The following is a 128441-nucleotide window of genomic DNA, read 5'->3' on the forward strand; positions in this document are numbered from 1 at the left end:
TTTCTACATGATTCATAAGCAGCTCAATAAGAAGGTGAGAACATATTTTCAATTGAACAGCAGCCGAATCTCATCGCCACATTCGGAACCAAAACGAGAGCAAACTGTGCAGTTACTTGAGGATCAATAATGTGATATGCTCGTAAACTGGACCTTGATACAAAGCATAAAGTGGAAGAAACTATTTTTGCTTCACAGTGTTTTGAAGATAAATTGTTATTTTAGTCCTAAATAACTGTTTACAGGGCAGCACGGTGGCTGACTGGTTAGCACGTCCGCCTCCCAGTGCAGAGGACGTGAGATCGAGTCCGGGCTTCGGCCTTCCTGGGTGGAGTTTGCATGTTCTCCCCGTGCTTGCGTGGGTTTTCACCGGGTACTCCGGTTTCCTCCCACATTCCAAAAACATGCATGGCAGGTTAATTGAACACTCCAAATTGTCCCTAGGTGTGAATGTGAGTGTGGTTGTTCGTCTCTGTGTGCCCTGCGATTGGCTGGCAACCAGTTCAGGGTGTACCCCGCCTACTGCCCGAAGCCAGCTGGGATAGGCTCCAGCACCCCCGCGACCCTAGTGAGGAAAAGCGGCCAAGAAAATGGATGGATGGATGGATAACTGTTTACATAATTTATATATTTGCAGCTCTACAGTATATTAATTAATGTAAAATGTCGTGAATAATGTGTACTCTCCCCCCCCCCCCAAAAAAAAAAAAAATCACAAATCGATGGGGCGCATTGCATTATGCACGGGAGTTAATATGAACATTTTCAATTAGGCAGGGTTGTAAAAAAACAAAAAACAGCAAGTACTGTTCTCACTTACTTCCTGTAGTTGACTTGAGGTGCATTCACAGACCACTCACACAGTAGTAAATCTCAACATCCATATAGACACTCTTTAAATGCACCTAATAGCACATGGGCTATGTGGAAACATTTTATAATTTCTTTGACACACCAAATAATAATAATGCACACCAGCAAAACGGAGAACCATATTAATAGGTAAGTAACGGTAACGGCAATAGTTTGATGTTGCGATATTAAAATTGCACACAATATCGTTGTCATTTCACGATATTAAAAGCAGCACATCTGTTAAAAAGGTAAGAATGTATTCCATTTGTCCAATTCTAGCACCCTCTGGTGGTGAGTTTATTAGCGCAGTTTAATTTTAACTATGAAGGTTGTGGTCACTGCGGCAGTTATTACTCCTAAAAATCAGTCAAACTAGCAAAAACATTTCAACATCTCCGTAAAACATCCCCATTACTTTTAGCCTGCTTCAGCTGAACACAACATTGTGAACTACATAGACCATGATACTTTGCATTGCTGAGCCAATAGGAGTACACGGCAATGACATGGCAATGCCTATTTCTGCAAAAGTGCTGTTTTTATGTATAATAACAATCATTTTAACAATATCGTGAGTTTTTATGCAGTATTGTGAGCTTTTATATTTCACCAACCTTCCACAATATTGTGATATTTATCGTATTGGGATATTTGGATGTCGTTAAATCTCTACATATTGCACACGGCGGGTACAGAGAAAAAAAAATACTTTTAATGGTTGGTTTTTGGACGACCATCCTTTTGACCATCCATTTTTAGCATATGCCATAAGCTGCTGATCAATGAATGGTGGGTTGCAAATGGCCCCCGGGTTGTAGTTTGAACACCCCTGCATTAAACAGTGTACTGTTTAACATTTCCGCAGATATTTAATTATATCTTTTCGTGGGATAACACTGAAGAAATGACACTTTGACACAATGCAAAGTGGTCAATGTACACAATGTCACATAAAAAATACTGGTAACTTGAAATACAGCCGTTAATAGCTAAATCCTTGTAAACAAAAGTGAGTACACCCCTAACTGAAAATGCGCAAACATGTCAGATCTGCTCCCTATTCACACCAGAGACTTTCTTATGAGTCACCTGATACTGGGTGAGAAAATGGCTACCGGTAACTCTGTTCAATTTGGACATTTTCACTTTTGTTGCCAAGAGTTAAACTGTTAATGGCTGTATTTTAAGTTATTTTGAGAGAACAATATATTTACATTGTTATATAAGCTGTATACTAGGGGTGGGAATCTTTGAATGTCTCACGATTCGATTCTATTCCGAATTTTGGGCCTGTGATTCGATTCACTATAGATTTTCGATTAAGAACGATATATGATTCCAAATGATTTGATCGACAATGATTTTTGCTTCAATTTATAGATGTGCAAGCAATCGTAAGGATCTACTCCGGTCTGACTCGCTAACGCTAATTAGCGCGCTACTCGCGGCACTTTTATCACTCAAAAGAACGGCGCCACACTGCAAAAAGAAACAACTTTTATTGGAATAACTTGATCGTGACTTTTTCCTTCTACTCCCTAATGTGGCTACAACTTAACAGTGTATCAGACCGTGTGGAACCACACTGCCCCTAAGTGGCCAAATCGGGTACAACCTGAACAGCGCTCCAAATAAAGGCACACACAGACAAAGGCAAGGCAGTATCAAATAATTTAAAAAACACACAATTTTGGGACATTTAAAATCGAATCTGAATCATACTAAATAAGAATCGCGATTCTTATGAGAATCGATTTTTTGGCACACCCTTACTGTATACTGACTACTTTTCTTTGTGTCAAAGTGTCATTTCTTCAGTGTTGGTACGCACTTTTTTGAGATAGTGTATACAGAGTCTATATATGCTGACCTTGCGGTCCTTTGTGTGCAGGTAACAGTGAGCCATGCAGACCCGAGTCATTACTTGGGCAGAGAGCTGAAGCTTGCCAAATCCTTGGCTCTTGTTCTTTTACTCTTCGCTGTGAGCTGGCTTCCCCTTCACATCCACAACTGCATCACACTCTTTTGTCCCAAATGCGACAAACCACCGAGCCTCATTTTAATTGCCATCCTCCTAACGCACGGCAACTCTGCTGTCAATCCCATCGTGTACGCTTTCCGCATTAAGAAATTCCGCTCAGCTTTCTGGAAAATTTGGAATCAGTACGTCCTTTGTCGAGATCCAGTTGATCAGCTCTCTCAAAGAGGGAGTCAGAGAATACAGAACATTTCGAGGAGGCTGAGGCACAACGATGATGATGACGACGACGATGATGATGTGTGAACTTTTTGCACTGTAGTAACCATGATTTGGGATTTATTTTTGTTTTTTTAAGCTCACAAGGATTACAATAAGGACCTTATTTAAAGGATGCCCGACGGATGAAATCTACTGAGGATCTATTCCATCCAGGACGCTCCATATGAGGAAAAACTGACAAATCAGACTGACTCAGATGGGAATGTTTTTGTTTATGTCTCGACCGGCACCACAATAAGGTGATGATGTCATATGGGATAAGGGGCTTACTATCAATGTGAATGACTCGGTAAAGATGTTTTGACAAACATAATTTTACATATTTCTTAGTTATTGAGATATGTTGATGTTTTTTCCCACCAAGTGTGGTTAAACGACAAGAATGTGACACTGGCTTCATATGTAAACTGACAAAAATTCTGACGGCAAACCTTTGAGAAGGACGATGATGAAGGAAAGATGTCAAAATGAATATTGCACTTATAGTTTGTCAAGCTTTGTTAAGGTTACAATGACCCGGTTGCTCATCAGTCACACATCACATGCTTTTATCGGTGCGTAGGTGGTGCATGAGCACATGGGAAATAGATTTGTTTATCCAAGCCTGAAACTTCAATTCTTCTCTTAAGATGTATGTCTATTGCTGTGAGAAATATGTCACTGTCTCCACCCATTTTTGTTTAGGAGACTACTATGAATCTGCACTTATCTTTTGTCACCGAGCAGATTGGACTCATCTTGACAAGTGTGAGGTTGTGAGAGAATGTGTGACGGAACACGCGCAGCTGAGCCCAAAATGATTCAAATCCTGGCTTCATTTGGAGGAAAAGTAAATTTGTGGTTTTTGAATGTGTGTCTTATGACCGGAAATGACAGAAAGAAATCGACAGAAGTTTCTAAGTGATTCATATGGCTGACAATTAGTGGGAAAAGGAAATCTTTTGGACCATTGTTAAATATCCTGCTAACTACATAATCTACAACAATTGAGAACATTGGATTCCTTTATTGAGAATGAATTTTCCCCTAATTCTAACCCATGTGCCACTTGCATCATTTCCAGCTAAAATATACCCATTCACTGAATACACAGTAAATTCACTTTAAATCAAAACTTGGCCAGAGTGCGAATCCATTTTGGTGTAACTGTTTATTATTGTATTTGAATGTTATTTATTTGTGGAAACAGTGGTACATATAATGACATCACTATAGCGAATAATAATGGCTTTGTACAAATACCCATTCCCTCGCACCCCTCACAACACTTAAGCTCTATAATACAGTAGTTGCAGTTGAGTAAATAAAAGCCTTGGACACTGAATGAGCAAACATATTTTTTTCTAATGGTTAGCAAAAACCTCAGAAAACAGTTTGTCTGTTAAAGTGTATAATGTACAGTAGTGTAAAGTTACATTCATAGATAGTGACAAAACAATTACCAGGTACAATATTCAACACGTTTGAAGCATACAAACAATATTACACATGTAAATACGTAGCCAAGGGATAGTGGGTTGGATTTGAAAGGATTCCTTCAGATTTTCATTAACAGTCCTTTGTAACAAATTTAATCCCAAAAGCGGATGGACCATATTATGGTGGGCGAGCTACAATCTTCTGGTTTTGGAATCACTAGGGAGCGGTGAGCTGTTAACACATACAGATGTTCTTTAATAGTTAAGAGTGTGTGAATTTGAAGTTGTGCTTTTTCTTGGTGACAAAGCTATTTTTGCCATGTACCTTGTAAAGTTTTTTTTTATTTTTTTTTTATGGACCCAGCTGGTTTCTTGCCTAATGTGCCAGACATCCCTGATGTCCCAGACAAGAGCAGTAAGTGTGCTTACAGTAACACAATAATAAATTACATTGCGTTTTTTGTTAACAGCCAAACAATCCTATTTATCAGATTTCATGTATAAAAAAAATGTTTTAAAGGATATTTTACATTTCTATGTGTTTAAGGTTTCACAGCAGAATATAGAATAAAACAAAAACTAACAAAAGTCATTCACTTTCCGGGAAGAAAAAGTTGCCACATATAATTGAGTAATTCTTCTTCACATCAGCAAAGTTACTTCTGCTTTCACAATCAGACGTTTGTACGGTATAGCTCAATAAAATAAAATTGTGGGCACGTGTTGATTGAAGAACAATTGTACTACCACGTGCTGCCATCTGCTGGCTATAATGTAAGTCGGTGCTTCTCAAACTTTTTAACCCAATCACCATCAATAAATTATATGAGAGTCAATGTGCTAAGGTAAAATAGCCATTGTCAAACTATTTGACACTTTTTGACAGAGAAAAACAGTACTAGTAAAGAAACTAAAACATGAACTGTCTATTAAGTTAACATGAAGTGCTGACAAGTATTATTAGCACAATAGCTTTTCATATACTGTACACCACACGGACATCATCAACCATTTGAATAATTTGCCCTTTGACAGGAGCAAAGTACACATTGTTTTGTATCCTAGTGCTCATAATTATGTCGCGTTTCATCCTTTTATTGCGTTTATTTTCCCTCAGTTTAGTTGCTCCTTACACGGAATATAATTGTGTTTCATAAAATGGTAGGCACTGGGAAAACTTCCATGTGGTTTGAACCCACATGCATGGATTGAATGATGAGTAGGAGTAAAGCTGGAGGCAATACTAAAGAATGTTGAACATGTGTTAATGGCAATTCAGCAATGAGATTTTAAGTGCTAAACCATTTCCTTTAGCACGATGGGAAAATTGAGCCCACAAAGAGATTACAAACAAAAAGCTACAGCCTATAAATACCTCATAAGGACACTTTGGTTGTAAAATAAATCCTTTTGCGACAATACTGAAAGGTTTACCTCAGGGGAGAGACTTTAAATGTAAAATAAATAAATAAAAAATTCTAGAGAAGGTAACATATAGTAGGACCTACAATACATAATCACAGCACACAACACACTATGAACGGTAGATGATGTATATTTATTTGACAGTAAACGTACAAGGCAGTGACCAAAACTATCGAATGAAATGAAGATATTTATTCGGATCACAAATGGGCCTAACTGTGTGCATACATAAATAAATACATCGCCGTGATTAAATGCATATACTGGCGATTATCAAAGTGTCAAGTGCACCTTCCTTGGTGAGTGCCGCCAGATCACTTCAGGAACGGGCAGAGGTTAAAAATAAAAAAATGTTTTAAAGCTCACACCAGCAAATGTTAAAAGCAGAATTAATGATCTTTGTGCGCAGTGTTAATTTAATAATGTCAACTTGAAATTTCACCATTGTCGTCCAATCGTTTTTAAATGGTTCCAAAATGTAGATTTTAGGACTAATCTAAATGTTTTTGTGTGAATGTTGTAATATTGTGTTGTGTGAAGATATACATTACATACGTATATGGTGCGTGATGTTATTTGAACAATGTGTGAATAACTCCAAATTACAGTAATGTAACACATTTTCTCTATTATGTATTTTGTTAATTAACAGTAAACTATCATTTTCTACCATATGAATAATAGGTAATACAAATTGCATTTCATGTCCAGTACATATTACAGAGCATATTGAAAACATTGTTTTTGCTCTACAAAAGATCAATGTACAAATTTCAAGTATTTCCTTTCACAGTTCATATGAACTTAATCACTTGACCTGATTTAACAGTAATCGACAAGGGGGTATGAGGCTTTGTGGCAAAGTGCATTATAAAAGAAAAAAAATGGATAAGGAAATACTTTGTAATTTTAGAGGAATATTAAAGCAAAAACAGTCAATTATTTAAAAAAAATTTTTTTTTATAAGGAACCAATGGACTTAACTGTAAACAGAGGGTATGTAAGGCGGCAGGTTCTCAAATTTCACATCATTTGTGTCTAAAAGGTTGATTTCTTAATCCTTGTCAATCACAATCTAATAAGTGTTGTTCAAAATTCTTATTTTGCTGATGGCTCCAGAAGTGCTGTTGGTGCGGCATTGTTGTTCAAGTAGGTTTCCTCCTCCATGAAACACGATTCAAATGCCTTCAATATCCTCTCTCACTTTTTCCTGCAAGAAATGAAGCAAGAAACACACTCAAACACGAATCCCCCAGAAAGCACATGTAATATCAAAGACACCCCCCCGTAAGAGCAGTTTAAATGTCAGGCAACATTTCTTCTTTCACAGATCTAAGTGATATTGATAACTTGAAATTGGAAAAAGTTGCTACTACCACTCCTCCATTGTTGTTTGTTCGAGTTACTGTTGCAAATGATTCAATGCATTTTTTTCAGTCTTGTAAGGACTACTTTGAAGCAAAAAAATGACTGCTCTAAACTGAGGTAAGTGGAGGGGGAAAAACTGAACTGTGGTGGAAAAGTGACAAGTGGATTTGCATTACACATTAATAGTCACAAATTTAAATGCAAAGAAATGACTGAATAGACGCAGGAATTGGGATAACTTGATAAATTGCTGACATCAAAACTGTAACCCTACGAGTGAGTTGCAGTCACTTGACTTTCTTCAGCATCAAAAAGAGAGAGAAAAAAAATCTACTCACCCAGCCACCTTGCTGAGTAACCCATGTGACAACACGGCTGTTGTACAGCAATGTGGACACAGCACTCTGGGCTTTGATTTTCAGCTCGGGGCACGATTTCTTCACGAAAAGCCCGAAGGCAAAACAAACTTTGATGAGTTGCATTTCTGGAGCCACATCAACAGCTTGCTGGGAGATTTGAGTCTGCACCAAAGCGTTCACGCTACGGCTAAAGGCTCCCTTGGCCTGCAGAGAATTAAAGTATTTCTCAGAAAGCAGAAATGAAAGCATATCTTGCCAGGTTTTTTTTTTCTTAAGGCAAAACATCCACACAGAATAATGCGCTGTTAATGAAGATCATTTTGACTTTAATAAAAATTAAGGAGCTAAATTACAGTACAAGAATAAAATGTGAGGTGCGTCTATTAACTGTGAGTTTTTCCCTTTAAAAGACTACACAATTCCCATTATTTGAGTAAAAATGCTCAAAATTATTTTTAGGCTTTAGTTAGTGGCAATGACGGTTTATTTGTGTGTGCCTACCTCTTGTCCTAATGCAAGCTTAAGGTCGTCCAGGGCAGCCTTAAATTTTGCATCTTGATTCAGAGACTCTGCCACTTCTTTCAGTTTATCAGCTATTGGAACTGGATCAAACTTTTCTTCTGGAGAACAAATAGAGTTAATTAGATACAATTACAAAACGTCATCAAATGAGTGACAAATGAAATAATTAAGGTCTATTCTGTGTTTTAAATTAGACAAACAATAGACCAGAGAAGATCGTATTTTATCCAAGATTAAATTGTCAACTTTTCTGGTAGTAATTAATGGGGAATCAGTATTGCAACACTGACAAAAATGCTATCTCTGTGTCTGTTAAGAACATTTTAATATCACAAAATAGACAGGGGCCCTTATTTTACAAAGAGGTTTTGCGCAATGTTAGCATAGTTTAACACAGTAAAGTCATTTGTATAAAAAGTATGACAGTAACTGATTGTAACTTTTAGTAATATGGTTCTTCAACTTTTGACACCAGGCCACTTAAAAAAATACTTAGTTCTCCAAGACTGCCATTAAAATACAGTAGCGTAGTATACAAAAGTATATTCAGTATTGTTGTGAGTCACTGTAAAATGCAAATTCTAAAGTCTGAACATTAGAACTCCGAACTCTTCACCGTTAGTAAACTAGAAACGTCGTACATCCGACCATCGTAAACATCGGACTCCTGTAGGTCATGTCTAATAACCTACTAATAACTTCAGTTTTTGTGTTAAATTAAAACTTGCTTAGTAGTTTCTTTTCGTGGCCCTCCCGTGAAGCAACACGTCATTAAAATGAAGCAGTAACTATAACTAAAAACGTAATAAATCATCCCCTTACAGTTGCGCAGGTGTACCTAATCAAGTGGCCTTTTTTGAGCAATAAAGGTAAGTTTTTGAATTTATTTGATCGCGTTTATATTATTATTTTTTTCTATCAGTTGTTTGTCGATGGTGCATTGTTTCCTGGAAGGACACGCCCTGTTGTTTTATTTCACCTTTCGTTTTCGAGTACTGTAGGTGGTGGAAAAGGTTTAAATACTGTACTTATTAGTTCACCCTTATTCACATTTTGGTTTGTTGTGTCGACTCGACTGACACGTACAAATAAGTATTTGGAGCAACTCTTAATTCAAACATTAGACGCACAGCAGCACAGGTAGACGCTGTGGAAAGTAAACGGACTCGAGCATCTGCATAACATCTAAGTATTATTATTTATTATTTTTTAAACTCGAATGAACCCGAATGCTTGGTATATACATATTAGAAAAGTCGTTTCCAATTAAAACATAATGAATCTCTTCATGGTTAATTTACCTTCGTCCATTGGGCTGTCTGTCTCCAAATCTCCATTGAATCGACGAGAGTTAACTTCGTCGTCGTCCGCAAACAGACATTCGATGATCTGAGTCGTTTGACGGTTGATTTGAGACGACTTTGCTATTCCAGCCATTGTTGATCTTTGTCACAGACTATCACGTACAGCAGCGGTGCCAACCTCGCGGTAGAAAAGACGAACTACTTCTTCGTTGCTTCCGTCCGCACACCTAGTTCTGCTGGCCTCTACCGATTGGCATCAGTACTTCTGTCTATACATTTTCTGTACTTCTTGTCCTCATCAAGTGCATTTTTATTTATGGAGCGCTCGGATAAGCGTATATGGCCCGTTAAGCGCCCCGCAAATTTTAGGGATCTTTATAATAATAATTATAGTAATAATAATAATAATAACTACATTATTATTATTATTATTATTATTGTTGTTATAATTATTATTATTATTATCATCATCATCATTATTACTATTAATAATAATAATCATCATCATCATCATCATCATATTAACCCAAATATGGGGTAGCTTCTAGCCTGGTCATTGATGGTTCTATTTTATACTGAATCCTGAAATGAAGACGAGAGGGTGGGAGTGATGCCGAGACAGTGGCACAAAATGATCATTTCTAGTTAAAAAGGCAATCCAGCCAATAATTGCATTCATGTACTGCACTTATCTCATGTGCCGATAAAGGAAAAAAAGAGAAAAAAATACTGTAAAACTGTAGACTGATGTGAGATACCTTTCAATACACATTACCTCCAGATACTCACATTGGTGTATGGAAAGTGCGAATGTTTGGTGGTGGTCGGAGGTAGGCACACATTGGCAGATTAGATAGAAAAGCACTATAAATCTGATGCATTAATATTAAATAAATGCTATACACAGTTTTTGCTGTGTGATAAATTATAATTATAACATTTTGAGATGAGCCATCTCTTTCTAATTCTGTCAACACCTATTTTGCCCAGAAGATGGCGCCATCTACCTGATATGATTTTATTTTGGCTACCTTCCCACTGTATTGAACACACCCTGTGCATGCATGCATGGAAGCAAATGGTGCAGATTGATGCACACTCTCATCACAGGTATGAGGTATCACTTTCTGACAGGCACCACAGCACTATATTATCACTTTTATTATTTTTTATTTTTTTTACCTGCGTAACGGAGGACACATTGTCCAAATATGCACTCATGGCGGCACAAGTAGGTAGACAAGCCAGCCACATTTGACAAAAAATTATATTTAATTAATATTTCAACTTCAATCAATATTTGCTAAATACTGGTGCAGTTTAACCCCTGGGTGTTATTTGACCAAATTTTGGCTTTTTGTTGGTTCTGACCAAGCCATTTCAAAATAAAATCACGCCCAGGGGTTAAGTACCTCATAAATCAATATCGAACCCAAAAGTACTTTAGGCATACTTGTATTTTATGCTTATTTTAGACACATTTTATTAAAACCAAACAAACTTTTGAAAAATCACGCTTTTGATATCACACAAGTTGCAATACAGAATAATTTAATGAAATTAGACAATTTTCAAAGTGGCCCATTGAAATTAATATTAGTGGTATAAATAGCGTCACTGTAATGTTAATAAATGGCACAAGAACCATCTTTCAAAAGTAAAAACTATGTATGTATGCCTGCTGTCCTGCAGTAGTGATAACTTGGATAAAATGGCGACAGACTGTGGAATTTGTAATGGTCTCTTTTTTTTCCTTTTTTTTTTTTTTTTACACCAAAACGGTATGTTAATGTTAGTAGTGAGAAGAAAGCAGAAGGCAGCGAGGCTAATATATATATATATATATATATATATATATATATATATATATATATAATTTCTTTTTCTTGCTTGATGCAATAGAAGTATAGTTTCAAAAGTCAGACAGACAGATTTTTTTTCTCCCCTGCTGCTACATTAAGACTGTATTCGTGCTCCCCCGCCCCCCCCAGTATAGTTTCAAAAGCCAGACAGACAGATTTTTTTCTCCCCTGCTGCTACATTAAGACTGTATTCGTGTGCCCCCCCCCCCCCCCCCCCCCCGGTGTTAAAGACATTAGATTGCATTCATGGTATTGCATCTGATATATGGATTGATATATACTTGATTATGTCTGGATTAAGATGGGTTGGATGGCATTAATAATTAAAGCTGAGTTATTCATTTGGATGCGAATCCACTGATGAAGATGCAGTTCATAAATCATTAAAGCTGAACTAATTGACAGCGAGATTACATCACTGAGCAACCTACTTTGGATTCCAAAGTTTGTGGATTATATTATAAATGCGAACTTCGTTGATCCATTGGGAGAACAGGCGGAATTCCAAGTTCATTCATGAATTATTACGTAGGCGACTTTTCACCTATAACATTGTTGGTCTTTCCACTTATATGACCACACAATGTAATTATAATTGGATGCAAATTATGGAGATGGGCTTCTTTTGACCTTTGCTTCGCACTTTTAGACCAATTTTACAGAAGGACCTGACTTGGTGCTGGGGTTGTGTCAGAGGGACATATTCAACCCTAACCTATACCACAACATAGTTAATGTTAGCTAACCAGATAACAACAACCAAACCAAGCAGGCCTGCAACATTAGCTCAATATAATAAATGTTATTTTTAGTTATTTTTTAAATTTTGGCATTCCTCCTTAAGGTTTTTTTTGTCTATCGTGAACACTGAAGAAGAAGAAAAAGGACATAACTTTACACCCTATTTCTACACCATAAAGAGGAATAGCAGGCAATGACAGAGCCGAATGGTGGTGTCCGGAGAGCTGCAAGTTAAGAGTGTCACAGAGCAAGAGCCAAAGAACTTCGCAGTTTTCAGAGACAGGATACAGAGCAGGAAAGCAAGACGGATGAACATCCTGAGTGTGAGATAAAAGCAGATTGTGAGAGACAGACACAAGCTCACACCTTTGCCCCTCTGCCCTCTCTCTCTAAAAAAAAAGTGCCTTTTGGAAAGTTCGTTTTTTTTTTTTTAAAATAAACACTTTACTGAGGACAGGTCATTGTTGACACAATCTTTTAGAAAAGCTGCACAACCCCCCCGCCTCTCTCTCTCTCTCTCTCTCTCTCTCTCTCTCTCTCTCTCTCTCTCTCTCTCTCTCTCTCTCTCTCTCTCTCTCTCTCTCTCTCTCTCTCTCTCTCTCTCTCTCTCTCTCTCTCTCTCTCTCTCTCTCTCTCTCTCTCTCTCTCTCTTCCTTTGTCACGTGAGCGCTAATTACCCACGGTCGCGGTGTGGGACAGACACACACACACCTGCATCTCCTTCCCCTGCTGCTCCACCCCAGCCAGGTAACTTTGTTGTGAATCTAGTTAAATTGGATTGTTTGTTTGCCCTCTATTCCCTAACTAAAATCATTTTGTTGTGAAGTAGCATGTCTCATACAGCACAAACAACTGAGCATAAATTAGCCAATATTAGCCACCTAGTTTAAAATGCTATATGCAGATTCAATAATAGATTAAGAAGAAGACTAATGACGGTGAAAGGAAGCTCTCTGTGATCCATGCATCGAAAAGCGTTGGATTTTGGATTATTGTAATTTGATTTGTGGGGATTGTTTTGACTTCAAAATGTGATGATCTGAGTTGTGTCTGGTTTGTGTTATGCTAGTAGTCACAGAAACAAAAAAAACAATCCGTCATTGGTGATCGAAGCATTTGCATTGAGTTGCATTGTGGAAATATCAGAAATGCCTGGATGTTTGGAATTGTTAATTGCCTGTGAAAAATACCCTTTTGCCTTCTTCTAATGACAACAGTCAGTCTTATTCATTCTCATGCCATTGGTCTGTTTGGTTAAAATTGGTCTATTTATTTAGTAACTGTAGCATAATGCCTAGAAAGGAGAGGCTGGAAAGGGGAAAGAAAAGGAATCTGGGGAAGTATCGCTCTGCTCAGATGGCTTGGCTTGGATGAAATCAAAAGACACATGAAGATGAAAGGTTAAGGCCAGAGAGAGTCATGATAACTAGAGTTTAGCACATTTTAAAGATCCCATTTTAATATTAATTTGCTCCTTAAGGTTAATTGTATTGAAAAATCATTTTTTAAAGTAGTTTGTACTAAATCAGCAGGCATGAAGCTATTATTAGCTATAATTTAGTACAAACAAATTAATTATTATTATGTGTGTAATGTTTATTTTAAAACTTCTATTGACATTTCTGAACATTCGGGCATTTCTGATATGTTTCCAATGCAACACAATGCAAATGCTTCCTTTATACGGTGAAAACAAACAGCGGATTGTAATGCTTTTTCCTGTGACTATCATACAAACGACATGTCATCACATTTTGATATCAAAATAATCCTCACAAATCAAATTACAACAATCCAAAGTCCAACGCTTTTCAAAGAGCAGATAGATTTCGTTCACCAAATTGACGGCCATCTTGACTTGTGACATCATCTCGGAATTGTCAGTAAGGTATATTCCTTGTGCACAAAAAGCCCCCCCCCCCCTTCCCGGAGCACTTGCCCCCCAAAACCTCTGTGCACGCCACTGCTTCAGGGTACTGGCCTCTGTTGGTGTGTGTTGTTATATGAATAACGTTCTCATTATCACACAGCTGTTGCCTGTGCAGTATTTTGGCAGAGGAGATGGAGCTTCACTTGACGATGCTGCCCTCATTCCTTGCTGCCAGTCCAATGGTCCTGCTGGTATGAATATTTTACGATTATTGGTGATTGGAATAGCTGAAACTGGCGATGCTATATTCTCATCTACAACAGCAACAGACGGTGAGTCAAAAGTCACGATTTTTACGTGAAAATGAATAAGCAGGGACAATCAAAAAAATTACTTATGAGCTTTTATATTACCAGCTAGAGAAAGTCAGATGGAAGAGTAGTGGTCAAGCAAGGCCAATTATTTTTTCTGTTTTAGTGAAGAGAGCAAATTGCAAATGGTGATGGAATGCGAGTCAATATATCCATCAAACAAACACACGGTGTCCTCAAATACCACCCATTGTCTCCTGTCCTTCACCATCAAAAGTTGTTGATCCAATGACAGATTATACGGATGATCAAATGGAAGAATTCCAAAAGAAACAAGCTTAATAAATAATCAAATGTATTATGATTCTATAAGGGTGAACGAATGACACGCCGAGGTGTGGAAGGACGAGGGGGACATCAACAACATGGTGTCCAACACACTTGAAGATGAAGTTGGCATGTCCATTATAGACAATATCACCATATTTATTTCACCCTTATACAAAGGCAGCACGGATCTCGTATGAATAGACATAGAGCCAGATATTTCCCATGAGCAGAAAGCGGGCAGTGATCAAGCAACAACAAACACACAAACAAACAAAACGGGGGGAGGGGAGGTGGCGGGTATGATATTGGACCGAGATGGCTGTCATTTCTGCAGAATTTCAAGATAAGTAGTAAAATGACCTCACTTGATTTATTATTTTCCCAGGTAATAAATGGATAAGACAGGTTGGCCTGGAAATTAGAATTTTTGTTGGGGACTTACATCGCTACTTCATTCTAATCTCTCAGTTGGGATTTTACACACTTTCTGATTGTGTGTGTGTGTGTGTGTTTATCATTGATCCAATGCAAAATCAGAAAATCAAAATCATGGACTTCCACTGATGCCGCAAGTATCACAAACTCATCGACAAAGTCAAGGTCGGTAACAACATCAGTCAGATTGCTCCTGTCGCTGGTCAGCCAAAAAAATCAGACCAATAAAAAGGTTTATTTGGCCACCCTGAAATCACAGATGCCATATAATGACACTACAAGTGTTGATTTTTCTTTTTTTTTTTAAATTGAACTTTAATTTAAGGCAATCCATTACAAAGCATTTCACAACCAACCATTTGACAATAATCATGTACAACAAAGTTGAAAGCAAGAGTGTCATGCAAAAAAAAACAAGAGAAATAAATGCTTTATAAACAACAAAGATAGATTGTGGCATTAAAAAAATAAACTGTAACATGCTAATTACATGCTACAATTGAGTTTATTTTTATTTTTATTTTACCACTGGTGAGAGAAGAATTGTTAGGAGAAGCAGTTACAACAGAGGAGAAACTGACATGCTTGTTGTCTTGTTGGGCTGGTTTCTATTTCCTAAAATGGCAGTGACAGTATAAAAACACGTAAGGACGCATGCAGTCCATCCATATCAAACATCCAACCAGAAAGGGAAATTATGTGTAATTGATGGCAGGAGTAATGGCCTTTCATAAATACAAAAAAATATTCAAAGCAGTATTTCTCGAAAAATATCAAACTTATTCAATAAGCACTCTTTAATATAAAAGTGCTGCTAGGATCAATATGCAAATCAGCATTTATGTATGCTTTACATTCTCATGCATATTGATATCCATTTACATTTTCATTGTAAATGGTTTCCTTCCACACAAAATATTTACCTGTTGCGTCCAATAGTGAAAAAATGCCAATGAACTGTCACATATGTACGTCTCTTTTTATGCTACATTTGGAAACTAAATGAACGAGTCAGTGATTTCTTTTAAAGGAAAGGACACCTCAAAAGCAATCATCACGGAATATTAGGGTGGAAAGCAAAACCCCACATAAAAAAAAGAGATGATGGTGACAATGAGAGGAATGCTGACAAAATTAGCAAAAGTTGTATTCAGTTATAAAATAACATATTGTTCTATTTATAACAATGACATATCAGTACGTTATTCTTTCATTTTATTTAATCATCATGTTTCTGTTTTTATGTTTCTACACTGATCCCAACGTTATAATGTCTTATTGTCAAGCTTAATAGTATGACATGGTTCGTTTTCATATAAAGGGTTACTCTTTTCTCTATTGACTTTTTAATTTAAACACAAAGGGCTCTATTTCTGTGACTTGCAAAAATCTGTACAGAGGCAAGTTAGACCGAGTTTTGGTAATTTTGAAGATGAACGCAAGCCGGCGTAATCAGCAGAGGGATGTCGCTGATGCACAGCTGCGGCAGTGACGTGACTCCTCTCATTCCCTTTAATTGTAGCACAATGACAGCCTTGCATCGAAACATCTCTGTGCGGATGAGGACGATGCAAAATTGCAGCGAATTGATTACGATTTCATAATAACAGATCCAAAGAATTGATTTATACAGTGATTAAGAGGGTTTGATGCCTGCTGTTTACATATCTCTGACATTTACCACACAAGTCCGCAGTGTGCCTCCATCAAAATTCACCCAAATCTTGTTACACCAGCAGTCTACCAAAAGACTTAGATGTGATCTCAGCAGGCGTACGTTTCGACCGACTTCCTGCCACCGCCAAATTGTCACTGCGTGTGTCACATGTCAAAGTTCTGCCGAACTGACCATCTTGTCGCAGACTGGTCTGCCAAATTGGCCAACACATACAGCGAGCTTTGCGCTTGCATGAAAATCAGGATTCGTCATTTTTTGTGCACCGCCTACACGAATAGAGCCCAAAGCTTGAAATAGAAGAGCTCATATACAAGAAGTAATGAACCCAAAAATAAACAATGGATCTGCAACAGAAAACGCAGAGCTGTTTCTGGCAATGGTGCCATGTGCTAGAACTCCTCTCTGGACTTGTATTGATCTTTGTATTCAAAAGGCAACACATCATAAGACTGTCCCACTTTTCTCTTTGTTGTTGTTGGAGAATGGGTCACAAGTTTGATGCCATATAGAGGATATGTGATGTTGGTGCCAGCTGTTTTATGCTTCAGTGTCTACTTTATGCTCACTAAACCAATAGCGAAGAATGCAGGTGGCTACAGCACAGTACTCAATTGTAGAGACATTGTACATTGCGCGCATGATCATAATATAACAAATGACTTTTGACAATTTATGACCTGCCGCTCCACCACATTTGCAACAAATGGAAGGACAACTACGTGAAATGAAAATTCACAGTGAAGAACACTGGCGGCAAGAACTCTGAGATGTGATGCAATGTCTGTGCGAATGAAGGGTACCTGACAGTTGATGCCTCACAGCTTTTGGGGGGGGGCAATGGATTTGTACTAATAGGGTCTCACCACTTTATGTTTAGAACTGTGACAGGTTCAGATTTACTGACCGTTAAGCCTCATGGCAAAAACAAGATGTGCTTTCCCAATAATCTCCATCCGCCATCCATTCCTCTTCGAGTATGTATGGTATGTCAGGTAGCTTTCTTGGATATGTGTAGGCGCAATTTTAACTCAAAATTATAAGCATCTAAACAAGCTCAAAGCCAGTTTGCCACACTTTGTAGTCTAACTTTTTACCCCAGCAGCAACTCTGTGAGTGGGTGACTATTAGATCATTTAATTAGGGTTGCAAAAGGTGGAACATTTTAATACTGTATGTAAGATCTGACTGGAATTTAAAGAAATTGTTTTGCAAAATGCTTGCTAGTCTATGAGACCTTAATAGTTCCTCCTACATATTCATAAACCAATTGTTAAAGCCAGAACGTATTTCCTTTTCAGTTGATAGCCTCAGCTAATTGCACATAGCACAAACTCTTTCATTCATTAAAATAACTTGATTAAATTGCGACTGACCTAAATAAATCCAATTTAATTAAATTAACAGTTAATGTAAAAGCACAGTTTATTCTATTTAAAAAATTATTATTATTTTTTTAAAGCCTTGAAATGTTCCAACTTTTAAATTACCCCAGCCAAACTTCACATGGACTTTCCAGAATACAGCATAGTGAAACCTCAAAATTGTAATGGCCCTAAAGTCAATAGAGGAAAATAATCACCTTCATGTGGTACTTCAGCAAATCACATGACTTCAGCTTATATTTTTAGACTTGCATCTAAAAGTTCTACAAAAAATGTGTTTTGCTTTTTCTTTGTTTTTTTTAAATGAGACCATCACAGATTGGTGCCAATGTCAATGAGGAACTGGAAATGGAATGTACAATACAATATAGAAGAACAATATAGGAGTAGCCTAGCAATGATTGCGCTACATACGTCTCTGTCCTGGCTCTTTGTTCAATATGGCTCAAGTTTCAAAAGGCCGACAATAAGAAAACAGCAACAAACAGAATTACACCGGACGACAACCTGCTTAACAGCCAGTGGTGTTATTTTGACCCTGTGACCGTTTCATTCAATTTTCATAATTGTTTCAAAGATATGAACAAACCAGTGGAATGGGCTGTGGCTGACTTAAGAGGTTCCAAAGTGTACCAGAACATTTCCGACCCTTGCAACTTTACTTCCCGCAGATACAGACATCAACAACAAAAATAGGTTGTACAACCACATACTATCAACGAAGAATATTTGAAACCAAATCATAATAACAAATAGTTACCTTTATTGATTGTGGCATGCTAACAAATGCTAGCAAGCTAATATGTTAGCAAGACAACAAAAAATGGTGCGGATAGAGAAAGTTCATCATGCTTGCAAAAATATCAATAAATATGCTTTATATTTCTTTGAATAAATTATTTTTAATCAAATATATTCATGTGTAACGATTAACCTGTAATCATTCATAGATTAAATTTTCTATTTATATGGAAAGCAAATAAAAATAGGTTTATCTTTTCTTCAGTTTGATCAACTATCCATGCCACTTTGAATAATATTTGACAGTAAAATGTAAATAACGGGACTCTTGTACAACATGCCCTTATAAACTTTCAAGGTCTGAGGGTATGAAATACCTGATTGATGTTTGAATAAATTAAATTGTAAACGACACTACAGGTACTTTTCCTTAAACATTCTTGATGTATCATTACGTAAATGGGGAGATAATCTCCAAATATAAAAACTAATTCCAGACAAGAAAAGGTGCCTGAAAATATTACTTGATTAGGCCACACCAAAAAACTGACAAGTAGTGCTTCACATGTCCTGAAACACTGTCAGAAACAAGCACAGACAGGCACAAGTTTTAACCACAACATGATCTTTTTGTTCAACCGACCTGCTGTCCATTTAGACGTCAAACAGTCTACGCCGCAGTTCTGATTTAAAAAAGGCTTTTAGCTGACGAGTCCTTTAAAGTTTGCATCTTCACTTCAAGAAAAAGCAACCTGATGAAGATGGCTGCTTCACGCTGTCAGTCATCAATCAGACGTTCAGATGTGTGTGTGGTGGTGTGTGAGTCCGGTGGGCGTGTACGGCGGCGGGGCCGGGTTGGGTTTAATCCCTCGACTCTTCATGTAGGAAATGAACTGGTCGGGGATCTCCGCTAGCACGTCTTTAGCCAGCCGGGCCATGCTTAACACATGGTTACCGGTCCGGTCCATATAATCTCGGAAGGGAACAAACTGAGGAGGAACAACACAAGATGTCATATTAAAAAAAAAAACATTTAACATTTAATGATATCTTTTCATGGGACAACACTGAAAAAATTACAGACACAACGAAAAGTAGTCAGTGTACAGTTTATATAACTGTAGATGTAAAATAAATCAAAATCAAAATACAGCTCTTAAAAGCTAAACCCTCTGTAACAAAAGTGAGTACAAATGAATAGTTGGTTGTGTTTTCATATTCAAAGACAACATAAAAATGCTTCAGGGCGGGTGTCACCAACATGGTGACAGTAGCCTGTTCTAAAAATAGTTCACCAGTAATGACATTAGGTGGGCTTCCATCCAACTATTTTTATTAGAATTTTCAAAAAATACGAATGGAAATGCTAGAAATTTGAAAAAGACCTACAATTTGCAAAACGTTTTTACACTTGAGTGAATTTTTCAGTGCATTGATAAAAGGAAAATGCAAATTTTGACTCTGGAAATAGGTTTTGCGGAAAAACAATGACAGGACCGGATACCAAATGTTACGTCACACGTACATTGTAGTCACAAAAAATGGCGGCGGATGATAAAGTAAGGTATATTTGTGAAGACAAAGAAATTGAAATAATCTTTTGTTGACAGTCAGTCGAGTGTCTTGTGGTAAAAGAGACACTCTCATTTGACATCATCTTATGGCGCGGTCTCCTCAGTTCTCAATATAAAAAAAAAATAGTAACAAATTGAAGCATAATTCGCATATTCTTTTTGCACATTTTCACTAAGTTTGCTCAAAAAAATTGAAACATTTGGATGAAAACCCCATTATTGTCTTTTTTTATGAACATTGTAGATGTGATCATTTGAAAATGTAGACACGTAGCAATAAACTGTTGAATATTGATATTTATCTGTTTCCTATCTTCTTAAACCATTAACATGGTCAGTGTTTTCACATCAATGGATATCATTAATTTGAATTACTACTGATAATTAAATAAAGCAGCCAACCCCGCAACTTAGTGGGAAAAGGCATTTCAGATACACTGGTAGGCTCGTAGCCTTCACATTGTAAGAAGTAGCTCTCAGGTTAAATACAAGCAGCACTTTTGTCGTGAGGATTAAATTGGAATACTATTCGAAGCATTATTACTTTTTTTAATTTCTAAACTTCCCCAAGGTAGTACAATTTCCCAAGAAACTTTCTTCTAAAGCAAACAAGCTGGAATTGCTGTAAAACATGACATGACATTACGTGAGCTTAGTTTATCAAGCATAGAGATGAACTTTGAAGGGGTGTTATGCTTTTTCTTTGGTTTTATGTGGCTTTTTGGTCTAGGGGTGTTAAAATAAGAAGCACATTAAGCACAGTAATGTGCTGGAAATTACACATTACTGTCAGTCACTGGTGGCAAAAAGGCAAACACACATGGGACTTTAAAATGAATTCATTTTGATAGTTTTTTATTCAACACCATTCAACACATTGCATACGTATTTTTATTCGAACGAATGGTGCGGTGTGGAACTCCCCCCCCCCCCCCCCCCCCGCTTTCCCTTTTCTAACCTAGATAGTGTTTCTAAAACGACAGCGAATACCTAAAAGATTTATGCTATGATAAAGGCTGTTACCTGGACAATGTCTCTCTCTGCAAGTTTCCCCCGGGAAGAGACACGAATGTCATCACCATCCAACTCCACCATCGCTGCAAGAACATAAAGGCGCGAGTGGAAAGCAAAGAAAATAAATGATTAAAATTGGCGCGAATAGCTTTAAGTGTTCTGTAGCTGCATATATATCTAATCAACTGAGAAGTTCTGTATTAGGACCTCTGACATTCACAATCATCTTTCCTTCTTAATACTGCAAAGCCAGTAATTACCATCAGCCATTATATTTCATAATTAAGCACTTACCTCGGACTCAAATAATTCTGGATAGCAATTTCCTCACAATACCAAATACATGTTCACAGGTTTGTTGAAAAACGAGGACAATTCTACAGTATAAGCCCTGCAATATCTGCATAATACCGTGGCTGTGTTTTTCCCGCCTACATTAAAGGGGCGATTAATATTTATCATTGCAGCAGGCTTAAGCATGAAAGTCGCCATACCGTCAAATTCCGCCTGACCCACTCCGACGATGATGATGGACATTGGAAGCTTTGCACCCTACAGAATAATCAAAGCAGAGCAATTAAAAATTGTCCATATCCACCTTTTATTTCATTTCAGGGAGGAGGAAAGCTTGTATAATGTAACCGACATTGTGACATCAGAGCAGTTACATGCTCAGCTATGCATGGTACAGCCACAGTAATGTTCTATAATCGCTCTATAACTAGCGGAATGACCTTTAAGTCCCACAAGGCTTGTATGGAATGACAAAATCAGTGCATTACGTCGTGTAAGCAAGGTGAGAAAGTAAAGTACTGCAGTGGAACATTCTCATCCCCCGAATGAACATTTCTTTTTAGCCGAACGCGCCCTGCTATCAGCTTTTGCTCACAAAATGTTTATCTGCATGCAGGAGGAGTTGAGATCAAGTGACAATATGAACTGCTACACTGATAAACAGCTGCTTACATATTGCTGTGGCAGCGCAAGTTCAACAGTCCACAAGGGAAGTTTTGGCAAGCCCCGCGATGAGCGATAAAATATGTTGCGTGAGGTTTTGAATGGATGGAAGCTGTTTTGAGCTGGGAGAGGAGGGAAAGGGAGGAGATGCCATCTTCAGTTTGTACAGCATCCGTCCTCGGTCACTCGCCCATCCACTCCCAAGCCACTCGTCCACATCGATAAAATTCGACATCAAATATTATGCATCATAAAGTATGACAATTTCATTGTAACATATTAAGTACCAGAATCAGAACAAAACATTTACAAATACAATAATCTCAAAAGGCTTATTTTGCATTGAGGCTTTGTACTTTTATCACTAAAACAAACAAATACTGTCTCTTGTCAGTCACAGATAAAAACAAAACAAAAATGTCAATATATAGCATATTGTGTTATGAAAGTAATGATTGATATATATGTGATAGTGATTGCATGAACAGCAACTAAAAAGTGAATCATTTCAAAATTCTGGTTAGCAGCTTTTTCAGGGTCTCAAAAAGTGAATGTGTCTTCTAAAGCAGTGCTAATGGGAGACAAAGTGTGTTGTATAGGTCAAGTCACTCCATAATTGAGTTTTGCTTGCCGTCATTGCAGCAAATCACACAAATGGATGCAAGCTATGCAAGCTTCATTGCCCCATGTTCAGGACCTCCCGGCACCAGTGGCTTGTAGTCAAGAGCCTGCAAGGCCATTCTGATACAAACATGACCAGAGGCATTGACCTAGATTTTAAAACTGAAATAAAATGGTGTTAGTTTATGCATTCCCAGCTTCAAGTAGTGTGCATTTTAGATCAGATTTCAGCTTCTATGTGTTATCTCATGTCAATGTCATGTGCTGGCCCACAACATATATTGTACACACTATTAGCCATGGATGTGTTTTCCAACCAATCAGATTTCAGAATCACAAAAAAAGAGGCATATTAGGTAGAGGAAGAATGTCAGCGAGTATTCTTTTTTATATATCATTTATAAAATCTTTTCAAGAAAAAACTGGACATTGTGAAAATAGGTCAGCCAACTCTGTTGCTGGCTGGCTTGTTTCAACCCAGACATGATTTATTTATTATTATTATTATTATTATTTAGAGTAGACGGCTATCTTCCAGGCAGAAGCAAAGAAAGGAGGATAGATTTTATGATCTATAAATAATCACCCTCTCTGGTTTTATAAAAAATATTGATTGTGGATTGCGCCAAGTGATATTGTCATTGTAGTGTAGAGGTTTGGAGGAGTTGTTTAGAGTTGCTTTAGTAAAAATGGTATTCATTCCAAATCAGTGAAATTGCTCACTCTCTGTCTTTAATGCCACACGTTGTATTTGTACATTATTTTGTAAAATTGTGACCTGATAGTGTTTTATTAAGTGGTGGATTAGGACACTTTAAGGGCCTCTCTATTGCTGTGGCACTTACTTCATTGTTATGGACTTGAAAATGATGCAGGCCCAAAATACAGAGTAATAATTTTAGGCTTTTTTTTTTTTTGCAGTTTGGCCTGCTCACATTTAGGCGAAAAAATGCAATGTCCGCCCACAGAAGACATGCTCATTCTAGCATGTCCTTGGTGGATATGCCTACTACATGAGGTTAGTCAGCTTCTTGTTTTATTTATTGAATCACTAATGGTTTTAAGAAATTTGAAAAAAAGTTTGGGAAGATGCTATAGCACAAATGTTTGAAATAATGTAAAGTGCATATTTCACAAACCACTACTTGCGGTGTGGATGAAAATGGGAGAACAAATCAAAATGGTAGACGCATCTTATCCCTCTTGAATCTGATGACTAATGGGTGAATGGTAAATGGCTGAATACATGCTTTATTGGCGAGCAATATTATCCAAAGGCAGGCCAGCCTGACTTTTAGTGTAACAACTGCAGCTATTTACTTTAATGACATTTATCTGAACAATTAGAGATCCTCTTTTACCATTGCTTCCCCAACCGCACATCAACGTAATAATCAGTATTCAACACTTCTGTCAGTGCCTGTCCTCCCACACACACTCGCACAGCCTATGACATTAAAACCCAAAATAACCTGGCAGTATACCATGCCTTATTTTTTCCCATGCTGCTGACAGCCTGGAGTCAGTATAATGAAACAACAAAGAAACCATTTCCTCAGCAACTCACTGCGGATGTGCTGCTTAAATGCAAATGTCATGCACACATTTTCTTTATTGGGTGTTTATCAAGACATAGGTGCAAGCCGGCGCACACTTTTTCAGCATAAGATGTCTATTCAGGTGACCCGACGTCCTCTATTTAGAACTTAGAAAACCCACGCTGCTGCCATGATGTTCTATTTAGCATTCAGACTCCAAATAAGATAAGCAGTATAGAATATGGATGGATCATGATAGGACTTGCATTTCCCTTAGGTTTCACTTTGTTGATGGCCCCAAACCCCCAAAAGCACCCCCACCCCCCGTGCTTTGCCTTTTTTCTGAGCAGCCCTTGAAGTTTCATTCAAGAAAATCCTGGTCCAATCTAAAGTGTAGCGGAGAGCTTTTGGCATATGTGGGGAGATGAAGGATAAAGACAGACAGTTAATAAGAAGATGAGAGGGCGAAAGAAATCAAAGGCTGTGAAGGATTTGGTTCTATAGGGAAAGGGGTGACACGTCTGGTGGAAGCGGGATTTCATCCTCGAGAGGGGATGAGAACGAAAGAGACAGCACAAGTCCTTTTTTTTTTGTAAGTGTGGGCGAAACAGTCTCACTTTTCCAAGGGAGGCGGCAAAGGGGCCAGAGGGAAGGTGACACTTTTTTTTGTAGACTAACAAAAACTGCTACAGTTTGTAAACTCACTCTCACAGACAGAGGTTAGTGACAAATCCCAACAACGTCGTGCAACTTTTTCCCATGCCATTGTTATTATTTTTTGGGGGGAGAAAACACCTTGCCAATATGTATAAAAACAAGTCATAAAGATGTGAAAGCGGAAGAAGTGGAAGCGGCAAGCATCAGTCAGCAGTCATAGAAGAAACTGTGAGATAGAGCAGCAGGCAAGATCTTAAAAGGAAGGTGTGGCTGTTCTAATGTGTTGACTAACAGTCGCAAATTCCCTTTAAATCCAGTCTGCTGTGTGTTCTGAGCCTGCGGCTGGCTGCGGAGGAGGTGATAGGTGCTTAGAAGAAGAGAACAAGGGGGGAAAAAAAGCTTCTATTCAGAGATAGAAAAATAAAATACATTTGGGAGGGAGAAAGCAGAATGATGTCTGTGGAGAGAGCAAATATCCTGTTTTTTAGGTATTTAATACACTTGTTGAATACATTCACCGTGTGGCAAATTAATTTTAGTCAATGACCATTACAAGCACACACATTTCGGAACGATAATAATAATCCTTCGCTTGTTCATTTAATTGGACACCTGGGGGAAATTGTGTCAAAATGTTAATGAATGACCCCCATCCCCCGTCTTCACGAGCAACATTGAAATGAAAGTGTGTCTTCAACAAATGAGTGGTGGCCTTCCCCGCACTTACATTAACAATGGCCTCTTTGGTCTGAGCCATGTCAGATATGACTCCGTCTGTAATGATGAGGAGCACAAAGTACTGGGAGCCGTCTTGCACTGACGCCGCGTACCTGCGTGTGCACACACCTTCAATTAGACATCGCAGGGTTTTCAAATAGCAAACAACGAGCTTTGTCATACAAAATGCTCATCAGATAACACTCATCACAGAGAATGTGACTGCTCCGGAGGACAGAACAAGCTGTTCCGTTCACAGATTGTCATTTTGTCATCTTCATACGCAAAATTTAAACAGGTCAATTGTTAAGAGCGCCTGAGAAAGAATGTGAAAGGATGATGTTTTCAGTCTGTATTTGCATATCGCATCAGGCGAAGGAGATCAATATTAGCTTTGAAGTGTATTTTGAGCATGTCAAATTTTATACATCCTCCCCCCCCCAAGTTGTTTATGATAGCGTATGTCAGTGCATGTTAATGTTCATACATCATTTTTCATTTGTCCTGTAGACTAAATCAAACCTCTGCTGACAGCTGTCATGTGATCTAAATTCATGTTCAAGTATGTCAAGTCCTATTTACTTAGTCTGTGCTGTTTTTGGTCTGGATAAAAAAAGATGGATAAAAAAAAAACTGAGTTGGGAGAGCACTTGTGGACACTATTTTTGGCACACTTGATTTATACATAATCCTACTACATTTTGGTTAAAATTAAGTTTATGTTCAAGTATGAGGAGGACACAAATCTTTTCGTTGTTGTGAGACTATTAAGGATGAACATTTTAAAATATTTTAGCTATTTCCCCCCCACATATTGCCATGATATTCCTGTATAGTTTGTTCACCTTGCAACATGGTTCACCACTGGTGCAAAATTGGTCGGCCCATATAGTTGTACTGTCTTCAGACTCTGGTGGTAGGCTTCTAAAATGCCCTCTATGCCGTTGCAGTAAGGATTCTCCATGTTTCCATTCTAAGGAGGGAACAGCAAATGCCACTTGAGTATCATAAAGCATTTAATGCAAAAAGGTCTCTGAATGGAAAGCGACTTTACCAGTGGAAACTCATGGGACACTCGTCCATCGGGAGGAAGTTTGGCTCCAAAGCCAAGAGCGGGAAACATCTTATCACTGTCATAATCCTGAATGATCTCCCCGACAGCCTTCAGTGCCATGGCATAGGCGTTCAGCTGGTACGGGTTCATGTAGTGTAGTGAGGTGGACTGAGAGGGGTTACCTGTTGATCACACAACCAACACACAGCTTCAAACTAACTGCTGTGCACAGCTTGTACAGCAGATACAGCACAGTCATTAATTACTTTTCTCATAGCTAGGGATTTTCGATACCACTTTTTTCAGATCGATACCAAGATGAGTACTCAAGTCTTGAGTAGTAGTACATCAATATGTTTTTTTTCAGGGCCAAAACAGATTATTAGTAGTCAAGGAGGCCGATAACCGATATTTTAAGTCGATAATTATTTGCAGTAAAAGAGAAAATATTGTGTCAAATCTTTTTTAAATTACTTTTTCTTTTAATTAAAAGGTCAGCTGCAGGTTCGTATAAAGTTTCAAAAGATCTTCCCAGACAGTGGAAAAATTGTCTGAACATGTTAAAAATGTCTTTGTGATGAGCTAAAACTGTCTTTAAACATCTTACAAATCCTGATGAAAACCCAAACTTTGCAGTGAGATACCAGCTTTATCAGCCTTCAGATTCGTAAAAAGGCCGATGCCAATATTTGTCAAAATGCAAAATATCGGCACCAATAATCGGTCTATCCCTAGTCACTGATACCGATACCAATACCATTAAAAAGTAAAAATAATAAAATAATATAAAATAAAATAAAAAAAACAATGACAAATAATTTTAAAGAAAGGCTTTTTCATCAAGGTTGCATCAAATTAATGGCTGTTTTCTATTCTTCTAATTTGCGCACAGTGGCCGATACTAGTATTTGCCGACGTCTCAAGAATCGGCTCCTAGTACCGGTACTCATCTACCACTAATGAATATTATATGAACTACGTAAAGTCAATTGTACCCATAATCAAAGTAAAACAAATATATTAAAAATAAATTGAACAAATGGAATGAACAACTCATTAATATTGTTGAGGAATACTGTACTACTATGACATCTAAAGTTCAAACTTCATTCATTCATTACTATGCTGTGGCTTGTTGGACAGCTTGTCAATAACTGTGACCTTTCTAAATAAGCCCACCGCAATGACATACTATTTGGTCATTCACAATTAACCCTTATTGGGAAATCAGTATATTGAAAACACAAATACAAATAAGAAAGATGCTATTTTCATTACGAGACAATGTACTCTATCATCCAAATGATATGAAATACTATGACTTTTTATGTCTATATGGGCAGAAAGAAGAAAATGTGGCAGCGTAGACACATTGTTGAGAGTAGCAACATCTTTTCATAAAGCCTTCAGTGATTTTGTCCTCTATGTTGTCAGCCATTACCTTTATTTACCGTATATTGATAGAGCAAAGGTCATCACCTGCAGGTGACAATGTTTGTACAGTTTCCGACCGAGCCACCCGCTTGCGCATCTGTTTGTGATTGATTCCGAAATTGGACATGCCACCGTCAAAGAGCACTTGTATCTGTTCTCGCTTTACACAGCCCCGCACATATACACTTTGTATCACTCACCGTTAGATGCTGTGAAATCGATGGCCACGGTGAAATTGATCTGCGTCCTAGAAGGGGGGTGCAAAGGAAAACATGAGGAGACAAATGTAGAGCTCGAACATGCAGCAATATCAACCGTTCCTCATCACGTTTCATAAATGATTTCCTATGGTGCCAAAGGTTCGAAAGCCATCAGTACTTCAATTTGTCAGTGCCATTTGTCATATGTAGTCAAGCATAAAGCGGTCCCTCAGTTCGCTAAGAAAGATTGAAGTGATTACACTCGTGTACTTATCCTACTTTCACCTCCACTAGGAGCAGTGGAAGGCGGAAGCAAGGAGTAATTAAAGTGATGGAGCACTTAAGAACAAATCATAATCTAATTCTCCCTCGCTGATGAAGTTCTGCCTTCTTCTTGTTAATTTACGGCACAGTGACGAAATCTCGGGGGGCCCAAATAACAGCCCCTCATTACATGTGAACGCCAGCCCGGAGGAAGGCAAGAGAATGATAACCAAATGAATGACTTAAAGATTCACATTAACCTTTCAGTTTTAGGCGGAGACTGTGAATATGCCAACGCCCGACCCTGCCAACCTTAGCGTTAATTACACGGGATTGTATTATTCATGAGGCCTCTTTTGCTGCCGTGTCTGCGTAGCATGCTAGCTTAGCAAACTGTGCTGCGGGAAATGCTGTGACAGTGATGCCATTCTTTAAACTCTCTTTAGAAACGACTATTCAGTGTGTAAACCTGCCTGTTTGTGCAATGTGTGTGTGTGTGTGGAGTGTTGAGTTAAAGGTCAGTGTTAGAAAAGAAGCTGTGACATCTTTTGGAGACTCTTGTCACTTTGCTGAATGCCTGTTGAATGACTGCTTTTGACACGTGTTCCCGCTGCAGTCCCAAGAACACAAACAAAGCTGCACTCCTCTCTTCAGGTAATATATTTTTCCTACATCTATATTCACCAAAAAGTTCCCCTTTTACCACAAACAGCGTCATCTTAATTCAGTTTATTGTCTTAAACCTTTTTCAGCACAGAGCAATTGTTGGCTTTATTATATTTAGGGAGTTCATCATTCTCCATCCTGTATTCCCTACTGGAAAAAAAATAATCAACAGACAGACGATATTTGATTTTCTCATGGCTTGCTTCTTGTTATTAATATACACAATCTGAGTAGTTTGTATATTCATGAATACAACGGTTGCCAAATCTGGCAGTAAATTGAGCCACTTCATCACAATTAGAGCGCTAACAAGTGCTTGAGCTGTTTTGGGAATATTTGGCACGTAATCCTCCACTAGTTACAAGCCGGTGAACATACTGCAGCAAACTACGTACACAGTATTGATATAAAGCAGTGGTTCTCAAACTTTTACGCCAAGTACATCCTTGGAAAGTATTGTCATTTGCTCTCAAGTACCACCATAATGACCAACATTAAAGTAGGATTCCATACTGGCAGGGCTGGATTGATACAAAAAAGTTCACCATTGATCAGTTCAGATTGCTCACTCTGAATTGTGGGCCGGTCTCTTGGGGTAAAATTGAGGAAAATAAACAATAATTAAATACCAGTGTAACAGCCACAAAAGACGCCGGGTATCTACAGTACGCTGTATGCCAAATAGCCAATCCAGCACTGCGTAATGGGTAAGTGCTCCTTAAAAACGTGAAGTTTTTACTTCCTAAAAAGTATATTAAAAGCCACTGTAACGCTGTGCACAGTTTGAACAGTTCAACTACACTTGAATAAAATGCTTAAATAATTAAATAAATAATGCATTGTATATAAGTTTTTTTTTAAATTGTACTTCAATAAAGATTTAAACACAAAGAATAAATACAAATGTATTGTAATTACATGGTAAAGGGACTCTATATAATTTAGTGCTATCTAGTGGTGAACTAATAGAATGCAAGGATTTTGAAGCACGCGCACTACAGTGCCTTAGAGATACCACACTTCAAGCGATTGAGCAAATAAGCGATCAGCCTGGCGAGCAGGAGCTAGCGGGAGCGGTGAGCTCGAGTGGCTAGCAAGAACTCTCTGGAGCGGGTAGCAAGAATGGCTAGCAAGAACTAGCTGGAGCGGCTAACAAGAGCGGATAGCGGGAAAAGCTAGCAAAAGGTAGCGAGAGCAAAGCAGAGGGAGACAGACGGCGGGAGTTTGAATCACGGGCCTCAGTGATGACCACCGACAGGCCCCAGCTGTGGAAGGTAAGCGGCGGTCGACCCATTGCGTCCGACACGAGCTGCAACTACCACCAGAGGCTAACTATGTTTGCAAAGTTCTTCTCCTTCGGGTATCCATAGCAGAAAGATGGCGGAGAAACATGTCAGCCTCCTGAAAGTCGTGGTACAACCTATGTAATATATTGCGATTAATAGACCTACAATCAAATTTTAAAAAAATTACATTGATGTGATAGAACAATTTTTGCATATTATTGAAATTAATAGTGGGTTTTTAATGAATTAAATTGTTAATTCACCACTAGATGGCACTCAATCATACACACTGTCTCTTTAAATACAACTGAACTGTGCTAAAAAACGTTTCTTTTTTGTTAAAGGCTTGTTCTGCATTTTAGCCAGACAAGCAATGATGTGGCAGTTACGTTATAGTCATAAACAGTATGTCGATCCATAATCCCCAAATACTAGTGCACATTGGAACATATAATGGGATGATTCTTTGGCGACTTTATCTCTCAGCATGTCTGAGGGAATTGCAAATCTTATGCTCATTTGGAAGTGAACTTAGATAGCAGTGCTAACAAATTTAGAGTCAAAGAAAAAAATGTGCACTTACCCTCCTTTGATGTAATCTAAGAATGTGAATTCGGACTCCACAGAGAATGACAGCAGGGTGACCTCAAAGAAAGAACGAAAAATGCTAATCAGATTGGACACAATTCACGTTTGGTTTGATGGCCAAACAACTGAAACATATCAATGACTTTCAATGTTGAGTGAGCACTTGCCACACATGCCAGAAGTTAAGCGATGGCTGCTTATAGATGATTGATTTACTTTCCCCGAGACAAGTGTGAAGATGATTTGTATCACTTGTATTTGTATGCATTACTTGCACACAATCACACTCGCAGGAAGGTTTGGGGGAAAATTGCTTGTTGACATCTAACGTTGTGATCTAACTGTTCGACTGCGATTCAATTTTGAACTTCTATGATTTTTGTTTTTGTAGCACAATTCTGAAATGAACCAATAAACAAGTTAACTACTGGGTCCAATGTACAGAATTAATGTGCACAAACTGTGGTGAACTGCTCATACTGTGGCTCCATCCGTATTGTATTCACCAAAAATTCTCCATTTTTACAACACCCTCCATCAAAAGTGATAATTGGACTGAATCAATGAACAAGAGAAGTAACAGTGAAGTACAAAAGAGGCAAACTTCCAGCCTTGATTAGCTGCAGGCACTCACAGTTCCAGAGTTGACATATTTCTTTTTCTTCATTTTCTTCTTGGTATTTATAACCTAGAAATAAAAAATGAACCAATGAGAGGAACTTCTTTGCCTCGGACTGATATAAAAAAATCCCATGCATATCATTGAAACTGTGGGGAAATACTTCATTCGTATAACCTTAAAGTGGCATTCAAGGAATATACACTACTAAAACTCCTCCTTGATTTATTGTTATAATTAATTTCATTATTTGCGTATTTTGCTGTTCAAAGTTGGATGTTCTCCGCTTTTAACGCAGTTCCAACAGGACGTCTGTGAAAAGTGTACTTGATCACCCAAGCCTTAATTCCGGTGTTAAACATGGCAGCTGTGCCAATTTTGGGTTAGCTTAGCAACTAGCATGGTTTCTCCATCTTTTCTCGGCATCCCTTCTTGAGAATGATACTTTTCCGAAATGTAGCTTATTCGCCACCACGGCACGGACATGATGATTACGGACTTAGGAGTGACATCGCAACGTGTTTCGGCGCACTGGTAGCCAGCCTAAACTCGTTTCTGGCTAGCTGCTGTGGCGTAAGCAGCATATAGCTTCCCCCAACATCTGATTATACTCGGGAGGGGATGTAAGCCAAGCGAAGCTTTTTGGGACTGTCTCGGCGGTTGATTCTTAATTTTGCCTTTCAACGTGTTTAGATGAGGCATGGGATTTTCTAAACCGGTTACTTAAAGCCTTGGTGTGTGAGTGAGTGTTTGTGAACGCATGTATGAGGTATAATAAAGAGCACTTATAAACACCCAATTTAACCCTTTACTCTTGGTACCATGCGCATGTCAACACGCAAACATTGAAGTGTCCAAATACAATGTGTCTTGATGGATGTAGTGGACAGCAGGCTCAAAGTGCATGACTCACGTTCGTCTAGCTCGAGAACAAGAGAGAAATGTCAATTTTGAGACCAAAGACGTCTCAGCTCATTACGCTGATTCTCTAAGGATGTGAGGCATGAAAGTGACAACCCCTAATTTAACATGGAGGGATAGCAATTTGTCTGACACACTGAACAATCTGCTGATGCAAAAAGTAAAAAGGTCTTTCAGACTCCCTGGGAGGGAGAGAAGAATCACAAGTAACACATAATGGAGATGACATCCAAAAGACAGGTATTTATCCTCGGGGGTGAGGCTAGTGAACCATAGCAGTATGAAGATCCTGACATGTCTGCTTTGTTGTTTTTTTTACCTATTCAAATATTTGCTATTGCTCTATTAAAAGAGTTAAAAAATATATATATATCTTCATGCATAAAAAAAGTGATAGACTATGTCATGTACTCTTTGAACCATGAGTTGTTTCTGGAAGTAGAAATCGAGATCAAAAGATCTTACTGTACATTGAGAGGCACTATAAAAAGTGTGATGCTGGATTTAGTTATCCTTTTTTTATGCAGATGTGTCAGCATCCAGGTAGTATTAGTGCCAGATTTTGACATACAAAAATGAACAAATACAAATTAATTTAAGGAAGATGGAATCAATGGAAGATATATCATGTAGTGTTACAATATATGTACGGAAAGAATGTGTTTCTGCAAGCTGGTAAGGATGGACAATTATGAAAAAAAAAAAATCACAATTATTTTAATTAAGATTAAAATCACAATTAATAAAATCATTATTTTAAAACGTATTTATTCAACTTCTACAACTCACTCAAAACCATCATCATAGCCTAATGCATATTCATCACTGCATGTTGAACATGTTCTTCTTGAACACTACTCTTTTTCTGAAGTACAAAATGACCAAAATTTCCATTGTTAAGCATTACAACATTTATCTCTTTATCGTATTTATTTTATCTTATTTTGGGACTTTGTTGGCTAACCTGGGAGCTCAAGGATTGTATTGTGTGCTATGTCATGTGGAAATGTGCGACAATATAAGCCCCTTGAATTTTAAGGAAAGGAACACTGAATCCTTGAAAACGCAACTTTACATATGACTTCAAAGGACATTGAGAAATTACATTAGTAATGAAGTAAAATAAGAATACTGTAATAGCAATTTTAAAATAAAAAACAAATATAATTGTTCCTGCACGTGTTGGCCTCTTAGGGGCAGTGTGGTGCCGTGCATGCATGGAGTAAATACGTAAATGAGCCTTTGAGTAGTGTTATCTTACCTGTGTGTATGTGCATCCACAGCGTTTATGTGTGAATATTCGGCATTTGAAGGAATATCACTGCCGACGTCAATGCTAATTTCTCCGTTAGTATTCGAATGCAAACCTCCATTGACTGTAGCGTTAGCGATAGAAATATTTAATCAAGAAACATGTAATTTTTTTTTATCGTGCGTTTAGTCCACCAGTAATCTCCAACGGTTGTGTCATTAAACAGTTTAAAGGACGCTAATGGGAGGCAGAATTACAAATACTCCACGTTTGCTCCGCAAAAAAAACCACACAGTGCTGCTGTGTTTACATCGGGCAAGGGCGCATTGCATTTTGATGACGTATGCACCTTGCGACTGTTAGCCGCTGGGGTTGCCAAATAATGGCCTTTCCCGCCTAATTTAGGCTCGTTTATGGTGTATTTTTGTCGTTGTAGTCCAACAAGAGAAATCCTGGTATCATTGGCCCCAAGCAACAAATACACTACATTCAGTTCACGTTCGCCCAAAATATGAACGAGTTCATGTTCAGGTACAACACTGACTACAAACATAAAAACACCAATGAATTACCTCATACACATTGAACTGACTCTGCCCTCGTGCTAACTCTCGGTAGCTGGTGGTGAAGTCCCCAATGAAGTCATGACTGGGAACAGGAAACAAGTGCGAGTCAGTTGGACAACCTGTCAGTAACAAAAAATCTTACAGAAGGAAAGAATCAATTCCACTCACCCGCCGTCTCTATCCCAATCGTACACCTCCACTTTGATTGTTCTGCAGAAAGAATCAGACAGAGATAAGCTATGCAAGACGGTTGTTTGGAAAGTAAGTTAAGTGCGTTGGAACCAACTGACTCACGTTATGTTTAAGCTGAACCAGCTTGCTACTGTTTTGTTTGTCAATGAAATCTGCTTTGTGCTTAAATTCGTTACAAGAGTCACATTGCCGTTGAAAGAGGAATAAAATTATTTTGTCCTCTTTGCGTGTTCCAAAAATGAAGATAGATTTAATGTAAGAAAAATACACCTTTGCAAAAATGATTTTTAATCAGTCAGAGATCTCTGGACAAATAACTGCCTCTAATTCATCACTTAAACAGGTGGGATTCAGAGCGTCAAATGTAGCTCTTCCGCGTGCACAATGGTTTCTTATAGTTAAAAAGACCTCCTCTCTTTCATTTGTAGACAAAACATACTCTCTGGTACTTTTCCGTGAGCGATGGCGAAAACAGAGTCAGGTGTGGGTGTTCAAAACAGATTCTGTTCTCAAGGACCAAATGTGTTTTCGCACAAAACGCTGAGAAGGAACTTTTTTAGACTAAATAGTATGTCCCAGTTTAAGGTCAGATTATACCGAAATCAACACCACTTGCTCTGCACAGGACACAAAACATTTCGACAAGGTTAATATAAAGAATTAAAATGTTAATAATGTGTAACAATGGTTAATATATGAAATGAAGTATTAAAAATGTTACAATATCTATCACCGTGTGCATCTATTCTATTATTCTATTCTACAATCATTTATACCAATATGTTGAATGTATACGTTTGAACAAGACTCATGCTGCAACAAGCTTGCACAAGCTCCATTTGGATATATAGAAGCTCTACAGGTAGAGTAGAAGGAGGGACGTATTCTAACGGTAGCTGGCGAGAAGTTGGAGAGAGGGCAGTTGTTTTTACCCGGTATTTCAACAATGTAGGCAAAATCCGTCGGCATAGGAATCATCAGATTAGTGCCCATAGTGTGACGTGGGAGTGTTTGTGCAACCAACATAAGCTTTTTATGGTCCTCTGTGGGCAGATGTTTTACTCGTACTGTAGTACAATACACAGTATGAAACAAATTCTTTTCATCCCCAGAGGATTGGCAGAGTGGATTTGCCTGCATATCTCCAATTCCCAATGATGTCTGCTCTGTTTATCATGAATTTTTTAGTGGAGTTCGCATTTTACTGTATATCATTTTCCTTTTACCCACCAACCTGAGCTCCTTTTCGCCCACTGCTTCAATCAATTAACTAAGATTTTCCTTGTGTAAACGTGGAGGCGTTCAGTTTACTGGTATAGTGTGTCAAGTGGAAACTGTTTAAAGCAAAACGTGATACTGTCAGAACATGATGATGTATGTGACAAGAGGTAATTATGTCATCACATGGAAGAAAGTGTCCACAAACACTTTCCTAAAATACAAGCCCCACATGTATAATTTAATGGGCTGTGTAATGTGGTATGATGACTTATCATTTACCATGGTTAGTGGATTTTACTAAAAGAAAAGCAAAGAACGTGCTGTACATGAGATTTAACATTTTTATTAGGTTCAATAAAAAGTTTATATTGCCCATAGGTATTAACGTGAATGGTGGTTTGTCCATGTGCCCTGCTTGCTGGCAACTATTATAGAGGGCACCCCACCCTCTTGCCCAAAGTTAGTCGATTTGCAGCACAGATCTGTGATCTGCCTGGTCAACTCTACTTCATCTACCCGTGGAGGTCTTGCAGTTCTTTATAAACATACATTCCCGCCGGACTCGAGCAAATCAATTTCTTCTTCCAACATGTCAAGGACTATCAGTGCGTCCCTTGATTTATAAAAGAAAAACAAAACAATACAATATAAATACAAATGTAAAAGAAAGAAGACAAGTCTTATTTTATTTGCTACCCCTTTTCTCTTCCGCCCTTTAAAAAAAAAAAAGTGTCTGTACGTGTCTGCAAAAATACCAACACTCTGTCTAACACGCCTCCAAGCAGATCTAGCCAGGTCACAGCACTACACTTGTGCTGGGCACGAAAATATAGCTGTAACTGTTTAATTAGTTTTATGTATTCCACAGTTAATAGGTGTTTGATGGAGGAGAGTAATTTTATTCATAACAACTTTCTATTGGAATTTGTCTTTGTTCAAAAACCGTAGCACATATGCTATATCTTGTGGGTAACAATTTTGACTTGTGGAAAATTGCCTAAAATATGTAACTTGCAAACTGTAGGACATGTAAAAATCCATCACTCAGTAAGACATCAGAAAACTAGTTGCCACATTGCACTAGAGTAGTAAAAAAAAAAAATTTCTGCAGAGCAAAGAGGCAGAAAAAAAAAAACTTTTTGGGCACCTTCATAGCTGAGTTCCATTGATCTCATCCCAACGCTTGTCGTTCTTGCTAACTTTGCCTTACATAATAAGTTCCACCAGCTCAGATTCAAAGAAAGCTGTCACAGAGGACTGAGGCCTGGAATAAGCCACACTAGTTCCCCGCCATCTGGCCTCTGTTGCTGTGTGGTGACAGGTTGTTCTTTTGAGGTTATCTTCAAGCGTGTAAGGAAGAGAATATGGGCTTGTCACATTGGTGGTGGAAACACGATGCTTCTCTCTCAATTGCAGTGGATTGAATTAGATGGCATTAAAAACTGAGAGAAAGGAAGAACAAGTGGCAATTACCTTTCATTAGACCAATTTGTGGACAAGAATTGAATTAAAGCTCACGTTACACAAATTAAGGACCAATACAAAGACATTATTCTGACACGTTTACATCGTGATTTAAAATAAAACTTTCCTAGCATGGATCATAAGACTTTCAGATCCTTAAGTGCCCGCCCTGAACTCACAGAACAATATACACTTCAGAACTAATCTGCCACTGTTATCTCCTACTATTCTCAGGCTTCTTTAATGAAATGACTCATCTCCAGTAATGGAGGGACATGTGATTGTGAGAGAGTGAAAAAAAGTGGAGTACATTTAACACTGAACCATTCTCCTGCTGTAATTACAAAGATCGCCTTGTAATATTTGCCACAGATGAAAATCAAAAGCTCCTGAGTCACTATGCTTGTTAATATGGATGAAATGAGCTTTGGGAGGTTGTAATTAAATCAGTGAACTACATTCATTTATTAACTGTTGCTCGAATATATAGGGGAAACTACCATGCATGTACTGTATGTTTTGGGGATGTGGGAGAAACCCGAGTGGAAAAAATCGACACAGACATGAGAAGAACAGGTTTGAACTTTGAACCCATGACCTCAGAACTATTGATGCAGGTGTGCCAACCATTTGTTGTGTATATATACCATATGTCGTGTATATATTTAACTGCTGGTTTTTAGGCAGTGGCAGGATTGGACTGGACTTTCAGCGTCTGAGGATTCGATGTTCTCAAAATGAACAGAAATTCCACTGTTGTTATGAGAAACGAAAGCTACATTATTCAGGGCATATCCGAGAAACACAATACGCCATGTCCACATTTCCATTTAGCTCATCCTGATTTCTCAGATTTTTGCCTGCTCTAGTCTGGAATACAATCTTTGGACTTTTGCTGTCTCTTTTGTAACACTGCATGACACATCGTGTTTCCATTCCTCTTCTGTTATTAGCCTCTTTTCGAAGACATTTTTCTCTCTCCAAATGAAGTCTATTGTCATTCTTGGATCACATACAGTGCCTACTTAAGGAACAAGGGGTGATCGATGTGCATTCCTGCTGTGGAAAGATCATGTTGTCTTGTGAGATGCTACAATCAATATATCAAATATAGTACGGTAATATGTAACCCAACCAGGTGCCATGATCTTTTTGTTGTTGTTAGCACCTTCTCTTCACAGCAGGTGATGGGTTCAAATCCAGGCTCTGGCCTTCCTACCCCAGTGTAGAGTTGTTGCCATTGTGCTTGCTCCCACATTCCAAAAACATGCATAGTAAGTTAATTAAGTGGCCCTACTTACTTCTGTGGTGTTGTACTCACTCCAGTGCCTTTTGCCACTTGAGGTGAGGAAGAAGAGGGCGTTTCATAAAGACTGCAAGGGTTCTGAAATTCAAGTCGAAGGGTTCTATTTTTTGTGCCCAGCACAAGTATTGCACAACACACCGTCTAATTATGCGCATGGGTAGCGTTTTCTCCCCTTTTGCAGACGAGCGCTGTCAGAAATGGGCATTAGCGCCGTTATGGGCGTGAACATAGCCGAGACTCACAAGCAAAAGAGCGAAGCACGCAAAGTACGTTTATACGGGAACTGCAAGCAGACATCCACCGGGTGGATGGTGTAAAGTTGGCTAGGGCGATCAAGGATCATCGCTGTGAAGTGGGCCCATAGAGACCACCTTCCACCCCGATTGTTCGTGTCTGTGTGTGATGTAAATGGAGAAGATTTTGTCTGTTATTGTCATGTCTGGGGAGATCTGGCTTTGGGTTGAGGGCCCTGAGTGGGTTCCCGCCCTTCCGCGGGTTGACCAATCCGGGCCCTCAGCCACTTGTGCCTGGCCTCAGGTGTGGCTAGTTACCCAATTAGTGTGGGTGTATTTAGTTCCCGGGTGGTGATCAGTCCGTGTGGGATCATTGCCGCTTGTCACGGTCACCCCCGGAGTTCTGTCTGTCATTTTGATTTTGTATCTTTTCAGTTCCTTGTTTATTTAATACTAACCAGTACCCTGGTTAGTGTTTGTTGTACAATAAAGTACGTCAGTCTAACCCGCACTCCTGCCGTGGTTCTCCTGCCTCCCTGCACTTTGGGTCCTCTACTCCACACGCTGACAGACACCACGCCGCTCCGTGACCACACCGTAACAGTTATGATATATGATTGTATTGTATGATTGTATTCTTGTTGTCATGTTTCGATCCACTGTTTCACACATTTTATGGATTGACAACAAAAGCGTACCATACCATGCATACCCGTAGCCCAACCGCATCACTGGTTACGTTCTTATATAATGGTGGATAGGCAACTCGTGCTGGACGCCATGCTCATAATAATCAGGGAAAAAAAGGTGAAAAACAATTGAATGCCATATCACCATGATTGGGTATTACATAGTTGTCAGTCTGCACATTTTCAGCAATTATCTATTGTCTATTTAGAAACAAATATATGATTTCACTTTACAGGGTCTTGTTCAAGGCAAGAGTGGGCAGTAAGGCGTATGCACAAGCAGTAAAGGAATGACCTTGAAAGAACCCTGACGTGAAATCAACGTTCGTTAGCATCACAAATGTTCACTCCTTAGTGGGATTTGGCCCTAAGCCACCAAAAATTGTGGTAAAGTTGGAGTTCTCGATGCAAATGTAAAAGAATCACATATTCAGAGACCTCAAATCATAAATGTAAATGAAGTCTTGATTCATATTTTAATATGCGTCCTTTTACAGTTAGAAATATTTCAATCAAATATGGTATAATTATAATTATACGAAAATCTAACGAGCTCACTACAAGTACAAAATTCATGAATCTGCTGAGTTTAAGCTAGCATTGAAAAAGCCTTGCCTTCAACTTTTGACGTTTATGACTACTGTACTCTAGTGGTTGGTCTGTCTTAATGTAAATTTTAAAAAGACAACGGCCGCATTGCACGCTCATAAGAGGCCATTCATGTAGGAATCGTCAACCCGATCCCTGCATGTAATGGGGCATAAAATCCTCCTGCAGATGGGCGCCACATTCATAATTCCGTATATATGTATGTATGTATGTATGTATGACAAACACCCAATGGAAATATGGATAGGAAAATTGCAGACAAAGCAAGTGTATAACCTGTTTCTGTGCTGCCTTGGTCATATTTTAAAGACCAGCATTTCAAACCGTGTCAGCTTGTGACTAGTCACATTCCATTACTCACACCATGTTTGTGAATATCTGTGTGTGTGTGCGCGCCTTTGATGCCCACCTCACTCCCGAGTCTATGATCGACTCTGACAGGTTATTGACCCCTTTTGGATTCCATGTGTGATACGCTGGCTGACACAATTTACCCCAATGTTTTGATACATGTTACAGCTCCTCTGTAGGAACAAGCAGCTTTCATCCATTCTGTCTTCTTGGGTTGGATCTCACACACATCCTTTATTTTCACAAAATCCCCCTTAATTAGGATTCAACTGGAGGCACACACATTATGATAAAAAAATAGTATTGCACAAAAACTTTCTTACCCTCCAGAAGAGGAAATGTGCCTGTCACTTCTATTTCATCACTGCTTATAGCTCCTTCCTGCTTTAGCCTGTTTTCTTTCTATCTATGAAAGGAAGACAGATAAGCTAGGGGAGAAATGAGTTCTGATCCCCTACAACACAAAGTGTCTTTATTCATAATGTGCCAAGTAAGACAAGCGAAATCCATCAAAGCGTTAGATTCTGTCGCAGCGCAGTCCAATGGATGCTAAAGGTTAACGAAATGAGGAAACTATTAATTCAATGTATTTCAGTGTTACTTCTCATTTGTATTCTCTAATGCCAAGCCTATCTAATTACTTTGTTTTGCATAAAATAACTGACCCTGTTAGACCCCTTCACTCTTGAACTTTAACTAAAAATATGAAACTAAATAGCCTCATTTATAAAATGATGTATTTGTTTATATTATGGAACAAACTAACGTAGGAGGATTCTAGTCCAGGCATAACAAATATATATTTGTGTTCAGTAGAATTGTGCACCAATGAATGGTATTTTGTTCATTTGTTATAGTGGGCGTGGCATATTAATATTTCAATCATAATTTGACCTTAACCAGCATTTTGGTTACATTGTAACTGATAAGCACGATGTGGAAATTCCACTTGCCGCATCTGAAAATAAAATGTGTATGGATTCCCTACACATGAAATCATACCTGATGCTCTTTTGACAGTGCTCTGAATCTTTACATGACACGCCCTGCAAATCTTCTCCAGTGATTTGACAAAAAGCAAACGCACGTTAATCCAGGCACTTTTTTCTTCCTGGTTTTTAGGAAACCAACAGCGCAAAAAGTAACCAAGCTGTGCAAGATATTTTAAAATGCTGCGTGATCGTTGAGAAAAAAGAAACAGAACACGTAAGTTCTTAAGAAAGCAGCTGTCCGCCTAGATATCAATACATGGATCCTTCCCTCTCAGTGGCCGCTGCGTTGTGTAAGTCTCGCGATGGTCTAAAAAGCCACGTTTGTTAAATGACACATAGCTTGATATCATAGCTACATGTCTGATGTTTGTAACAAACCAATCCGCATCAATTTCGCTAAAGAATTCAATGAGTTTAATGAACTTATTGGAGCCAAACACACGCAAGATGGCGGCTATATGCGCATCATCAATAAGCTAAGCCTTGCTCTGTGGCTAATATAGTTATGGTTTCCACAGCTAGCTAGTGTACCAAGTAGCATGCAGGCTAACCCATCCAACATTTTAGGATGTTTGCCGCGAAGACTATTTACTTTGCTTTAACAACACAAAGTGTGCAATAACTGTTGGCCACAATGGAATGTGAGATTCTATTTAAGGTAAGCCATTTGAAACTTAAAAGCACAACTTTTACGTAGGTAGAACAATGTGTCTGAATACGTTTTCAAATTATTTAATGTCAGGCCAGGTAAAACCCTTTGGACACCGTATGGTGTAGATAAAGCGCTAAATAGGTCTTCTCCATTTACTATTTAGATCAAATTTAATTAATTTTCCGAGAAACACATATTTTTTCCCTCGGAAACACACCATATTAAGTTACGATTCCAACCGGAATTTGAACGCTGATGTAGGCATGATTAGCAAATCAGCATTTTAGGAGCAAGTGTTTAGTATAATGAGAGAATGAATGCCGGCTTTCTTCCTGTGTGGAGTTTACATGTTCACCCATGGTGTGGGTTTTCTAAGGACATGACAGACATGAACGTTTGGGGTGCAAGGCGTTCTACAAGTGCCCACTTCACAGATGTGTGACTGTGATCTCCCTTGCCAACTTCACATCTTCCGCCCGTGGAGGTCTGCTTGCATGCATCCTCATAAACACACTTTGTGCACTTTGCCGGTCTTCGGCTAAGTCATAAAAATACAGTATATGCAATAAATCTAATAATGTTATACAACAACGCTGAACTATATTAACAATTTAAAAGGTACTTGTGGATGGATTTGTAATGATAGTGGTTTTTAAAAAATGCCGAGTGCACATCGCTTGCCTGGTCATGTAATAATAAGAAATAGCTTAGCGAGCCGATCGTGAAATCAAGATGGCAATATTTCATCCATGGCAGTCCATATGAAATTGTAAATATGGTTCAATGTTGGTGCGACTTGCCACTCCTGAAATGTTATGGCAGAGCGGAGAGCCGTACGCACTGCGGGAGTGCAAGCTTGGCTTGGACAGTTCAAATGATCCCGCCCCCTTCCTGCCGCACGCCTGCTGTAATGGAAATGCAATGGAGGCCGTGTAGTGTCGTTCTGTGCAGTGTGATGTTGTGTGGTGTGGTAGCGTGCCGTGCGGGGCTAATGGAAAAGTGGCATTAAAGACTGCTTGCAGGTCAACCAACAGAGTGGAGTGCTCTTAACCTTAAAGGTTCCACTTTATGAAGAAAATTGCATGAACCCGATATCACATAATAGCACGTTACAGTTCCTTTATTATAATTGGGTGAAACAAACAAACAAAAAAATCACAATAATATGTTCTAGTCTCGATGTAGTAGTTGTAGTTAGTGGAATATGCAGAATTAAGCAGCAAAATCCAGCAATTTTTATCAATATCAGAAGGCGGCCATTTTGCCACTTGCTTTCGACTGAAAATGACATCACAGTTGCTCAGGTCTCAGGTAACAACCAATCACAGCTCAGCTTCAGAAAGCAGGTGAGCTGTGATTGGTCATTGCCTGAGCCCTGAGCAACTTTGATGTCATCTTCATTTGATTTCATTTTTATGTTTTGTTTCAGGCAATAACAAAGCACACAGTTGGTGTCAGGTTCCTCAAAGTGAAAAAAAATCAACAACAAAAAGAAAACAAAAACAAAAGCTAAAGTCCAATTCTGCCTAAAACAGAGTGAGAGGAAGAAATCTTATTTCATCTCATCCCCATTCAAAATTTCAGGCTACTCTGCTACTAACCTTAAAACTCAATAATAAACAATCTTCAATCAACATTTTCAGTCGACAGAAAGTGGCAAAATGGGCACACCCTAAGATGGATAAAAATGGCTGGATTTTGCTGCATAACTCATATTCCACAAATGTAATATTAATCAGAATGTCATTTTTAGACTAGTGAGGTTACATAAAACACATTATTGTCAAGAAATGTTTATGGTTGACTTCCCCTTTAAACACATTTGAATATAGCCCATTTATACATGGTGTCATTTCTACATTTACCTGCTTTAATTTTGGAAAACGGATAGTACTGTAGCAGAGCACAACGAGGCATCCAGTGGCGATATAAAGGCACTCATCATTGCGTGCTATTCAGCAAGAATCAATACTGAGCAATAATCTACGAATGTAGTTAAAGTAAAATAGTGTGACTGCGGGAAAAAAACAGTGCAACATGTTGAGACCATATTGATTTTCGCTGGTTTAACTCAAGGATGCTTGTGGTCCAGTAATGGCTGCCATCAGTACACTGGGCATTGTTGGAGGGATACCGAGAGAGGCCGTGAAGGTCATCGATAGACTGCAGCAGGAATCAATGAGGTCAGACGATGTGGATGGGGTTATCGGGCTGCACGCGTGTGTGTGTGTGTGTGTTTGTGTGTGCAGGCAGGTCATCCGACATGCCTGACTATGTTGAAATGGAGTGACAACAAACAGCTTTGTGGGCCAGGTTTACCTGTCGTAGTCGCCATTGCAGAGCGCTCGGACAGGAATGGCAAATGGCTGCCACACTGGGTTTAATGTGTTCTTCACCACCTCTGTTTTATGGCAGATCGTAAACCTATAGAAGAAGAGTGTAGAGGAGGGGACAAGAGTTAAAGTGGCAGTGAAAAGAATGTGCTCATTAATTCTCTTTATGCAGACATGAGAGATAAGTATGCAAATAAGAGGAGGAGGAGTGTGCAATGGAAAGGACAGAGACTCGGATGCAGAAGCCAAGTATGACACTTCAGAATAGGGGCTGTGTCCAGCTTTGTTTATTTCCTGGCTACTCTCCCAGTTATATTGTTTTATAGACCCCAGAGAATTATTTCATATCTGAGTCTGACTCTCTAAACCAAGCCCTTCTGTACCAATGGATTTCTGCTATCTGCAGTGCTCACAGAGCATAAATCCCTATTAAATACCACAAACCATCCCCTCACCAAGCAACAAGGCGTGTCACTTTTATTCTGATTACTTGTGCTCCACTAAGTGCCCTGAGCATTTGAAACCCTTGTAAGTCTCGGCCACCGAATATGCTCTTCCTTATGGCCCAAAAAAGCTACAGAAGTGTTAATGAGGCGTTGCTATAGCACCTCCAGTTCGATACAAGGCTGAAGCTGCTGGGAAACTCGGTGCTTAAACATAGTGTACCATTTGACGGTAAGTGTTTTGTTTTTATGTGGGCTTTTTGTATTAATTACCTCTCCTATATACAGTATGCTCTCTTGGAGATATTTAGTTGTTTGCAGTAGTGATGTGACTAGTGCCTCTATACCGTATGCAGCATGAGTTGTGTGTGACTCATTAAACACTGCAGCGTGCCCATATAGTGCAGTACGTGCATCTTCTTGCTCCTCCCTTCAAGAACGTTTATATATACTGTATATGATTTCATATAAATAGGGTTTGATGTTCAATAGCACTTTTTTTCCTGACCTATACAGATACGTGTAGACACACACACACATATATATATATATATATATATATGTATATATATATATATATATATATATATATATATAGAGAGAGAGAGAGAGAGAGAGAGAGAGAGAGAGAGAGAGAGAGAGAGAGCGAGAGAGAAAAAAAAATTAACATGGACCAATCCCAAATTTCCATCCCTACATATAGAGGCAGTAGTGGTTGCATTTGTAAGGACTTGGCTTTGGGATTGGAGGGTCTACTGTACAAGGCTGGAATGTTGGTGTGGAACAAAATATGGAATTTATGATTAGCTGCTTGATACATGCTTATCAACTCCCAGAGTGCTGCCGGCTGCCCTTCAGCTTCTAGTGTGCTTCTGACTGACATTAACTGTTCAACTTTTGGACTGTCATCGAACCAGTTCACCCTGTCCTTTTTTTTTTTTACAGTGTGGGCCAGCAAGTACATTTGCCCCAAGTTATCAACTAAAACAACATTCAGCTAACGTCACATGACATTTTTTTTATTTTTTATTTTCCCTCGGCTGAGACAAATTCACTGTAGCAACTAGTGGTTGCAATGTGACAAATACAGCCCGTGATTCTGTTGATCTATATAGTGGTGCCTGTTAGTTAGCCAGAATTAGTACTGAGGTTTTTTTTTTTGTATAGCATACAGCTTTTGTCATCATACCATAAATCCCATTGAAACCAATATAAAATGCTTAAAAAAATAAAATAAATCGGTGATCTCTTGCATTATGACAAAATGCGAAATGTATGAAAACCCAGCATGTTGGCCATGTGGTTAACATGTGTTCCTCACAGTCAAGAGGTTCTGGCTTCAAATTTGAGCCCAGGCCCTCCTGTGTGGAGTTTGTATGTTCTCCCGGTCCTTAAAAGGATTATTTTTGCGGGTACTCCAGCATCTTTCACCCACCCCAAAATACACATCCTCACTTATTTGAAGACATTGTGAATGGTTGTTTGTCTATATGCTGATTGGCTGGCCACCAATCCAGGATGTACTGTTGCCCAGAGATGGATGGATGGATGGATGGATGGATGGATGGATGGATGGATGGATGGAAGTGGTCAATTTGGACATTTTCAAACAGGGGTGTCCTCACTTATTGCCAGGGGTTTAGCTATTCAGCTATATTTTATGAGATACGGTGTAGCTAGCTATCTAGTTAGGTAGCTAGTTAGTTAAATAGCTAGATACAGTAGACACAATCCTAGCTACACAGACAGACAGACAGATAGATAGACAAGCAGACAATTACTTACGTTCCATCTTCATTGCTTCTGTAGAAAACCATAAACGGGTCTGATTTCCCAAAAAAGTCCTTCTTGTCTAGCTTGTTGGCACAGAACTGCATAGTGGCGCTGTCCTAGGATGTGAGCAGATGGGGGAATAGTAAGGCGGCAAATGATAAGTACCATTAAAAACTGTGTTACAGTTTATGTCGATTATGTTGTGCAGACTTTGCATACTGCATGCAAACGGCATTCTAATAGAGTGACAATTTACAACAGCAACTGCAAAGCCATCACACAGTAAAAATCAATGAGTTGACAAATGAAAATGTCAAAAATGATAGTTTTGTATTGTTACAAGTAATTCCATGTGAAAATTGCCCTTGCAAGGTAGTTTTTGGTCAGCACATTACACGTGACCTCTTTTTTATTATGATTATTTTTTTTACTTGGTTCCTTAAAAGCCAGCTTTATTTTATTATATATTTTTTAATTTCTGCTCCAAAAATCACAATCAACACCACCTTATACAACCACAAAAAGATTTATTATTATTATTATTATTATTAATCAGGCATTTTTGGAAGAGAAAAAACAAACACTTGGTAAAATCAGGACAAAAACAGCCATACTGCTGAGAGATTAATTCATGCTGTAAACTTTTTATTTCCCTCTCTAACAGGTAAGCCTTATTGTGCAATTTTTCCACACATTGTTTATCATGTGGGGTTTACAGCATGCCCAAATATAAATCACTGGCGAGCCTTGAGGTACTTTCTTAATGCTCCCCTCCCAGTGGCTGCCTCTTATAGTTTGCAGAAAAAGAAGCCCGACTAACGCTTGGATGCACGCTGTGGCTAATCTATGTGATAGTGTTCATTACAATACTTTTACACACTTTAACAATAAATTGCTGTTGTTGTCATCATTGCCTGAGGTCGTGCACCAGGCAGCCAACGCTCCACTAATGATAGCTTGATAGCTTTTTAATGTCACAGCTTGCACCTCCTGTCAGCCGGTACGCCGGGTGGCAAATCAGTTAAGGGATGGATGTGAGGTTCCAAGTGTGACAGATTGTGTGAGTGCTTGTGTGCATGCATGTCGATGTCCGCTCAGATTTCTGCTTTGGTTTTTCCCACAGTGACCTCCTGCCGTTGTTATTTTATTTTATTTTTTATCACTCCCAGACAAGCATGATCACTCCAGCAGTGAGAGGAACTTCATCTGCCTCCTTCCCTGGGGGTATATACAGTACCAACTGCACATCTGCCACATTTGACACTGTCTTTTTTCAGAGTTCATTACGTTTCATCTGGGTATCCATTCATCTCACATGCTGCTCACTGTATGACACATTAACAGCTGTGTCTCATACAACATGCAAGATGATCTAAAAGTGAAGCGCATTATACTAAGAGGTGTTTATATGTTTGAAAATTATTCATACTCAAGCACTCAATGTCTTTTTGTCTTTCCTTGCGGATAGCAACTGCACGCACTGTATGTCTGCATAATGACAGCAGCAGTTGCCCACTGTGTTTCTCATGGACATGGAACTCCACAGGCTGAGACCCTCAAAGGCCGACAGCAGGTGACAGTTACCGCTGACTCAAAAGCATTTTAATGAAAGCTATGCACATTCCAGTAATTTACAGTTAGATTAGAAATGGCACAATGATATTTGCAGTATCTATCTATCTATCTATCTATCTATCTATCTATCTATCTATCTATCTATCTATCTATCTATCTATCTATCTATCTATCTATCTATCTATCTATCGCTCATGTCAGAAGTGGTGTTTCATTGCTGGACAATTAATTATTTGTCTTGATCGAAGCTCGAAAAGTCATGAAGTACTTTTTATTTCAAATAATATACTGTTTTATAATTACTTAATTGTTTCCAAAACTAATTGTACTGTTACTAGTTTTCCATGTTTCCATCGGGGGACTCTGCACGAAGCACAAGGCAATTACTTCACACCTGTCCAAATTGGCCACGGATTATGGGGTCCACGGAGGCTACGTGAGGAGGTATAGTTCCAATTTTACAATGCGTAAACAACACAGCCCGCTTCCAATAGCTGTAGGGACTGAGTCAAAAAGGTTGGATAATGGTGAGTGCGATGACTAGCTTAGCGCTGTTGAACTGTCAACAAAGATCGCATTTCGCATTATTCCAACAACCCCGCCCCTCCTATCTAGTTTGCTAGCAATTGGGCTAATTTAAATAATATGCCCCACGCAACAGGCGTCAGGGCGAAGAGCCACCATTTTCGAGGGATGGTTGGGTAATGTCAAAGGCAGATGTTTAGCAGAGCTGCAGTGTTTTTGGATGCACAAATTAGTGTTAGCTAGCAGCAGTTTATCAACGTTAGCGTCTGATTACTGGCACGTGTATGTTTTTGCAATTTGTCAACAAATAATAATAAAGTAATAAAAATGAAATTATGATTCAGGGCTCAAAACAAGTGCTGCCTCTTGTGGTCATGGCAACTCAAATCATATGCATGTGAAGTTTTGTGTGAAACATTATACCTGGTTATGTTAAACCCATTTTGCTGGACATAACAAAATTCTCATTCTCATTTTGTCATTGTGGTGGTTGAGGATGATTATCAGCCATTTAAAAAAATATTTTTGCCTTTTTACTGTATAACACAATAACCATGTCTTTTTAAATGAATAAAGGAAACCCTTTTATCAATTCATGCATTTAGGAGTACGTGTAGTCACGGAATACTTGGGGCAACTTGCAAACCCGTGTCATATTCAGATAAATTAATATGGAAGCAAGTGGCATAGCAAAAAAAAGACCTGCTTCTTCTTCTCATCACATTAAACACTTTGTTCCAGGGTTCTCATTAGTCTTTCCAAGTAGCTATTTGAATGGTCTTGTGCGTTGCTGCTGCTGCTGCTGTTACCCTGATTCAGCCAGAGTAAAAAGACACACATACAAAGGAAGCGCTGCTGCGATAATAGGCACATCAAAATATTTATGGCGATGAACAGTGTTGGGGATATTAAATATGCAACGGCCCCTGCCTCATTAACGTTCCGTAGCACGAACTTACATTCTTGCTAAGATTGAGGATCAACAGCATTTGTTAAAATAGAGGTCATCAACTATCAATATTAAAACCGTGCATGTGTGTATGTGTGTGTGAATGTTTGTGTCCTGTACATCAATATCTTTTAATGAAAATGAAGAAACGGCAATTACTAAATCCTGCTCCCCTTTAAAGTACCTAATAATTATTTGTCTTTCTCTCTGGATGTTTCTTCTTATTTGGCTTACTGCATAGAAATGTGCAAAGTGCTTCCAGACTGCACTGCTTCATCTATAGAATAGTAGGTAGACGCTAATTCTTTTCTTTACACTATAGTCATTTAAGATTTTTGTAGTGAATTTAAATAATCACCTTTGACTGTGAATTTAGAGATGGTCTTAAAAATGATGTGACCATTTGTCAATTGAGTCATGATCAGATTGCTTTCTCACCAACTGAAGCACAACAAAGTTTGTTTAGTACTGAATGGTCTCAGGCTTGTTGATGCCACATTACCAAACGTACGGAACTATGGGAAATGAAGGAGACAATCGAAATGCACTAAAGGATGAAAATAGTTTAAGATTCCAAATAGGGATTTAATTCAAGGATAATGTCTGCAAACTGAGGGTTTGTGTGTGAAGTGGGGAAAAGGACAAGGACAAGGTCAAGCTGGGCTGAGTTTTAATTAAGCAAATCTCGGCCTCACACTGTCATTATCCAAGCTGATTCTAGAGGTACGAGCTGGTACCTGCAGGGTGTGAAATAATCCTTTATCGATTCACTTCACTGTTTTTGCTTCATTCTCTCTGACACTCACACACACATGCACAGCACACCCTTTGTAATTCTTCATCTTTTAATTGCACATTTGCTTTTGTTTTCAATATTTCACATCTGCTCCCTCTTTCATTGCCTCTCTGCCTCTGTCTTTGCGCAATTTGTTCGGTTTCACTCTCTTGCTTTCCAATATCCTGCTCTAACGTGTGCGCGGTGAGCTCAGTGGAGCGTCCACAGCTTCAGACCACAGGCTTAGTCGGGAGAATGATCAGCATTCACCTCATCATGTTGCGGGGCCATTTCATTCAACAGTGTGCCACTCCACTGAATGACAACAGATGTCCTGTCTGCTGTGCTGTGAGAGGGGTGAACGGGTTAGAGATAGCCGGCAGCATAAACACACGACCATATACAGGTTGGGAGGTAAAATAAGTAGATATCAATGAGCGGGTATTTGGGTCTGGTGATGTGTGAGCGTGCACAGATCCTCACACTAATTGACAAGTGTGATGACGACTCCACCAGTGAAAATACAGTCAGTGCTTGTCTTTTTGTTTTATTACCACTTCAGACTCAGTGCTTCCGTAATGCACATTCACACAAGAAGCCACTAGCCATTTTCTTGCTCATCGCGGTAAAACAAAACTGTGTGTGAATTGGCACACTGCCCATTAAAGGAGGGCAAGAAGAGTTGTGGCTCATTTGAGACAGGTTGGCTGGTTTAAAAAGGTATAGAAAAAGTGTGATAATAGTGCTGTAATTATTGAACCTTCAGGTATTTTGACTAAAGCATCTCTGATATTTTATTACAACACTTGGGAGTGGTTTTAGTTGGTGGAAACATTGCATACCCTTCTTGGAAATTGTAGCCAAAGCGTATAGGAACGTGAACCTCACCCCAGGTAACAAAAAATAAATAAATCTGGTTTGCGCACCATTCTTTTATTTTAGTTTCATACTGCATTGGTGTCATTTTTACTTCATGCATTGTAAAAAATAAATCCATAAAAAAGTGTACTTTATATCTACAATCATTTCAAGCAGCTTTTCCAAACTGTCATTTGTGATAATAATGATGGTTTACTTACTCTACAGTTGCTCAGCTCCTCCGCAGACAAGATGATAGTGCCGCATTTCTTCCCCTGGATCCCTCTGGGGTAGATAGACCAATGATTTTATGATCAGTTACAACAATTAAATAGACAATAATTCATGCTTGGCAACATTAAATTAATATTTTGTGGCTTTGACAGTTGTGCAGTGCTAAGGTCAAAACTTTATCTATTATCTCCGGTAATATGTTACATTCTGTCTAAACTAGTGCTGTCAAGGTTAAAGCATTAACTGATTCAATCACAAAAAATTATCGCAATCATGAATTAATGCAGATTAATCACACTATTAATTTTGACCATAGATTTTGGTACGTTTAAGGTAGTACAGGTTGTGTTTTAGCAATAAACATAATTACGTGCATTAAAGTAAAGCATTTAATACATGTTTGTGTATCACATTTAGAATATTTGTTCATGTCAAAATATTGGTGTCATTTTTTCCCCCCATTTTAAATTATGCAAGTAATTAACTGATTAGAAAAAGAGGATGAGTGTGTGCAGTGGATAATTTTTTTGGGAAGATTTCCTCATAACATTAAATGTCAAAAGAATCAGCACATAACTGGTGCTCTTCAAATTTGGTGGGGAAAAAAATGGTGATTAAAAAAGGCTTTTTTTAGGAAGCGATAATTTGTGATTCTAAGATGTGATTAATCTGAATAAAAAATGTAATCGTTTGACAGCTCTAGTCTAAACGTAAATATACCTTAGTTGCTACTATCCATTTGGAGTAGACACTCATCGGCCACAAGAGTTGCTACTGGGGTTGTTCGGGATGTTTTTTTTTCAGAGCGATACCAGTATGAGTACTCAATTCTTGAGAAGCCATCAATACTGATATCAAGTACTGATACCACAAATACTTTGATTCATAAAAAAACAATGACAATACATTTTAAAGAAAGACCTGTATATCCCAATATAGCATTTGTTGTTAAAATTGCATGAAATTTATGTAAAATGTTCTAGTCTCCTAATTGCTTGTTCCTTGAAATAGGGCTGTGTACCAGCCTGATGCCGATACCTGGTATCGGTACTCGCCCATCCCTAATTGATACACTACAATCAAATGGAAAGCATGCAACACAAGGTACATGAAAGCAGCAATGTATATTAGAAATACAACTACAAAATACAACCACATTAACAAAAAAAACATCTAAAATCATAAATGAAACCACTCTAATAGTGTGAATCAAAACTGAGCATTTTTCCTTTTCGAAGGCAGAATCTTTGATACAGCTCTCATATTGTATTATAAATCTGCAGTGTGCACTGATACCTAATGAAGTCTACAATAGTTGGGAAAGTGGTCCAATTTAAAAGAAAAAGATTAATTTTAATTTTTCTCTCACTCTCGTATATACTTTTGTCCCATTCATAAATGCAACATGAACAAACATAAGTCTGTTTGATTACTCATGAGCCAAGACACTGAGTGCCAGATTGCACATTTAACATCAAACGAGGCTTGCACTATCTCATGCAAATTGAGGTCATGAGCGGCATGTGTGAATTTGCATGTTTTTAAATTGTCCAGATCAAATGATTCTCAAAGAAAAAGAAAGATACAAGAACCAGAAATTATATCCACTCATTTGTAATATACGGCATATAATAATCTAATATACCATACATACTGTATTTGTACTTATTTATTTATTACATTCAATTATATTGCCCATAACACGGAAAATTTACGGTACATTACAGATTGTAAGGAGAAATGATGTGAGGATAGTAAATGCTACATAAAAACACACAAGCAAAACTGTGCACAGTAAACACCTGATTACCAAAGTCAAATGATTTCAGTAATGTAACAGACCGTAATGATAATAGTCACCATAGTTTGCAAATCCATTGTCGACATTTTAGCTTTTAAACTTCCTGTGGGCGTCGATGATCAGAGTTGTTGGCCCCCAACATTACAGAGCAGCTTTTGCTTGGGCTATAATAACGCCTCCCTGGTAGACTAAAATTAAATTCATCTCCTTAATAATTCATTGGTGCGTTTACTGTAACAAATAATCCCAAAGAAAACCATTAAATGTGCACCAGACTCTAACATTGTGCAACTTGCTGAAAATGTACTCCAAAAACTTTTAACAGCCTTATTAAAACTTCCCAGTTGGTTCTCTTCCACAAACGAATTGGGCTGCAAGTCTATTTTGCTCCACAAAGAGGCTATCTATTTGGCTGGGTCCTCGTCGTCTTAAAAGTTGTTTTTGTATTTTCCGGCGACAAACATTTGTTGGCTGTGTAAATTCTTGAAAATGGTTGTTTCACTCCCGTTTGTTCTCTACTAAAAAGTCATCTGTGTTGTGCAGATTACCCCAACTGAGTAATACATGAACACCACCACCCCATCCCCGCTCCCTCTTTAAATCACAACAGCCCAATCATTTTGTTGTTTCCTTGGAAAATGTAGCACTTTGTTTTAAACAGCAGGAAATAAAAATGATTTATGTGTCTCATCTGAGGATTATTACGGTTGCTGTTGATATTTTACAAGTTGATTAATGACCTTGTTAATCACTCGCGTGTCATATTAAGAAGTAAGTGTCACATTAGCTTGGAAATATCGCATAAGGCGGGATTGTAACAGCAGGAGGCCATCTCAAGGACATGGAGGATAAGAACATAATAATGAGTCAATGTGTGGGAGGTTTGCTAACATAATTGGGCTGCAGAGTCAACGTTTTACAACAATCACCCACAACAGTTTTAAAATCCAATTAGAGCTTAATCATCTATCTTAGATGATATCATTTACAAAAAAATATGCTCAATATATACAGTAAGCCTATATTACCATAGTAGTTGTACAGTCATACATTAAACACATTATAATATCTTTCAAGAGGAGGCAAAATGTCAGCTAAATAAAGTATAGCAAATTAGCGTTGCACAACTTCAGTGCTAGCTAGTGCAAGCTCTACTGGAAGACATGCAGCGTAATTAATAGCAAAACGTGTAATAGAGTTTGATGTTTTACAGTTTTAATATTCTTTGTTCCCACAGAGCTCAGAATGTCCATATAATATTGTAATATTCTGTTTGTATGTGTTGCTGCTTCATAACATGTAAGCTAATTTCTGTTAGCTCAGCGATGCATTAAATGTTCGCATTAAGATGGCAGACTTTAATTAGATGATAAGATATAGTTTGGCTGAATATTATGGTGTTAATTTAGCGGTGTCAAAATTAGTGCATTCATTCTAAATTAATTTACATCTCTTTAACGCCACTTAATTTGTTTTACCGCGCAATTAATGACCGCCCCTTACTTGGAAAGCCGGTACTGGGGGAATTCCAGTGGCAATGCAGCAGACACGTCCACGTCAAAATTTTGCAGTAATAAATGTACTAATAATGCACATATTTGTGTTCACTGGGTCAAGTTATGTTTTACAATAAAAAAATAATAATCAGAATTTCACAAGTTACTTCATGTTAAAGATTAGAAAGCTCTTAATATGAAAGTCTTAGAACTGCAATTATGCCATCTAGTGGCAGAAAATTGACTTCACACTCGTTTTTTACAGTACAGTACATCTTTTTAATTTTAACTCAATTTTATGAATTATTATGAAATTACTGTATCAATGACTTAAAGATGCAGCCATTTTTATATTAGTTTAACATGTTTTCCCACTTTTATGTTAACAAGAATATGAAAACTAAACAAATATATTTTATTGTATTTTTATTGTACATTTAGAACAGATTTAACCCCCTAGTTTAAATATACTGTGCTGTGTTTAATTTTCTTTTGTATTATGTGTCAGTTTGACAGTAAATGTCATTTAGGCAGCTTGAAGCAAGCATGCTTTGCAGCATATTCAGAGAACTGTGTGAGTGACAAAATTGAGACGCTTAAATGTGTGTTTTGATAACTTAAAGTATGTTATATTAACTTTAGGTGTGTTTAAAGTGTGTGTGTGAGAGGTAAACTACATTTTTTTTTAAAAAGCTACTCATATAGTCTCCATATTATTTATATAACCTATTGATTTTCAACTAAACTGGGGTTCACTGTATCTCAAAAATTACCCAGTCACACAGCCATGTGTGTCTTTCTTTTTAAGCTTGAATGTGTTGTGATCATTATTACGTTATTGTTTTTTTTTTTTTTTTTAACATACTGCTACAATCTTTTGAAGCTAGATAACATTTTGTCCAGAACAAAGATTGTGCGACATACCCTAATATTTTCTTTAGTTGACACACTAAAAAAATAGTGACTAGATTTCAAGCTTGGAAACACAAATCTCTTTCCTGCCTTCATTGTTATTTTCCCTTGAAACATGACACGACACATAGGCTAACATGATGTCACTCTCCAGATGGGAATGCTAATTTTGAAGGCCCAGAATGCTCCTCTTCAAGCTGTAAGCACTGTAGTTCCTCTTTCTTATGAATTCTATGGGGTAGATGCCACGGACTTCCGACTTCCGGGTTTTACACATCAGCGCCGTTTCCGGCCACTGCTGACCGCGTTCCAACACTCGCACCCCCACCCCTGTCCCCCCCCCAACCGCGCGCTCCCGCTCATCGGCGGGAGGGCGTCTCGGCTATCTGAAATGCTTCGGACACTGAGACAAACTATACACTCGCAGTCTCGCTCCCATCGACGGGAACGCGCAACAGAGGGGCACAAAGGCGGAAGCGCAAGTACTGGGACGTGGCCCACACGTCGCAAACCAGAAACGGAAACAAAGTTGATTGGTGAAAACACGGAAGTCGGAAGTCCCGCCTCCTCCGTGGCATATAGCCCATAGTGTACAGTTTATGCGTCATTAAGTCAGACTGGCATCTCCTCGTCTATTTTATTATTTGTCAATTATTAGTTTTGTTTCACGCACACATGCGAGGGAAGACAATCACTGAAAAATATGTGATCTCTATTCAAATGTTGTCAAATGTTACTCATTGCTGTACTTAAGAGGCAGTTAATAGCGCTATCACTTGGCAGTGAATGGTACTTAAGTGACAATTTGCCATTATTGGAGAAGTGAAGTCAGGTGTTAGCTTAGTCGTCATTGTAGGAAGTGGGAATTTTTGAGCAACACGTTGTTTCATCGGGACCGGTATTTACTTTGTGTTATTTATTATATTATTTACTTTGTGTTATTCTTTTGCAATGAAGAAAAAGAAGATGCAGAACTTTTAAATTACTCGGTTGGTTTCCCTACATCCACGTTTATATATAAATATGAATACATTCAGTGCACAACATGCAATCGCAGAGATGTGTTAAGGTCAGAGTGAGGTGGCTGCACAAACACCGCTATCTAAAGAAATAAATTTGCCTACAAATTATTTGTATGTTGCCATGGAAAGTGCTCTCTTCAGCTGTGTGCAGAGGTGAGTTTTTAAAAAGTCAACTGGGAAGAGACCTTTAAGCTGCACACTGAAAGACCTCCATCAATGTTCAGGCAGGGGAAACATCCATCCCTGTCATGTGTACAAGTGATGTGAGAAACTGTGAGTGCTTTTTGGCACCAAAGATTTAATGCAACAGGATGTTATCAGCCACTGGCCTTGAAACGAAAAACATACTCATGTTCATGTGCAGATTTCAACAGATCTATTTGAAGGATGTGAAATCCAAAAATCAACAAGTAGAACCCACAATGGATGCACTCTGTTGACAAGTAACTTCAATATATGTAGTGTTTGGCAATGAAATGTTAAGGTCTGCAATGCCACGCATAAACAGAAGATATGTAAGAAGTTATGGCTGGTTCTATTTAGCTTTAAGCTACAATATTTAATCAAAATATTTGTCAGTCACATTTTGCGTTCTTAACTTAATTTACAATCACATATGTTTACATATCATGATCATGGCCATCTCACAAGAGTCTGTCAACATTTTTTTTCAATAATAAGTGCAGCCCCACTGGTCTAAATATGGTATTCTGGTTAATAATGTGTTAGTGGAATATGAGTTAAGCAGCAAAATCCAGCCGTTTTTATCCATCTCAGGGAGCGGCCATTTTGCCATTTGCTGTCGCCCAGCTTCAGAAAACAGGTGAGCTGTGATTGGTTGTTGCCTGAGCCCTGAGCAACATTGATGTCATCTTCAGTCGACAGCAAGTGGCAAAATGGCTGCCCCCTGAGATGCATAATAATGGCTGGATTTTGCTTCACAAGTCTTATTCCACAAATGTAATATTAATCAGAATGTCATGTTTAGACTAGTGAGGTCACATATAACATTATTGTCAAGAAATGTATAAGGCTGACTTCCACATTAAACAACTGTCTGTCCCTAGATCCCCTCAAAATTCTTGTTTCACTTTTAGATGCCTTAATCCAAGCCAATCTAAGAACCACTGGAAAGAGGAGATGAAAATCTGATTTGAAACTCACTATTGATTTGCAACAGCAAAAAGTAATACTCCAGTTATGGAGAAGAGATCTCCCGAGGATGACACACAAGATGATAGAACTTCCTCAAATGATCCAAAACAATGAAACAGAACATGCATCTAATAAATGCATCTAGAAGGTGGTGATAGAGCCGCAACATTAAAGAGCTCATCTTGCAATAGCTGAGAATGATTGAAAGAAAAGACCTCATCTCATGTATGAGATGAGGTTACTGTGGAGTCAGAGAAACGGTGCATGTATAATATAACCTGCCCATCCGTCGGCGCAATGCTTCAAAGGCTCGGCATTAGTTTTTGAACCCCTAACATTAAAGCAGCAGTGAGGAATAATTGGCTTGTTTTGTTTGCTGGCTTTGCCTACAGTACTGATGTCTAATATAGTTTTTATTTAGGTCTGTGTACTTCAAGGTAAACGTGGAAAAGGCCAGACGCTAAAGATGCTACGGCAATGAACATAAACATTCAATATGTCCGTGTTTCATACAGAGCAATGATTCAAGTCCCAAAGTGCTATTGAAACATCGTTGTATTCATGGCTGACATTTAGATTTGAATGTATTTAATGTCTAGAGGGCACAAATTGTTGATCCCTGTGAACCCTGCCTAGCAACAAGTGACATGCAAACACGTGCCATAACAAAAAACTTGAGCATAGGCGTGTCTAGCCCTTTTTTAGGGGTGCATTTATCTAAAAACAACACAGCATCGGTAAAAAAAAGAGAAAAAAAAGAACGACTTTTATTCAATTGTATCAGAGCACTAGTGCTACAGTTTTGTAATGGCAGCTATTCACAGTCAGATGTTCAAAGTCAAGTTTCGTTCACAGATAAGGAGCACTAGAGATCATCCGACCTGTTGAAAGTGAGATTGTGCTGGATGTCGTCCAGAAGTGCACTTTGGCAAAGAGATCCACGCTTAGAAAAGAACCCAAAGTATCTCATTGATTTAACAGTGCGCCTGAGAACATCAAACCTTCCCTGATAATCTAGCCAGACAAATGAGAGGTCTGACATGACTAAAAAGAAATAGAGGATGAACAATGAAGTCTTTAAACAATATTAAAAAATGTAATTTCTTAAATGACCTCTCAGTTACAGAAAATCGGCAAATTATATCAGACTCAAGGTTTTGGTAATGAAAAGTCTTTATTTGTATATAATAGATTTGTTTTTGTTGAAAAGGGTCATCGTATTTTCAGAAAAACTGTTGCTCAAATGGAATGAACGGAACATCCTGTTTTGAGCCTTGAATCTCAATCTTACTTTCAAAGAAAAAAAAGTATCAAACCCACCACACATGAGGTCAATTGCATCCATAATTAACACCAGTCAGTCACATATCAAAACACAACAGCCCCTTTTACTCTGCCAAGTCAAGACGTTTGTTTTCCCAGATCATTGTTATGTATTAACAGCGCTAACACAAAAAGGGGAGACCGAGTTGCGCGTGAAACAATGCCTTACTCTTGTTGAGTACTTTGTGAAAGGGAGGAGCCTTCTCCAGACTGCTTATTTCAAGACCACCAGATATTCAATACGATTTAGATAAGGGTGCATGCAAGGCCACTTAAGAATAGTCCAATGTTTTATTCCTCAGCATTTTCGGTTTTAGCTGTGTGTGTGTTTTTTTTATTACTATCCTGTGGACCCATGACCTACAGCTGAGACCAAGCTGTCTGTATAGCTGACTGGACAGCACATTTCTCTCCAGATTGCCTTTATTGTCTTGGGATTTCATTGAACATGAAATACACGAGCTGTAAGCACCACGTTCGCAAAGTTCTTCTACTTTCTGTATCTGTTGCAGAAATGTGGTGAGGGAACATATCAGTATAATTCACAGTTATTATAATATAATATAATATAATATACAATAATATAATATAATATAATATTCATTAGTGATTACTAGACCTACAATTATAACATATGTTGATGTAATAGAACATACTTTTAAAAAAAAAAAATTATGAATTATTACTTCACCACTAGATAGCACAAAATCCTACATACTGTCCCTTTAAAGAAAATTCTATACAGGTATTGGGATATACAGTGGAATACAATTCGGACTTCAACCAAAATAACTGAGTAAAAAAATGCCTCGGAATGTGAACTCATTTTCGGAGTTTGAATACCCAAGCAAAGCAAGCTAAGGCGAACATACCTTGAAAACAGGTAGCCGAGTGAAGCTCACGTTGCGGTAGTTGAGACGATGCACTGCTCATTTCCAGTCAGGTCGTGAATACTCTTGGAGGCCCATACTCGCGATCGCATTTTGATTTTTCCACAACAATTTTCTTCGCCATGGGCCCAAAGAAAGACAACAATGCCAGTGGCAGCAAAGAAAAGCATACAGTGCTACGAACCACAGTGGAATTAGGAAGGAGATTATCGTGCCGTTGTAACTACCGTGACTACTTCTGTAAATACTGGCACGAGGACCCCCCTTAGCTGTTCAACAACGTGCCTGATGTTAACAACTTAGTAGTCTAAACTTAATTGTCTAAATTTAGTAGTCTAACAATATGCCCAATGTAAAATACACAAACTCAGCCCTGAACTAAAGCTAGCATTAACGTAGCATTTATCATCCACTGATGCCATCACACCACAACAGGTAAGGTAAGGTATTTTTGTTGTTTAAATGCTGTACTGTACTGTAAATGTAAAAAATATAAATATAAATTAAAATAGGAATTTTCTGTTTTTGGAGCTTGGGAACGGATTAATTGCATTAACATTATTTATTTATTTATTTATTTATTTATTTCCTTGTTAACTGGAAAAATAAACAAACTCTGAATATCGACCAATGGTCTAACCTCCTCATAAATCACATTTTAATGGAAAAAATATCGGCCTCAAATAAAAAACAAATATCAAAATTCATAGAAATATGGTCTACGTATATAGAATATTTTAACCTAATTCTGGTTATTTAATTCTGCCTGTTAGCGAGAGCCACCACATCGTGATAACTTACATTGATGTCTCTGCATTTGGCAGTTTGTTACTAATGGTTGTGTTTTTATAGTCAGGAACCCAGTTGCTGCCAACAGGATCGAACAGATTCACCTCCAATGGGCACTAAAGGCTAATATTCGGATTCACTGCATGCCAGGGGACTAACGCTACAGGTGCTGTCCCACCTGGCTGGGCGTGGGCGGGTCTGCCCCTCTGTTGGCTGCTGGGTGGCGGCTGCGTCTTGGTCGTTCCCTGGGTCTCGTGGTGGGTGCTGTGTTGCGGGGCTCTCCCTGGTGTCCGGGGCGGCGCCGCCCCGGCGCGGTCCGTCGCTCTGGGTCCGGCGACGCGGGTCGGGGCCTGTGGGCCGCCGGGGTGCCCCGTGGTTCCCTCTCCCCTCCCCCTTCCTCCCCCTTGCTTCCTCTCCCTCTTCACCTCTCCCCGCCCGTCCTCCGCCTCCCTGTCCCTTCTCCCTCGTCGCCCTTCCTCCTCCTCTCCCCCTCTCTCTGCGGCCCTGCTGCTGCCTCCTGCCCTTCCTGTCGTCTCCTTCCCCCGTCCCCTCCCCCTCCCCTGTCCGCCCTCCTCCCCCTCCCCTAGGCCGGGGGTTCCGTCCGTGGCCCGGGTCTCGGCGCTCCGGGGGCCGGGGGAGTGGGCGGGATTGGTGTTGTGCCCGCCCCGCTCCGGTGGGCCTCCGGGCACTTCGGGCGGGCCCCGGTATCCGGGGGGCAAGCCCCGCCGGGGTCCCGGTGGGGTGGGTGGGGGTTTTGGTGGGCGGGTGCGCCTCCCCCCCCCCGCCCGGTTGGGGGGGGCCCAGCTGGTCGCTCCTCTTAACTCACTGCACTAGTTTTGCACAATACATTTTAGGGCACATAACACACTTTGGGGGGGAGTGGGGTGGGGTGGAGACACCGTCTCCGCCCTGCAGCTCCCCTCCAAATTTTAATGCACCACACAACTGGGGGGGGGGGGGGGGGCATCGGTTGGGGCGGCCGCGGTATGAAGCAGTGCTGCGGTCGCCTGTCTGGGTGCACCCCCCCCCCCCCCCCCATTAATTTATTTTAATGCACCACATACGCTCATTGACATGCCTGGGGGGCGGATGGATCGGAGCGGGGGGGGATATCATTTCCCTCTGCTCCGGTTCACCTGCCCCCAATTTTAATGCACCACACACACACACTTATGTATATACACTGGGTGGGGTCACACACACGGTTTAGGGGTAGAGTTCGCCAGTCGGCGAGCTGGCGAACTTAGTAACAGGGTTAGTTTTTCACTTAGATCGTTGGGGTGACGACCGGGGCCTCTCCCCGCTGGGCCTGGGGTTCGGGGATGCCGCCCGTCCTCCGGTGCCCCCATCTCCCCTTCTGCCCCTGGTGTTCCGTCCCTCCGCGTGGTGGGGTGGGCGCGGGTGCCCTCTCCGCTCCGCTGCCCGGCCCCCTCTTCGGCGCGGATGCCTGGGTGCGGTGTGTCCCCGGGGTCCGGGGTCGGGGGCTGGGGGGCTGTCGGTTGGTGGGGGTGGGGGCGGGGGGCGGGGGCGGCTTGGTTGGTGGGGGGGTGGTGGTGGGGGTGCCGGGGTGGGGGGTGCTGGGGTGGGGAGGGTGTCTGGGGATTTGGGGACCTGGGGGCGGTTGGGGCTGGGTTGGGGTGGGTGGCGGGGGTGGGGGGGCGGGGGGGTCGCGGGGGGAGCGGGGGTTGTGGGCCGGTGGGGTGCCTGGTGGGCCTGCAGTGCCCCGTCCTGCTGCGTTGGGTTGGGGGCGCGGGCCGCGTTGGGGTGGGGGGCGCTCCTGCTCCGGGGTTTGCTCTCCGGCCGGTGGCCCCTGCGGGGCCCGGGGGTCGTCCTTTGGCGCGGCCGCGGCCTGGGGGGCCCTGAGGTGTTGCGCTTGCTCTGTCCTGGCGGGGGTCGACGGCTCCCCTCTTTGGTGGAGATTTTCATGCATGCTAGATCCACCACACCAGCATCTATCGAGACTCAGACACAACTTGTTTCTCCCTCAGGTCATTGATTCGGTGGAGGCTGGTGTCTGTGGATCTCACTCTGCTTCGTCTGTCCTTTCTACCTTTCCTCAGTTTCTCCTTTGGGCCCTTGAGGTTTCCCTGATTTGTTGGAGTTTGGATGTCTTTGGGGTTGGTGAAGGTTAGTGGCCCGGTGGGTGGTGTCTGGTCGGTGCTGGGCTTCGCTTTTCTTTCTTTTCTTTGGTCCCCCTTTGGGTCTCCTGGCGGCCCCACGACTCTGGCTGGATTTTGAAGTGTTCGGTTTAGGTGAACGGTATGGGAATTCTTATTTATTTTTATTTTTTTTCGCACGCACACACGCACGCACACACACACACACGCACGCACACACGCACACACACACATAAAAAAAAAAAAAAAAAAAAAAAAAAAAAGGGAGAACAATGATGATGACATTTCAAATGATCAATACTGAGATCTCCCCAGAAAAAAAAAAAAAAAAAAAAAAAAAAAAAAACATTATTTCCTATGAGAAAAAAATGTTCCGGAGGTTTAACAATTCGGACTTTGAACACTTTGCAGGAACGAATTATGTTCAAACTCCGAGGTACCACTGTATAGGTCTTTCTTTAAAATTATCTGTCATTGTATTTTTGGGGAAATTTTATGCATCGAAAGTACTAGTGGTATCAATACTTGGTATCTGTATCGGTGACAATTCAAGAGTGAGTACTCATGCTGGTATCGGGCTGAAACAAAATGGTCTCGGACATCCCTAAATTTCAATATTATTCTTACTCTTATAAGTAGTTGTGGTGGTAGTAGTAGTAGTAGTAAAACAAAACAAGTAGTAATGTGACATGCATGCATCTTAGTCAAATGACTGTATGTGTATTTTTTTTGTTTTTAAAAGTCAATAAAATCCCAGTGCAAAATCCATCTCATGCTAGATGTGAGCCGTCATTGATTTCACTAATTCTCCACCAATTTTAAAACCATTGCTAAATAAGGTCCAACAAAATTACTGCCCTCACGACATGAGGGAAGGAATGGATGAGAATACACGCACATTTAATAAACTTGGAGACTCCAACCTCCTCAATTACCCACTGCAGATTCTACAGTGCCTCAGCCATTCATGACCTCATTTAACTTTATTACAACTACCAGTGGAAGTGCACCATTAATCAAATTGTACTAGGAAAGTGTTAGCAGCCAGCCACCATGAAAGTAAAGAAATTGACTCAAATGAGTGCCTGTGAGAAGGAAGTGACCCAGAATCCATCATGCTCTCAAATAAAGCACATGCTGCCGTTTTCCTCAGAGCTTTGTTCTCACCCAGCTGAGACAGATATTCAGTTATTATTATTCAGATTGGAGTAAATATTTGATTTGTTGACCTTCCATTGGCCACTACATGTCCTGTCAGAAGAAGCGCGTTGACCTGGAGGCTGAAACAAGACAGGGGTGTTGAAAGCAAAAAGTGAAACACACAATCAACAGACTCCTTTATCGCTTCCAATAGCACTAACACTCAGTGGGGAGCAAATGACACCTTAGGCAATCAGCATCGTAACAACGGCAGCCAATTGTACGCTTTGTTTGCAATCAATGATGCTGGGCCCTCTCATTTGTTTTGGAGGGAAAAACAATCTCATTTGCTAAAACCGTCACCTCGAAGTGTTTTAAGCCTTGCGTGAGGTGTGTAGGAGTAGAACGTTCTACGGATTCCCATCTGTCTGCTCATTCCCAAGCAGATGACTGCAAGGTGCAGAATAACCAAATAAAAGAGCGCATCCTTAATGACATCCGTGCATTTGTATACTTAGTGCAGCGTGTTTGAGCTGCCTCGTAGATTGAGATTTCAAATTAGATCCACAAGGACAGAAATTTTCTTAACAGACCGGCTCAGTGAGAGACGAGTGATCGATTGTTACCTGCAGGAAGAGGAAATGGACTTTAACTCAGTTTTAGGACACAATCAATGCTGGAAGATCACACAACTTTCTGTCATGTCGCTGAACATTCACATGCAGGCAAGACAAATTATTGTGAAGTGCAAAGGCTTTTAGAACTGTTACAATGTGTTTCCCCTTTTCATCCATCCATTCATTTTCTCTTCAGCGTACAGTATTCTGCTCAAGGGAAGGGTAGGGGCTTCAGATAGTCCCAGCTGATTTATAGAACAAGATGGATTTTGAACTAGACCAGGCGAAATGACACAATACAGTCATGTAATATTGTAAGACGTTAAGTTCAGAGATATGAATGTCAAAACTATTTAGATCTCAATCTCAATTTCCAATAATTCTGATTTAATCATAAAAAGGCATAGAGAAGATGGCACTCTGTTACAGAGAGGAATAACTCTATGCAACAAAATGCCTCAGCTTCTTCATACCTTTTCATAATCCCCCCCCCCCCCCCCAAGTTTAAAGAGGATTTGTAAGTTTTTCGACATTTATGTTACGACTATCAATAGTTTTTTATTCTTGGGAGTGCTCGAATCCTCCCCTTTTTTTTTCAAATTTTACGATCGACTCCCACAAAACAACAACAACAAAAAAAAAAGATAAACACATCTTTCGCTCATTGCATTTTAGAGTTCTTGCCCAAAATGATGTTGCAGGGAAATTCACTTGCCTATTTGCTGCACTGGATTCGATCTGGCTCTTCTTCTTACTCTCAACCAGGATAAAGATTGTAGTCGTCTCCATTTTTTTCTTAATGAGCAGCCACACAGGCACTGTGGGGATGTCACCTCCACAAAGCCTTGTTCAAACAGTTTCTTTTTGATTCTGATCAAGGAGTTGACGTTCCTGTGGGGCAGCCCCTTCGCTGTCAGACACATTTCTACAGAGCTCAGCAGCCTCGAACCATCCGTTTTCCATCACCTAGCCCCTTCAATCATGAACTGCCTGGGGGCATTACAGGCGCCACTTTTCATCATGGCATCAAGGACTTCCCAGTACATTTTAAAGATGGAGTTGGAGTGGGAAGAAGTATATCGGTTCCCACCCTTCTTTACTCCTTGCCATGGCGACTCAAGTGAATGCGGACAAAGGAAAATATTTGCTTTATGCAATTGTGCTTTAAATATTGTCAATAGTTCCAAATGAATAGATTTTTTGGGGGTGGGCTCAATTGCATTTGGGAGAACTTAACATTTTCAAAATATTTGTAGTGATAAAGACCAAACACAAAAACAGATTTGCAATGTGTGTCATGACCAAAAGATAATAGCACTTTTATTATTATTATTATTTTTTATGATGTAGTGGCCTGTGATGGGAATAAAAACTATAACTACAGTAGAATTGTTCTGACCACTGTACTTGACTGGCACACAAAAAAAAAAAATCAGCCCTGGAATTTTGAGGCCCGGCTTGACTCCTGAGCACCCCTGCCTAACACATAGATCTGGCACTAATATTGATTGATGTTGTTACACTTTGCTGTCTATATTAAAAAGGGATTCATGGACTGGTCCCTCTAAATCGTGTGCTAGTCTCTTGGGGTAAAATGGAAGGAAATAATCATTAAAAAGCACTGCATCGGCCTCAAAAGACACCGGCCCACCGGGCATCTGTCCTGCATGCCAGATGACCAGTCCAGTCATGGCTGTATGGCTCTACGCTTGCTTTCGAACACTGGATCTATGGGGTATATCCCACGGAGGAGGCGGGACTTCAGACTTCCGGGTTTCACACATCAGCTTTGTTTCTCGCTCTGGTTTGCGACGTGTGGGCCCAGTACTTACGCTTCCGCCTTTGTGCAACTCGGTTGCAGTTACCGTCGACAGTGTGTCTGTCTTTCAGAGATGGGCGGGAGCAAGCATTTGGGGGGCGCAGGGGTGGGGGTGCGAGTGTTGGAACGCGGCCAGAAGTGGCCGGAAACGCGCTGATGTGTGAAACCCGGAAGTCAGAAGTCCCGCCTCCTCCGTGGCATATACCCCATAGATCCAGTGTTCGAAAGCAAGCGTAGAGCCATACAGCCATGACTGGACATCTGGCATGCAGGACAGATGCCCGGTGGGCCGGTGTCTTTTGAGGCCGATGCAGTGCTTTTTAATGATTATTTCCTTCCATTTTACCCCAAGAGACTAGCACACGATTTAGAGGGACCAGTCCATGAATCCCTTTTTAATATAGCTACCCCGCCGTAGCGTTCACATTTAAGCTAAAGACCCAAACAACACCAGAACGGATTTCCAAGCCGACAAAGGCCTTGTTTAGGCTGGCTGCCCAAATCCGATTTTTAGCCCATTCAGATTGTATGTAGATGGCTCTTTTGTAGTCTGAATGGTCACAAAGCACATGAAATCCCATTTTTGCGGAACCGATTGAAACCACATGCGGGAGGTAGTTTCAGATCTGATTTGGACAAAATGCGTCTCAGTCTGATCAGGTCAAAACACTCAGAATGGATTTGACTGTCCTGACGACACCCATCAGATCTTCACATGCGCAACTGGAATCAGCGAAATAGTGCCTGGTCATAGCTATAGATATATGGTCGTTAAAAATGAATAAAGAAAATAAAGAAAAATAAAAGAAAACCGCTTGCAAGGAATGGGAAGTACAGAGCGGTAAACAGTGTCACATGAGGTCAAACATTACACATGCTGGGTGCCGCCTCCATTCTACGTCGTTGCTACAGCAACCTGTCAGATGGGTCAATAATGTGGCTCAGTGTGAACAGGGCCAGATCGGATTTGGACACTTGCTAAAAACAGTCAACCCTAAAAATTGGATTTGAGGAGGAATCCGATTTGCCTGCAGTCTGAACGCAGCCTAAGACCTAGTCCTTCATTTTTTATTTTTTTAAGAGAAAGCTCAGTATTGTTCTTTCTGTAATCTTACCGATTCGACAGGTCATCATCATTGCTCTCTCTCTTTTTTTTTTCTTTTCTCTTTTTCTTTTTTTGTATGTGTGAGTATGTGCATGTGCGGGTGTGTGTGTGTGTGCGTGCGTGTGAATGTGTACTCATTAATTCACCTAAAACCTATTAAAAATCCCATACCGTTCACCTAAACCGAATACTTCAGAATCCAGCTAGAGTCGTGAGGTTGTCAGGAGACCCGAGGAAGGATCAAAGAAAAGAAAGGAAAGTGAAATCCAACACCGACCAGACATCACCTACTACCCACCGGGTTACCAACCAGAATCTTTCACCAACCCCAGAAACATCTAAATTCCAACAAATTAGGGAGACCTCAAGAGACCAAAGGAGAGACTGAGGAAAGGAAGAAAGGATAGATGAAGCGGAGTGAGATTCACAGACATCAGCCTCCACCGATTCAACGACCAGAGGAAGAAGCAGAATGTGTTTGAATTTTGGTAGATGCTGGTGTGGTGGATCTGGCATGTATGAAAACCTCCACCAGGACAGAGCAAGCACACCAGCTCCCCCCAGGCCACGGCAGTGCCAAGGAACAACCCCTGAGAGCAAACCCAGGAGCCAGGAGCGCCCCCCACCCCAACACGGCCCGCGCCCCAAGCCCTACGCAGCAGAACGGGGCACGGCAGGCCCGCCAGACACCCCACCGGCCCACAGCCCCCGCGCCTCCCACGAGACACCCGCCGACCTAGTCTTTCAAATGGTCTTGGTCTACTTGTTTGGTACACACCAAGGTTTCCTATTGTAGCCTTCTCACTCAAACAAATTGCGCAACAAAAGTTTAACCAAACCTGTGAAGTACTAGCAAAAAAACTGATAATACCTGAGCAACCAGCCAGTAAACATTCACAACTCCTACACATTCTATTTGACGTAACCGTACAACCTCAAGATGAGGCGAACTGTTAAACTATGCCTTGGTTTTGACTGTGTGACCTGTTTACAAAGATCTAGATGCAGCCTCAAAGGTCTGCTCTAGTTAAATATTCCATGAACTGTTCCCAGAAGACAGACAGACAGCTGGAGCCTGTAACAAAACACCAGCTTCCCATCTGCCAAGGCCCTACAGACAGATAAATCGAGCTTCAGGAGAGGTCTAGGTAGGAGAAGAAGGAAAAGAAGCCCTCAAGTAGTAATTACACTCGTGACCATTATTCTTGTCTGACCAGCAAACCTCTCCCCAAGGAAATAAGTCTGGTACTTGTATTTACTGTATGGTTGAAGGAAACCTGGCACTACACCGCAGTTACTCCAAGAATACATATTAGCCTTGTATCACAGACCCAGACAACCAATGGAGAGCTTGCAAAGTGCTGCATTGTGGATTCAGTCAAATGTAGACCGAGTGCAAAAGAGAGAATGAATGATACATGGCGGAATAAAACAGGGAGACAATTGTGTTTAGAAGCTATAATTAGCCTCTTAAAACCTTCGCGCGCACAAAAGCATCTAATGCATCTTTCGGTGGTGTGTGTTTATGTGAAATGTTACTTTGTAAAAGAACACCATTAGGGCCACTTCATTTATCACTTTATGCTAGAGAGGAAGAAGCAGAGAGAAGGTGTCACGACAGCTTTATCTGTCCACTATTCCAGACCTACATTAGCACACCTCGCTAGAGGACGACGACAGACATATGTGAGGGTGTTTTGTGGACACGAGCACTATACCAAAATACAATTAACAGCCACTTAAAATGTGCTTTCACCCACAAATGAAGTTGTTTAGTGCTATTATTTACATTACAGTTGTGTCACATGCACTCAACTTGGCCACTTACTGAGGTGGTCATAAAATAAATGCAATTTTCACTATGTTAAAGGACTGCCACAAAATGATGTATTGGCGTGTTTTCACATAATGTGAACACACAAATAGACCAAGAGAAGCAGGTGATGCATAACCTCTTTGGCAGAGGCACTAACAGATAAATTGAGTCCCATTTTTCATAAAGTCACATTCATTCTCTACCACTTCAATGTTCAAAAATAGATGTTCCAATTATTGCAATTACAGTATGCCCACATGTCAGGACTGGTTTAAGTTTCATGATGAACCATCCATCCATGAACCAAAATGCTTTATTTATTTTTTGGAAATTCAATTTAATCTCAAATTTCCAGTTTGAGAGGGGGGATACAGGCATTTGAGGCTGAGAGCTATAAAATGCCAGCAGTTCCTAAGTACTTTAATCCATTTACTAATATTTTATGATAAAGTTTGCTCATTGACTACGCTGATTTTTTTAGATCAATGATAATTTCTCCGGCTGTAAAAACAAACAAACAAAAAAACAGGATAAGTTTGTCCTTTTTTTTATTAGGTGCAAAATCCAGTGTGACATATTAACCCATATAGTGTGACAACTTACCTGTTGGTGGGGCAACATGTCACATGTTCACTACCTCTATTTGATGGCTTATAACTCTGACACAAAGTATTATGAAGATGATGTGAATACAAAAATATACCTAAGACTTTGGCCTTTCATCTAGTACACATTTTGTTTATATATGATGTACTGATTCCAAGAAATATATAAAAGTATAAAAAGTGATACAATTAGCCCCGGTCTCCCCTACATATTGTGTTTGTTGTATGTGCATATTTGTACATGCTTTTATTTTGGTTTCTTTTACTCTGCAGCCAGGTCGACGTTGCAAAAGATAAACTCTTCTGAATTGGCTGCTCTTTACCCAACCTCTTTTTTTTACTCTGATGTGCCAATCAAACTGGAATGAGGTCAATCTCATCAAACCGCACGATCCAATTGCACTGCTCCAGAGTCCATATCGAAGTCTTTTTCCCCCCCACAATTAGCTTTAATGTCTCAATGCCTTGATTCTTATTGTAATTTAGAAATACATTGAATTAATATATTGGCAAGATCGATATAGATTTTTTGAGGAAGCAGAGTTTTGAATACAGATTACAGATTAATAAAACTATTAATTAAAAAAAATACATAATGCCCCAAAAATATAGTTTTTTCCCACCAATGCATTTCAATAAGCATCACAGAATGAATGCATTGTGTGGCGTAATGCATTTAATTAATGAAGTTATAAGGACATTAACATATTAATTACAGGACATATTCATTTTATTTCTTTTAACAAACCATGGCTTTAGCTTGTGTGTAAAATAGTGACATCCAAGATAATTTGTTGCATAACTTGCATTGCTTACTTAAGTATTGCTTGGTAAAATAAGAATGTGCTTTATTTTAAATGACAAGTCCATAGGATGGCCTTATCAACAAACTTTAGTAAATATTCAGTATTTAGGGATACAAGGTTATGGTATAGATTTATGTGTTATAAATAATGAGACCGGTGTCACATGTGAACTGGTGTAACTGGTTAGAGTACATCCGATGTTTGAAGGGACAAAATCGGCCGATATAACCGGCCGGGCCCTATTATAGTTTGATAAGTCGTCTATTACTTCTGAAATTTCCTAGAAGCGAACATATTTGCGATCACGGATGAGCCGTGCCCATCCGTGAGCCATCACCTCATCATGGTTGGAGTGGTTTGTGCGTCCCAGTGATCCTTGGTCGCTAAATTGTTTACAGCTTTCTCACCAAACAAAGTACGACCAAATCCTATGACAATGACACTTTATGGAGCTCAGGTTACCGCGCGCTCCCGCTTATCGGCGGGAGGGCGTTTCGGCTTTCTGAAATGCTACTGGGACGCAGCCCACACGTCGCAAACTGGAAACGAAAACAAAGTTGATGGGTGAAAACCCCGGAAGTCGGAAGCCCCGCCTCCTCCGTGGCATATAGCCCATTGGTAAATGAATCAGTTTAATTGTAATGGAGGTCATCGAAATATTCTGAAAATAAATGTTGGCATTTTTATACGTTTAGCTGAAATGTTTGTGCATAATGACATTCAGGTTTTTAGTAGGGAGTGGTTTAGTTTGCCTCTTCAATTGGTAATCTGTTTTATGGAAACGGATTATGGTTCTCACACAAGTGTCAACATCTCAGATTGTATATAATTGGGTTGGCTGGAGTTTCGTCCATCTTCTGGCCTGGCCCAGGGGGCTGGCTATAGCCAATATCATTAATAAATGTGAGTAACAGAAAGCTATTTTGCCTTTGCAAACAATTTTAATGAGGGAATCTCTCACAGAAATGATTGCCAGGTTCCAGATTGGGAAAATAGCAACTCTTACACCTGATGCTTTACCCAGAGGACTTGTTGCAAACATTTCTAGTTGGACACGGATACACAGTCACGGGGAAATAGATTTCGGAATGATTATTTCTGGCACATTAGGCGATGTAACACACAGCACAGAAATTCCTGTACGTAAAAACTATGCCTTCACCTACACACCAAAGCAGGCAACAACTTTAAATCCATGGTTCACCAAACAACCAAATCCCCGTAACGGAAACAAAATGACACCGGTTTTGTTATTCCCCCTGAGCAGCCAAAAGTACACAAGAGCAATATCGCTCGCAGAACATGCCAGCTGGACCACTTTCAGCTGGCGTTCTCCCTTCCACTCGTCTTTGCCGTGGCACGTCTGCATATCCGAGATAGGTAATGATGAGCCACAGGGAAATGTACAGTACATCACTGCAAGGCACCCTCCGAAATAGTTTGATGACAACATAAGCGAATCCACTTGTCCAATATCTCGAAGCTGCAGATTGGCGAAGATAAGGTGAATGAGTCGCTACTGGGCAAAGTATTCACTTCTGTCGCTACTTTACCACGAAGAGCAGCTTGGTAAATTGGAGCTTCAGATCCTCTTTCAGATGTCTGACTTCAAGCAGCTCATATACTGAATCATCTGTCGGAGCATATTGCTGACAACTGCAGCTGCGCTCTCCCACTACCTCAAAAAATGAGAAAAAAAAATGTGTGTGTGCGTGCAGGAAATATTTCTCATTGTAATTGCAAATTTAGCATATGGTATCATGTTCTATAATTGTGACGTCTATATTTTGTAAGCACCTTCAATATGTACGCGTTCACATGTATTCCATTCAAATGATATCAAATAAAAGAAACTTATTTGACACTGTGAGGCAAGTTTTTAAATGTTTATTAATGTAAATTTGTAGAGTGGTATAGAACACTCGGTACTTACTAGTACACTGTTAAAAAAAAAGTAATATTTACTTGAAAGAAACTAGGTTTTTTTTTTTTTTTTTAAGTTTACAAGGAGAGCTTTGTACATTTTACCAGTTTATTCAAAAAAAATAATAAATAAAAAACTCCTAGGCCCGTTTTTGGGCTCATTTTGGACATACCAGCAATGCAGTATTGGGGCAAACAGCAAGCGTGGCATCACTCAGGTGGTAGAGAAGCTGTCTCCCAAGCTGAAGGTCATGAGTTCATTCCTCAACGCTTGAGCAACTTTATTATTTTTTTTAATACTAAAATATAAATAATAAACTGGTGAAACGTACTCAAAACCCAACTTGTAAAATTTACTTAAAACATCTGAGTGAAAAAACTTTACTAGGTTTTTTCAAATGTTACGCTTTATTTTTATGATTTTTTTTACAGTGTAATATATCGGTTGCCTAATTTAGTTATATATTATATTATATACAACCTCGTGAGTGTAAAGAACAAAGCAGTGGCAGTGGCTATTAAAACTGAGCATTATGAAGTTTTCAGAGTGCTTTAAAATAAAATGTGTTTTGCAATTAGATTAGAATGAGCAGGAGCGCCAGTAAAATCAGTAGGGATGGGTGAGTACAGACGCCAAGTATCGGTATCGGGCCATTTAATGAAACACAGACTAGAAAGTAGAAAAATAGGAAATTGAGATTTGTTTCATGGAATTGTAAGAAAATATGCTTAATTGGTGATATACAGGTCTTTGTTTTTTTAATGATCTGTCGTTTTTTGGTGGAAATTTTATGTATCTAAACTACTAGTGGTATTGGTACCTGGTATCGGTATTGGTGACTACTCAAGAGGTGAGTATTCGTACTGGTAACGGTCTGAAGAAAAAATGTTACTGAACATCACTTATTGTTATTGTCCGGTTGTTCAGTTCCATGCATATTAGTGACAAACTGAAAAGAAAAATACGTCTATTATGATAATTGGGCCACAGAAGTATGTGCCGAAAGTTGTAATAGTATGATTTGCTTAAAGGCTCTTTGTGCAGTTTGTCACTTTTTTTTACTCGCGACTGCCACCTCTGGCCCAAAGCGTCACTGCAGCATCTGTGTCAGGCTCGTTCATGGTGCGCGTGCGAGTACGTGCACGATCTTAAAGCGACAGCCACGGTTGACAAACGAAGAGATAACTTCAAATGAGGTAAGAGAAACTCCGCCCCTCCCCTCCCCAAGGAATGTGAGTGTGATGGTCATTAGAAAGGGAAGATAAAAGCTGATTCAGTCACAGTAAAACAGTCGGGGCTCTTCGTACCCATATGGGCATTGGTGGAGCATGCATGATGTAGAAAAAGCTTTAATAAGACCTTTTTAAACTGCACAATGCACCTTTAAAATAATTGGAATTATTAAGCTGAGGGCTGATGTGAGTGGTGTACATAAGTTATATGTCAATTTATAAAGTTATAAACAATTTCCTAAACAATAACATTGTCACTGTTTTGTGACATGAACAGTTTGTGATTGTTCAATGCTTTCAGTTTGCATTTTCCTAGGGGCAAAAAACGACAACTATGTGGGCAGAAATCACCTCTTTTGAGTCTGTTTGATTGTCAAAAGTACAACAGCAACCTTCTCCCCCAATGTCACAAGGACTCGGGGTGTCAAACATGTCACCACTATTTCAGAAGCTTGAATTTCACTCCCATGAAACTACAGAAATGAATGTAAATAAGAATATTATTCAAATATCTTGCTATAAATAGCTTCTCTTCGCATGGCCTGTAAATGCTCAAAATGATGCAGTGCCGGTTCAGAAGTTCAAATTGCCAATTTACTAAACTAATGATTGCCTTCAAATGAAACATGTTGACTGTGGCTATTTGAAACATGAACATAAGCACTTTATTAATGCAGCATGTGTCCCTCCTTCCTCAGGCATTCGCTGCACACACAATTAAATGAGATTGGAGGTTCAATTTTACACCTGGTGAGCGCCTCAAAACAAACAGCCTGCATGCAAAATAAGCGCTCTCTGTTAAAATAAAGGCAATTCCTTTGCGATTATATTGCGGCGTACCCGCCGTTATTTTCAATCCTTCTCTTTCCTCTGGCTGTGGCCTCTCATTCGCTGTTAACTCCATGTCTGTCTGAACATCTTCGATGATCAATAAAGTTTCGTCAGCTGTAAGTGTCAGTCGACAATGAAAAACCCAGCGGATCCAAAATAATTATTTCTATGAATTCTCCATCCTTTTCCACCCAAACTCAACAGCAAAGCCTGCATATTGCATGAGGTCACATTATGCTCAAAAAGTCTAAATGGAACAAAACTGTAAAATTTTAGAACACTGAAACCTACGCAGCCAAATACAATCAGCTCCATGACACTAAAATTGTGAGAAAATAATAAAATAATAATAAAATGACAAAAATCTCCATAAGGGATAGTGTGAAGTAAATTAATTAGTTGATGGGAGGTGACTCATTTTTTTTTTTTTTTTTTTAATCATTAGTCTAACAAAAAAGAAAAAGTCAAGTGAGTCATTTGAACCATGTTTCCCACAGGAAGCCACATCAGCTTCATGTACTCCAGATTAGCTGATCTGGCTCCGTCTGAGCCATGGAGAAAACCACAGAATACAATTTATTCCTGGGACACAACAACCCACCCCTTTCCAGCTTCTTTTTTTTTTTTTTTTTTTCAGGAGAGCTCAGTATTGTTCATTCAATTTGACATCATCGTTGCTCTCCTTTTTAAAATAAATAAATAAATAAATAAAAATGTTTTTTTTTTGTTTTTTTTAAATATATATACATATATATACATATACACACACATATATATATATATATATATGTATATATATGTATATATATATATATATATATTGTATTTGGGTGAGCCTGTGCATGTGCGTGCGTGCGTGTGTGTATTCATCAGTTCACCTAAAGCCCATTAAAAAAAAATCCCATTCTAATAATATAATATAACAATAAATTGCCAAATGCAGAAACATCAATGTAAGTTATCACGATGTAGTGGCTCTCGCTAACAGACAGAATTAAGTAACCAGAATTAGGTTAAAAAATTCTATATACGTAGACCATGTTTCTATAAATTTCCAGCTTCTAAACACTACCCATCATGTCGATGCACACGATTTTGGTGAATTTGATCAGGGCATAGGCAGACAGAAAATGTGTGGTGGATGTCATTATATTTCATTCATAAATATGTCAACCGTTTGCATCGAACCCCTTGAGTCATTAAAAACATGTAAATAGAATGAGAGGTGACCCACAACAGCACAAAACCCTTTTTTAAATCCGCCATGCTGTGCCCGCATGCACGCGCAAAAATACCAACACAAGGTTTAACCTGCCTCCATGCAGATTTAGACGCTAGACTGGAAAACAGAGCTCGACAGTATATCTCTGTCTCGTGGCATACAATGCAAAGTGGTCATCTACAAACATGCTATGAACTTGGTTAATTTCTAAATATTTGTAAAAGCAGGTCGGGTGAAATGAGCTCAATTATTAAACAAAATGTCCAAAAATGAAAGAAGATATGGCAGTAAATCATAATTTCTTTACAATATGCATTTACGGGATGTTTTCCTTACCAGTGTAGAACAGCACATTTAGTTTCTCATTTCCATATTAAAATTTGCATTTGTCTTAATATTCATGTTTATATGATGCTATTGGGGAAAACAATGCAGAGCACAATTTCACAAGGAGTATAGAAATTCATTTTTAATAAGGCCGGAAATTGTCTTCACCGACAGTGTTGAATTATATTGTGATGTGGCTTTGTTTTCTGTTTCCATTTACTACTCAGGCAGGCAAAAGTGAGCGTGAATGCGGTTGAGATACAACGCAAACACACACGCTAATAGAATGTCGGCAAGTTATCTAAAATGGCTTTGTGTTTACTTTGTGCTTCAGTGGTCTCGGATGAAATCTGTAAATGATACAGTTAACAAGCCAAAGACACACAACTCATCTACTGTATTTCTTATTAGTAATATACACTATTATTCACGCCAGCTGTTCATTGTCATCAGCTTCACTCTTCTGCATTTTTGCTTTTCTGTCACACTCACTCTCATTCCTTCTATTCTGCAGGACAATTTCACTGATGAAAAAGCACAATGGCCGCTGCTTAATTAAATAGACAGAGGTTAACAGCACAGCTAATCGCCACGGAAAGAGTAGAATTGGAGCACAACGAAATCCACAAGTATTTATGTTGCATTTAAGTGACAAAGAAGTTAAATCAATCAATGAAATCCGAATTCCCCTGTTTGGGTGTGTATGCTTGTCCTCATACCGACTGAAAACATTCATGGACGTGTGTGGTTTTTGTGTGTGTTCAAAACATTCCATCAACCCAGGAAGGCTCAGAAAAATGCTGTGACATTTCGAAGTAATAAGAAATCATCTTTATTTGTTACCACAGGAACATGAAAACAAACTGCTGGGTTGGAATGTCTCTCTTCTTCAATTTCGCATCAGTACTGTGATGTCAAATATCAAAGGCTAATGTAAGATTTAAACTGTATTTACAGCAAAATCACACACTACACCAAAGGCACCAGGAAAAAAAAAATATACCTCTAAATTTGCAAAATAAATAAATAAATCAAGACTTCAATCCATGCATGGCATCACTAGAAAAGAAAAAAAAAAAAAAAAACTCCCATGAGCATATCGTGTGACAGCTTAGCATCTAAATGATTAATGCAAGACTCACAAACAGAAATTTAGACCTTCCAAGGTCTGACCTAAAAGGGTTCCAATGTATGTATAGTGCACATAGTGTTGATAGATCATCCACTTTATGATAACTTAAGAAAAATCACTGGCCATTGACTCATTACAAGCAAATGTGGCTTTAAGACAGCAAAAAAATTCAAGCCAAAGAAGACAAGATTTATTCCTACTAAAAATGATTCAAGGCAGCCACAAAAATAACACTTGGCAAGCACTCATGTTATCGCTCAGCTGCAGATTGTCCCAAAATATTATTTGGCACTAATAAAAACAAAATCCTTTTCGAGCCGAGCCAAACCATAAATGTTCACGAATCAATGATTCTTGATATAAAAGTTGCAAAAACATTATTCAGGTCGACGCTCCCAACTAAGCCTTCTTTGGCTGTCATCGTATACGTTTACATTCAGCGCAGCTTAGTCGATACACACACAATGTTGTTTTCTTTGTAACATGCTTTCTTTTTTTGTCCAGTTAGATATTTGGACGTTCCAATTAGCTCTTAGGCTTAACTTTATAATGAATGTAACGACAGAGATCAGGGGCATCCAATTAACACAGTCATTTGACAACCATTGTAAAAGCACTAGCTGAGGACTTTAACCGTTATTTAGGCAATTTAATTGCTTTAAGTGTGGCTCTTTAATAAACATATCAGTAGACAACATTGTCTGATTTGTGGTCACATTTCGTTTTTGTTTTGTTTTTTAAAACATACTCACCTCTTTTGTTTAGCCTATTCGAGGTAACACACAATGCTCTGTGGTTGCTATTGTTGTTTGAATTCAATATAGTGTATTGTTGTGAATTTAGATGACTCTGAGATGGACTCCAAATCACCATCGCATCAGGTCATATTTTGTGTTTTTCTTATGGGTCAAATGTGCTTCATTTTGTCCCTCCACGGGCAGGTAGAAGTTCATCTAGGAGGACTTGGACTTTGGAACCAGAGGTTTATGGTTCAAGTCCCACAGCGGAGAACTTAAAATGGAAATAGTTGCTGGAAATATGCTAGTTTGATTCCTGACGCCTGTTGAGGTGCCCTTAAGCAAGTAAACGATCCCAATCGACTAGCTTAAAAGCATAATGTGAGGTTAACTCATTTGCTCCCAAAAACATATAAAAAAGTTCTATTTCAAATATTGCCATTGTCCCAAAAATGTATTTATAAGTTTTTAACTTCTTTTTTTATGCTAGAGCATACAGAAGGCTTTGATGCACCCGCTGACATGAAGAGATTGCTTAAAGCAATGGTAGTTATTACAAAAAAACGGCCAGCAGGTGGCAGCAGAGTATCAGCGATCAACCAGGGCCATGTTGCAACAAGCTCTTTTCCCCAGTGTTTTTAACAGGTTTGTAAATAATGAAGAAACTTAGCTTTATTCTAATGCTACTTGCTGCCAAATGGAAACAGATACAAATATATTTTTTTATACCTGATGAAAGAACAGACTCTTTCTTTTGGTAAGTTTCATGTTTTTACAGCAACAGAACACAATATTCTATGGACCTTGCAAAATCAGTCAAAATCCAGTAAAACAGTCAGGAGAGAAGGGGGTTGCTTCAGTGAAAATGGCTGGGAATGAATTTTTTCCCTGAGGGATTATATTTGTTAAAAAATAAGCAAAAAAAACAGGCATACACTGCATTTAGTGCATCCAGCATATTAGGCTCACACTGAATATCAGTTATTCAATAAAACTGGAATGTCATTCAGAATCATTTCACTGCAAACAAGACCATCAACTTTAAACCAACTAATTGAGAACACCTATTTTAAAGAGAGCACTTCAAACATGTTACTGTTGTCCACTTTCTCTTCTGAGAGTGAAAATGACTTCATGGGCCCAAACTGTTTTTGTTTGATTGGCATTGTTTCCCAGTGATAAGCAAGGAAGAAAGGAGGAGAAAAATGGCTGAAGAAGTAGTCAAGTTAACACTCTATGGAGTTAATCTAAATCTCTGTGAAATAACACCTACCCTGGAAACCATTTAGCTCTCAAAATGTTAAAATTACACTTTGGGAGTTGAAATTAACTCCCACAAATCTAACTGTGGAATTTTAACACTGCAATTTTAAAATTAAAAGCAAACATTTATTCTGATAAATGGGTTGAATTAGTTCACTCACCCGAGAGGTTTTTCCAGTCGACTGGCCGGTGATCCAACAATCTCCCCGAGAGTGCAGAACATCTGACCCAAAAAGTCCTAAAAATGTGGGGAAACAAAGAAGGGAGTAAACGAGGCAGGTTGGCATTTGTGGAAATTGAAAAAAAAAAACTGTTTTAAAGAGAGGTCAGATCAGCAGGAATATTCCTGCTGTCTTCTTTCTACTGTGGACACCCCTGTAAAGGTCAAATTCAAGACTGAACTTCAGATCAAACTAATTTCAAATTCAAGTCAGTTGAATACGTGGGCAGTGCATTTGGATTCTTTGCACTTTTGGAAGAAGCTTGTTTTTTGAGTGTTATGATGATTTCAACAGCAGATTTGCTGTCTTGGCATCTTTTGTTGGATAATAACTGGAGGTGTGTCACACAGTAAAAGCACACTGCCGTGAGCTGTGGACTACGACAGAAACACAACAGATGGATGAGATTGAAAGCATAGTGATAATGACAAGCAAGATGATTCATGACCGCTTAGTTACTGAAATACATTCAAACATACTCCACAGTACTGTGCACGCATTAGTGTTGGTGTTTTCGCAATGCTGCAACGTAAGCCCCTTTTACATTATGTTTAAAAGACAGAAATGTCACCCCCCCCCCCCAAAAAAAACAACAAACAAACAAATGTAGCTGTTCTGTTTAAACTGCAACTTCACAGGATGTGGAGGCAAAATCTGGATTTTCTGCATTATGAGGTAATAGAGTTTTTTTTTTCCAGGTCTATACTGTGCCCACCTTTAAATGGACACAGATTGGGGCCTTTTTTTTTCTCCTTCCCACTTTCTGAAGTTTCTCCTTTTTTTCCATCTCAAAACTCAGGGCACTATGTAGCAAACCATCGGACTCCCCTTTGCGCCTGCCACTGTTGGTCGTTTTTATTTTTCATGCTTCTTCCGAAAGGTTGTGACTGAAAACAGATTGCTTGCGTGTTTTCAAATACTTGGGAAATAAATTGATTCTAATCAGGTGGGAATTTTAACATCAGACACTCACTTTTCTTGCCCTAGTGTTTTCAAAGACATGAATATTTTTGCCTTTAATATGCCACAGGCACAGGCAAATAAATGCTGGCTTCCTGTCCTCTTATTTGACACTAATTTTAAATTGAAGTTGCCACTTGGCAGAGTGCAGACCTCTGCCAAGAACAAAAACTGTTAACAAAAGTCAGTGTTCTATTTGTGGGTTTATTGGCCATCTGTTGGTTAGTTAGCCGCCACTTCCAGCTTTATGGAGGATGATCAAGCAACAGGCGGTGCCATATGTGATTCTGAGGTTGTGAACAGTTTCATTAATGACAGTGACTCAAACTGGAAAAAAAAATGTATGCGCCTATTTATCCAGGTCCTCAAAATTCTGTCAAAAAGAAAAATATTAAACGCTAAAATAGTGGTGGCCTGCACGTTTTGCACAGTACTGTATATCTCATTGCAAATATTTTGTTTTTGTTGAAAAAGCAGCAAAGGTGTTGAGCAATCCAGACCAAAGAGTTCCTTCTTTGGCGTGCTGTGATGTCGTGAACGCAACCCGAGTGTGATCAAACAAAAACTAAGTCATGACTGAATCTAGTCCCGTTATCATGCAGCCATCTTGGAACCCTTCAAGACCGCGAGCGTGTTGAACGGTTGCACAGATTGCTGCCGTGCCCTTCACACATCGCTCTTCCTCTTGAGCCAATGAGAGACAGCGGCCATGCAGTGTCAGAGGTGAAAGCGATGCTAGCACCTACGTTGAGTTCTGCAGGCTTCCAGAAAGGTTGGCCAGCAGCAGCAACAACAATAACAACAACAACAATAACAACAACAATAGAGGCCCATCATATACCATATAACATGACACTTGACCAGAACAAAGTACTACTAAAGCTGACCAAGGTGATGAGGTAAAAATGGGAAAACAACATGCTTGTGCCACCCAAAAAAAAAAGAGAATGATGGGAAAAATGCAAACCCTGATAATCCAAATACATCCAATAATCATCATTTGATGATTAAAAAAAAAAAAAAAAGTCAATGCTTCCGTCACCATCATTTCCAGTTGTATGAAGAAAGCCAATACAGCACTCAATAATGAAGTTGAGAGTTTGTGAATGGCGAAAAGCATTGCATAATCGACACTTTTCATTGCGATGTCACACCACTGCCGTACTGTCTCTTTCTGGAGTTACCTTCTCTTTCACTACCTTCATTTGACATAAACAAATTCATATTGTACAGTACGAGATGAATGGTTTCTATCAGAGGTGTTAAAATAAATCAATTTCAATATCCTACAGCCAAGAAAACATGCATGCTTGTTGTAAAGTGAATACAAGTGTGCATGGAGCTGCTTTATGAGAGCTTTAGTTCTCTAGGCCAAATATTTCAGTCATAAAAGTATGCACTAGATTTCATGTTGTTGGAGTTGAACATAAAGGCCAGCATCCATTTATTTATTTATTGAACTAAACCAATAATGAGACACATTGGAAGTAAAGATAACTCCAGGAGAAAAATCAGAAGTGGTCTGAAGTCAGTGTGAAAAGTCCTTCCTACATGGTTGAACGAGAAGTTCTTGATTAACTATGAACAGAAAAAAGCAACTTAATTCAAACGGATCTGTTCATGTAAAACTGTTTACATGATGATAAAAAGAAGAAAAAGAAGAAAACAGAACATTCTGTATTTGGATACTGGTACAAACCAATCGCTAGAAAGGGTTTGCCTTATTCCATCGAGTAACAACAGGCACTAGACAGCTTCTAATTGGAAGCAACACCACAGATAAAGAGACTCAGCTCATTGTCACACTTTGACTTAGCATGCACTATTTTATTTTGTCTCATGCATCAAGTTATCAAATCAAAATGTTGTAATCCAGCCGAAAAGGGGGTCTGCACTTATCTGTGGTGTCAAGTGGTACGCACATATAATACAGTACAATGTGCACTCACATGTTTGGACAAGTCTGGACTTTTGGAGTCAACATCATACCTGAAATGAAACCCAAAGGCAAAATGGCCATTTCTACATTACACAATTGTAATAAACACAAATGGGGATATTTGGATTGATTATAGTGGAAATTAGAATTAGGCCAACATTTTGGGGGAAATCATTCACCTCTACAGTCACACAAAAATCAATTCGCGCGTGATGCAAATCTCATGTGACTTCACCTCAGTGAGGTTTAACTCCACAAGTCAGTTTTGCTTTTTCTTTGGCTTGATTGTGATCATTTTTGGTGATGCCGCCACAGAAGGGGACCCGTGATGGCAAAGAGATGGTACAGTTGGGATGACAACGCATCAGTCGTTCTTTGCTTCATTGTGTGCTTGCCATGTTCATTGTGTCACGGATTATTCACATGCAAGTAAAAATGTGAATAACATTAAAGATATAAGCAATCATGTCCCCTTGCATATTTGTCACCCCATCCAGTAACATAAGTCGTTACGGTTGAGAACACATTTTATTATTTATGTCAATTGACTGTTTCGATTTTGGACAGTTTGGTATGTTAGTACAATTAATAATGATTGCATGAGGTCGACAGTTGTGGAATCATATATTGTTGTTACCAATATTTGCTTTTTGAGCAAAATTGTTGTTAAATGTTAACAAATCAGTGGTTGCCCAATGTCCTGATTGTGTTTGACCGCTCTCAATATATTGAATTTATATTTAATGTACCTTGATCACACATTGAACATTTGTTGTGTCAATCTACTATCATGGGCCTCTTTGCCACTTTCCATACATTACCATGGGTGGGCAATGTGATTCGGGTTTAGTCGGATCCTTTTTCTTCATCCATAATCATGAGCAGTGCTCTGGTCTAATTTGCATATAATTAAAAAGCAATGAAAGCAAGTGAAATGGTGCATATGTGATTTACTAATTAAATGTTCACCTACACATTAATTAAGCACAATTGGACAGCATGCAAGTATTCATCATAGTTACGCCTTTGGCCACTATTGATGAGTGTAGCAATTTTATTGGATGTTTAACACTATGGCCTCTCAAGAGGTTTGAGACCAAAAATACAAAGTGCGTCAAAAAGGAATTGACATGAAAAATGATCCATGAGGCAAAGAAAGAGCAAGCCTGGATGCTTCATAAAACTGGCTCTCCCTCTGACTTCAAGTTCTCGAATAAAAAAAAAAAATCTCTGCTGGAGAGACTCTGTACCGACTTCACATGAAAACAGACTCACAAGTCAAAGCGAAGGCTCTGCTTTTCTTCAAAAAAGTAGTCCAAGATGTACTTCCGAACAAAATCGGGGTTCAGGGTGTTGTCTATTACTTCAGTCCTGCCAAACTGCAAATAAAGAAAGACAGACAGATATCAGGACATGAAAGTAGAAAGGCGCAACGCTTAAAACTTCACACTTTCAATTTTTTTTTTTTTTTTTCCTTCGTCACACACGTGCGAACACCTTCATTGTCAGAGTCCTGATTAAGGGTGCTGCTTTCACACGTTGAAAAGGAAACCAAGGGTCTGTTTCGGGATTCTTGATCCTAAACCGCTCCCACATTAATTACAGCAGGATAAGTCTCCCTTGAAACCCCCTGAGCGGGAAAGAGTCAAGAAATACGGGCAGAGACACTGCCGGCAAAGAAAATTAGGGGGAAAGAGTGGCTGAAGAAGTATGACCAGGCAGTTGAAAAGTTGTTACTGAGACTTCCTAATTCGGAGGAATCGCACCGTCAATGTGTCTAACTTAATGAAAAGGTGAGCGAAAACATACAGTATGAAGAATAACAACATACTGTATGTATGTCCATAAACCAAATTAAATTATATGACCAGATAATTAAAAAAAAAAAAAACACACACATTTTATGCTGCATTCAAATTTGAAACATATTTTTAAAACTTTTCAAGGTCTGGTAGACTTTTCTTGCCGTAGTTCAGAATATGTTTTTATTTATTTATTTATTTTAGGAATCATAATCCAATACCAAATTGTAGTAATTCTCATGTTCGTGACAGTCGTTACAGACACATTTACCCTCTCTAAGTGAGCCAGACATCATTGCATATAGCTGATGTATTTGCACACATCTATTCAAACCACATGCACATGATGAATTCAAAATACAAAAATACACCATTAAAAATGGTGTAAATATAATACATTAAATATGCACATTCCATTATTTTAAACGATAGTGGCCAAGTAGTCATGCCAATGTTGCATTCAAAACAAACTGGGATAAAATGAGGCACATCAAACCGTATGTAACCTTTAGTTTTAGTGTTTATAAATTTTGCTTATGGAATTATAAATAGTGATATCGGCTAAGGGCCACTTGCAAATAAAAAATCCGAATGGGCATTTAGGCTGGAATTAAACTGCATGTCTACTACACACAGCAAATTAACGCAAGTGATTTAATAGGTCAGTCAGGAGAAATCAAAAATACCAAATTTAAAGTAGTGAGGTGCAATGACTGCAAGCAACCTGAACTCTGAGTTCCAGGCAGCACAGACAGAGAAATATCTGTAAGATTATTACCTGGATTGAATTAAAGATTGGTTTCTTCAGGCCTAACTAGGGGGTCATCTTTGAGCTGTTTACCTTTGGAAAAGAACATTCGGTGATGCTACTCCTGTTTTTACTTCAAAATAAATTATTGAAATTATTTTTGTCATGAATCCTACTCCAACGTTCCACTTATTCCACTCTTATTTGGACTGACGTTTTTTTTTAATCTTGATGGTTGCCATGGAAAGCAAATACAAACATTTGCTAACCTGTGTGGTCAATCTTACACATACTTTTTATGAGTAATGTTGATGAAAGCACTGTGAAATAGTGTTTAGCATGTTTCAAATCTGTTAGAACACCTCTGTGTGGAGTTTGTGATTTTCTTGAGGCGCTTCAGTTTCCTCGGACATGCCAAAAAGTGTTTCTTAAATGATTCCTCTAAATTGTCTGTGAGTGTGAACAGCTGTTTGTTTATGGGAGCAATGCAATTGAGTGGAAACCAGTCCAGGGTCCTCACCAGCTCACCTGAAAATTTCTTTGCAAATGCATGCTAAATTAATTGATTATTACGGTTGGGACAAATTAGTCAAATTTTCACAGCGCTCTAATTTAATTTAATTTATTGTGAAAGTTGAATTAGCAAAATTCATCCCGAACTTTGGTATCAAGAGGTTTTGCAAGAGTTTTTGCCAAAGGGATGCAACTGGTTCCTTTTGTGATCCGAGACAAAGATGAATTCATGAGTCTTTTTTTAAATAATCCAAATGAACACTAATTTAATTAGAGGTTAGCTGGAATTAACGAGGCCCAGCAAACAACTGAATAATAGATTTGCACTCCGGTCCGCAAGATTGTGTGGCATCGACCTATTTGGTGGATCGATTCCTACTATTCCTAACCTAATTTTGTGTGACAAATCAACAGATAATTAGTTTCCCTGGAGGACCGACCTCACTGAGACATTCCCCTGCCAGTTATCCAGTTCAAATAATTAACCTTAAACACAAATGACTAGAATTTGCGTGTGATATTTTTTGCTTAACAATATGCTTATTTGCCTTACATACAAACTCTAATCCCTTACGTTTATCAATGTCTCATGATTCATTCCACACGTGCATTTATAATTGAATTGTGCCCTCCGTCTTCTGTCCACTTGAGGCAAGCATCACTTCTTTGCATTGTCACAAGCTGACAAGCTGTTGGAGCTCAAACAATTTGGCACAAGGCCATTATTTGCAAGTTGAGCGTGAAGGAGTGGATGTGCACGGATGCATGGATCTTATTCCGCAATGTGGAGTGCAGGTTGTGGAGGTGGATGTAGACATGAACTAATCTTGTCTTTTCAAGATAACATTAGGATATCAAGAGCACTTGGTGAGCATCGACCTCCACCATTGCTTGGTAGATACAAGTATTGCCTGCCACATATTGGTAGGACATTTCTTACAATTACTGTCCTTGGAGTCAGAAGAAATATTCTAACTGGCTTAAACTTGTTCTGCTTTTAGAAGTATAGATAATACACCCTGACCTTATGATATTTTACACATTTATAAAGACATCTACCTTGTCTAATTAGGTTTTCCATGTTACTTTGAAATTGCTACCAAATGCATAATAATTGGTTCCTTAATTGCTTTGACAGTCAATTTATATTCAACTCAAAAGATTAGATGGAGATATGACTTCTTTTTTATATAATAATTAGTTTGCCATTATCAATGTCAGTGATTCATTTGACTCCTTTTTTTTTAATAACTTTGAATTTTCACAAACTGAAATCGGAACAACCAATTAAAATCTAGGTGAAATGTCACAAGTTGTACCAAATTAAATCATAGTCTGCGTAACCATCAGAATAACAATTAAAATATTCTTTAATATTCATTTGAAAGCAATGTTTTTCCGACAAACAAAATGAACTAATCTACTTCAGTGAGTAAGAATAGCCGATTCACAATCTCTGGGCTGGCCAGACACTGCAAAAGGCCCAGAGGTGTTGACGAGACACAGAGCACATGCTCGTGATGAGGCAGGTGACGGCACAGATGAGCTCCATAATGTGATTTCCCTGCTGAGTGGCAGAGACAATGCCAAGCTCCAGAGTTCATTAGATACTACTGGGCTGCTGGGGCTGGCTAATGAGAATCTGGCGGGAAGTCTCTGACTGACACCCTGCCCATGTCTACACACACATATCTGTTTTCCGCACCTTACAGTCTACATTTTCCTGCTCTTAGCCCGAACCGTGACAAATACTTGACCTAGCTTCGTTCAAAGTCTGTCCGATTAAATGCATTGATTTAATATTCAACATAAAGAAAACCAGAATTGCTAGAACTCAGCACACAGTTCAGCACAGCTGCAGTGTATTTATTTGAGTGATTGATATTTAACTCTTAGCAACAGACCAAAGAGAGTTTTCAAACGTGAATGCTGCCGGAGAGACAAACTAGCTTAGCATTAGCTAAAGCGAAGCTACATCAAGCTAATTCCTCCCGATGTCAATAGATTTAAAATAGGACCAAAGAGAAAACAAGATCATGGGTTCTGCTGTTGGCCAGCCAGCTTAAAGTAAGTTAATTTGAAAACATTTCTGTGGGTTTGTATGATCAGTGAAGCCTTAGTATGAGATAAGTGAATATGGCCTTGTGAACGTATGATGAAGCATTATTCAAGTGCTCTCCCTTTACCATTTAATATTTTGATCAAATTCGATTTTTCCTCTGTTGGACTATGAAGCGTATTTTGAGAAAAGCACAATAAGTAACCGATTCGAGTTTATCCGGTATTCGCTCATTAACGTGAACGAGAATAGCAAGTGCTGATTATGGCCTGGGGTCCAGGTGCTGTAAGTGCTACAATTCGTGCAAGGGGTGTGCATCTCTCCAATAAAAGATGATTTTTTGATACATGGGTGCGATGTATGATTGAAGGATGGCTTGATTTTAAAGTGGAATGATTCGATTCAGTGGGATTTGATGTACTCGCATCTTTAAAATGAATACCAATTTTCCAGTATAGTAAATTTTGTGTTTTTATTCAAAACGCATTTACTACAATTCCGTTTTTCTACATTTAAAAACCTAATTGGTTAAATCACATTAATTTCTAGTAAACTCAGCATATACAGGCTAAGAGTGCACAACATATACTGTTCTCAAAGACACCCAACAGTCCTTCAGCAGCATCTGAAAGTCAACCCACACAGCAATCTGTTCTCAGCAAGTAAACATACAAGCAGGCGGATAAGGGGTCATCCCATGCTATAAAAACATATGATACGCATTTAGAATATATATATATATATATATATATATATATATATATATATATATATATATATGATTCTTGTGCTTTTTGAAAGGAAATTCAGGACATACAGTGCGTCAACTGTTAACAGAACATGATGATTAAAAGCAAGTGCATTGCGACCCCCACAGCATCTGCGTCCGTATGTGCGAGCTTTAGCAGGCGTGGCAATAGTTGAGAAAGTCTCACTTTTGACTCCATTCGCTCCTTCGTGTGTCATTTTATGAACGCTTACTGTGACCTCATTATGTTTAACAGCATTTGAGTGCTGCTCCTTTGAAGGAAGCACCTGTATGAGTGTTTCATTTGCGTATGAAATGTGCTGAAAAGATGAATATGTTCACGCACAGCTAATTCTATATTATTAGAATCTAAGGTTGAGGTTTTTCCCAGAGGAAATGGCAACAGTCTAAGTGAAACTGTTGCCATCATAAAACCTTTATCAACTGTCCAGGCAACGTTTTAAGCCACATTTTTACGTTGCGAACTGCTGACTAAATTGAGCTCTTGTGAGTTAAGCTGGCGTCTCGGGTGATTTCATGCATTATTTGTGGCTTAACAGGAAAATATTAACTCAAAATTACATTGCACGGCCTCAGAGACATTCAATTTAAGAGTTTTCGGTGTATTTCGCAGTTTAAAAACTTATAGTGGAAAAATCCACTTACCTCCCTCCACTGTTTGGTTTCCACACCTTGTGTATAGAGGACACACACTGTGAAGCGGGACAAAATCAGCAGCGAGGGAGATAAAAGATTGTGAAGGATGAAAGACAGAGAGAGGAAAAAGTCAGTCATCAATCAGAAGAAGCCTGCCTCCAAATGATAAATCAATTTGTGTGCGTGCATGCGTTTGTTTTTGGAGGTTAGCTCCAGTACAGTGAACTAACAGTTATGGGAGTCAGGGAGAAACAATGATTTCCCAAAACACAGTGTGAAAATGGATTTTGCAAAGAAGAAAATAGAATAAATACACAAGAAGATCAACGAGTAGAACACTAAACACTCACGTGGATCTGACTTGGAAAATGTGTCTTTATCCAGAAGATTTCTGTGAATTAAAAAGACAAACGACTGTTACTTACACAAAAGAACATTTCATAGGATGACATCATGGTCATCATTTTCTCTCACACATATAAAGATTTCGGTCTTGTGTGAATAACACGATAAATATACTACTATGTGAAAATTTGTCATTTCATTTTTTACATTTTTTAGATGAAAATTAATGCAGACATCCCAAAAATGTACAAAAAAAAAGTAATTATACGTTATTAATACTAAATAAACCTGAGGATGATATATTTCAAATAAGTAGGCTTTATTAGGCTAATGAACATGGCTTGAAATATTTCTGTAAGTGTGGTTTTTAGACAGTAAATGGTGAAAATTGTTGCGTTAAATACATTTAACTAAGCCTGCTTTGTTGAGAGCTGTGCGCAAATGAAGGTAACGGGACCAGGGTGTGCCTTGCCTTTTGCCCGAAGTCATCTGGAAACATTATTGCGGCTGAAAACTGGAATTTATGTGATACTGATCTTCATCTGGAATGGATCCTGATTAGGCTCAGGGTTAGATCCAGCTGTATAATTTTCTTATTATCATATTTTGTTCCCTGCAATCCAGAACAAATTCTGGCTGTGATTGTAACTATCTCTGAGCTCCGAAGATTGCAAATGGTCTGCAATCACTCAATGTTTATGCCTTGGCAAAGAGCTCCGCTCTCTGAGTGCACTTGAGCATCTCAGAAAGATTTGCTTGAGCCAGTGAGTCAGACAATCTTGATAAAAGATGATCAATTTATTGGGACCTACAGGCATTGTTATTGCTTCCGCGTGATCTATTTTCACGTTTTTAGCTCTTCTATATTCTGACACTTGTGTGACTCATTCACTTGTGGTTATTCATTTTGCCGGTCCACAATCGAGTATGTACGTCATTCGGTAGCCTTTGTGGTCAAAAAGTGTTTGGAAAATTGCTCCATTACGAGAATGAGTTTTAAATAATAGAATGGGAACTCCAGGTTTAACTTTTATTCAGTCAACAAAATTTGAAGTGAAGAATAATCTGTAATATTTATTTATTTATTATCAAAACAGTTTAGTATGTTTCCATTGATTCACTGTCTTCTTTAATATGGTTTCAAAGAATTATACCTAAAATCCTTATTTTATTAATGTAGCATTCACCAGAGGCTGCATAATTAGTATTCTCACTGGGGGCTGTGCACCCTTGAAGCTCAAATCCTAAAAGTTCCCCTTGTCTAACTGTACTGAAGCCAGTTCCTAGCAAGCGATGCGTTTCAGCTCGGCTTGGCTTGGTGCAGCTTGGAACAGTAAACCTTGATCAGGCATAGAAAGAAGAGGAATGACTAACCAGAAAGAAAAATAGCAGGACAATGAAGTTCGTTTTTGATCTTTCCGGCAACCTCTCTCTCAACCAATTTGACAAACTGCAGTATGTCTACCCTCCTACAAAGCCGTACTGTATTGATAATTTCAATCAAACTGTATTCCTTTGATGGAGTTTTGTGCGTTTCAGTATTTCTGTGATTTCAATGTACCTAACAAAAGTTCCTCTATAAAAGCTGTGTACACCTCCATGGTCCATCTCCCTTTTATGTCTAAGCTACACTTCTGTTTTACTTGCCTGACCTATTCGTAATGCCTGCCCGAGGCCTGTGTGCACCCTACCTACATGATTACCCATCATGCTTTTTTTCCCCCCGTTGGCTTGCTCGCCACACTGACATGGTCACTCGAGATGCCGTCGCCTGCTGTTCTCTGTCTTTCTACTTTCACTTCCTGTCTTGTTTCATTTGCCCTTTCAGTTACTGTAATCGTGTGCTGTGTCCTTTCATCAGCCTCAATCAAGGTTGATATTTTCTCTGCTCCATAACATATACCCCCAAACCCTCCAGGGCCGCCTTTACCTACACCTAAGCCTAGGTCCCGAGATAAACCATCAAATACATTTCAATACAATACAAATACAATCTCTAGGGGTCAAATGTAGGAAAATAATAATTGAAGAGCACTACTTCGTCCCCAAAAGAGACCGGCCCACCGGGCATCTGCCCTATATGCCAGATGGCCAGTCCAGCCCCGGTGGTAAGCTACTTAAGTCGCCACAGCTGCCCCGGGGCAGGCTGACGGAAGCGTGGCTGCCAGTGTGCGCCTACGGCCCCGCCGACCACCAGCAAACATTCGCACTTTCCATACACCAGTGTGAGTAGCACTGGAGTCAATGCGTGTGAAGTGCCTTGCCCAAGGACACAACGACACATGACTTGTGGAGAGCAGGGGTCGAACAGCCCACCTTCTGGTTACTGAACGACCGTTTCTACACCCTGAGCCACAGCCGCCGTTATACTGTATGTGGCGGACACCACTGTATTTCATTCAATAAATACTGTATGATAACAGAGTGCATGGAACCCTTGAATCATTTAACATCATCACTTTTCAGATCCGTGACCCCCTTGTAGCCAACTTTACTTATATCATCCATGGGGTCCGCTTGCAGTTTCTTATAAATGATGTACTTTGCGTGCCTCAGCCTGCCGCAGTACTCAAAGCAGATCAGTGTCTTCTTCCACCGTGTCAAGGACTATCGGCAGGCTTCGATTGGCGGTGGAGCAAGTCGGCTGTGTTTATCCTCACAATGGCGCCGATGCCCTTTTTTAAAGAGCAACACATTGCACAGGCGTACATGGTTATGCGACAATAGCCAAACTTAATCCAGCCCACCCCTGTGCAGATTTACCCCACACCTCACGGCAGATTTGAAAAAAAAAGAGCCCTAATTCCTACAGATTAAAAAAAAAAGAAGAAGAAGAGTACAAATAAAGAGGAAAGCTAGTGAAAACTGTTGTAACAGGCACCTATTTTTCTTTCTTTTTCTAATAATGGACAAGCAGTATAAAAAAATGGATGGATATACTGTTATAATAGTGAGCTCACACTGAATAATATTATTTTTAAAATATATATATTTTTATTGTGATGATTTAGTTAACACGGCGCTACACTTTACGCTACCACAAAATATAAAGCTGCACTTACCAGCCATTATTTGTCATATGTTACAAAAGAAGCCGGCCCTGTTTTTAAGGTCTTTGAAATGTGTCTATATGCTAACAAGTGGTCTATTTGGCTCAATGGAGCTTGAAATTAGAATTATCAAGTGATTATGCAAAGATTTTTTCTAAAAGAATTTAATGTCTGGTTAAAAAAATCATTTAATGCATCTTCCATTTATGTGCTGTTATTTTTCTTTCTTTTTCATTTTTTATTATTTTTTTAACTCAATGATATACTTGGTCTCAACATGCATGGAATATATTTCTATGAATAAAGACATGTGGTGGAGTAAATAGAGCTTAATCTAAAAATTATACTGGCCCAATGGAGAGCATTTAGAAGTTTGACCTTTCATTCAGTCGCATTTTCTATCTGTACATCAGCGCTGAAATTCCGGTACTTTTATCAAAGCGAACAGGTTGTTTTTGTTTTTTTTGTTTTTCCCCATTTCGGAAAAGTCAGGTAAGTGTGAGCTGGTAAATGTCAAAGATATTTTTACTGAGTCAGACTACCCACCAATATGTGTCTGACGGAAAGGCTAATATAATATTTGCCAGAGTGAGCTCGCATCTTGATATCATGTGATGTGAGAGAATTCAATGCTTTTAGATCATATAAACATGTATTTTGCAGTTGAATATGGTATTTTAATGCTCTGTAGGAGGGGGAAATACAAAAAGTGTTATTTATACTTTTTTTAAAAATTGAATATTCTGGTCTCCTCTGCTCTAATGCAGCCATTCGGATGGGATGTGGACGACAGACATGCGCCGAATCGCATAAGTTGACGACCGTGTCCCTGCAGCCGACATTCAGCTATTACTACTCCCTTACTATTTATCGCTAGGAGGGAGACCGGTCGTTCGGTAAACTCACGAAATTCCCGACGTCTTGTCCGCCCCTGCGACTGTTTAAGCAAAGTTGATAACATTTGATTCATTTATTGTCCTTGTCCTTAAAGGAACACCACGCTGAGTATCTTGGGCATCAAACGCATATCATTGAATGTTATGATTTGAAGCTTGACTTTATCATCAGAGCGATTTATGTGACAATTCACGAATCTAACAAAACATCCTGCAAGTATGTTCTCTCTTGTTTGCTTGAAGGAAAGGTGCTTTATAACAGTGGTTTGGCTTTGAACTTTGAATTTGTTGCTTTACTTAACAAATTCAAAATGCAAGAAACCTCCTTTACACCAAGCTAAAATTACTGCAAATTCTAACATTTAAGTCCTGCGCCTTAGAAACCTCAACAAATGTAATATATCACATTACCAGAAATGTATAAATGGAATCTAGTGATGTCAATGTCTATAAGTGGTTACTGTAAAAAAAAAAAAATATATATATATACTATGAATAACACTCGGGTTTTTTGCCCCCCACCCCAAAACACAAAAATAAAATAAAATATGATAAAACCAAATAAAAATCCCAAATCGAGAGGGGTATTATACAGGAGGCTTAATAAGAAATGACATTTTTTCACATTATTTGGATATTTACCGATACCTAGCTGGGCAGTAGCCTACATAGACGTAGAAAAAAACTAAGAAAAAAAAGAATCACTAGTTTACATAATATGTTTTGCAAACAGGGTTAAAGAAATGTAAAAGCAGAGTAAAGAAATAATAAAAAAATAGCTTAGTAAAATTACAAAAATATTGCACAATGCAAAAACGAGATTTTTGAAAACATGATTTTTAAAATACGTTGAAAAACCAAATCATAGGATTGGGCAAAGAACATAGTTTTTAGCCTGAAATTAAAAGCATTTACACTTTATTGCTATGTTTTGGGGGACCATAATATACACAAGTACAGGGGGGGGGGGGGGGTCGGTGCTTTTTAAGGATGATTTGGAGCGGGTGTATTATGCACGGGCGCATGTTATTCACTGCATTTTTTTCTTCCTTTTTGGTATTAGATTTAAAAAAATACATTTCTGTAAATTATATTAAATTGTTAATTAAGGATATTAATCAACCTTAATCATTTTCAAATTGGACTTTGAGAGTAGCAATTCTCTCCCACTGATTTTATGATTAACTAATTAAAAAGAAAACTGTTCTAATTGTTCCTTGATTGACACCCACAGCTTTGAGATGACATGCATGCATGCACAGGAGAAGACATCATGTGCCCATGTCAGTGAGTCCTGTTAATGAGGCTGGAGCCCCTTAGAAACTCTTCTAATGGCAAAGTATACATTCAGCGTCAGGCAGTCACCGTATACACACATCAATACCCGTTGGTGAAAAGGCCTCTCGGGTGGCAAACGCAAAAGATGACATCAACCAAAACTTCAAACAGTAGCACCCAGCAAGCAGGCGTAGCTCATCTATTCAGAAGCAGATCTGCTGAAATGAATTCTCATCAAAGCGATTCTTTTATTACCCTGTGCCGAGTGTGGCCCCTGTAGTGTATGCTTAGCAACACGCCAACCCCACATCAACAATGGTCCTGCCCTAAATTCTGAGGCAACCTTTCACTCTCCCAAATGTTATCAAATACAATGCTCAACAAAGTGCACAGGCTTGGATGAGACTAGTTAAACCACAGACTTTAATATGGACCTTTAATTACAAATGGGAATTATTTTATGACTTGTATACAAATAGTTGGGGTAGTGTGACACATATCCAATATCCATATTAAAATATGCTATTTTTAGGCAATCGTTTTAATGTGGGCCTTGCTGAACTGGCAAATAAACTCTTGAGAGGATCTACAATGCTGAAACTCAAAGAAGAAGAACAAGCACTGGCTTTGCTACTCTGGTGAAACACCATTTTTTTCTAAACAGCTAATAGCGCCTTATTAGAGTATTGATGGTGGTTCCCGGTATCTCCAAAAAGCACAGAAGTCAAGTCTTGCAAATCAGGCTCCTGTACTATTCAGCCATTTTCCATAGTCATCACTTGATCCATTTTCTACCACGTATCCTGATCACCAGGAAGCTGGAGCCTATCCCAATTGACTGTGGCGAAAGGCTGTACAAAAAAAAAAAATCCTGAATTGCTTGCCAGTCAAGCAGGTGATTGTGAATGGGACAATGAAGATAAAAGTACTTGTAATGCCCGGGAAATTTGATCCAACACACGTGCATAAAAGTCAGCTACGTGAACCACTACCCTGCTGTGTTCACATGCTATTTATGTGCATTGCTGACTGATATCCTCTCCTCTGGTAGGTACCTCTGGATTCCGGAGTTGTTATTTAATTAGGAAAAAAAAAACTTGCCTTAGAAAAAAAAAACTTTATAGAATGGTGTTGCATGAGCCAAAAAACAAACCATTACTACCTAAATGCACATTAGTGCAGACCAAAGAATTTATTTTCACTTTTGCCCATTACAACCTGCTTGCAATGAGGCCATCTGGGGTCTCTCCAGTACTTATTACTTCTTTTTCTCTTATCTACTTAATCACCTCAACTTTATTTATAGAGAACTTTAAAAACACAAAGTGCTGTGCATAGAGTAAAAATCCTAAATACAAAAACAAAAACATTCAAAACAATAAAATGAGAGCATAAGAATTGAACTGCTGAGTCGAAAAGGCACATAACAAAAATGTGTGTTTTAAGACGAGTTTTAAAAATGGACAGAGAAGGGGCTTGCCTAACATTTAGCGGGAGGTCATTCCCAAAAAAATCTCCTCTGAGCCTCCACTTTGGTTCCTCGGTTACCGCCAGTAGTGTCAGGTGCGTAGGGGTGGATGATCTCAGAAAAATACGCTCGGGTGAGACCATTTGAAGATTTAAAAACATATAAAAGAATCTTGCTGAACTCTAAAGTGAACAAGGAGCCAGTGAAGCGAGGCCAGAATTGAAGTGATGTACTCCCAACTACGAGCTACAGTTAGGAATGACGCTTGAGGGAGGGCTGGCTGGCTCCAAAATGACGTGCATTTCAGTAATCCATCTAAGATGAAACAAATTACTTTTTCTAAATACTATTACTACGGTATGATTACTATATGACTACAAATACTATAAATAAGCTGCAATAGAGGCCGAATTAGGTCAAAGCACTGCATATCGAGATATTCGAGACTTTTCCAAGTCAAAGCTAGAAATCATTGTCTAAATTCTAGTTACATAAAGGGAAAAAAAATAATGAGCTAGCTTCAAAAGTCCTGACAACAGACAAGGAATGTCATATTAACTAATTCTAAGACATTCCACATTTCAAATATGTCATCAGTTTTGCATTTGGGTTTTATGCAATCTACTGGCAATGCTACAGGGGCTTCAAACAAACTTCCCTGATGTAAATGAGGTCCTAAAAAAGATCTGAGATTCAGCCGAGGCAGTATTCGTACGTGTGCCTGTGTGTGTGTGTGTGCGTGTTAGTATGCCCCACATGCGCGAGCAATTGTCTGTATACAAGATAATATTGCGGAGTGAAGAGAGCAGCGATGTAACAGAAAATCAATCACAAGTGGAGAAGAACAGACAAACGTGGCACAGAGAGTGCGCATAGATGTGAGAGAGAACGCGAGAGCGAAGGGGGTGGGTTGGGAATGAGAGTCAAAACAGAAATTGTTGTGGAAGAATAACAAAGCTTCTTTTGCTCATCCTGGAGAACCAAGCCCCGGTTATGCAGTCACTAAGTTAACAGACTTTATTTATGTAGTGCAACTCTACTCTTCCACCATGCCTGGTAATTAGACAGATGCTTCTTTTAAGCCAACGGGAGGCTCCTCTTGCCTCTCCCACTCTAACTGCTCCGCTCAGCCAGTGCAAACTGAGGAGGAGATAATAAATATCAAGGGATCAGTGCTTCTGTTTGAAGAGGCATGCAAATTTGAAACGATGTGATTTGGGGACTTGGGACTAGACTAAAAGTGAGCATAAATTCATCGTGACAGACTCTAAGGTTCTACTCACGCAGTCTTCTTCTACGCACTAAAAATATGTAGTACATTATAAATGAAGCCAATTTATAGGATGCCGCTCTTTCTCAATGATCCTTAAGAGGGCTTTACAGCGTTCACTCTCAATTTTACTTTGCCATGTCAAGTATTTATTAATATCTCCAGCACCTTATTCTTTAGCAATGCACATCGAGGAAGCTTAAGTATTGTATGTGTAGATTGAGGGTGAGAGGTTCACACTGGGAAGGCGTTTTTCTGATGCCGTAGTGGGAGTAGTGGCATTCTTTACGCTAAGGTTCAAGCATGAGCTTGACCTCTTTGGGTGTACACTGTAGTTGCGTGTACGTGGGGTCAGGGAGGTCTGGTATTAACATTTCATATCACGATTACGGTGACTACATTCATAGGCAGTCACGAACTCTTTCAAAACCCCAATATTGGCAATATTTGAGTTTTGTGTATGTAAACGCGCCAAAAACTTAATAATACTACGTAATACAGATTAGGATATGTATACGGGAGTAACTCTGTCTGCATGTAAACAGGTTATCCCAAATGTTTCTGGATTTTTTACCTTAATTAACCCAAATACTGACTATATGTAAAAAATAATAATAATAATAAATTTAAGTCAGTGATCAAAGTGTATCAGCTTTATCAATATTATGACACATTTCTATTGGAAATGTAAGCCAAAAATCACTGCAGATACACACACATCTGCAGTGTTATAAAAACCCAGGTAAACAGTTTTCACCTTAACTTGGACCAAAACCACGGCTAACTTGAAAATAAATGGTTAGAAAAGTATGAAGAAAACCTTGCAACATGTGATCAAAGCCTAACACATCATGCATTATCCAAAATGAAAACACAGTCATTGTTTAAGTACTTAGAGCTTAAGCTCCGAATCTGTCTGCCTAAATACACCAAAATCACGTTACACCTCCCATGCCTCAAGTTAGACCTGATTTTAGTGAGTCTAAAATCTAGACTTATTTTGGTCACCAATAGGGATGGGTACGAAAGACGATACTTTTTGTGGTATGGACCAATTTGGGTCAGTACTTCTGAGCACCGATTCACGTAAAATCAAATATTGCCGTGTTACGGTTCTACAGCACGTCTTTCAAAGCTGTGACTGTGCGGGAGTGGAAGAGTTGACGATTTTCCATGGCGCACTTGAACGCAACATTATATATACGTACACCAGCGTACTGACGTCACCCACTCATGCAGGACTTCACATGCTAAAATACATTTCCGGGTTTTGGAAACGAGTGAAATACGGTTTCTGAAGTGTGACAGGCTCTGGCGGTCGCCACAGCTGCATGCTGACGGAAGCGTGGCTTCCAGTGTGCACCTACGGCCCCACCAACCACCACCAAATATTCGCACCTTCCATACAACAGTGTGAGTAGCACTGAAGGCAATATGTGTGAAGTGCCTTGGGGTCAAGGCCACAACAACACATGACTTTGGGGAGAGCGGGGATCGAACAGCCGATCTTTTGGTTACTGAACGACCGTCTCTACACCCTGAGCCAAGGCCGCCACAACATCATTAAGGTATATAGACATTGTCATTTAGATATACTGCTGGTGAGTGGTGACCATATTTAAAATAGCAAAAGATTGTGGCCAAAATGTAGCGAGCATTAACCCAATTATTTTCTTTGTTCATGTCATATATTCTTCCAACTGTCATTTTCTATACATATATTTGAGTCCAACGTGGGTTGAAACTTCGAGTTCATCAAGAAACAAAGATAACATCAATTATTATTTATTTAGATCTTTACTGTTGTTCATTGCACAGAACTTTAATTCACACTTTTTTTTGTAATATTAACTTATGTTTATTAATTATTTTATTTTTTATTTGTCAAGTTTGATATATTGAAAAGTAATTGTTAATTGATTTAAAAAACACTATTAAATAAACAATGATGAACATTTACTACCACCCAAATAAATTAATAAATACAATTTAACAAAACATTTAAAAAAAAATAAAGGGTGGGGGGGGTTGAGAGTACAAAAGTACCAAAAACTGGTTTAATTGAGTACCGGTCTCGATTCCAAGGGAGTACTGGATCAGAGTGTTGTCTTGTAACATACAGTATCCCATATTAAATTAAATAATCATCATCCAAGTTTATATTTGCACCAATTCAGTGACCTCCTGTTCATGTTTAAGCAATCAGCTGGCAATCATATTTCTAGATTTAAGTGTGTCTTCACAATGGACACTGCATGCCTCATCCTATGAGGCAGTAGAATCCTGATTTTTTTTTTCTAGAACAGAAAAATAATAACAACATTTAAATTTGTAATGTGAATGATGCATTATTATAATACAAGAGGAAAAAATGGCAGTATTGAGTGCCCTATAAAATGATACATTCAAGTTCACCATAGAAAATAGAGAGAAGACTTTTGACCTAGTTTTCCAGTTGCAAGCCTTTCCAAATCAATTTTGGCCAAGAATGTGTGAAGGTAGTAGTTCATTGAGCAATGATGTTTTCATTCAGCAATAACAGCCTGCCGCTAAAAAAAAAAAAAATAAATAAATAAATAACGCGTTGCCCTCAAGGATATTTAAGCAATGACGGATAATAACAAGAAGGTGGTACACACTCAACCTCCCAGAAAAAGTAATATCAGTGTGACAAAATGAAAGGGATGGTGTGCATGGTAACCGTGATGACAGAGCTGACTGGGGTGGGCACAATAATTCGAAGTAAGGAAAAAGGAAGAGAACAACAAAAAAAGGAGCACAAATTGAGAAGGAAGTTTTAAAGAGGAGCAATCTGTTTACAATGCTGGATGAGCATGGAGGGGCCAGCCATCATTGCTGCCTCTAAACTTATCGCTGCAATATCATCTCTTCTTCATTATTTAACCCATTTCAATAACATTTTCCTCGTTTTGCAATCATAGCATACACACATGGAGTTATAATCATCCATCATTCATTTTCACGAAATCATGTAAAAAATTATACAGAAATTTAATTGAAATCAGCAATTCAATGTTGAACACCTGAGTCGAACTGTAATGCTGGCATTACTTGAGTGTCAAATCGATGGCAGACCCAAGCAGGATCATTCCTCCCACCAGCTGTTGAATTATTCAGGCCAGAACTTCCTCTGGGGAGAATCCAAGTCAGTGTGGCAGACAGCCACAGTGAGCTCGCTAACTGGCGCGAAGGCTTAAGACCATCCCGTAAGTCCCAACGGGGAAAATTGCACTGCTGGCCGACACAACAGAGGTCAGCCATCAGGCATATGTGCATGTTGTTTAATTAGGAGAATGGCTAATTGTGCATCGCTGATAGGTGATACCGATAACCAACCAGTGGTAATGCTATGCACAAGTAGGCCAAATTGTTGGTACGTGTCTGATTAAGAAAACCAGCAGTGGATGCTGTAATAACTTGAAGCTGCCAAAGTAATATTACATACCGTATAAAATAATTAGCCCAATAGCAAAAGCACAGAAAATAAAATAAAAATACAGTAAATTAAAAATGACTTGGCCAATAACAAAATACTGAAAATTAAGTTGTTTTGAGTTATGAGCTGTAACTTGGTCTCCCCCCCCCCCCCCCCCTTTATGTTGCAAGTCAAAATTTGAGTTTGAGTGAGCTTCAGATGCATCACCACTGGATTGAAACAAAAAATAAATAAAGCCACAGTCTCTAATGTACGGAAGCGTATTGCATTCATTTGAAAAAAAACAACTGCTGTTTTTCAGACAAATTTTTTTGGGGAGCTTTGTTTTTTCGTTTTTCTGATTTTTTTTTTTTTAATTTTCAGTTTTTCCAAAAAATTTTGTTTTGTTTTACTGAATATTGTTTTTCTATCAAAAATGATTCCGAAAAACAGGATGGAAAAAAATATTCAGAAAAACAGGGAACAATTATTCAAAATATCTGAGCTGGTGTTCTGTTTTTTTTGTTTGTTTTTTACCACTGAACTCCAAGTGACTTGTTGCAGACTTGCAAATAGCGGAAGCGGACACTTTCCCGCATACTTCCAATTGCAATAAGATGGTCATGTTTACTTACTGGCTCTCAATAAAGGAATGAATGTGTATACTGTATTGTAGTTTGTTCTCTAATCTATGAGGGAAAACCCCTTTAAAAAAATATTCTGAAAAACAGAAAAAAGATATTAAAAAAATAATTATTTTATAAAACGGAAAAATTACTCAGAAAAACAGAAAAAAAATCAGAAAAAGAGAGCAAAATATATATTTTTTTAAACAGAAAAAAAACACTCCAAAACACAGGGGAAAAAATATTCAATAAAACAGAAAAAAACAAAGCTCCCCCAAAAAATTAGTCAGAAAAACAGGACTTTTTTTTTCAAGTGAATGTAATACGCTTCCGTACTAATGAACCTTTAATTATTTATTAAATGGTCCAAACAGCAGCCATGTCCCTGATAACACCTACTAAGCCACGCCCTTAAAGGGAAAGTCCCCAAAAATATTTTCAGTAAGATATTCCTCCACTCGTGTAAACAGTAACACAGTATTCACATTAATATTGTGTTTGTGGAATAAGAATTAGGCAGCAAAATCCACCCATTTTTATCCAGCTCAGGGGGCAGCCATTTTGCCAATTGCTGCGACTGAAAATGACATCACTATCAGCTCAGCTTGGGTCACATGACCAGACCCAGACAACAGGTGAACTCTGATTGGGCAGTAGCTATATGTCTCTGTGGCACAATGAATGAAAAGGCTGGTGCTCCAAGCCCATCTACCAGTTTTCCCCAGTTTTGTTGTATACCTGTTGTATTTATTCTATCAATGACAATGGATATAATATATACATGAATAAAATTGTGAGAAAGAACTACTAAAAATGGAATGAACATAATTTACAGTGTATTAACTTTGCCGTGGAGTCCTTATAAAATTGCTTGTGAGAACGGGCTACTTTATTTGATTGTGAGATTAAAAGGATAATGAATAAAAACGATTTTTCTTACTAAGCGAAAACAACTTTTCCAAAGTGGGTCATTTCAAAAAGTGCAACTAGAAACGATCAGTAAAATACATCAAGAATCTTTGATATTGTGTAATCTGAGGCCAAAAGAAGAAAAATGCTTCACTAGTCCAATTTGTAACACCCTGAAGCAAAATGCATTGAATCATAGTAGTAGATGTGAAGCAAAACAATCACCCTTGAGAAGGAATTTCAGTACAAATGAATAGCAAATTAGAAAATGTGCTTATATTTTGTAGTATGAGTATATGATGACTGTAAGAGCACTAAATAAGTTGATGTACTGGGAAAGAGTTTGTAATGGATGTAGCAGTAGATATTCTTAAACTGATGAATCGCCATATGTTATAGTTTAATATAGTTTGCATATTTCCATGGTAACTGCTGTAGTCTTCTATTATCTGAAACTGTTCTTCTATATCCAATCTAAGTGACCTGTTTCTGTTGACTGCCATATGCACCCACACTCATATAAATTTGGAATGAAAACGTGCTTTTTTTATGAAGCATAAGTGTCGATCTCACATGGTGCTTTTCAATCTCATGGTGGTGAAAAAAGGGCACGAGATGATTACTGTCTGTGGAATCCTTCCTCAGAGAACTGTAAATGTGTCCAAAACACAAATGTCACACCATAGAGTGCAAAGATGGTGAAATCACGAGCAAATCTACAAATTCTGAATGGAAAAAAATTCAAATGTGCTTGGAATTTCCCCACATCAGAGAGGGAAATGTATTTACAGCTTTATTTACAGCGGTTTCATTGAATTCAACAATAACACTTAAAATGACATCCTTATGAATATAATGAGTAGAGGAGGCAATACACCAACACACATAAACGCACTTTTTTTTTTCCACTCATCCATTATCCATTTCCCCTCAGGGTGTCAGCAGCTCTATAATCAAATACGCTCATCTCACCCACACATTTTTTCACACATATCCAGCTTTGCTGTCCCACACGGGACCATCTTTCCCAATCATCCCATTCTGCAGAGAGGGGCACACAGCCAAAGCTGAAATAGCAGCACGGGCTCAGAATAGGCACCGAAACGCATGCGATCCAAGCCAGTCATGCATCGCTTACTACGAGATGCTAGATGACATTTGCGGTGTCTTCACTCTATTGCAAGCGGTGTCAAAATTAAAGGAGTTGTCATATCATATCAATCATTCAACTTAACTTGTCTCTAGTGATTACAGTATAATGTAATGAAAAAAAAATGCCCAGTATGTTTGACACCCTCCACATGGACACAAGATGTCCACGCGAGTTTGACATAATTGGGTAGAAAATAACCATGACTTCATAAAACAATGGCAGCATGTAAGCTGCATGTGGGCAGACACCGTTAAAATCAATTAAGGTGAATTAATTAGAGAAGAAGTAAGACGAGGTGTTATGCATTTATGTTCATATTAATTTTCAAAAAAAAATCGCTCCTCTACCCCTCCTGCAATTTTATCGTATCATACACTCTAAAAAAAGTTGGGTCAAAAACAACCCAACTATGGGTCAAAAATGGACCGATCCTCTACTTGAGTCGATTTGACCCAACTTTGAGTCATGAAATAGCTTTCGGCGTAAAACAACTCTTAAATATTGGTCAGATCCTTTACTTGGGTCAAAAAATTGGGCCATTTTGTATAAAACAGCCCAGATAGTTGGGTCAAAATGACCCATAAAGTGGATCGGTCCATTTTCTATCCATAATTGGGTTACTTTTGATCCAACTATTTTTAGACTGTATTGAGGGTTAAGACGTGTCACTTCTCACTAGCCCAGAGCTTCTAAACGATCATTAAAGTGTGAGGTGGAGGGCTGATGCTCCTGACTTAACTCAATAGATTCAAACAGCTAATTGTCTTTCTGAGAAGGTTGATAGGCCGCACATTTTAATGTTGTTTTATATGTTGGTATAGTACTAATGTGTCTCTAATTCTGTTACTGCATAACATATGCAACATTTCATCATTTTACTTGTCTCAACATACGAAATAAGTATTCATTTAAATAACAATATTGTATTTAACCCTATAAAGCCAAACGCATCATATTAAATAGAAGACATTCTGAGCCCTCTATTTTATAAGTATAATATTTTTTTTCCTCAGTATAACCCTGACGTATATGATCCGACATAGCACGGATAATCCATTAGAGGGCAGTATCACCCATCTGATGGCTTTTTTTGGGGGGGGCGAGATCGCCCCAATTGAAAAAGGAGAGACACCTATACTTAATAATAGTGGGAAATGTTCTTTCTGATTTTTGGAAATACTAATATGTCTGATATGTCTGTTTATTATAATATTTTTGATAGTTGTAAATGTATGAATTCAAAGCATTGTGACCGGATGTATCAAATATGACACAAATGAAAAGTGATATGGGTAAGAAGATTTAAAAAAAAGTTTGTTCAAAAAGACAAATAACTATTTACAAATAATCAGAATTATCTCTCATGTATTTCATAGTTCAGGCTTTAGAGGGTTAATATTGTCTGTGAGCTGCACATTGGAGCATTATGGGTCATTGACGGATATGTTTGTTTATGAATTATCATTTGGTACAATCAAAAAACAAAAAAACAAAGTGGGACTTTTATTTTGAAATACATTTAAAGACAAGAGTTTGTATCATCCACAAGACATGTAAAATAAAACAAAATAAAAAGTTACCTTTAGCAACTGGTGTGTAGTGGTTATATTAGGACATCATGTGGTATGACTTGAAATATATATATTAAATAATTAATAATAATATTGTTCCAACAAATGTATATTTTCATTATAGTTGTACTTGTGTGCCTAGCTAGCTTGTTTTGTTTAGATGGCTAACTTTTAGCCTCATAACATTGATTTAATTTAAAAAATCGTATGTGTTGCGACCAGGGCTGGACTGGCACAAAAAAAAACTTGACCATTGTAGAAAGCTTTCCATCATAAATGTATGTCCTAAATTATAGATGCCATAAATTGTAGTTAATAGTAAATAATAATAAAGATTAAATATATAATGTGTTTTTAGAATAAATTAACTGTGTTGGGTCTGGTAAAATCCGTATCCGTCAATGACCCATATTTATATACAGTATATATATATATATTTATATACAGTATATATATATAGAGAGAGAGAGACAGAAATAGAGAGACAGAGCGAGAGAGGGACAAAGAGAGAGACAGAGAGAGAGAGAGAGAGAAAGAGAGACAGAGAAAGAGAGAGAGAGAGACAGAGAAATTTTACCAAATTGTGACTTAGGAGTTTTCGGCCCGACGTCAACACTTTATTTAGTGCTGCTTGGTAAACTATATTTTGAGTTTGTATTTTTCTTGGCTGGTGTTCGTCAGAGAAAGAGCAATTGATCAAAACATCTTCAACCTCTCTTTATATCACCGCCATCAATTCACACCTCCTCTTCTTAAACATCACCTACTTCCCATTGCTGGAACAGCCTCTCTTGTGTTTATGTGCAGTAAGACATCTTGTAGGCTTAATTCAAAAGATTTGATAGATATCAGACAATTCCTTCGCAGAGCAGATTAATGTTGAAGCGTGAAAACGCTGACAGCTGAACAATGTTACCGACAGACCCGGGAGGGGGATTATGGATAACTCAACATAAGAATAAGCATCTCTCTATTATCATAATAGTTAGGGTTGAAACGAGGCTGTTGCGAAGCGAACAAGAAAGACAAAGGAAAAGTTTTATGGGGACATTTAGTTTATGTTCCCTTCGATGTTAGGCTGCTCAGCAGCAGTTGTCAGTTTTGGTCACCAAGTTTTCCTTAAGCGTTCAGTGAGAAAATGTACAGTACATTTACAGTAGAGACTTTGGGCAATATATTGGTGCCCAGTGCAAGTGTAGCGCAGAGTGCAGCATGGGTGGAGTTTTCTTTCTTTTTGGTGTTTTCGTAGACGGGTGCGGTTAGAGAGGGGCATTTTTGCTGTTGTGGGAACGAACACAGTCGACTTATTTCATGGCCAAGGAAAGTATCTCTATTCATTCCCTTTAAATTCAAAACAGAAGAGGTGCGCGGTGGTGTCCATGCAGAAGATCAAAGCGCAAAAAGTACATTTACACTATAAGGAACTGCAAGCAGACCTCCACTTGCAAATGAGGTCAATTTGGCCCAGGCTACAACAGATCACCATTATGAAGAGAATTAGAGTGCCTTCCAACCTGACCATTTGGGTCTGCCGCCTCCCCACCTCCAAAAATTGCATTAAATTAATTTATTTCTGTCACATTTGAATGAAATACGATGATCCAATCCACCAAATTTGCATTATACCACTTGTGCCACAACTTAGACCTGTTTTAGCTGGTCTAAGGTCTAGTCTAGTCTCAGGTGCACTGAGGACATGTAAAATAAAATACAGAGGAAGACTCAGCATGCCTACAAAATTCCCAAACTCTGTAAGCCAGATTTATCCCAGACCCAAAAATAACATTGCGGCAGTTTTTACACCGAGCGCACGTCCGCCTGACTGCGGAAATAGAACCCGTTGTGTTCAACTAAATTGGCCCAAATTTCACACTAGTTAAATTTGTGAGAAAACTGAGCTGATACTGACATTATGATTACTACTTTCTTTCTTTTTTGCTGTTTGGCTCTGATAACTCACATGGTTCTCCTGCCTTCTTGCAAATGTGTGCTGTTTTTATTCAACTAACAAATGTCATTCCTCGCTCTATAAAGGATTACACTGTACAGTGTGTGTCTTGTGGGCAAAATCAAGGGGGAACAGAACAAGAAGAAAACCTGCATTCATATTTAATAAGGAAGCTTTATATTGCCCTTATACAGTCTTGCTGCAGGATAGTAGTGTAGGGAGAGTACAACTGATGAATTCTCTGATCATAAAAATGAGAGGACATACATACATAAGTTGGAGGTGCAACCATTGAAGTTTGTGTGAAGCCCCCCAGTGAAGAAAATGGAGGCTCCACTGGCTTCAGTGTAGCAGGTGTGAAGATTTTCTTTCTACTTCACACACGCCAGCTCTATAACACTGACACATGTGTGGCAAGGAAATGTTATATATCCATGTCAAGATATGGAAAAAAATTGAAGTTTGACTCACTCTTATAGATTTAATGAGTTAAATGACATTTTAAACAAACCTCATAGCATATAAAAGTGCACTCATACATTAGTAAATCAAATTAAAAAAAATTGCTATGCTTTTCTAGTCACAATTGAAAATTCCCCTCAAGAAACTGAAAGGCGTTTTCTATCGGATTCCATCAACTTATACAGGTCTACCGCAGATGTAGATAGCTTTTCTGTATGGTTAATTAGAACCACGGATCTCTTTATGATGCAGGAAATATTCCCATCAGAAGTGCTCTAACCTAAAGAGATGTGGCGTGAAAGCGAGTGAGGGGGATGAGAGTGATGATAAGCCTCGGCTGTGGATCTCCCCAGGGCTTTTCTACACCGAGTGCAATGCTTTCATATCTGTCCCAGATTCATAAAAGCACCTATCCGAGGCGGAAACCAGACTTCTCATAAACTCAAATCTCTATGCAAATGTCGACCATCCTGATATTTAGCACAGGAATTTAATCAAAGCCATGTGATGCTTGCGTGAAAGAAACAAGTGGAGAAATTCCACGTCCCACCCCTCTTGGGGAAACATGGCGCTCGAGAACAGGAACCTGTATACTGTATCATTAAAACGCGTGACGAGCACAATCCTCCAATTAGTGAGATTTATCCGCTATACTGTATGATCAATCTTTACCATCCCAAGGAGGTTGGTTGTGATTAGTTGTCACGTTTAAGAAAAGGACAATCCGTTACATGTAATGGATTAATTGGCTCTACTTTGCATTCACTCACTATGAACTTTGATCCAAAGCTTGTTGACAAACAAACCACGAGATAACAAAGCACAGTTGTTCCATTGGAACTAACGATTTGCTCAAACATATGTAGGCATCACAAATTACCGTGGAAGTTTAAAAATAACACTGGGGAACGCAATTATTGTTGAGTTAGGTCTGACTGATGAATTCACTTTTTCTCTATCATGTTGCATTTTTTTTAGCTATATAGCATCCCCCTTTTCTTAAAGAATAAATATGTATGTATGTAAATGAAACACAAAAGCTTTGGGGTGGGGGGGGGGGGGGGGACGCATTTAAATGAAACAGAAGTGACAATGGTATGCCCATGGTTACAGGTTAAGAGAAAAGCCAACACTAATCCGCTTCATTCCTACTATGTTAGCTTTATGTTAGCTAGTTTGTTTGCAGATATTGCTAGTATTGACTACCACTATAGTAGAGCTTGCTGTCTGAATTGTGACGGCACAAGCAAGTTGCCACGTAGTTGAAGAGGAGTCCAATCATAATTAGCTCTTCTTATTACAGTTAATCAGTGGAATTTTTGTTTATCTGGAGGGCATATTGTTCAGAAAAAAACTGACCTGCAATTTTAGAATCAGCATTACAATTTTAGTTTTAATTAGAATACATATCTAACTCAACAAAAATGACATTTCAAATTGCTAACCAGCGTAATACATTCCAAGACTCTCCCATTGATCTCATAAGAAATGACAGAAATATAATCATTCATTTCTAAATTTAAAGTGACAGTGTGAAATAAGTGACCACTAGATGTCACTATCATAGAATGCAGCCAAAACATGCACGCTACTTTGCAAGCCTTGCAACGTTATTTTGCGTGAGCGAACGAGCATCTCGATGAGCAACTGTGATTTGGCAGCCGGTGTGAACCCCAGCGAGCAAACGCAGAAAGACCGAGTGATGCAGATTTAGCCGGAGCAGCTAACAAGAGCGGCTAGCAGGAGTTAGTCTGACCATCGGCCGGAGTGGCTAACGTGAGCAGCTAGCGGGAGTAGCTAGTAAAGGCCTATTACTAGACCTACGATTATTTTTATTATTTTTTTTATGTACGTTGATGTGATAGAACATATTGTTTTGCATATTATTGAAATCAATAGTGGGTTTTTAAATTGAATGAATTATTAATTCACCACTAGATAGCGCTAAAGATTACTTTAAGCAATCAACTTGTTCTTCCTCACAGCTTTTCGCTATTCATGCTCACCATTTTGGATGACGCTTTGCCGCAGGTTCTTATTCAGGTTCTTATTCATCCAGGCTTGTGACTGCCACTAAGTTGACAGGCTTGCCCCTCCCCCAAGAGGCTAAGTAAGCTAAATTGTGGTGATCAAAAAATGGTAATAAAGAGAAAAACATTTTTACTCTATAAAATTTGAAACAATAAATTATGTATCTATAATTGTGTAACGCCATATGAGTCTTCCTTTTTGAAAAGTGATACACAAAGTGATACACAACTTTTTTTTCTGAGAGTGAATACATACTTCAATATCGTACTGAGTAGCCAGGACAGGGACATGTATGAGACTAATATTAAATATAAAGAGTATCAAGAAAATATTCAAAATGTTGTCATCTTACCTTGAAATAAAAATTTGGAATATTTTCTTTGTTTTACTTGTGATGCTACATTTATAAATGTGTATTTGTGAGCCGACTGAGGTTTGATGTAAAGGACTATTAGCACTGTTAAAATAAAAGCATCATTTAATTTAATAAGAATATAATCCACCACATGAATACCACATCCTGCGCATCCTCCCTGGCTTGAAGATCAACAAATTCCTACTATTATCTCGGTTGATTTTACTTATCCCCTGTCCACCCACTTTCTCCATCACTGGTCCTGATAATAATGTGTTGTCAAAAGCAGGGGTTGTAATTTGTAATAGGGGGTATTAACCAAAAGAGGGAACAGCTATCATCATGCTTGCAGAGCTTCCAGAGAACATGACACAAATGCGCAGGAAGCCTCCTTTCTTCACAATCGTGACTCACACAACATTCGCACAAAAGCTTTTAGATGACTCTGAATGGCGCACAGCAACAGCACTTTTATTCAGCTGCGATTCAAGGCGCCATGTCAAGAATGGGCAGGTAGGGCAAGGCCACCCATGACTAGAAAAAAAAACAACTAAGTGCCAGGATGCATGTTTTAGTTGACTTTTCAGAACTCGACCTACGCACATATTCATTTCATTTTCAGTCTGATTTGGATTTTACCGGATATTTCAGTTGTTTATTATATCGACTCCTTGTCAGTTTTGCGTACATATTCCAAATACTGAGCCAACTAAATTTGTTTCCCTCTGACCTTTTACTTGGTTACCTGTTCGGGTATTTATATTGGACCACCGTATGGTGGCCAACAAAGGTGTCCAGGTAAAGGTCATTGTCATTCTGCTGACCCTGACTCATCTTCTCCTCGTACTGCACCTTTCTTGTCACGTTGTTCTGCCCCAGTTTTCTCATCATCATGATTATTTATTGCACCAAAAGGCGCAATAACCAACCAAGACTCTACTCTACTAGTTAAGGTAAGCCATTTTAAGCTAAAAAGGAAAAAAAATCGTCATTAGAAGAAGTTTACAATCCAACCAAAATTCCTTCAACGTCTGGATCCTTGTCATACCATGCCTGTATCTAATGCTGCATTCGAGGAAAGTTGGATTTTTCCAACTTCAAGTGAGTACGGGAACGCCCTCTTGAACTGGGAAATCCTACTTGCGAAGTCGGGGAAAAAAAGGATCCCGACTTCGCCAACCGACTTCAATGTGACGTCGATTTACAATGGCGACCTCTACCTACCGAAACACAGACCGTGAATGGTAAAACACAATTTACTCGAGTATAAGACTGGATAGCTTTCTTCATTCATAAATATTCGACATAACTTCACGTAACAGAATGTTCGTGAGAGTATGCCACTATTTGTCCCTGCATGAAATGATGCGGTGTACTACTGAAGTGCCTGGAATGTTTACGAAATAAGATAAATAAATACATAATATTTACCTCATTTGTCATTTGTTCCTCTTCTATTTGATCAATTGCGAAAAGACAAGTTTGCGGGAGGTCAAAATGTGGTTCGAGGACCCAAACAAAAAAAATGTATTATTATCCGCCATTTTGGTTGCTTACTTTCTCAAACGCTTTCAAGTTGGAACTGGGAAAATCCAACTGGGATAATTCCGATTTCTGACCTTGAATGCAGCATAAGTCACGTTGAACCCATCCCCAAGTCACCGGTTTAATCATCTTGTACCATAACCAGCATTTTATCTTAGTGCCCGCACAGCCCCTCCAATCTCCATGGTGGCAGTCTGGTCTTTCCCATGAGTTACTTTTGTATCTTGTTTTGGAAATTTGTCAATTCAGCATTATTGATCCTGCTACCACGTACCTTTGTTTTGTCTGCACTCCCCCACAACACTCCAACACACACCCAATACGTGACAGTATGTTTCAATTGCCATGAACGTTTATTGACTTATTTATCACCAAAAGTGGGATTCCAGCAGCAAATGCGCTTTTCTGATACATCACCTTTTTGTTCCATCTCACAATCAGGGCTGCGATAAAAAAAAAATATATATATATATTAATCTTAAAAGAAACGGCACTCATAATGTACTTGGATGCTTCTTAATTCTGCAGTCAGATATGAATCATATCATATGATACATCCAAAATAAAAAATAAAATCCCTCCACTTCTTTTTTTCTCAGTGCAAGACTACAGCCTACCTTTGTCCACTCATTAAAATGAAATTCCCAGCCTCTTTATTTATTTTTTATTTTTTTAAATCACTCTTTGCTGAGGGATGTGGCACAGAGTTCTCTGTAAGTCAGACAGTACATCAATAATGCACACAGAGCTCAAACTGGCTCGCTTGAACAACCTAAAAACCCACCATGAAAGGATGCAAGTGAGGGTGCTGTGCATGGAAGCCTGAGAGGGCGCTGAGAGCCTTGAGTTTCTAAACCTTTTGAATATTGAACGCAACATTCATTCTAACTGAACACGTGTTGTGTTTGACAGATGTAATTTCTGGCTTCACATTTAACAGTTTGCCTGAATGAAAACTGCAAGGCTGTATGATAATGAATATATATCAGGTGAAAACACTGTGCAAACAATCAGTCACAACACATGCAGATTTAAGTTGATTTTAAATGATCGCATCTTCATTTACATTCTTGTACCGTAAGAACCTGTCAAATGCATCTACTTTAAACGCCAAACGTTTTCAAGCAAATAGGTTTTATGTGCCTTGAAAAGAATTGAAGGCAAAAAGTCTGAGCGTGGGTGCGGCACCTCTCCCGCAACTTTCCCCCCGACTTCGCGTTCCCCACCAGCGGCGAGACTCACCTGCAGGAGACGGTGACTTCCACCTTGGTGGCGGGGATGTTGCCGGTGATGGGGTCGAAGTCGCACACGGATGACATGTCCTCCAGCTTGTCTATGACCTCCCTCTCCATCACGTCCATCTCGAGGGCGCGCGGTGGCTCCGGTCTGATCCGGGAGGCGCACAGCCTGGCCCCGATGGAGCGCGTCGAGTCTCCACCGACTCCGGAGACCAGATCAGAGACCGGGTGGCCTCCGGTCCGACCCGGTGAGGCAGCCACTTCAGAGACGTTGAGTCAGGAGATGAAGGTGAGGAAATGTGCTGGTGGACACACCGCGAAGAGGGACGAGCAGTTGGTTATGTGTCCATACAGCCGGGGAAGTTTTGCAGAGTGGTTGTGCGCTGAGATGGTGACTGTTCTTCTGCTGCTCCGTGTGCACAGTGGAGCATGTGGAGAGGAAACGCAGCAGATGCACTCGAACGTATCGTCCTCCTCCCTGAATGAATCACACTCAAGTGTTGGCGATCCTGCCCATGCAAAGCCCACTGCTGATGCTGCTGCGAGTACGCGCGCTATAGTAGCTCGGTTATGCGCGGACTTTTTTGACGAGTTGACGTTATCAAAAAACTGTTTGTCAACTAGGCTTTAAAAGCGTTTTAAAAGGCATTCCCCAGTGTCTGCAGCTGTTAAAATAATGGATATATCTTAGATTGACGAGCCAAACGGCTTGGTGTGTATTTTGTTTGCCTTTGTTGCATAAGTATTGCATTTCTGTTAAAATTAGGTTATATTAGTTTAACAGTATTTTATTGTCTTTATATGATAGATAAATGCAATGTATTTGGGGGGTAGGGAAGCTGCCCTCAAAAACGCTGGGCAATATGATAAATACTGTACTACTTCATTGCATACACTTACACAATCGAATGAGACTTCTGAGGATGCTTCCACCATCCACTGCTTAATGTCACTTGAGCTGCAACCTATCCCAGGTGACTTGTGTAAGTGGCGAAGCCAGCCAATCGGAGGGCGCACACAGACACCCATGTTCACACCTAGGACAATTCTAATTGACCTAATGCATGTTTTTGGAATGTGGGAGGAAACTGGACTACCCGGAGAAAACCCAAAGTGATAACATGCAAACTCCATGCAGGAAGGTTGGAGCTTGAGTTCGAACCCCCAACCTCAAAATTATGAAGTGGATGTGCTAACTACCGCCGATCAGTAAGACAGGAGAAGTTTATTTGTACCGCACCAAAGTCAAATTGGTAGTGCTTCAAAGCTGCGAACAAATGATTAAACGTATTAGATTAAAAAATGAACATCAAGATACATTTCCAAAATAAAAAACACAAAACACATATCAATTTGAAACCATAAAGTTATGGCATTATTTTTCTTTGTGTCCTTCTCATTGTCATTATCTGTTTGAACTATTGTCCGGCAAGTGAGTGTACATACACGTTACGTCTTTTTGTACTCAACATGGACATACCTATGTGTTGTAAATATTGCTATAACCATGAAATATATCAAGGTACAGACGCTCCCCTACTTACGAACATTCGAGTTACGAACAACGGCACATACGAACGTGTTTGCGCGCATGCGCGCATGTCAAAAAATGTTCGGAAAGAGATGCTGTAAGTTAGATTTTTTATTGCGCACCTTTTTCCGAGTACTGTAGTGCTTCTTTCCGCCGCTAATACCGACGCTTGGCGCTGTGAGAGCTCACCCAGCATTGGAGGCTCAGCAACGTGTCGAGGAGGAGGAAGAAGAAGAAACGCCTGTCGCTCATAGATAAAGCCATCGCACTCTTCGAGCAGCAAGATCCAAATATTGAACGTTGCACAAAGGTTGCAAATCAATTGAATGATGCCATACAGTGCTACCGCATCATTTATGATGAAAAAAGAAGAAAACTGTGCAATCGTAGTTAGATCGCTTCTTTCGGCCAGTTTCTAGTAAATCCTCCAAGGAAGATACTCATCAACCCTCATCTTCTTCTCCGCGACCCTCAACTTCTTCCTACATTGAAGTTACGGAGGAGGAAGTAACTTTTGAAGCCCATTCCAGCGACGACGAAGAACCTCTCATGATATAAAATCCTCCTCTTCCTCCTCCTCCATCATCTCCTTAAGCATCGAGTACATCTTCCAAAAGTAAGTTAAACTTCATTTTATTTATCTTATTACGTACATGTACATACTGTGTGTGTCTCTCGCTCCCTCTCTCTAACATACGTAGTACAGTACTGTACGTATTCTCTTTAAACATAAATTATAATACAAAATATAGCACTGAAGCAACTTACGAACAAATTCACCTTACGAACGATCGCTCGGAACGTAACTCGTTCGTAAGTTGGGGAGCGTCTGTATATTTTTTCAGTTCTTGCGCATTTTCCCCCAAGATAAATCGAAAAAACAGCTAAGCAAAAAATATTGTCAAAACTGTCATATTTAACTTAATGTCACAATACCCATTAAAAATAATAACTTATGTGCTTGTTAAAAAGGTTTCATGTGGATGTGGACCCAAATGCCGGAAAGCAAGCAAAAAAGTAATTCATTTAACAAGAACAAAAAAGGCCAAACAAGGTAATTGTGCACTCCTAAAAACAGAAAATCAACAAAACAAGATACAAAGTACAAACAAATACTGCGATGCAAACTACACTTAAATGGAGACGGCAAACAAACAAAAACAACTTGTGACACGTACAACAAACCTTCGAGGACTGAAAGAAAGAAAGTAAACTAAGGCGGAAGCAAAGCCGGCTTCGTTCCTCAAACAAATCTCGTACACACTTAGAAGCATTTCAAGACTTGCGTGTGTCCAAAAGAAGACGCTGAGGACGTTTAACGGCTGTAATGTATATGCCAAGTCTGGAGTGGCGCCGTAGCGCAGCCACAGGGAGTTAACGGAAAGCGTAGAAGAAGAATCAAAGACAGATAGAAGACAAACACTTTTTCTTCTAACTTTATTGCAATCTACAGAACAAACATGGCTTTGCATGTATCGAAACAACATGAAGAAGACGAACACAGAAGTGTCAATGGCGGGTGATTCAATTACAACATCGCTTGTTGAACGTGGGAATAAAGAAGGAAAATATTTTGCTGCAAAAGCATAAGCAAGCTAAGGAGACTGCGCAAAACGATTACGACATGGTTATCCGCCATTGTTGTTGACAGACTGACAGGTCACGCGAGAATTGGCGCATACGTCATCAATCTGCGACAATGCGTCGTCATCGAGCTGCGACCATTACGTCATCGCTGGAGGAGTATCCTACATATAGTGTCCAGACGGACACGCGTATTGAAAGCGTTCCACTCCAGAGCTTGAATTCAAAAGTGATCGGTTTCAAGCTCCGAAACCGCACCGTCGTGTGGACGAACGGCTTAAACTTGTGAGGATACATTGAAACTGGCTTTGGTGTGGACGGGGCCTGAATACAAACAAATTGACAAGACAACGAGAGACACCTGGATAAGTCACATGTGGTCGAGGGAGTTGATTGGATGACACAAGGGACCAGGTTGGCAAGCTCAGGTGAACACAATAAAACTTAGAGACAGATATTGATAAAAATTAAAAAATTTAAAACACAAGGAAAATACATGACAGACAAAATTTTAATTTTTAAATCAACAAAATACAAATCATGACAAAAATGATGTTTTTCCATTATATTAGAGAAGATTTTCAGACCCGAGTAATGGTAATCTACGATAATTCAATTAAGGCAACCGCGCTCTTCCTGTTTGTTTGAATGTTGTGTTTTTCTTGTTTTCCAAACTCTTTGAAATACGACTTGGGCAATTATGCTATTATAGGCTAACGAAGTTAGCAACAGTTCTCTGTACGATAGACTGCATTTACACCCACAATAACAAATATTATTTACATTAATATATTTCTCTGAAAGTTCAAATGAAAGCTAAGCATCACTGTCTAAAGGTGGTACTCACGTTCCAGACCCGACCATGCAGTTTTAAGAAGTGCAGTTACCAATTAAAATATATTCAAGCAGGTTGAGGTAAAATCAATATTAATTACACGGAGGGGAATTACATATTTAATGGCATGCATCCATCATTAGCCAGTTGTTTGCTGCTAAGACTTTGCAGCCAGTAAACTATTGTAATAAATATGCAAAACTGGTGCATGCGCCTGCCAATAATGAGATGGGTTTGTTATATTGGGCTAAGTACACTTCCCACATGCAGCCAGTCTGCATTTAGCTTTTGTTACCTCACTCATACACACAATCTCTTGGGCGAACGCATCACATTTGAAGGACCACGCCGAGCACAGCTGGCATTTTCCGTTTAATACGGCAGCAGAGACCACACATCCCTAGTTTGTCTTGCTTCTCCAGCTTCTTTTCTTGCTGACGTACACACACACACACACACACAAAGTCACACACAGCTTTGCACAGTTTTCACTCGTAAATGGATGGAGAAGCACATGGCTTTCCTGCAAAAAGCAACTAGAGTTGTCTGGATTCTGGAAATCAATTTATGCCAGCTTGGGATGCCTCTGCCCACACAGCCCTCCAGCTTAACATCCACAACACACACTCGCACATAAAAACAATTTATCTTCTGGCATGTCAGTGAACAACCCATAAAGAAGTACACACATGTCCACATGCACACCTTTTTCTCTGATTCATGTATTTGAGGGTTGAATGTGGATGCATACATGAATGCTGAGGTTGGCAGGATAGGAAAAAAAAAAAGGAATGTGAATAGAAAGACCTTCAGAATGGCAGATACTTTTTTTTTTTAGTAAAAATTCCACAAACACTATATAGGGGAAAAAATACTTAAATAAAGCAATTAGCAGCTTATTATAGAGAAAGCGAAGAGCAAAATGCAGATGGCAATTCCCAACGGGAATCAAGGCGAAGCAGTTCTGTTGCGTAATCGATCATACCGATTAGCAAAATGACGGATTCCTCCTTGGAATGCTTGTGCTTGATCCGGTTGCGATGCAGCAGGAGGTGGTCAATGCTTTGTGCTGGTGGTGACATTAATAACACCGTAGGGGATTCACATGCCCCCTTCCCTCCATCTATTTCCTATTTCCGCCATCCTGCAGCTTTGTAAGGGCTAATTACTATGTTTAGGCTTTCTTGCGTCACGCTGTCCAAAAATACTGTCTTTTTCCAAGGACACAAACAGATGAATGTCCTGTCAAGCAAGATACTCTATGTTCAAAGTGATTATTTGAGTAGATTTAACACGTGAATCCAATTAATTATACTATTTAAAGTAGGCCTACATCTTGAAAATGTAACATTTCGGGCAAATAAGCTTTGAAGAGCAGTTACAAAAGTACTTTTGACCAGTGTGACGCACACGTTCAGAGGCGGAACATTTGACGTCGGGCATGTAATTGTTCGTCCAACCAAATTTGAAGCTGAAAAATGTTAACGAAGCGTCTCATCCGTCGGGGGGAGAAGATATAGTTTTCTTGTAAAGAACTGCCAGCTCTCAGGAAGGATTTCATTTTTTTTTATGCTACTCAAATACAGACTTATGTAGAACAGTGTTTCCCAACCTTTATTGAGCACACATTTCACATAACAAAAAAAAAAAACCCGCATAGGACACCATCAAGGAAAAAGTCACAAGTGAACTAATGATGAGAAATTGACTTGGTGTGAAATCTGGGCTAAGTGCAGTGTGAAAAGGACTTAATTATGTTGTATACATGGCAACAGGTGGATATACAGATTAATTGTGCCTTCTTCTAACTACTGCAAATGTATTTATTAGTTCTTAGATAGATGAAGACATACATTGATTATAGCAAATATTTTTCCAACCAACTAAGTGAAATCGTATAATTTCCTGTTGCACATCTGATGCCCAGGCAGTGTTTGGAATTCACTAATGAGTTCATACATTTTTATGTCTGATATTTATTTTGCTTACATACAGAATATGCAGAATGTGACTTTCTCTTCAAATTACTCATGTTTTTCATGTGTGCTTTAAATTGCGTAATTACTTGGTTTATAAATAGTTTGGCTAATGTTTACGGAAGCAGTCATACAAAGATCTAAAAGAGGTCAAAACCTCTTTTGCCTCAAATCAAAGCTTCAAGCCTGTGTTTAGATGCTGTTTTCAAATGTAGAATCAGGCTGACAAAACAAAGCAGACATCTTATACAGTACTAGTTAAAGCTGCAACCAACATGAGAGCGTGCAAACTTCCCGCAGACATATTCAAATCAAACTATCTAGACTGGTGAGCCACTGATCAAGATTAAACCTGTTGATCATGATTGCAGAAACAACATACCACATTTTAAGCATGGTGGAAGGGAACTGTGAGAAGCTCCAAATATCCCCCAGGTGTCTGCTAGAGAGGTGAAAATGAAGAAAATTCAACATTTTGTAATGACCTCCGACCTAAATCCAATTGAAATGGTGTGGTTCCATCTCAAGGGGGCTGCACACAGCAGCTGTCCTTGCAATCTGACAAATTTGGAAAGCTTTTGTAAGAAAGTCCTGATAGATTCCAAACCAGAAAGACTGAATACTCTTGGAAAACTACAAGTGCCTTAGACACCATTACTTGTTGTTGGTTTTGTTTGGTCAAGCAGGTCAGTGTTCTGGGGTTCTGGGTTCAAATCCCAGCTCATGTTCTACCCACTGCAGCTTCCTCCCACATTCTAGAAATTAATCACGGCATAACAGACCAATAAAAAAAAAAAAGTATTTTCATGAAGTACACCTGACTTGTCATTAGAGTTTGACAGAAACGCGCTGCTGTGTATCCCCGTTGCTTGACATAGAACCTCCGCAGAGAAACACGGGGTTCGATAAATCTCCCTTCAATGAGGCCGCACGTTCCATCCTCGCCACCCCTGGGTGTAATCCCGCACTGCAGTGCTGTTGTTTAATCCGGAATCAAACGTCTCCCGAGGTGGCTAACATGAAAGAGGAACATTTTCTGAATGATTACCCGGTGACTGGCAAGCCAACAGAAGGGAAATACGCTCACGCACAGCGTGCATGCAATATTTATGGCTGGGGAGGTGGCTGATTGACTGGCCGGGGGCCCGGTGCTCCCTCAGACTGCGGCAGTGCACGTTTAAGCAGCGTGATGTTGGATGAGCGAAAAATAACAGCAACTGATGTGTGAAAACTCATCAGGAAGTCTCGATTCAACACTTTTCCCTAAATCCAGCCCATCTCAAACTTTTCTGATGCAGCATGACGCGCATGTTTATCGCTTGCTGTAAGATGGCGAGGAGTTAAGAGGCTGAACTGCAAATGGAAACCGTTCCCACTAATAAATGAACTGCCTTTTGAGCAAATTGACCTCTGGAGACTGCTTAGAAACCCACGGAGATGTTAATGGCGGTGGCTGCTCTAAATTACTGCTGGCATTCAAATGGATTAAATGCTGGTGAACAGCAAACGAGACTGTGATTGCTTGTATGTTTACAAAAATGTACTCTATTCAGGGGCTGGACTGGCCCATTTGGATATACGGGGTCGATGCCCAGTGGGCTGGCGTCTTTTGGGACCAACACGGTGCAATTTATTATCCCTTCCCCCACCCCCATTTTACCCCAAAAGACACCGGCCCACAATTTAGAAGAAGTGGGCCCATTAATGACTTTACAATATAGACCAATCAACATCAGCAGTGTCATCAGGAGTCATGTAAGAATAGAATGCTTGATTCTTGCAATGTGAATTATATTCATTATTTTCACACCATAGCAAGCAAATCACATGGCGGAGAAGTCATTATCATACCATCAACTGTCCAACTGTTATGGTTTCATGAAATACATATCCAGAACCCTGCTCAACACTTTCATAATACAAGTAGGAAAAAAAGGTGGAAAGCAGCATTTAGAATTGTGAAGAATGAAGAGATTTGAATGGGCCATTAATTAGCTGTTAGCTCGCAAATGCATAAAAGTGCACTAAGCAAATCAATAGCAAATAAAATGTTGTTATAATTATTGGGTAAATTAAGCTCAGGAAAATGTTGCTTTCAGACTTGATCCTGCTTGTATTATGAGCGTGTTCTGGGTATTTTATTTTGCATGTGTAATGTACAAATGATGTCAGTTGAAGGGGAAGTCAACCGCTACAAAATTCTTAACTTATTCACTGCCATTGACGGCTATAGACGTAAAAACATTTTTTTTTAAACTATTTCTATTAGTTTAACATTTTTCCCCACTTTTGTTAACAAGAGAATGAAAACCTAGATTTTTTTGTGAGATTTGTGATTAATCATGAGTTAACTAGTGAAGTCATGCGATTAATTACAATTAAAAATTATAATCGCCTGATGCCCCTAATTTTTAATAAGCTTTTCTTTTTTTCCAATCGCATCATGAGATTACATTTTTTAATTGTAATTAATTGCATGACTTCAATAGTTAACTCACAATTAATCACATTTTTTTATATCTGTTCTAAATGTACAATAAAAAAAATCTAGGTTTTCATACTCTCAAAAAACGTGGAAAAAATGTTAAACTAATAGAAATGGTTAAAATGAATTTTTGACGTCTATAGCCATCAATAGTAGTGAATGAGCTAACAATATGTTCTATGCAGCCCCACTAGTCTAAATACGGTATTCTGGTTAATATTGTATCAGTGGAATATGAGTTCCAGCAGTTTTTATCAATATCAGAAGGCGACCATTTTGCCAGTTGTGGTTGAGTGAAAATGACATCACAGTCGCTCAGGTCTCAGGTAACAACCAATCACAGCTCAGCTTCAGAAAACAGGTGAGCTGTGATTGGTCGTTGCCTGAGCCCTGAAAAACTTTGACATCATCTTCAGTCGACAGCAAATGGCAAAATGGCTGCCCTCGGAGATGGATAAAAACGACTGGATTTTGCTTCATAACTCATATTCCACAAATGTAATATTAATCAGAATGTCATGTTTAGACTAGTGAGGTCACATATAACATGTTCCTATCAAGAAATGTTTAAGGTTGACTTCCACTTTAATTGTCTAAATCCAATTTCTACTTCCTGTGAGGAAAAAAATAATTGTATTCTAAACAGTTAGTCGTCCTGCATCTGAAATGTGTTCAACCACTCGCTTGTCAATAACGAAAGCCGGTTTTATCGACATCTAATCTTTTTCCTGCTTATCACGTCCTGTCACCACAACTGTAACACCAATAAATATGCATCCCAATGTTTTTAATACAACTGATATGGAAAACTATATTTGGCTTCGGCCATCTCCCAGTCAGAATAAGAGCTGCCAATCTTCTCTCTCAATGTTCACGAAGCCTTTTGATTCATTTCTACCATGCACTCGACTAAATTCCAGATAAGGAAGCTTGCAATATCCCGGTGTATTTTGAAGGTAACACACATCAAGTGGGCTCGTAAAAAAGATAAGACGGAAGGTGGGTAATGTTTGATGGACTGCTGTTGTGATAGGATGACAGCTCAAAGGTCTAAGTCTACTTTTTGATCCACCTTCAAGCTTCACAGGCATTTCTCAGAGTTAATCGAAATCTTTTACCGGTGAGTGTTTTATTTCACTTCTCCATTTCTACATTGGCATGTTTAATCTCGAGAGTTTTTCTTAGCGGGTGTCTTGTCCTTAGCGCCATGGTGGAGCTGGCTTTCTATCCAGGGGTGGCCCTTATGTACTTTTTTGCGGTGATGAACGCCACCAAGTCGGATCGGATCGAGTTGGACGAGCGGGCGTCCGTCAACGTCTTCTGTCTGTTTGTATTGATGCAGCCACTGTGTTTGGTGCTGGGAGGCTACACCGGCATGGCCACGTACCTCCTGACTGCACTCGTCTCCTACAACTTCCTGCCATGGAAGAAGACAAAACAGGCAGATAAAGAAGCAAAGAAGACAAAGTGAACACAAACATTTAAATGGACTTTTTGCTTGTTTACAAGTGGGTTGAATGACAAAAAAAAAAATCATGTCATGCATAATTTTTTTTAAATATTGTTTTATTTGCTTTGTGATTTATTGTTGGTACAGAGTAAAAGCAGTAAAAAAAAAAAAAAAAAGAACATACATTGTTGAAACCAAAGTCAAATAAATACTGCATAACAGTATTTTTGTGAAATGAAAAATACAAATGTATAATTTGCCGGTCTGGGTAAAAAAAATTAAAACGTTTTTTTTTCTTTTCCTTTTTTTCTCAGAGTTAATCCAAATATATTTATTTTTTCAAATGGAAAAGGTTATGGTTCTACATAACTTCATCGTATCATAAAATGTTTTTTTTAAGCTTCTTTGTGTATCCTTGAGGAGGAGACTTTTTCACCTGACAAAATAAAAACCTTTTCTTTTCACTGCTGCTTTTAAAGTCAAATAATCCTTCAGGGAACTGTGCAATCCATATCACTCTGCTTTTGGTATTTATTTTTTATTTTTTTATACTTAACTCATTCACTGCCATTGACGGCTATAGACGTCATAAATTCATTTGAACTATTTCTATTAGTTTAAAAAAAATAATCCACTTTTGTTAACAAGAGTATGAAAGCCTAGATCTTCTAGATAATCTTTTCTCAATTGTCTTGTTATAGTTACAACACATTTGTATAAAATAAACATTTGTGTTCATTTATTTTCTCCATTCTAACAATTCTTATTGCCAAATTGCCAGTGTCAGTAAAGGGTATACTATTAGAAAACCAAATTATTTACCTTTTAGGGACGGACGGGCAAGTACCGATACCAGGCCTTATTTCATGGTATCAGACTCGCGACGCCCTTGCAAGTGGCCATTTTATGGTAACTAGAAATGAAAAAAATAGAAAATTGACAATAATTTCATGAAAAATTAAGGGAAATGCTATATTGGGATATACTGTATAGAGGTTTAAAATGATCTGCCATTGTTTTTTGGGGGGAAAATGTATGTATCAAAAGTAATAGTAGTATCGATACTTGGTATCGGTATCGATGAGAGTTGAGTAATTGTACTGGCATCGGTCTGAAAAAAAAGTGGCATTGAACATCCCTACTTATAAGTAGTGCCCATTTTTTGAGGAGCATTTGTGGCACGAGCAGCACAAAATGTGTCAAATCTTCACTACGCCAAACACCTTTATTTTCTTGCTGACACGTTTGATTGGTCGACCTATAATCATTAACTAGGAGGAAAGATATTGGTAGTTTTAAATGTATCCTTTTAATCAATAGACTTTAGTACCATACAGTGAAAATATTGGATTTGTGAATACAGTCTTGATATTCCTCTGCATTGGCATTTTGAACTCATTTTTTATATCATAAAAATCTGACATTTGAACAGGGGTGTGTAGACATTTTATATCCACCTAAAATCAGGCAGAGAAGATTTGGCTCATTGGCGCAACATATGTACTCGGTTGCACTGCGCATCCCAAAATGCATGTGCCCGCCTATAAGCAGGCTTTCTGAGAATCATTATTTCAACTTGGAAAAAATTTTACCCCCAAAAAAGCCTTCTACTTGTTTTATGCATAATTTTCAATTCTACTCTTGTTCGTGAGTGTGTGCGTGCAGAACAAGCTAGTTAATAGTCTTTGGCTCTCTTCCACAGACATACAGATGCTCACAATCTGACAATGGGAATATTTTTGCAGACACTCCTCATCATTAAAATCCTCTTCGGAGGTCATTTACAGTCCCGGAATGCTTCGCTCTACTCACAGCATCTCATGGTATGTACAAATTAAATAAAACGATGATTTATAGCGTCAGGCCATGTACCATTAAGGTTGTTTTTGTAATATCATATTTTCCGTTAAGGTTATGCGGTACCATGAGAAAATTGTTAATCATTTGGTATCGTTTACCCTTTCTCTTATGGCAGTAAATGTGAGGTATTTTCTCATTTACCCCCCCCCCTAATTGGCACATCAGCAATGCTGCCTTCTGCATCATCCATTATTTAAAGCAGAATAAATATTCGTGGCCCTCAGGTATACTGCTCATTTATTGCTCTTTCGACAAGACTGCTCATTTTTTTCCCCACAAGGTCCTTTTAGCTGAATTACTTGCCTTGGCTGCTCACCATCCGTCAAGCTCAACGCGTCTCCTCAAGCGGATTTGTTTGTCGCTCGTGGCTTTATTTCACAGTTGGACTTGACTTTTGTTTCGGTGCTTTCATCCTCAAGAACAAGAACATGAAAAGGAACTGTTAATGATCGTCACATGATTGTTTTTTTTTTACTGGGACGGTGTACGTACTTTCTTCAACCGTGCTGAATATCTTGAGGACACATAAAATGGTACTTCTGTGAAGGAGAATAAGTGCCACAGTAACAGGAGCAAAAATAATAATGATACTATTACTATGAATTTGAAATATTACCTGAATAAAATAAAAAAAATCACAATTCTGAGAGAAAAACATTGTAGCAGTTAAGCTGAATCATGTTTGCATGCCCAGCGCAGATATGGCACAAGGCGGAGTCTAACTGTGCGCATGGGTGGAGCTTCCTATCTTTTGATTATTTGCTAGACTAGTGCAGATAAAAGTGGCCCATTGTGGGAGGGAACACAGCTGACTTCTGGCCTATCAAAGAGGCTCCCCTCATTAAATTCAGAGGTGAGGGGAGTAGCCCCGACCGTGTGTCTGTGTGACAACCACTTTCAACCATCGTGAGCTGCACTAAAGATATAAGTTAATAAGTTGTTCAATGAACTGATTTCTACAATGATTCAGATGGATTTCCCCACACTGTTGTCATATTTATGAATGAAATACGATGACATCTGCGGAGCACAGACTCTGTCAACATGCGCCTTGATCAAATCCACCAAAATCGGGTTACACCACATGAGTCACCGCTTAGACCTGGTTTTAGCGAGTCTAAAATCCAGTCTACTTTTTATCACCATTGTTTCATCTCATCAAACTGAATTGGACTTGCCCCGGCACGAAAATGAAGTTGTGCTATGATTTTTATAATCCTTGAGAATGATTATTTCTTTCCAATAACGTCATTGTCCAATGAAAAGCATTTATTGCCACCTGCTGCAACTATTTTATTTTTATGGGAAACATAATCACTCTGAAAAGAAATTCACTTTTAGGCAGGCGATTGAATCATAGTAACATGTAAAACAGTGCGGGTCCACTTGCAAAAAACCTAAAGGTACCAAAACTGAGGATACACGCAACGTAATGATTATTTGTTAACTGTCAAGGGAGGGAAATAACTTCTTCATTGGACAGCGCCAACATTCCTAAATGTATTAAATCAAGATATGTACAAATAAAACTGGATCATTCCGTGATAGCTTGGTACAATTTCAGGGTCCGGTTGTTCATTTCTGTTATTTTAACCACAACAAATACATCCCACAATTCCTCATTTTGTTGATTCTGTCAATATCTCTGACTCACTGACTTCATGAATTGTGGAACATAATCAATCCACTCGCTAATTGTTTTGGCTTGTTATGTTTATTTTACGTCTATATTATTATATGTAATTGACTCAAATTTTTGTTATTTAAGTTACTGTGGACAGTAATATAATATATAATATAATATAATATAAAATATAATATATAAGCACTGAGAATGTGATTACATTTATTTTGTCAGCCTGTGCACGTTTGAAGCCTCTGGAGTCTCTGTACTGGTCCTTTTATTGCCAGTGTATCGCAATGGGACACTGTGATGGATGAGCAAGTAAGAACTTTCATTTTTCCAATGATAACCACTTGTTATTAATGTTTACACTCACACACATCTAAGCAGTGGGAGTGTAAGGGCTTTAATATTCACTGCAGGTATTTGCCTGAATGTACTCCTTAAATTGCAGGCTGATTGATGGCCCTCAAGGACAAAGATCAATGGATCAGCAAGTAAGAGCAGACTTGGCTGAAATGTTGCAACGTAATCAAACTGAAGAAGACACCGGAATCAAATTCCAGGAGGTTTTTTAGGTTTTCATTTTTATACGATTGTAGCAGATGGAACGCGTCCTGCTGGGACGTGACGGCTCTGCTGTGTGTATGGATATTTGTTTGTGACTGGCATCTTCAAATGGCTTTCGCCTCCTCCGAGGCGTTAATGGCCGTCATACATCACAACGTTTGTGTGTCCCGACGCGACTGTGGCAAGCGTTGGCCCGCACAAGTTAATGATCGCCGTTCGCAAAGGGAATGAAGATGCATGCATTTCTTCCGAGCAAATCTTGACGCGGATAGAAATGGCTTCAGGTGAATAAAACATCTAACCAGGTGTCCATTCTTTTATGTTCAACTATTAGTCATCTTTTTTTTTTTACGTGCATTGGATCTAATCAAATTAATAGAAAAGAAATAAACATCCTCACTTGTTAAATGTGGAGTGTTACGGTTTACATATTTTTATTCTTTTTAGATGCATGAGGTAAATCAGCTTCAGTTTATGCCTGAGATTGCAACTGCGTTGGTATGCAGACGATAATCTTTCCACCTTGGGTGGAGGTCTGTGCTTCACTGGGTGCGTTTTAGTTCTATTTAAAGCCACTGACATAAATGCAGGCTGACAATTTGTGACAAGGGGAGAAAGGGAAGGAATGCTATTGATAATGAATATAGACATTCAAATCAAGCCTCTGAAGGAAAACTATGCCATGTATTATGTTTGTTAATTGAGTTAGAAATTCATGTTTACTTTGTATGATTGCAACTACGTCAAGCAAAGAGAAAATGAACAAGCATAGACATTGTTACAAGCTAATAATGCTAACCAAACAAACTTGTTTTGTTCCAGACTATTGGGAAGTTTCAAAAAATTGAGGTGTGTCAAAATTACTGCGATAATTTCGAGTCAATTTTAACTTCCTTTAACACCACTAAATTTTTAAACTTGCAATTAATGACCACCCCTTACTTGGAAAACCTGTATTAGGGGAATTTTAGTCGCAACGCAGCAGATACATCCACATCAAAATTTAGCAGTAATAAATGTAATAATAATGCATATATATATATATATATATATATATATGAGGAAACTGGGGTCAAGTTGCGTTTTAAAAATGTGCTTCATGATAAAGATTAGATAGCTCTTAATATGAAAAGAAAAATGCACTGAGCTGTCACCAATGTCTTACAAATGCAATTATGCCATCTAGTGGCAGAAAAATGACCTAAAAACAAATCAATATCATACTCGTTTTTACAGTACAGTACATCTTTTTAA

General features: G+C 39.0%; 3 protein-coding genes across 6 annotated transcripts in view; 1 reads left to right on the plus strand and 2 right to left on the minus strand.

Moving 5' to 3' along the window:
• Window positions 1-4439, plus strand: part of LOC144056975 (adenosine receptor A1-like) — a 7283-nt gene extending 2844 nt beyond the window's left edge. Inside the window, exons 2-3 of one of the 2 annotated variants that reach the window (XM_077574147.1) lie at window positions 1-34; window positions 2747-4439. The exon at window positions 1-34 is cut by the window's left edge and continues 261 nt beyond it. In XM_077574147.1, coding sequence (XP_077430273.1) covers window positions 1-34; window positions 2747-3139 — 427 coding nt within the window. In that variant the 3' untranslated portion in view covers window positions 3140-4439. The remainder of the gene's footprint in view (window positions 35-2746) is intronic. The other variant, XM_077574148.1, reaches the window with a different exon arrangement.
• Window positions 4440-6072: 1633 nt separating this feature from the next.
• On the minus strand, window positions 6073-9719 carry LOC144056976 (uncharacterized). The gene is made up of 4 exons (XM_077574149.1): window positions 9509-9719; window positions 8187-8305; window positions 7665-7889; window positions 6073-7168 (listed from the first exon to the last, which is right to left on the minus strand). The coding sequence occupies exons 1-4, from the start codon at window positions 9642-9644 to the stop codon at window positions 7136-7138; spliced, it is 513 nt and encodes a 170-aa protein (XP_077430275.1). The 5' UTR covers window positions 9645-9719; the 3' UTR covers window positions 6073-7135.
• Window positions 9720-18866: 9147 nt separating this feature from the next.
• Window positions 18867-113777, minus strand: cpne5b (copine Vb). Of its 3 annotated transcripts, XM_077573729.1 has the most exons (21): window positions 113277-113777; window positions 90042-90082; window positions 89701-89747; window positions 84440-84543; window positions 83175-83214; window positions 81972-81986; window positions 80206-80282; window positions 51951-52014; window positions 47060-47163; window positions 44818-44922; window positions 34958-34999; window positions 34796-34871; window positions 32066-32119; window positions 31427-31488; window positions 28628-28674; window positions 26994-27175; window positions 26785-26912; window positions 25950-26052; window positions 21944-22001; window positions 21459-21532; window positions 18867-19850 (listed from the first exon to the last, which is right to left on the minus strand). In XM_077573729.1, exons 1-21 carry the CDS (start codon window positions 113393-113395, stop codon window positions 19659-19661), a joined length of 1734 nt encoding a protein of 577 aa, XP_077429855.1. In that variant the 5' UTR covers window positions 113396-113777; the 3' UTR covers window positions 18867-19658. The 3 variants fall into 3 exon arrangements, with proteins under 3 accessions (XP_077429855.1, XP_077429856.1, XP_077429857.1); XM_077573730.1 differs by lacking the exon at window positions 81972-81986 and having other exon boundaries at window positions 113277-113775; XM_077573731.1 differs by lacking the exons at window positions 81972-81986; window positions 83175-83214; window positions 89701-89747; window positions 90042-90082; window positions 113277-113777.
• Window positions 113778-128441: the final 14664 nt, after the last annotated feature.

Source organism: Vanacampus margaritifer, chromosome 8, assembly GCF_051991255.1.
Source record: "Vanacampus margaritifer isolate UIUO_Vmar chromosome 8, RoL_Vmar_1.0, whole genome shotgun sequence".
Lineage (NCBI taxonomy): Eukaryota > Metazoa > Chordata > Actinopteri > Syngnathiformes > Syngnathidae > Vanacampus > Vanacampus margaritifer.

Coding starts and splice junctions, on each gene's coding strand:
- LOC144056976 (XM_077574149.1), bottom strand. CDS start 9,644: ATGGCTGGAATAGCAAAGTCGTCTCAAATCAACCGTCAAACGACTCAG. Junction 8,306..9,508: donor AGACAGCCCAATGGACGAAG/GTAAATTAACCA, acceptor TTTGTTCTCCAG/AAGAAAAGTTTGATCCAGTT. Junction 7,169..7,664: donor TTACTCAGCAAGGTGGCTGG/GTGAGTAGATTT, acceptor CATTTCTTGCAG/GAAAAAGTGAGAGAGGATAT.
- cpne5b (XM_077573729.1), bottom strand. CDS start 113,395: ATGGACGTGATGGAGAGGGAGGTCATAGACAAGCTGGAGGACATGTCA. Junction 84,544..89,700: donor AAACCAAACAGTGGAGGGAG/GTAAGTGGATTT, acceptor CTTTATTTGCAG/TTTGGCAGGACTGAAGTAAT. Junction 44,923..47,059: donor AGAAGCAATGAAGATGGAAC/GTAAGTAATTGT, acceptor CTTCTTCTATAG/GTTTACGATCTGCCATAAAA.